The following is a 144,179-nucleotide window of genomic DNA, read 5'->3' as shown; positions in this document are numbered from 1 at the left end:
AGCAAAATAAACTGGTAGGAATGGCAGATGAGGTAGAAGGAAAACCAGGAGTGCATGGTATTCTGAAAGACAAGTAAACAAGGTATATTTTTTAAAAAGGTAATGGCCAATTTTGTCAAATGCAGCCTTGACTATTATTTTTTCTATTTATATTACAATAGACTCTCATTTATTTTTAATTTTCATTTCTTCAAGTAATAAAGGAGCTTGGTTATCAAATGCAATGAATGTACCACACTAATGAAAGAAGTTGATGAGGGAGGAGTGCAGAGTGTGGGGAATGGGGTATTTGAAAACCTCTTAAAATTTTTAATGTAACATTTTGCATGATCTATGTATCTTTATAAAAAATATATTAAATTTTTAAAAAAGAAACTTGGCATATTTTAAAGACTTATTGTTTAGCAACTAATAATTGAATTATCTGTTTATATCTTTTGTTCATTTTCTCTTAGGTTTTGTTTCCACTTATTGTTTAGTAAGGGCTATTCCTACAAAAACATTGACATTTTGTGAAGTTTGTTGCATTTTCCAAATTTGTCATATTTCCTCTAATTTTATGTTTTCTGATATGTTCTTAGAACATATGCAGTTAACTTTTTACACAGTTAAATATACAGGACTTATTCTTAGGTGAATTAGACATTATTAATGTTTCAAATCTTTAATCCAAAAGTCTTTTAGCTCTTTTCTTTTAAAGATATTCATTGTTCTACTCTTTGCATTTATAATGAGTATGTGTTCTTTATACATGCACAGGATTTAGTCCTTCTACTAGTGAAAAAAACTGTATTTTTCTTGGAGACCTTTCCTTTCTCATTCCCATCCAGTGAAAATTAAGTGAGGCATATGACCTTGCATGGTCCAGCTCATCTCCCTGGGTATATTTAGAGATAATGAACTTCATTTTGGAAACTTAGTTGAAACTTTTGTAAAGAGACATGGCCTTTTTCAGTGGAATTGGAATCAGGAGTTTGTAATAACCTGCCAGCTGCCACAATGAAGAAAAAGTCAAGCAAAGATTGAAAGTAACAAAGCACTTATCAGAAGATGGTATTTATCAATGCTTACCAAATCTGGACACTAAGCAGTTTCCATGCTTCCTTTTCTTCATGTCTTCAATGAACTCCCTGTATAATCTTACTCTTGCTTAAAGCATTTTCCATATTGGCAAGAGCCCTCTCTTATGGATTCTACTACTACTAGTCTATACTTGTCTTTTTTTTCTTTCTTGGTGCGCTGTCAGGGCTTCCCCATAGGTTGGTCTTAGTTTTTGTTTTGTTTTGCCCAGCCATACTTTTATGGAATTTGGATAGATTTTCATTTTTTCCCCCATTCATGTCATTGTTTTGGTTAGTTTCCTGGAGGAGAAGCAGATAGAATCAGTACCTTTTGATGACTCAGGATTGTAAACAATGGAGGCAGAGAGCAACTCTTAATTTGGCATGGTTCTTTCATCTCTCTCTTTTATCATGAGCAACTGAGAATTGTATAATTTTTCAATTTCTCCCCCATCATCTAAATTTACATTTCATTGCATTTAAAAATAATTTGAAATTCTCAGTCAATAGGTAGTTACTAATATGAATCATAGCTATTCACACAAAGCATTGGTGGCTAGAGCCCTTGGAGGGAAACGTAGAAGTAGCTTTAAGTTAGGAAAGGCTGACTGGTTCCTTTGATAGTTCATTTTTATTTGTCAATGAAGAGGTCAGGCTTTCAATTTAATCTCTTGAAGTGAGATAAATGTTTCATGAAATGATTCATATTAACATTCAAGTGCATTTACCTAAGCAAATGCTACATAAAAAGACTATTTATGATTTTATAACAGATGGGAGCTTTCTGAAATAAACATTCTTAAGGGAACATATCCGTATATCATTCCACTTTAATACTATTTAAAATACCTCAAATTACTTTGTGTGTCTGTGTATGTATTATATATGTAAATGTACATGTGTACTGTATGATTTATGAAATAAAATAAAGCTTCTCCTATGTACTCATATACCACTCAAGAGAAAGAAAATTACCAATGCCACTCAAACTCAGTGTATCTTCTACACAATCACATGCTCCATTCCCCCTTTACAGAAATAGCTATAATCCTAGATGATTTTTTATACTTTTTTCAATATTTTCCAATTGCAAATAGAGCTATTATGAGCTTTTTGCCCATGTTTACTAATAAATATGTACAAGAGTTTCTATACAATACAAACTCAGAACCGAAATTTCTAGATTATAAAGTATACAATTTTTATATTTATTAGGTAATGCAAGATTTTTTTTTCAAACTTATTTTATCAATCTATATTCCTACTGGCAGTATATAGGATATCCTATTTCTCAAATTCTTGCTTTTACTTGGTATTATCATATTTACTTTTTTGTTGAATTAGCATTTTTGATTACTGATAGCTTAAGCCTCTTTTTCCTATAATTTTTGGCCATTTGTATGTTCTCTTCTGTGAAATGCTTATTCAAGTCTTCAACACTTTTTCTACTTACTTTTTTCTTTATAATGAATTATGGGAGTTCATTATATAGTCTAACACCTGATTTTCAATTATTTTTAATAAAAATATCTTCTTCAATTTTGTAATTTGTGGTTTTCTTTTTCACTTTTTATGCTATAATTTGATATATAATTTTAATATACCTGGAACTGATTTTTGTGAGGAATTTTATTTCATTTGGACATCCATGAAAATTTAATAGATCATTGTTCTCCACTGGTGTAAAGGTCAACGTTATCATGTATAAGTTTCCATATATATGTGGGTCTGTTTCTGGGTTTCTATTTTATTCCAGTAGATTGCCTATCCATGGGCAATGCCATATTATCTTAATTTTTGCAACTTTTTAATAAAACACATAAAATCAGGCAATTCATTCCTCTTGTTTCTCTGTTTTCCAAATTTTGTAAGCTGTGTTTGGCCCTTTGCTCTTCCATATAATTAATGGATTTTTTTTCAGGTGAAAATAAGACCACTAGTTGCATAATATCTCCACTGCATCTCCTTTAATATAGTCTATTTTTGCTGGACTTATGACCTCCATGAAAAACAAATGGCATTCCAAGCCTCCCTTATAGGTAGGTGTGACCATGTGACTAAGTTGTGGTCAATGAAATAGAAGTAAAATTAGTATGTGCAACTTCTAAGAATTGGCCTGAAACTGAGTAAGCATGCTCTTTTTTATGCCACCTTTCTTTTTGAATTTAGTTTTGATATATGGCGCTTGAGCCTCTACTCTTGGACTATGAGGTAGACACCATGTACTAAGTAAGGGTGCTAAAGAAAAAGATCAAAGGAGCACATGGCATAATGGGTCTGTCATTCCTAACCTAATTCTCTGCAGATATTTTTAACATGTAAGACACATTAATTTCTATTATGCAAAATTTCCGATTATTTTGAGTTTTATATTATATACAGTCAAAGCCTCAAAACCCCATTGAATCTTTAGACATATTCAGGGAGATTATATATTTACTATACTAATTCTTCATATCTATTAAATACAATTTATATTTTCATTTATTTTGGTCATCTTTAAAATATTTCGACAAAGCTATGTAATGTTTTCTCATATCTGTCTTCAATGTCATTTAATTTACATCCAAGGATCCTAGCATCTTTTCTTGATGTTGAAAATGGAATGTTTTAAAAATTACATTTTCTAAATCCTTGTTATTCCTGTGCATATATGTAATTGATTTCTATACATTGATTTTTGTTTCAATAAAATTTACTAAACTGTCTTTAATCTTAATATTTGATGTCTAGATTATTTTTAGTTTCTATGTAGATGATCATATCATTTTCAAAAAAAAATCATGCTTCTACCGTTCAGATTTTTTTAACTTTTTTTCTTTTTCTTTTCATACTTTGCAAACTAGGATGCTACTACCATATTGAGAGAATGAAGAAGTTGAGTATCTTTGTTTGATTTTAAAGACAATATTTTTAATATTTCAACGTTCAGTCTACTAGGTTCTGTAGTTATTTTACATAGCCTCTATCAGCTTAAGGATGCTGGATTTTTTGTTTATTTGTATTTTTGTTTTTTTTAAAAATAATGGATGTATATTGAAAAATTTTAACTTCTTTTTTTAAATTGAATTAATCTTATGCTTTCTTTCCTATTATCTGTAACCCATTTTTGTTGAAGTCAATTTTCTAATAATCAGTCTTGATTTCCTGTATTTCCGCAATTTACTTTTGATTGATTGCCCTCTTTTATATATTGTTTGATTTAACTCGTTAATATTTTGTTCAGAAGTTTTGAGTTATATTTATGAGTGAGATTGGCTTTAAAATTTTCTTCCTCGCACTTTGTAGGGGTTCAATATCAAGAGTATATTAGACCAATAACAATTAATTGGAATTAATTGGCACATGTTCTTTCATTTCCTATTGCTGAAGCTCTTTAAAAAAATCTATTTCAAACTTCAAAAAATAAAATAGAAAAAAGGCAACTAAACAAATTATGGAAGTATTAGTTTAAAAAGTTCTCTCCAGGCATATTTAATTTTAATACTAAAAACAAATTCACTTGTTTCTCCAGTGCTCCTAAAGAGGAACAAATGAGCATATATTGGTTAAATGACATGACCAAGGTCACCTTGTTAATGAAAATATGAAAAAAAAATGCTTGATCATAGTCACATCTCATATTTTCTTCTTCTATTTTTCTTTTTTACATTCTGTTCTCTTGGTCTTAATCATGTTGTTTAAATGACTTCTTTGGTTGGATGCTTAGTTCATTTAATCTTAAGCCTTCCATTTTATGGTTATAAATTTCCATTGCATTATTAGTTCATTTGACAAAATCTTTGTATATATATTTTTTTAAAAATTTTCATTATAATTTCTAAGTGTTTTCTAATTTATATTAAAATTTTTCCTTTGATCCATGAAAACTTTAGAATTTGTATTTTCAAATTTTCAAAAATTTGGTATTTGTATTTTATGTTTCCTTATATATTAAATACTAATTTACTTGCACTGTGTTTAGATAATTGCCTTCTGATAACCAGAAGTTCTTACTCTTAATGCAGTCTATTTAATTTATACTGGATTTAATTTACTCCATTTTATCCCTATTTCTTTTATTGTAGGTTATTTTTATGTCTCATATAAAAATATTTGTTCTCTATTTCCTTCTAAGGTTTTATGGTGTTTTTACTTTTCACGTTAAGGTTTATGATCAATTTGGAATTGGTGTTTGTGTATGATGAGGTAGGGTACAAGGTTCATTTCTTTTGTAGGCAGAGTAATGGCTCCCAGATCTTCTTATCCTACTCCGAAGAATGTGTGAATATGTTTTATTACCTAACAAAAGGGAATTAAGATCCCTAAACAGATAACCTTAATATAGGGAATTAACCACCTGAATTAACCAGGTGGACCCAATCTAATCACATGAGTCCATGAAAGTGAAAGGGGGAGGCAGAAGAGTGGGACAGAACTGCAGCATGAGAAAAGTTTCACCTGCCATTGCTGACTTTGAAGACAAGCCAAAGGGGGCATGAGCCAAGGAAAGCAGCAGATCTCTAGAAAACATAAAATGGCCCTGACAAAACCCCCAAAACAATCAAGAAATGGATTCACCCCTAGACTTTCCAAAAGGAATGCCGTCTGCCAAACTTAATTTTAGTTCTGTGAGACCCATGCCAGACTTCTGAACTATAGAATTGTAGAATAATATATTTGTATTACATATGTGGCAGGGGAGGGTTACTGCTTTAAGGTATTGCATTCAGGAAAGTGCATACCTGGGGCAGGTTTCTAGGAAGTATGTAGTGTTCATCTTGTCATAGCGTGTTGTATGAGTGGGTGGAAACTTACCTAATAAGCAGGAAGTTGTTTGACCCCCATCCTGTGGAATCCTTCTATGATTTCAAATAGAGAGGTGGGAGTCTCTGAAGGTATAGGTAGTATCTAACAGGGGAGCATAGGCCAGTATGTCAAGCCCTCAATGTTGTTGCAATTAACTGTGAATTTTGTCCTTCAATGAATTAATCTTAGTGGTTACCATGGGTCCCAAGGAGAAGAGGAAGGAGGAATAGAACAGATGGAACATGGGACATATTTGGGGCATTGGTATTGTTCTGCATGATCTTACAATGATGAATACACACCACATCAGACTTCATCAAAATCTATAAAAGTATACAGTCCAAAATGTAAATCATAATGTACATCATTGACCATGGTTAGTAGAATGTTTTCAATATTCGTGCATCAACTGTAACAAACATACCATCCACATGTAAAGTGTTGTTGACGGAGAAGAGGGGGAAAGGAGGGAAGATGCTGGGTATATGGGAATCACCTATACTCTGTACATGATTTTTCTGTTCCCTAAATCTTCTTTGAAGACAAAATAAAAATAAAACACTGAAGGAATAAATGGAAGAAAATATCACTGTACGTACAAGACAAGAGATCTTACAATGATGAAAGACATAATGTTAAAAACCTTTTTTTATTATTTCAAACTTTAAAAACTATTTTTGTATTTTATTCATTATTTTTAAAACTATCATTATTAAATCATTTTCCTATTAATAGAACTCAGTTGTTTTGTTTGTCTCAGTTTTGAAGAAGTTTTGGATCACAGAAGGGTTACAGCTGTGGCAGGGGAGGACCATTGGTGTGGTCCTCAGAAATGGGGGATGCATGGGAGGAGGTTCACCTGGGATATGCCTATAAGGCAAGTGAATGTGTTCAATTGTTCATGTGGCATTGTCACAGTGGGTGGAGATTCACACACAAAGGAATATCAAATTCCCATCCTGGGACGCTCTGCCACATTCTCTGAAGGGACAACAAGAATCCCCCATGTACAAGGGCAGTGATTAGTGAAGGAGGATGGCCCACCATTGGGCTCTTAATATTGATAATTATACCTATGAACCTTTACTCTTAAAATTGAAACAGCCTAGTATTATAGGAGGCCTAAGAATTACCTCCTGAGAGCCTTCTTGTTGCTCAAATGTGGCCTCTCTCTAAGCCAAACTCAACATATAAATGCATTACTTTCCCCCCAGCATGGGGCATAATTTCTGGGGATAAGCCTCCCTGGCACCAATCACCAACTAGCAATGCAACTGGAAAAAGACCTTGACCAAAAGGGGGAAAAGGTAAAGATGAATGAGTTTATATGTATAAGAGACTTCAAAGTGAGTTGGGAGGTCATTCCAGAGGTTACGCTTATGCATGTCTCAGCAGGATCTCATTGATTGCCATATTAAATATTGCCTGAAATAGCAAGCTTCTGAGGGTTCTGGAGACATTCAGACACTACAGGCAGGGCTGACAGCTCAGGAGTTTGGTCCCCTGCAAGTGGGCACTACTTTGGAATTTATCCTCCCCAGTGTGACTTAGTGGCAGTTTCCCTACACATGGCTCTTCTGCCTCTTCTATTTGAACCTATAGTTATTACTGAGTTGATAGGTGTATGTCCAAGAGATTTAAATCTTTGGACTGTCTATGGACCAGTTGGGCTCTGAATCTCAACAGATTTCTAACATCTACTTTCCAGTGCACTGGACTCACCCAGGACAACTAACAAGGAGATGATGATGGACAATGATCATCCCAAGGAACAGAGAGCGTTTACAACTGCAAGCAAGATAGTCCCATCCCATCCATTTGCCCCATGGGATCTAAACCCCCTCTCATTTAGAGGTGGAGTGGGCATCACCATTCCAGAGTCCTCAGAATTGGGGAATGAACAATGGACTAGAGTAGAATTAATGTTATGCTACTATATACTTATTGTGATCCTAGCAATGGAAGAACTCTTTTATTATTGATGTGGAGACAGTGGCCACAGGAGGTTCTGAGGGGAGCGAGAGGGAAAAATAGATGTAATTGAAGGCATTTTTGGGGCTTGGGAATTTTCCTGAAATTTCCTGAATGACATTGCAAAGACAGATACAGGCCATTGTAGAGTATAAACTACAGTGTAAGCTATAATCCATGCTTAGTGGCAATGCTGCATGATGTGTACATTTGTGGCAAATGTACCACACTGATGAAGGATGTTGTTGTTGTGGGAAAAGTTTGGAGGGCTAATGAGTGGGGCACATGGGAATCCCCTGTATTTTTTATGTAACATTTATATGCTCTAAGTTTCTTTTAAAAAACAAAACATATGTTAAATATAAATATTTGTATTAATTTAAGCCAGTAAATTTACAGTAATTTATTAGGACACACACACATGTTTTTGTGTAATTTTATATATATAAAGATATATACTTGCAAAGATTCCCAGTATACCTCTATATTACACAAAAACAGTTGCTGAAAAGCCAATCTTTTCTTTCACTGAATGGGAGTGACATATCTTTTAATATCAAATAACAGATTTGCTTGATTCTCTTTCTTCATATTCTTTTATTCTATTAATCTATTGCCTATTTATGGATCAATAATACCCTCTTTTAATTACTACTGCTTTATAATAATTCCTGATAGTTTATGGCACTGGTTTCCAAATTTGTTTCTAAAGTGGTGTTTTGGTTTGTTCTGTTTTTTTTTTTTAAGAGTACTGACTCTGAACTTACATATAACTTTTAGAATCATATTAACAATTTTCTCAAAAACCTGCTGGGATTATGATTAAGAATACTTTGAATGCATGGATAAAATTATTCCTTACAATATAGAATATTTCAGTCCAAGAACAGTATTTATCTCTATAATAATTATAAAGAGCGTTTTATATTTTGCAGCTTTATGAGTGTGAGCAATTGTGTTTGTGTGTGTATGCATAGAAATTTTATATATATTTACTAATTTTCTTCCTAAACATTTGAAGTTATTGTAAATGCTATTTTCATTCATTTTTAATATTAATGTTATGTACAGCTACCTTTTTTATTTACTCTTTACTTGTAATAATATATCTGTACATTATATTTTATTTTCTATAATTGCCTGCAAATCAGAACAGTTTCAATCCTTCCTTTCAAAGCTTTCTACTGGTATTTTAATTTTCTTGACTTATTCTACCAGAATGGATCTGCAGTACAATTTTGATTGTAATACGTTTTAGTGGATATCCTTGTCTCATTCCTAAACGTTTCAGTAGTTTAAATATGATGTTTGCTGTTGGACATGAATTTTACTAAGAACTTTTTATTTGGATTAAGATCGCTCTCTTTTACTCCTAGTTTGTTAAGAGTTTTCTCATGAATATGTATTAAAAGTTATTTACATGTATTGAAATGATTGTATGGTTTTTTCATTCCATTAATGGTTTAAACTGTACTGATTATTTTTCTAATGTAAAGTGATCTTGAATTTCTGCAATAAATCCAACCTGGTCATGATATATGATAATCTTTATGTATTTCTATATTGATTTTGCTATCATTTAGATTTTTTCAGAAAATATTAGAAATTTAAAATACTTTAATCCCATTTATCCACTCCTGCCTTTAAAATAATTGCTGTCATATCTTTCATTTCCTTACATTTTAAAATCTTTTTAAAATAATAATAAACTTTATTTTAGAGGAGTTTTGATTACAGAAAAGCTATATCAAAAGTATAGAGGATTCCCCCACCACATACACACACACATTTTCCCCTATCATTAACATCATATATTAGTGTGGTACATTTGTTATAATTGATAAAGCAGTATTGAAGCATTGCTACTAACCATGGTTTATAGTTTACATTATGGTTTTACACTTTTTGCTGTACAGTTTTATAGGCTTTGACAAAGTATCATGTTATGTATCTGGCATTGCAATATCATAAAATACAATTCAAAACCCTAAAAATGCCCTATGTTCCACCTAGTCATCCCTCCCCCCTCCCCTCTGAACACAGGTGACCACTATCTTTATATCAATTGTTACAAACTCTTCTGTTAAACAAATAATAACTACGATAACAATAAATCTACTTTGGTCCATCATTTCCTTACATTCTAAATTGCATAAGTTATTATTGTTGTTTGATCATCAATGTTCATTTATATTAACTCAATAAGTACCCTCTCTGATGCTTTTCCTTCATTATTTGATTATTGTCTTTTCAACTGTGATTATTTTCCTTTGCCTTAAATAAACTTGTTCTGTATTTTGTTGCTGCTGTTATTATTGTTTGTAAAGTATTGTTTTAGTTTAGGTATGCTGCCAACTTATTTTTTCTTTTTTGTTGGACTGAAATACCTTTATTTAACTTTTATTTTTCAAACATACTTTTGATCATTGTAGAATTCAATGTAGAATTTTATTTTCTTGTAGTAATATGAGGATGTCACATCATTTTTGTAGCTTCCATTATTTATATGGAAAGGTAAGCTGTTTATCTTGCTGTTTTTTTGAAGATTATATGTAGTTTTTCTTTGGCTTTTAAGATTGTTTTCTTTTCTGGATTTTTAGCAGTTGGATTATGAGAGTACTCAGTGTAATTTCCAATGTATTTATCCTGCTTGGGATTTGGATACATGGTTGAATCTATGGCTTCATGTGTTTTTATATACTTTGAATATTCTCGAGGAGCATATCTTTGAATACTGATTCTTTCCCATTCTTTCCCTCCTCTCTTTCCAGGACACCAATTATATGTTGTTGGGGATTGAATCATGTACCCTACAAAAGACATATCCTAGTCGTCATCTTTGATTCTATGGGTATGAACCCATTTGCGAACAGTACCTTTAAAGATATTATTAGTTAAGGTATGAATTCATTTGTGAAAAGAATTTTTGATGATCATTTTAGATAAGGTAAAATTAAATCAAGTGGGCTTTAATCCATATGACTGGAGATTTTATAAAGAAAGGAAATTCATACGCAATCAGAAAAGGCTCCAGGAAGAAGCCAGAAGTCAGAAGTCAGCAGAAACCAAAACAGCTGCAATTAAGATGTTAGGTGAACTACCTTCTTTTCTGGAGATTAGGGTCCTCTTCTAAGCTCATGTGGTTGTTGACAGAATTTGATTCCTTAGACTTGTAGAACTGAAGGTCCAGTGTTTTTTTTAAAGATTTATTTATTTATTTATTTTTCTCCCCTCCCCCCTACTTAGGTTGTCTGTTCTCTGTGTCTATTTGCTCCATCTTCTTTGTCCGCTTCTGTTGTTGTCAGCAGCACGGGAATCTGTGTTTCTTTTGGTTGCATCATCTTTTTGTGTCAGCTCTCTGTGTGGGCAGCGCCATTCCTGGGCAGCCTGCACTTTCTTTCCTGTTGGGCGGCTCTCCTTATGGGGCACACTTCCTGCACATGGGGCTCCCCTACGTGGGGGACACCCCCGCGTGGCACAGCACTCCTTGCGCGTATCAGCACTGCACATGGGCCAGCTCCACGCGGGTCAAGGAGGCCCGGGGTTTGAACCGCGGACCTCCCATGTGATAGACAGACATGCTAACCACTGGGCCAAGTCCGCTGCCCCTCCATTTTCTTTCTGATTGTTGTCTGAGGGCTTTGCTTAGTTCTGTGGGCTGTCTGCATTTCCTAGTCATGGGATACCCTCCATAGACTTTTGCAAATCTTCTATCTTCAAAGCCAGCAAGGGATCTTACATCTTTAAAGCTAGCAAGGGAGAATATCTTGCTCCAGTCTGCTAAGATGGAGTTTATGTAATATGATATAATCATCAGAGACACTTTGCTACACTCACATGGGTGGAAGCAAGTCACATATTCCACTCACCCTCAAGTGTAGGGAGGTTATACAAAGTCATGGTTTATGAAGATTACTCTATAGTATGTCAGGCATAACTTTACATCTATAATTTGACAGATGAAAAAGCCCAGTTTATTGAAAGATACAAGCTGCCAAAGTTCATTCTAAAATATAGATAATATGAGTAGTCATATATCTATTATAGTATATAAGTGATATATACAGTCATAGATCTATTTCTTTCTATTATTGATCCTTTCCTTGATGGTCAAAGAACATTCTTTTTATGATTTTCATTCTTTTAAATTTATTGAAAATTGTTTTTGTAGCCTAATGTGTACTTGAGAAGGATATATATTCCGTTATTACTGGGGTGTAGTATTCTATAGATGTCTGTTAGATCTAATTGTTTATAATTTTGCTCAAATCTTCCATTTCCTTGTTAATCTCCTGCCTATTTGTTTTATTCATTTTGGAAAGTGGAAATCTCCAATTATTATTGTTGAATTGTCTATTCCCCCCCTCAGCTTTGTCAATTTTTGCTTTGTATTTTTGGGGCTTTGTTTTTGGTGCAGATAAGTTTTGAATTGTTATATATTCCTGATGGACTGAACTTTTATCATTATAAAATGTTCTACTTCATGTCCAGTAGAGTTTTTGCCTTAAAGATTATTTTGTCTGCTATTAGTGCAGCATCCACATACAGTCAAGCCATAAATCGGTATGATTCATTACTAAACATCACCCTAGGTATGATGTATAGCAGATTGCAATCACTCATATGGTATGTTAGCTTAATTTGGGTAAAGGCACTGAACAGACATGTCTCCAAAGAGGGCATACGATTGGCTGATAACCACATGAAAAGTTGTTCAAACTCATTGATCATTAAGGAAATGCAAATCAAACCACAATAAGATACCACTACACACACTAGGGTAGCTAAAGTCAAACAGATAGACCATAACAATTATTTGTTAGAGTGTGAAGAAGTTTGAATTCTCATATGACTGGTGGGATTGTAAAATGATGTAGCTACTTGGAAAATAGTTTGGCATTTTTTCCAAATATTAAGCAATTCCACTCTTAGATACATACCCAAGAGAAATGAAATATATCACTTTATCATATTTGCAACTAATTTTGTTGATTAGTGTGGGTAGGTATCCAACTTAATTTTTTCCAGTTGGAGAATAAATATTCAACAGCTTTTATTGTTGTATATATTTTCCCTCTTATTTGAAATGCCTACATTATCAAGTTTTAAAAATTTTATATAACTGTGTTTGTTTCTGGATTTTTAATTCTATTACACTAATCTATTTTACTGCACCAGTAAAGTAACATAGTGTTTAATAATTATTTTATAATTGATTCAAAAATGTGTATGTATATGTTTTACCTCAATTTTTATTTTGCATTTATACAAGTACTTCATTATTAAGAATAAAAAGTTAGGACCCTTTATATATGGATAAATTCCATGGAAAAGTACTTAAGTATGATTAACGGCATATCAACAAAAGAAAACAAAAATTAATTATGTTTTCATTCTGCTAAATAGACTAATATTAAAATATGTTAATTCCCGCAAAGCAGATTACTTTTATTTTTCTTGAGTGCTTTCCTTCTGTTTTTTGCTCTTAGATATAAAATTTCTTAGTACTGAATTAATTGCACTGCAATTTGTATAGCATATTTCAGGAAATATTTTAACAATTATTATTTGAGTTTAAAGTTCTTTGATGGAAGCAGGGTTTGTGTTATCCTTATTCTCAATTTGTAGTGCTGAAAATATTAAAACTCTAAGAAATTATGTGTTCTGCCCAAGATGACTCACTTGATAACTCCATAACCAGGACTCAACATTAGGGTACAGCTCATTTTTAATTTATAAGATTTAGTCCAGAAATTAATAATCCCTAGGTTGGCTTGCCAGAGTATGGGCTCATCAAGTTTTCTTCTTCATTGATAAGGGCCAGTCCATCTGATACAAGCAACCTCAATTTCTCTGCTCAAAATGTCTCCTTTTTAAAAATTTATTTCTCTCAGTTTTCTTCTTCTTCCTTTCTAATTATTACTATCTGTAATTTAAATATCAAGCTTTCCCATACTTCACATATGTTCCTTTCTGTATTCCACAATGTCCACTTGTTTCATGAACCCAGGGTCTATCTTATCATTCCAGACTCCAATGATGCTGAAAAATGTTTGTTTTATTGTTTTTGCAATTTTTCTTTTAAATTTTCATGGACACTTCCATAACTGAGTGCTCAATACAAAGATATTTCTTAATTCACTATTATGTAGGGCTCAATAGTATATAAAGATCCCTAAGACATACCCAGATTCCACAATGACTGTAATAAAAGCACTCAGTTATACCCACTGTGAAGATTTGCTTGTGCTTTATTCTACTAAAGTTTTCTATCTGTAGGGTGTATGTAGATGATTTCCAAACAGTATCACAGCCCTCAATTGAAGAATTCCTTTTGGTGAACTAGCAACCTCCTTTGTCTCAACTAGGGCAGAACGGTAAGGTTCAAAGCACACAGCAGTGGGATAGAGGCGGGTAGCCCTTGAAGGCTCTGTGGTGGGATATACAGTCATCAAAGCCTCCTGCCCATATATGCACAGTATTCTGAGTTTTTCTCTCCCACATTCGTGTAATGTGGAAATGTATTATTTCCATTTTATAAGCATTCATTTAATAGGAAATGTATTATTTCCATTCTATAAGCATTTTTTCCTGGGATGCTTCCTCTCTATTCAAATCTATTCCAACATCTTTCTAGCCATGATTGATATTTCTGTCTTCAGAATTATCTGATACTCTTCCATGGTGAGGGTGGTTTATTTTTAGTGCCTCGACACAAGTTTATAATTTTCTTTTCAGTGAGCTATATAATGAGCAGCTGTATTGGGCAGATTTCCGCATCAAAACCTGAGAGGTTTCTGATGAATAACCTTATTCAATTTTGGCCAAAAGTGCCAGTCTTATATTTTATTTCCCATTATGTATAATATCATCTGAACAGCCAAATGGGCCAGGTAGGACTGCTTGTGCTATGGCTTTTGAAGTATTTTAAAGCACATGTTCTCACAAAAAAGAATATGCAAATATTTATAGCAGACTAATTTGTAATAGCCCTAAACTGGAAACAGTCAAAATATCCATCAAAAGTTGAATGAAAAAACAAATTGTGATGTATCCATGTTGTATAATATTACTCAAATTAAAAATAATGAACTTTTGCTAAAGAATAACAGGAATGAATCTCAAAATTATTATGCCGAGTGAAAGTAGCTAGACAAAAAAAAAAAGCATACTATATGATTTTATTTATTAAAAATTCTAGAAATTACAAACTAATCTATAATGACAGAAAGCAGGCTGGTGATTGCCTGAGTATGTGAGCAAAGGAAGAGGCAGGAGGGAGAGATCACAAATAAAACTTTGGGAAGTGATGGTTGTTCTCACTATCTTAATTGTCAAGATTATTTATCAGTAGTATACATATATGAAAACTTAAATTGTAAACTTTAAACATGTGTAATTTATTATATCATAATTGTATCTCAATAAACCTGTTTTTAAAATGTCCCACAAAAGCCATTTCCTTAATCAGAACACTGATTTCTTATATCTCTCCTGTAATGTACGCCAAGGATCATTTCAACTGTTTCTATTTAATATGGCCAAAATAAAACTAGTTGAACCTTAATTTGAAAAGTGAAGGGCAATATGCTCCATTTATGTGTAATAGTCATCCAAGTGTGAATTCAGGCAATGGTTAGAAATTTACCCCTCACATTAATTCACAAATCCATAATATCTCTTTCTCTTCCCATTCTCACCTTGAGGACCTTCAGAGTGGCTTCCCTATTCCTCCTCGGAGCCACCAAGCAGTAAGGACTGTATAAAACAACCTTACAATGTATCATAACAATCCCTGTTTACTTCTCCCAAAATGTTCCGATTGTCTGCTGCCAGGCTTGGGTGAACAGATTTTATCACTCATTCAAAATTTTCAGTTTCAGTAAAAATAAAACTGGGTTAATTTAGCCCTTTAGTCAAATATATTCTCTTCTAAATGTTTACCCTCATAATTGCATTGGAATTCTCCAGTCTCACATAAATAGAGATAATTTGGTTTGGCACTTTAAGAAGTGGGATGGTGCTAGATTGGCTTTCATAATCCAAACATTAATAATGTGCTATCATATCCTTCATGGAAATCCCATACATTCAAAGAGATCTAGCTTATGGTATGTCTTCTTTTAGTCACTTTCACTGGATTTTTTTATATTGATTTTTTGTTTTTGAAAATGTAAGCAATTATGTATATAAATTTATATTTGATGCTTTTGCACAACAGGTGTCAAGTTTATGTATTTTTTAACCACTTCTTTTTCACAGTGAGGAAATACTGAAACTAACAATATATAGAAATTTTTAGAACTTCCTCATTCTTTCTGTATGTGTGTATCTGCAAAATTCTATTGAATGAATGTTATAGAATTATTAAATCTTCTATTGATAGACATTTGGGTTGATTCCAGGCTTCTGCTATTTCAAATGTTCCCATTCCTATTCTGTTGGAATTTACCATATCTTATTTTTTGCCAGTATAAGTTTGTGATAAATGTCAAGAGGTAAGATTGCCAAGTCATTTTTTTTGGTAAATTCTCTTCTATAGGGTTTGTATTATTTTTATTCTCACCAGCAATCCCTAGATATACTTGCTTCTTTACATCATCACAAAATGGTATGTTGTCAAACTTGTAGATTTTTGTCCATTTGGAAAGAAATTGTATCTCACTGTAGCTCTTTGTTTTGTACTTTTTTCATATCTTTTTTTTGTATTTTTTCATATCTAAGTGTTATTTTATTTTTCTCTGAGTTGTGTGTTACATTTTTTTCTATTGGTTTGTAAGTCTTTTTTTTAGAAGTTCTTTATGTATTTCTGGTGCCCCATTCTCTCTTTCTTCTGCCTTTGAGATTTAAGCTTATATTAAATGGTTTAATATTTGATATTTGTCCCACAGCACTTAGACACTTTGTGCTTTTAATTATTTTTCCTCTTTGCATTCATTTTTTGATCATTTCTATTGACTTTTTTCTAGTTCACTGATTATTTCCTCAATGGGTTCAGAGTTACAGACAAATTTGCCAAAGTCATTTCTTCTGTTTTTATTTCTTGTATTTCCATTTCTTTATATGTTCCAGTGTATTTCCTCTGCTGAAATTACCCATCTGATTTTCATGTTGTCTACCTTTTTCATGAGAACTTTTAACTTTTTAATCATAGCTACTTTTTAAATCCCTTCTCTTATAGTTCCAACACCTGTCATGTCAGTTCTGACGATTATTTTGCCTCCAGTCTCTTTTCTTGACTTTTTGTATGCCTATAATTTTTAAATATAATTTGTACATATTTTATAGGACAGTGAAGACTTACGCCTGCATATATGAGCTTGCTTTTATACTGCTAGGCCTTTCATGTGGAGATTTGTGTTAATCTAGTCAGGAGTTAGGCAGAGATTTAAATTTATTTCTGCTATAGTTACCCTCATTATGCAAGATGTTTCAAATTCCTCCAGGAAATCCTTATTTTTATGTTGTGGACTAATTTACTAAGAAGTTTTCTCAATGTTTGCTCTCCATTTGGAGCTATCTGTTTAACTTTTGGACATCCCTTTGTTCTGCTCAACAGAGACGATCTGTCTTTTGCTGCCCCCTCAATGGTATTCCACTGTTAGTTTACCCAAAGTTTGTTAGCATGGTGGTGCAAGGTCAGGGAGGGAGGAAATTCTCTGATGCTCTGACTAAATCTCCATCTTAGGCAGGCACTGTAAACCTGAAACCACAGCAGCTTTCCATTGGTAGCATCGAGCTACAGTTTTGCTTCCATTCCTCCTGCAGATTAAGGCTTTATGTGTATCTTTGGGAAATGCAGTTTTGGCAATGACTGGTGCTCACTTCTCCTAAGCAGCACTATAGGGAAGCCTTTCTCAGAATTCTCTCCATCTTCATTAGAAGCATTTTGTGAAGTTTCTGGAGGTAAAGTCTGTAAGACTGTGCAAACCACCCTAGGTGTGTGAACCACAAGGCCTTCATACTGTCACACTTGCCCACATTCTGCCTTTAGGTATTTATTAAACTTTTCCAGCTGAATCATCTGACCAGCTCATATGGTGTGTAGTGGTGTCTTTCAGGTAATCAAATATTCACAACCTGTTTCTCCCTGCAGGCACCTGCCTCTGTCCAGTATTTGCATCAGTGTTTTACTTAATATGAACTTTTTCTTGCTTTTTCCTTGTTACAGGGTGGGAGCAAATTCCTTCAAGCTCTCTACATCTCTAGGCTGAAACCAGAAGTCTTGAAATCTAATTTGAGGCAAAAAAATAATACTTCAATATTAATATTTGTAGATGATTTTAGAATTAACAAAATGCTTTTATATGCATGTCTTAAACCTTTTTCTCAACACCAGAATATGATTTATTAGTCTCTTGGCCTTTGAGGGCAGAGATTCTTTCTTTTATTTTGGTATCCATGGAGATTGATATCGTGCCTGAACCACGGTAGGCAAATTTTCTTGTTTGCTAAATAAACCAATTATAGTAGCTACTGTTGATTTCCTTGTATATTGGAGAAAATGGAGACTCAGAAAAATTGCAATTTATTCAAGATCATACAATGTTATATGGCAGAACTGAGACATAAATTCAAATCTTCTGACCCAGTATTTTTTACTTTTTTATCCACGTCCTCAATACATATATAATACATATATTAATGAATCTGATTTTCACTTTTCTGCTTAAACCCTCCAATTGATTACCATTGTACAAATAAAATGCACTCTCCAGATCATGGATTGTAAGGTATTGAATGATCTGTACCCTGCCTTCCTCATTGAACAACTCTTAATCTGTCCTTCCTTTCACTCATCATTTTTCAGGATGTTGTTGTTGTTAAAGCACACATGACTCACCTATGTATCAAGGTCTTATCAAGAACTGTGAAGGCACTGAGATTTTACTTTACTTGCAAGTGTAAGATGTTAGTCTGCCACAGTTTCATGGATGCTGACAGAATACAAGAGATTTCTGGGCTAGTCTAAAGAAATTTATTTTCTTTAAATTTCACAACAATAATAGTAATCAGAGTATCAGCATTTGCTCTGATTCCCTCCAGTACAATTCCCAAAGAGCAATGAAAAGAAGTCCAGGTGACATTTGCACATGCAGTTGATTTTATTCCACAAGAGTAACTTTGATTTTAGGGAGCCCACATCTTTATAATGGACAGTAAACCTTCCTCATCTTTTCTCCAGAGGGTGATATTATCTGTATTGTACTAACTGGCAAACCAACCTGCTCTTTGTTCTGTAGAAAGGCACTATCTTCAAACCCTGTGTATTAGTCAGCCAAAGGAATGCTGATGCAAAATACTAGAAATTGATTGGTTTTTCTAAAGTGTGTTTATTTGGGGTAGAAGCTTACAGACACCAGGCCATAAAGCATAAGTTACTTCCCTCTCCAAAGTCTTTTGCCACATGTTGGAGCAAGATAGCTGTCAAAGTCTGCCAGGGCTCAGATTTCCTGGGTTTCTCTCTTCCCAGGACTTGCTTCTCTCTGGACTGAGTGTTCCTCTCTTCCCAGGGCTGGGTTTCTCTCTGGGCTCAGCTGTTGTGCTCACTTCACAAGGCCAGCTCTAGACTATCAGGCAAACAGCTCTGTCTCTCCCCGGGGCTTCTGCCACGTGTAGGAAGCCATCTCTATCCTCCGTGTTCATCTCCTGTGTGTTCACTTCCTGGGCTCCAGCTCAAAGCTCCAGCATCAAAAACTCCAACTCTGTCCTTTGCCAGGTCTTTTATCTCTGAGTCCCCACCCACCAAGGGGCAGGGACTCAACACCCTATTGATGTGGCCCAATCAAAGCCCTAATCATAATTTAACCATGCCCAGGTGTAAACCAGTTTACAAACATAATCCAATATCTATTTTGGGGATTCATAGCTATATCAAACTGCTGCATCCTATAAGCAAAACTGCCCTCTCTGCTGGAAGAAGTCAGTCTCTCTCTTTTCTAATGCTGTTTACTCTATAAAAAACTTGAAAACATAGTAAGAAATAAAGTTAGTGTCTTTTCATAAGACATGCAGAAATGCATGCAATTTTAATTTTCTTTAATTGCCTTTAGGATACTTATAATATTTGAAATTTCCTTATTGGCTTATTTCCTAATTAGGGAAATCATTAACTCTCCCATCTCTAAAAGACTGTTTAAGCTTTATGTAAGCAGAAAGAATCTGCAATATTTTCTGCATTATTTTTGGAGCCTAAACTATGTGGCACATAGGCATTTTCTAAATAATTTTTGAATGAGTAAGTAATCCAGAAACCACTGCCCCAATTAGAACAAGTTTCATCATAGGATTCTGAGTGTATTTCTTCTTGGTTTATATATTCCTAGCCCATTTATGAAAAATTATAATATTTTATTCATGGTCTTTTTTTTAGAATTCAAGAATGTATATACTATTTGTTGCACTTTCCTCATATTAACAAAGAAGCCAATGCCGTGCATAAATTATTGCCAAATGGACAAATAATTCCTTCCCTAGGTATGTAGAATGAAACTAATTTAACATTGCAATGGGATCTCTGCATACATGTTGATTTTCAGGCCCTTGTAGATAAAGTTCAGCACTGAATTAAGTAACTCATCACATTCTCTAGACAGGGGCAACATCTGAATTAGTGATTTTGATTGTGTGTTTGGAGGACAGAAAACCCCTTGTGTGAATAATCACATTTCAAAATGAATGAAAAAATATTTATAAATAAATGTTTATAAAATACAAAGCAAAATGTAAATTGAATGCTTATTACAGAACTGTGTCCTCTTTTTCTCTGTCTAATTATAGCTCATAGCTCCGTACTGAAAAATTACACATTTTGCCTCTAGGTCACCTAATGCACGTTTTCCTTTTGAAAAGAAATGTGCTTTTCTCATGGGGGACTGACTGCCAATCAAAATTTCCAACTTACGTGGGAGAGTATGGGCTATGATGTGGACCATTGACCATGAGGTGCAGAGATGCCCAGAGATATACTTACCAAATGCAATGAATGTGTCATGATGATGGGAGTGAGTGTTGCTGGGGGGGAGTGGTGGGGTGGGGGTGGTGGGGTTGAATGGGACCTCATATTTTTTTAATGTAATATTTTTACAAAATGAATAAAATTAAAAAAAAAAGTCCAACTTAAACAATAGAATGTTGGAAAAAGTATTTATACTTCCCATTTCAAAGAAATCACTGATTTTTATTATGTATCTACAATATGCAAGACACCATACTATTTTATTTCATTTTTCATACCCACAATAACCCTGCAAGACTGGTATGACCATCATCACTACTAGTAGTACTATTATTGTTACTACTGTTTCTATCAGTATTATTTAAATAACATTTTTAAATGAGGCAGCTAAGACTTAGAGAAGTTGAATAACTTGAACTTGATCAAGTCACAAAACTTAAGGTAGAAGTTGTGTGTTTTCATAACACCATCCACATTAGGATTAGGAGACTTATTTATCTTCTGAACTGTAATTCAATTGTGTCTGAATAAGCATTTAAATGCTACTGATGCTTTCCATGCCATAATCCATATTCTTCACCTTTTCCAAAAGGGTAATAATTATAAGAATTTCTTAGACTAAATTCTTGTTTTTTTCTTCTTTCATATATATGTTAGTACAAATTTTGCATAATTAGGTTCTACTGTACATACTCTGTTTAACACACTTTTTTTTTCACATAAAAATTTGGAAAATTTTCCTGTTATTAGATGGTCTTAGCCATATGGCTACATTGTGTCACACCATAAAGGTGCAAAACTATTAATCAGTTGATACAATGCTTCTGAATTTCACCTATTATTTATATGACTACATATGTAAAAATATGGTCACTTAAAATTATACAAATTTTAAAATTTTGGATGCATCATTCAAAGTCTGCTACAAAAATTTTGTACCAGGTTATATTGCTAAAACTAGTATTTAAAAGCCTTGTTTTCTTACTTCTGCAGAAACTAGACTCTATTAGACAAAAAAGAAAAATTCTCCAGTTTGGGGAAAAAAAAAGAATCAATTTGTTATGAACATTTCTTTTGTTTCTTCTGCACTTAGATATTATTTCATGTTTTTATTTTAGCCATTTGTGTTTCTTTTGCCAATATGGTTTTTTGCCAATTTTTCTATTGCAGTGATTTCCTCATTTATTGTCACTATTAAGTTTTAAAACATTGTATATGTAAAAATAATTTCCCCAGGGTGGCATTTGATTTTTATAAGACATCTTGTATTTTTCACTTGCAAATTATTTTCATTTTCCTGTAGTCATAGCTACCTATTTTTTCCCTTGTCATTTCTACTAGCTGATGCTTAAAAATACTTTTGCTGTCTTGCAATCAGGTCCTTCAATATTTTTTTTTCTAGTTTTGTTTTTTTAAAACTTAAGATGTTTTCTCATCTAAAACGCATTTAGGTTTACAATATGAGATAGCAATCACACCATTTTAAAAGAAATAGTTATTTTCCCAATTTCATTTTTGGGATAGCACTTAATTTATTTCTTTGATTTAAATATCTCTTTCATAATTACTTGGGCCTGACATTTTTCTTAAAAGTGGTTGCTGCAGGCAAGGAAATCCCATCCATCAGCCGAATGGGATTGGGGCCCCTTCTCAATTGGAGGTGGCATGGGCATCGCCATCCCAGAATCCTTAGGATTGGGGAATAAAATGTGGACTAGAGTGGACTTACTACTGTAGAATTATTGTGATTCTAACAGTGGGAGGAATTATATCATTGATGTGGAAACAGTGGCCACTAGAAGTGCTGAGGCCAGGGAGAGGGAAAGAGAGGTGTAGTGTGGGGTCCTGGGTGACATTGCAATGACAAATTCAGGCCATTATATATCCTGCCATAGTGTACAGAATTGAGTGGGGGAGAGTGCAAACTACAATGTAAACTGTGGTCCATGCTTGGGGGCTATGCTCCAAATGTGTTCATTGATTGCAATGAATTCACCACATTAATGAAAGAAGTTGTTAATTGGGTAAGAGTGGGAAGTGTGGGGAGTGGAGCATATGGGAATCCCTTATTTTTTGATGTGTAGCATTTTGTGTAATCTAAGTATCTTTTAAAAAATAAAAAAAATATTTAAAAAAGAAAGAAAATTTTAAAAGGGGGTTCTTTGAAAACTTTAAAATGACTTCCATATTTTATACCATTCAAGTTAGCTTTGTCAATGGATATTATCCTAGATAATAATATATATCATGGAGATTTATAAAGATGAACATAGGATTCCACATCATATCCAGTGATTTCAAAATGTAATTGTAAAATATATGCAAATATATGTGCAAATTATGTAGTTATATTCATATAATTTAAAATATCAAAACAAATACAGTAGGCAGCTTCTGAAATGGCTCCCAGTGTACTGGGTCTTCTGGAATCCGTGCCCGATGTAATTCCCTCACCTGAGTGTGGCTGGACGAAACAGCTTGCTTCTAATAACAAAGTCGCAAAAGTGATGGGACGTTTTTTCTGAGGTTATTTTCCAGAAGGATTTGATTTCCATTTTGTTCACACACTCTCTGGCTCTTTTTCATTTGCTTCCTCTGATTTATTTGTCATTCCCATTTGTTTTCAGCTTTCTAATTCATATTTCTTTCACATAACAATTATTTCCTTCCATTTGCTTTACTTACGTTTTTAAAAAATTCTTCTGCATTTTCAAGGTGAGTTCCTAGTTAATTAATTTGTTTTGTTGTTTTACATTAAAGTCAGTAGAGCTGAAGTTATGTTAGGCTTATCCATTAAGTTTTTATTTCCATTGCTATTGCACCATTTTCTAAGTGATGAGTTATAAATTTCCCTTTGACAGAGTTATCTGAGAATTTTTTAAACATTCTAAATTAGCTTATTTTTAATTTCAAAATGCTATCTTAATTCTAGTGGGCAGATAATATTTAAAATGTGTTGAAATTTTGTTTTTTGACAATGTACAATCAATACTTGAAGATGTTCCATTCACTAAAGAAAATAAAGTTTATATAACTCAAATTAAGTTTTGACATATACCATTAAAATACTCTATGCTATTATTTTTGCTTCATTTATTACCCATGACAGCACCACAAAAATATATTTCCATTAATTTTAATCATATTATAACATTTCATTGAGTTCTTGATAAGCATTAAAACTTTCATCTATATTATATTAAAACCTGACAATAACTCCATAAGGCAAATATAATTTATTTCCTTATGGGATAGATGAGGACATTGGAGCTTAGAATTGGAGCTTAGCATTGGTAATCTATCTGCCAACTTCACAAAAATAACTCAACATTTCCTTGATTGTATACCATTCTCACTGATCTCGATAGGAAATTTTTGAAAGAAATTGTCCCTCTTAGTTGGTTATTGATATTTTACTTTGAATTCCACTTTGATAATATTTTGACCTCTTTGTACTGTCCAGATCTGCTCAATATATCATCATCTACCAATGTATTTTTAATGCCTGTGATTTTTAATGTATGAATTTTGTTTTTACTCTTCTAATAGAGAGAAAAACATTCTTCTGCAAAAATTTTAAATTTAATTAAATTGCTGTTTATTTATATTTTCTGTCCTTGATAATTTTTGGTGTGCCTGTGTAGTGTGGTGGTAGAGATGGAAGCACTGGAGCAGCCCAGCTGAATTCTAATTCTGGTTTCTTTGTCTATGGAGAAATCAGGTATTTAGCCTTCTTGAACTTCAGTTTCATAATATACAAAATAGACATTAAAATGGTACCTAATTCATAAGGTTGTTATGAATATTCAAGTATAAATATTAATATATATAATTGCGATATATATGTCACTTTGAAAAGTGCATGGGGCATCATAACACATAATTTATTCTAACTAATTACTACTAAATAGTATTTCACATTCTTTACTGTGGGGATTATGCTTTATTTGGTTTTGTTTCTATAATGTTTTAGAATATATGTGTCCTGTTTTAAATAATCTGAATTTAAATAATCTAAATAAATAACCTAAATAAACCTTAGGGCAGAATCTGATAACAAAGTGGTCAAAGAAAAGAACAATTTATGAAAGAATAAATGGAGATGGCTAATAAACATGCTTTTTATTGACTATCTACTTGTCAAGGATATAAATTGTAGCCACAATGATTTACCATTCTTGAGTATCAAAACAGAATAAAATAAGGTTGATGACACCAAGTGTGGATATAGTTGTGAGGAAACCTGCATACCCAAAACTTGTAATTACTGAGGTGAGTTAGTACAATCATTCTCAGGGCTAATTTGTTCAAATAGGTCAAAAACTCCTATTTGACCTATATTTCCAAAATTATACAAAATAATTCTGTTTCAGAAACATTTTAAAGAAATAGGTAGGCAGTTATAATATGCATACATCACACATTAGAATAATCATTGTATAAATGATAATTACTTAAAATTTCAGAAATTAGTCAAAATTTCTGAATAACCTAAGTATCAAAAATAGTTTATTCATTAAAAACTGACTACCTTGAAACCATGACAGATAATCTGGAGTATATAGTACATGGGTATATACTCATTATATATTGTTAGGTATAAAAGTGATTATGGTTTTTTATTATATGCTCTCTATTTATAAATTATATTACATAACTATATACTTAATTTACAACTATATACATGTATGTGGACTTAAATGATACTTTTATATAGCTAAGTTTGGTGGTACTATCTTATTTTTTATATATAATATACTAATATTTAATTGGACTTATTTAAGTAGAAGGATAGGTAGCAAATATTTAATAATTAACTCCAGTTAACAGGGTTGAATTTTTATTTTTTTGGATCATTTTGCTCTTTTATACTTTCAATTATTAAATAAGGAATATGAGTATTTTTGTGTAATTATAAAGCTAGTAAAATGGTAGGAGTTGTAAACAGAGTGCGTGGTGACATGTGATGGCAAAACAGGTTCTTATATAGCAACACCTACTGGTGGAGGGCCATGTCCTTATTTTTCTTGTTAATAGGAAAAGTGGGTCTCTGAATTATGCACTGTGACTAAGGAGGTTGGGGAAATAATTTTTCTGTTTTTTTCACTTTTGTTTCTGTTAATGTAATGAAGTATGGGTAGGTTTTTTACATGGCTACTCTGTTGATTCATAGATCGTCAAGAAACCTTCCAGGATCTGACATTAATTTCAGATACTGGAATTGTAGACTATAATCTGTTTCCTATATATTGGTCAATATTTATGAGGAAAGCTAATTTGAATGTACCTATCCAGATGCCATTTTATTTCAAAAGTTCACAAATAGTTTTTATTTTTTAATTGCATCCTGAGAAGCTCTAACACAAACAATAATAAAACATACATCCTAGCATTTTCAGTGCATGAGTGTATTTAATTGTAGTCATTTTCCTTCTTTTTAAAAATGTAAAGAGTTTTGTGGCTTTCCTAAATACTAACTAGTAGTCATTGTTAACAATTCCTAAATTAAGGAACTCAGTATAGTATATTAACACTCAATCCAAAGCTAATCATTATTTATACTTTGGGGATTTATTTTTTAGATAAGTTTCTATATTTTCTTCCTTTCCTTCTTCTTTCCTTCCTTCCTCCTCTATCTGTCTAGTTATCTGTCATCATCTATCCAAATATCCCTCAATGCTATAGATAACATATAGGATTGTAAGCATAAAATACATTCAAAATATGTGGTTTTATTTATATATTGTTTCTGTAAAATAGGTATTTACTAAAGAAAATGAAGAATATTCCCCAAGCCAGATCATGGAGTGCTACTCTGACACATGGAGGTGTTTGGACTTTATCCTCCAGGACTTTTACATTTTTTAGGTTTAGAATGTTTAGCAACTGTACATAGTTAGGGCTATATGTAGTTAGGTCACTTTTGTACCTTTATCATGGGAGAAATTTAAGGTATGCAAAGTAAGGTATAGGTGAAGGAGGAGTGCTCTAACATAAATCCCAGAAAAAGGAAACATCCTCATCCTGATAACAGTTATCTATAAATATCTTACAGCTAACATTAACCTTTAAGATAAAAGGCTGTATGCTTTCCTTCAGGATCAAAAAGATGGACAAAGATGTCCATCCTCACCACTTCTATACAACAATGCAATGTACATCTCTGCTATTGCAATAAGCAGGGGGGAAAAGGAAAGGTATACAGATTGGAAAAGAAGATATAAAACTTTTTGTGTTTCCAGCTGGTATGCTTTTGTATGTGGAAACGAAAAGGATTTCACAAATAGAACCAGTAGAACTAATAAGTGAATTTAGCAAGGTCACAGGATATAAGATCATTTTACAAATAACAATTGTGTTTCTATCTAGGAACAACAATTAATGAGAAGTTTAAAAAATACAAAATCATCAACTATAAAGTATTAGAACTTGCCTTAGCTGGACCTCTGGGAAGATGGCAGATTAGGGAGAAACAGGACTCACTTCTTCCCCAGAAAAATAGCTAGTGGACAGGCAGAAACAGTCCAGGGGAAAATACTCTAGGATTTAGGACACCAGAGGAAGGCTGAACACATCCAGAAGAGAAAGGAACAGAGGAAAAGAATCATGATGGAAAGTCTGTGACTGGAAGCTGTAGCTGTACCTGTTAGTGACCTTCCCATGCACTCTGAGCAGACAGCTTTGAATTCTCTGGTTTCTGTTTTGTGGCTATGGACAGAAGGAGATGCAGGGATCCACCTCCTCAGGAAAGAGGAGAGCAAGAGATGAAGCCTACAGCTGATTCAGCTTTGGCCAACAAATTTGGTCTGCTGTGCCCCACGAGCAATCTAGGCCTGTTGGAGCCATGCCACAGTTTGCATTGAGAGTTAGCACAGGACCAAAGAAGTCCAACCTTCTCAATCACCCTCCCTACTGATGGGGATTGGTTTTGAGGATTCAGAGGGAAATGGAATTATTTCCTTCCTGGGAAAAGGAAAGGTTACCAGCAAAGTTTGGAGAACTGCTTCTGAGAAAGTTTGAATTGGGGGCTCTGAATAGCTTCTAGTACGATCCTCTGCCAGGATCAACTTAGTAGGAATTGTTGCTGTCAGGGTTGCAGCAAACACACTCCAATAAGGCTTTGAACTGAGAGGGCTGTTGAAAAGTGCCATCTGCTGGTGGTCATGTGAGAATATTAAAAGTAAAAAACTAAGAGAGGCTTTTTCTGGCCTTTACAACCTCCCTCCCCAAGGTCTTTGGAAGCTGGTCTTCAACCCATTACTGGGTCCATGGTCCAGATTTGAGCAAATAACAGGGACAATCCAAAAGACCCAGAACAGGTTTAACCAAGAATCAAAGAATGGCAGTTACACACAGCTTCCTGCCACTAAACCCCTATGGAAGAGAGAAAACGAGCATCAGTGTAAACTCACCATCATAATCAGATGCCTAGACTTCAGACAAAAATTACAAGCCAGGGACAAAGCCATATTAAGAAAATGGAAGAAATAGCCCAAGCAAAGGAATATACCAAAGTCCCAGATGAGACACAGGATCTGAGACAACTAATCATTGTGTTTCATATGAATCTGCAAAACCAAATTGAGTTGGAAGACAAGATAATGGCAATCAAGAAGCAAACCATCATATATAAGGGACACCCAGTAAGACTTAGTGCAGATTTCTCACCAGAGACCATGGAGATAAGGAGACTTTGGTATGATATAATTAGGATACAGAAAGAGAAAAAAATGACGGCTGTGAATTCTCTATCCAGCAAAATTGTCCTTCAAATAGGAAGGTGAATTCAGTCTTCACAGATAAACATGCAAAAATCAGTAATGTTTTTGTACACTAGTACTGGAGAGTCCAAGGAGGAAATCAGGAAAAAAGTTCCATTTACAATAGCAACAAAAAGACTCAAATACCTAGGAATCAATTTAACCAAAGAAGTATAGGAGCTATATTTAAAACAATGCTGAAAGATATCAAAGAAGACCTGAACAAATTGAAAGACACTCTGTGTCCATGGACTGGCAGACTAGATATCCTGAAGACATCAATTCTACCCAAACTGATTTATAGATTCAATGCAATATCAATCAAAATTCCAACAGTCCACTTTACAGAAATAGAAATGACAATTACCAAATTTATTTAGAAGGGAAGGTGCACCTGAATAGCCAAAGTCATCCTAAGATAAAAGAACAATGTGGGAGAACATTCTCTGCCTGACCTTGAAACAAAGCTACATTGGTCAGAACAGCATGGTGTTGGCATAAAGAAAGACATTAATCAGTGGAAGACACTTGAGAGTCTAGAAATAAACCCTCACCTCTATGGTCAACTACATTTTGAAAATCTACAAAGTCCACATTACCAGGACAAAATACCTTCTTCAACAAACAGTGCTGGGGAAACAAGATTTTCATAACCAAAAGAATGAAAGAAGACACCTATCTCATTCCTTATAAAAGAATCAACTCAAAATGGATGAAAGACCTAAATGAAAATGCAAGGACCATAAAACTACTAGAAGAAAATGTAGGGAAATATCTTCAAGATCTTGTGGTAAGTGGTGGTTTCTTGGATCTTACCCCCAAAGCTCAATCAACTAAAGAAAAATATAATAAAATGAACCTCCTCAAAATTAAACACTTTTGCACACAAAAGACTGTCAAAACATGAAAAGGTAGCCAACTCAGTGAGAGAAAATATTTCAAAATCACCTATCTGATAAGGGATTAATATCCATGTTTTAAAGATCTGCTACAATTCAACAATAAAAAGACAAACCATTCAATTAAAAAATGGCTAAAAGAATTGAATAGATGTTTGTCCAAGGAAGAAATGCTAATGGTGGTAAAAACACATGAAAAACATGTTCAATATTATGAGCAATTAGTGAAATGCAAATCAAAGCTACAGTGAGATATCATTTCACATCTACTAGAATGGCCACTATTAAAAAGACATGAAACTATAAATATTGGAGAGGATGTGGAGAGACAGGAGCGCTTATTCACTTTCAGTGGAAATTTAGAATGCTACAGCTACAGTGGAGGACTGTTTGGCAGTTCCTAAGAAAGTGAATATAGATTTGCCACATGATCTGGCAATACCACTTGTAGGTATATACCCTAGAAGAACTGAGAGCATTGACATGAACAGATACCTGTAAACTGGTGCTCAGAGCGACGCTATTCACATTTACCAAAAGATGAAAACAACCCAAGTGTCCATCAACTGATGAATTTATAAACAGTTGTGTAATACACGATGGAATATTATGCATCTATAAGAAAAAATTAAGTCATGAAGCATATGACCAAATGTTTGAACATGAAGGATATTAGGTTGAGTGAAGCAAGCCAGACACAATAAGATAAATACTATATGACTGTGCTATTATGAACTAAATACATTGTGTAAACTCATGGAGTTAATAACTAGGATACAGGTCACCAGAAAATAGATTAAGGTTAGAGAATGGAAAGTTGATGGTTAATCTTTGCAAAATTGATAAAAAGGCATAAATCTTTGAGAATGAACAGAAAAGGTGAAAGCACATCACAGTTTTTGTAACTAACAGCACTATTATACAGGGATCACAGTGTTAGAAAGGGAAAATCTTAGGTCATGTGCATTACTAGAAGGAAAGATAAAAAATGTAATGTGGGACTGTATAGCATAGTAAAACCTCATGTGAAATATGAATATGGCTAATATTGCATTTATAGGACTGTTTTTCTTTGAAACTGAACAAATGTTACAAGCTGTTACTATCAGGGAAAAATAAACCCCACAAAAACATTATGCTAAAAGAAAGAAACCAGTTACAAAGTACTACATATTGTATGATTCCATTTACATAAACTGTAAATCAATTTATAAAGTTTGAATTAAATTAGTAGGTATGTGTAGGGCTGGGGAAGGATAGAGGAATAGAGAGGTGACTGTTAATGAGTGTGGAGTTTTGGGGGTTTTTTGGAGTAATGAAATTGTTCTAAAAATTTTTGTGGTAATAAATGCACAACTATGTAATTATACTAAAAGCCATTGATTGTACTCTTTGTCTGGAATGTATGGTATGTGACTATATCTCAATAAAGCTGCTTTTAAAAAAGAAATTAACAATAAAGTAATATTGCAATATTTGTATGCTTAAAACTACAAAACAATTGCAAAAATTTTAAGGTAAGCTAGAAAAACAAAAGTTTACCATATTTGTGGATCAGGAGAACAATGTTACTTGGCAGTCACTTCTCTCCAAATGGATGAATTAATTGAATGTCATTTCAAACAAAATCTTAACTTAAAAATTCAAACATATACTTATATCCATGCATCTATGGTCTGAACCAGCTTTCCCAATTTTAGGTATTTACCTAACAGAAATGAAAGCATATGCATATACAAACATAAAAAGACAAATATAAGAATATTCATATCAACTTCATTCATACTTATCAACAACTAGAAAAAACCTTAAAGCCTTTCTACTGGTGAATGGATAAACAAACTATAGTACATCATGAAATGGAATATTATTCAGCAACAAAAAGGAACAAGCTACTGTTACATGCAAAGACATGAATGAACACCGAAAACATTTTGTAGTGTGAAAGAAGTGAGGCATGTAATGCTATATATTGGATGCTTTCATTTATATGACATTCTGAAAAAAAGCAAGTGTAGAAAGACAGATTCGTGTCTACCAGGCACTGGGAAAGGAGGAGAAAATTATATATCAAGAGACAAGGAAAATTTGAGAGTAGTAGAGACCTTCTACATCTCAATTGTGGTGCTGCTTACACTTGTATATACATTTGTCAAAACTTATCAAGTTGTTCATCTAAAAAGCATGCAAATTATAGCTCACTAATGTCAGGTAATATAAAAATTAAATGCAAAGTTTTCTTCCTCAGTTAGGCTAATTATTTATCACAGATAAGTAAATAAGCTGGGAGCTTTGCTCTAGGTAGTCACCATTCTGGATTGGATTGAAGGTGAAGTCACCACCTCAATTATTGCAGAGAAAAGGTAAGCATAGTGAACGTTCTAATGCTTTCTTCTCGAACTGATGTGTGACTTCCGTTCACTTTTTATTGGCTTAATAAAATCATGTTGTGACTCACAAGGTCAAGGAAATTGGAAAGTACCATTCTACCCAGAAAGATTACAAACATGACTTTCTCTTACCTAAAAGATCGATGTTCTATATACTGTCAATGCAGTTTTGAAAAATTAATTTTTCTAATGATCTTTGGTATTTTCCTGGTGTAGCCGACAATAAAAGCTTGAGAAGTATTTATTTTTATGGCTATAATGCTTAGTGACTGGCGCATATTAGATACACAACAAATATTTGTTGTATAAAGAATCTGAGTAATTCTTATAAGAAGATTGGTTTTAAGAGGTACTTACAGACTTCCTGTTTGGTCAAAAAGAAAGTGTGCTATAGATTGTGGATCTAATAGATTGCAAATCAATCTAGGAAACCAAAAACAAACTTCAAGCATAGAAAATAGTAAATATCTACACAAGCAGGGCCTAAGAAGAGTCGGTCTTTGGAAAAGAAATTAGAAATGAAAAATGTTATATTTTTCATGAGAACTTACTGTTTATGTTTTAATATGGCCAGTTGTGGTGAGGAATGTAGGAACTACTAGCAATCATTTTGAATATGGCCACATATTCAGTAGTTATTTGAGAACAAATCTAAGGTGTGAGGGATAATTATATATGGTTACTGATTTTGTCATAGCAAGGATAATATTTCAAACCATATGTATATTGCATTTAAACAAGTTTGATTTCAAATTAGAGCACAGAACTAAACCACTTTTTATCTCTCATTCATAGATATTTTTGGAATCACCTGTGAGGGCTGAATATCATGAATTCTCATTCTCAGTTGATTTGTAATCTCTAAGATGGGGTCGTGGCCGTGGAGCACAGCATACTTCTGGAGTTTTACATACTATTAGCTGACAGAAAGATGAGTTATATTGCAGTTTGTTTCCTTTCTGATGAAGTTGCTGTGCCTAAACCCAAATCTAAAGTCTGCAACTGAAGCATGATGTTTCTTATAAAAGGTTACTTTTCCTATATGTCATAGCGCTGCAGTTAAATGTTTAGATTTAGTTTCTTTAAGTAAATTGTCCATGAGCAAGAACATATGTGTGTAATGTACAAGATTCTCACAGAATTATATAATAAGCTCTCTGGAAGATTTATTATATTTTTCATGTATGTAGGGCATCATATTTCAACATCTGTGACTTCTCTATTCATCTGAGTAATATCATTGGCATAGCTAATAAATTTGGTAAGCGTATCCCAGCAAAAGCATTAAAATTCAAAGCCTGCAGAAAAGAATAATAAAATGTTAAAAATCAAAGGCAAGACCTTATGCCTTGAACAACCCATCCAGATAAAACCCAGACTATTTTATTCAATATAATAAATAATCCAATGCCTTCATTAACCTTTATTCTTTTTTATTAGCAGTCTTGGCATCATGGCTCTCAGCCGAGCCCAGCAGGCTGCCCATGAAGTGACATTTTAGAGATTGGCAAAGCACTGCACTTTGTGTCAAAGTACACTATTTTGAGGTTTTGTCCTTCACAGCAGGAGAAAGCGTCTCCTGTTCCTTTTGTCCTTTTGAAAAGAGACTTGAGTGCGTGTACACATAGACACATGAGGTGTAAGAATTTTTCTTGACAATATGAAAAATAAATTACTCACTCTTTTTACTTAAGGTAGAAGACTAGATATCAGAGTTGGCTTAGAAGTGTCTTAAACCAATTTGAGCCAAAGAAAGAACTTAAAATGAGTACCATTGTATGAGACTTTTTAAGTGATACATTTCCTATCATGAAGAGACACTGGGTATTTAAGTAGAAGCTTTTTACTTGATTTGTGGTTTGCTCTAATAATGGAAATGATAATTTACAGAAAGAAGACAGGCAAGATGTGGTAGTTGCAAAAATAAATGGAGTACTATACAGTATTTGAAAGTGAAAAAGATGTGCTTAGAGCAAAATGCCTGGATCTTAATAACATACAGCTGAGTTTAAAAAAGGAGAGATTTACGTATGTAACAAAGTATCATGTAAGTTCAAAAAAGCATGCATTCAAAAATAACAATGCATGTGTTTTAGGAGGCATATAACAAAGGGATTTTCATTAAAAACTTTAGAGTAGGTACCCATTTAAGAGTGTGGAAAGGGAGTAGGGGTGATAAATAATGAACAACCAACAAATAAGAGAAGGTCCTTATGTGGGACAGTGATGCACCATAAAGCAAACATGACTGAGGCATCTTCTCATAAGTTTAAAAAAAATATTCCAGTGTAATTGACCCTGAATAATATTTGAGGTCTCTCATGTCTTTCTTCTATCTTCTGGAAAAAAAAAACAAAACAACACTATATATTGTATTAATGAATACAGAAAACAGCTCAAATAAAGGGACTTGTATGCAGGCCAGAATTAGATAAAACTATGAAATAGAGAAATGTTTTTTCTTAGATACTTTTTCTTCTCTTCGAGCCCTTTCTTTACTTCTATGATATTAGAGCCAAAAACACAAGCATACCTTTCCTGCCAGATCACATAAATCAATAAATGTCTTACTTTAGGATTGGTGAGTCATAACCCATAACCTTCTCAGAAGTAATTGTGAAACAAATATAAGAGAGACAAGAAAAGAAGTAAATCATATTTACTTAGTACCTAATACATTCTATTCATTCTGAATTTTAATGCAATCTACACATATTTATCGTAGGCCTTTTCTCTACCAGGAATTTTTCTAGGCTCTGGGAATACCACAGTGAACAATACAAAGTTCATGTATTCTTAGAGTTTATTTCTGTGAGGGAGAGCAACACTATGCAAACATAAATCTATAGCCTTGGGTGATAGTAAGGGCTCAAAAAAAAATTGACAGATACTGACAGGAAAGTTATTTTTACAGAAGAAACTCTCTGAGACTCACCTGAGCAAATGACATTTGAGTAGAGTTCTGATTGACACAAGAATACTAAGGTAATCCAATAACGAATGAAACTGAGCATCAAACATGGATTTATATTACAAAAGCCATGCAGTAGGTTTGGATTTCTTGGGCCAGGTACTCAGGTGTGCAGATAATTCCTTATCTCTAATTCACCATAATCTCTATTTTGACCTGACATTTCAAATAATTGCAGAAAATAACTTAGTACATTCTAGGTAAGCAATGTTTTCCAGCTTAAACTCAGTAAATTCAATATTTTAATCTCTCTGTAACAGGTATTTCTTCTTTATAGAATTTATCTAAACATTGGTGGGGTAAAATGTGCATATATAGGGGTTTGGGAGGAGAGGTTGGAGGGAGGTGCCACACAGCAGCAAGTTGGGTAAATAAAATATATGTCCACAACTGTTCCATGTTGGCCTCTGTTAATGTGTATAAATCTGCCCGGGTCATTGCACTGTCATTTCTCTGCAGTGGCATCCTCTAAGATATTTGACGTCCTTTCTGGTCTCTGGCTATAGGACCTGTAGTAACTTCTGCTGCCATATCCCCTTGGCAAGGAAGGGCACAGAATTTATCAGGGTATTCTCCTTTTTTCTCTCAGCTGTGTTTTATGCCTCTTAGGTACAGAAGTGTTAAGGCTTTTCAGAACTGCCTTTCCAAGTCTTCTGGAAATGTGATGGAGCCAATTCAGGATCCTGGTATGCATCTTGCCTCTAATGTTCCTATTACTCTGAGGTGAGCTTTCTCCTCAGCATTCTAGTAGGAACAGGGGGATTGTCTCCTCTAATCTGACACTCCAAACTCTTCTGGGGATTCTGGCATCACTGCCTCTTTTGAAGTCAATGTCACATATCCAACCAATGTTTAATACCTTTTCTTCCATTCGGCTTCATAAGTTTCCTTTTCTAGTGTGGAGAATTTAGTTTCTGGGCAGAGAAAGAACTGCATTATTATCATCTGTATTATTACTTTTGACTTGGATCAGAGATTTTGATGTCTTCATTTTCCTGTGAAAATGTCCTCTTGAAGGAAAAGGTAAGACTATTTTAGACCTGAGGAAAAAGCACTGAGAAACAGATGAAGAGATACAACAACTCTGGAAAGGAGATAAAGTATTAAATACTTCATAGATAACACTAGAATGAAGACATGTTTTGCAAGATGCAGATTAAAGCTCCTCAAACCATCTACTCACAAAACTTATGAAATTCTAGACAAAATTCATGAAATATGAATTAATGAGTGGTTGCTCCTGCAAGAAGAAATTTCTGTGAGACCAAAACCAAAATGGGATCATATTAGAAGTTAAGCATACCCCAAAGTAGACATATGGAAGGATATTTAAAAATTCCAGTACTTTAGAGGAGAATTCTGGTATTTCATGATGTTGAGAAGACTGTTTGATCAAGTCTTAGGTCTGTAGAAAGAAAAGAGTCCATTTAGAAACCACTCCACCTAAAACTGGAAGTGAGAAAAGAAGTGAGCAGGCACAGCCCTTTGAGCCCATAATAAAGGAATATTGTATGTTTCAGTCTTGACACAGTAGGGCTTTAAAATGAAATAAATGAAACTGCTTATGTGGAGTGACTTATACTATGTGCATCCACAAACACAAAAGGAAAAATATGAGAATGAAAGAATAAATAATGACTAAAGAAAGATATATTATGGGTAAATCTAATCAAATGTTAATTCTATGAAAATAGTACTTTGAAAAATATCTAAATTGTAGAGATTTTGAAGAAGACATTTAAATTGCAAAAAATAATGGCATTTAAGCTGAGAAAGGTTAAAGCATTTTAGAGTCCTTAAGTTCCTCAGACATAGGGTGGAGAAAATAATTATATTTGAATTTTAAGTATGTAGGTTAAAATTTCAAGGCCAACCCCTTCCACATACACACAAAGAATTATTTTTCTAAAGCAGAAGATGCTAAAAAGAATTAGAATAGATTAATTTTATATTAACACTAAAGAAAATAAGTATAGGAAAAAAGAACATAGGGAAAGCTTAAGAATAGGAAATAAGAGTAAGTTGGGGGAAGCAGACTTGGCCCAGTGGTTAGGGCATCCATCTACTACATGCGAGGTCCGCGTTTCAAACCTCCGGCCTCCTTGACCCATGTGGAGCTGGCCCATGCGCAGTGCTGATGTGCTCAAGGAGTGCCGTGCCGCACAGGGGTGTCCCCTGCGTAAGAGAGCCCCACGTGCCCCATAAGGAGAGCTGCCCAGCACGAAAGAAAGTGCAGCCTGCCCAAGAATGGTGCCACACACGGAGAGCTGACACAACAAGATGATGCAACAAAAAGAAACACAGATTCCCGTGCCACTGACAACAACAGAAGCGGACAAAGAAGAACACGCAGCAAATGGACACAGTGTACAGACAACTGGGATGGGGTGGGGTGGGGTTGGGTGGGGTAGGGAGGCCTGAGGTAGGGGAGAGAAATAAATAAAATAAATCTTTAAAAAAATTTAAAGAAAGAGTAAGTTGGTAGAAATACATCAAAATATCAATGTATTTGGACTCTTGGTAAAAAACTCCAAATATTTTCTCTTAAGTAGAATGTACCTAATATATGTATGTGTGTGTGTGTATGTGTATATATTCATATATAAAAAGAATGATAAAAGTAAGAAGCAAAAATGTGGGAAAAGCAATTCAAGTAAGCAATAACCAGTAGACTATCCAGTTATTGGCCCTTTAAGCGCAAATTTTTCTGCAAATGAGTAGACTTCGTTAATACTAAATATCGGATATATATTCATATTTAAGTCTTTTTTGGAACCAAAGTATGAGGAAACTGAAAGAGATTTCCTCAATAGAAAATGAATTATGTCTACATTAGAATAAAATATAAAGTACCCTTTATGGTCAGAAAATAGTATCAACTCTAATTTATTGGGCAAATATTACTTGCCAAATACAATTTGGGGTGTTTTGAATTTATTCTTATATAAAATAAAAAATCATCTGAAATAATGATGATTTTAATTCTGTTTTTGACTAGGAAAACTAAATTTAAATTAGGTTATATAATTTATTTAACGTAATATGGAAGAACTTAATGTCCTAGCATATCATAGTATTTATTTTACATTTTTATCCTTTTTTTAATTTCCTATCTCACCAATTAGAAAAGAGGGCAAAGATTTCTGATTGATTTTGATTACTTCTTGTTTCCCAGTCCCTTGAAGAGTGCCTGGAACAATCAACAAACATATTTTTTTAATGAATGAGTGACCTGTAATTTAGGATTTAGAATAGCTTTATTTGATGCCTACTGTTTCTAAGATCTTTGTTTTGGACAGATGCATTGATATCTGTTGACCATCTCAGATGCCTGAAAAGACCTCATTCAAAGAGGGAATTTGTCTTTATTAATCAAAATAAGATCATAAATCATAAATTATATAAAGTATTGTAAAGAAATGATTTAAATGGTTGAAAATTAAATTGTCAAAAGAGAATGAAGAAAATAATCCTGGAAATAATAGCTTAATTTAAAAAGAGTGTATTTATGCAAAACATAGGACTTAAGAAGAAAAATGACTACATGCATACGCACATTTACATAAGGTATATAATTGCATATTTTAAAATTTAAGACCATTGAGATAATCATCTTTGGGCACATCTCAAAACCACTATCTATGTATTAAATGAAAATAGAAAGGTTTATTGTAATAAAAATTGTTTTCAAATTTCAATTTTACTGTAATTGTGAGACAATACTATTAGTCTGCTTCACCTCCCTCTCTGCTAATAGAATTTCTTAAACAAGCATAAGTATTGTTCAGTTCTTTAGATCTGCAAGTAATCTTGTCTTCTGCATTAATTAAAATAATTGGTGACTTGTAAAGTTGAGAGGGGTAATTTAATTAATATAAATAATCTATTTCAATTATTGTGGGTTATAGATGAATTGTGAATGACGTAGTTATGAGAAGAAATCAAGAAGGAATCTAATCAGAACTTTTGGGTCTCCCTGTGGATGAGAAAAGGGATAAAAAGATTCTGAAAGGCATTCTAAATTTTATATTCATTTTGAATTCATATTTTATTTTTGGAAAATAATATTGTTATTGTATCGATATTAGACAAAGGCTCTCTTTTTAAAAATCATTAATGCCATCGCAGTGTTATGCAGTCTTAAAAATATAATTAAATCCCTTATTTTGTGTGCATGTGTTTTGCCTAACCATTATAAATACAGTCTCTGTTCTTTCAGAGAAAGAATAGGAAAATTTGTTCACAGAGACATACAGGGAGAATTTCACAGGACAACAGAGAGAGTAATAGGGGTAAAACATTGACAAGTCAAGGAATTCCAAAGATTGTCAATGACCACCAGAAGCAATGGGAGAGGCATGGATCAGATTTTCCCTCAGAATCCCCAGAAGAAACCAATAAGGTGGACACATTTATTTTGGACTTCTAGTTTTGAGAAAGGTGAGAGAATAAATGTCTGCTATTTTAAGAACTGTGAAAGAATAAATTTCTGCTATTTTAAATTACCAGGTTTGTGGTCATTCATAATTGCAGCTCCAGGAATCCAGTACTGGAAGTCTTTTATAATTGCTTTCAGCAATATTTTGTAGTTTCCTTGCACAGGTCTTGGGCATTTTGTTAAATTAATCTCTAAATTTTTTATATTTTTGGGTGCTTATATAAATAACTTTCTAATTTTTCACTGATAAATATGTAGAAATGCAATTGATTTTTTAAAATATATTAACCATGTATCCTGTAGACTTACTAAATACACTTACTGGATCAAACAGTTTTTTGTTTGTTTTTATTTTCCATTCTTTTGTATAATCTTTAGGATTGTAGATAGGTGATCATGCAATCTTTGAATAAAGGGAGATTTACTCATTAATTTCCAAAGACTACTTATTTTATTTCTCTTTCTTGCTTTTTTCACAATGACTAGTTCCTTCAATATAAAATTAAAGTGGAAATAATGGGCATTTTACCTTATATCTGATCTTAAGGAAATGTATTCTGTCTCACCATTAAAATATGGGTGATTTTTGATGGATTGAGGAAGATCGTTTTTGTCCTAGCTTTTAAAAAAAGCTTTTACTGTAATATATTTTTCCAGCACAATCAAAAAGTTTTTCTAGTTTGTTTGCTAATATGGTGAGTTACGTTGATTGTGTTTTGGATGTTAAACCAACCTTGCATTCTGGGGATAAACTAAACTTGGTTATGATGAGTTTTTCTTTAATATTTTGTTTGATTTTATTTCTAAAATTCTATTGAGGATGGCACATGTATGTACATGTATAATATTGTTCCATAAATTTTTCTTTTGTCTGTTTTTTTTTTAAAGATTTATTTATTTATTTATTTATTTCTCTCCCCTGGGCCCACTCCCTAGTTGTCTGTTCTGTGTCTATTTGCTGAGTCTTCTTTGTCTGCTTTTGTTGTTGTCAGCAGCACAGGAATCTATGTTTCTTTTTGTTGTGTCATCTTGTGTCAGCTCTCCGTGTATGCGGTACCATTCCTGGGCAGGCTGTGCTTTCTTTCGCACTGGGCGGCTCTCCTTATGGGGCACACTCCTTGCACGTGGAGCTCCCCTACGCGGGGGACACCCCTGTGTGGCATGGCAATCCTAGCATGCATCAGCACTGCACATGGGCCAGTTCCACACGGGTCAAGGAGGCTCAGGGTTTGAACCACGGACCTCCCATGTGGTAGACGGATGCCCTAACCACTGGGCCAAATCCACCGTCCTTTTGTCTGGTTTTGATATGAGGACAATGTTATCCTCATAAATAAGTTGGCAAATCTGGAAGAGCTCTGGAAGAGCTTATATTACATTGGTAATATTTCTCCCTTAAATATTAGGTTGAATTCACCAGTGAAGTTATCAGGACTTGGAGTTTTATATTGGAATGATTTGGATAGATACAAGATCTATTACTTTTATGTGTTTCTTCTTACATGATCTTTGATGATTTGGGTTATTTTAGGAAAATGTCCATTTTATCTAAGTTCTCAAATTTATTAGCATAAACTTGCCCATAATATTCTCTTGTCATTTTAATGACTGTAAGATCTGTAGTAATGTTCTATCTATCATTTATGATATTGGTAAATTGTGTCCTGTCTTGTACTCTGAGCTATCTGGATATAAATTTATTAATTTTATGGATCTTTTCAAAGAACATGCTTTTGGTTTTATTGTTTTCTCTCTTTTATTAATTTTATGGATCTTTTCAAAGAACATGCTTTTGGTTTTATTGTTTTCTCTCTTTTATTTCCTGTTTACTATTTAATTGATATTTGCTATTATTTTTATTATTTACTTCATTCTCCTTTATTTGGGATTAATTAGTTCTTCTTTTCTAGTTTCTTAAGATTGAAGTCCTATATTCCATGGGCTAGTTATCTGTTTTTGTAAGTACATCTTACTGAAATACTGCCATACACATTTGTTTACACATTAACCTATGAATCTTTTAGCACAATGACTTGAGAGCCGAGTAATTATAACAGAGATCATATGGACAACAAACATAAAATATTATTCATTGGCTCTTTAATAAAAAAGTTTTCTAATCACTAACTGACTAGGGATGTTTTTTCATTTCTAATATAATAACTTAAAGCTATAAAATTCCACCTATGCACTGCTTTACTCTACTCCCCCAATTTTGGTATGCTGTGCTTTTATTTTCACCCAGTTTTAAAATATTTTCAAAATTCCATTCAACTTTCTTCTTTGACTCATGGATTATTGAGAAATGTATAATTTAATTTCTAAATATTTTGACATTTATCTTATTCCTTCCCTTATCTATTTCTAGTTTAATTCCATAATTGTTAGAGAAATGCTTTTATGATTTAGTTTCTTCAAATTTATTGAGATTTATTTTATGGAACAGAAAATAATCTACCTTGTTACATGTACAATTTGAAAAAGTTGTTGACAAACTATAGCCTGTGGGCCAAACCGGTCTTGTGGTCTGTTTTGTTATTATTTTGTAAATAAAATTTTATTGGAACACAAAAATACTCATTCATTTATGTATTGTTTGTGGCTGCTGATGTGCTCCAAAGGCAGAACTGAAGAATTGTGGCAGACACCATACAGACTACAAAGCTTAAAATATTTCATTTCATTTCTGATCCTTTACAGAAAAAAACATTGCCAATCACTGCATTGAAAGAATGTGTATTCTGATGTTGTCTGGTGAAGTGTTTTATAAATATCAATTAGTAAATTGATGTTCAAGACTTTTCTACATTTACTGATTTTCTTTCTTCTTTTTCTATCAATAGGGAAAATGATGTTGAAATCTCCAACTATAATTAGAGGTTTTTCTATTTCTTCTAGCAGTCCTATCAGTTTCTGCTTCATGTAGTTAGAAGCTCTATTTTTAATAGATCATCTGCTTTTTTTTTTTTTTAGTTTCTTCAGGTGTTTTATTTGAGTATTAGATAGGCTATTTCCTCTAGGTAAGCTTGACTTGACATGGATCCCCCATATTCCAGGTAGGCTTTTAGCATGAACTCCCCACATTCCAGATGGACTTGACACATTTGGCTTGCATCCTCCCTGAATATCCAAAGCCTATAGAGTTTATACTTCTCAATTGGCTTTCTAGGCATATTTGGATATAAACTAAGCTTGAATTTATACACAGGCTATATTAATATGATTTATCTTGCCCTTGCCTTAAAACTGCAAAGCTACCATAAACCATCACAAACTAGCCCCTTTGTAGTATAGTCCCTAAAAGAGTTATAAATACACCCCCGTTTCCCTTCCTTGGCTGCTACAGTCTGTTCTGACTCAGTCCTACTGCTAAGCCCTCTCTCTCTCTCATTAAAAGCTTTGCTTAAACTGATTTCAGCTCCCGGTCTGATTTCTTTTCTTTTCTTTTTTCTTTTTTTTTCTTTTAAATGTTACATTTACAAAATATGAGGTCCCCATATACCCCCCACCCCACGCATGCCACCCCTCCCCATCAACAAACTATTCCATCATAGTGGCACATCCACTGTACCCAGCTAATACATTCTGGAGAACCGCTGCAGCACATGGACAGAGATACATTGTAGTCCACACTCTCCCTCAGTCCACCCAGTAGGCCACAACAGGACACACAATGTCCAGCATCCATCCCTGCAGCACCACCCAGGACAACTCCAAATCCTGAAAATGCCCCCACACCATATCTCTTCTTCCCTCTCCCAAACATCAGCAGCCGCCGTGACTACCCTCTCCATATCACTACTACAATTTCTTCCCTTACTAATCACAATAGTTCCCCAGCAGAATCCCAGCAAGTCCATACTCTATTCCTCCATCTTGTGGGCCTGGGATGGCTATGCCCAGTCCCCCTCTACATAGAACATTTAATTTTAATGGTCTTCTAACCTTTGTTAATATCTTTTGCTTTGAAATCAATTTATATCATTTTCCACTCATTTTTATGTTTTACTTTTTATTTTAAGATAATTTTAGATAATTAAATGCAATATCGAGCTGCAAGAATAATACAGAGAAATGTTTTATACACTTCATTTTATTTCTTTCACAGGTAAGAAAGTAGTAAATCTTTACTACAAAACAACAGTTATAATTTTGACATCGGTACAATCTACCTGCCTTATTTAGATTTCACCAATTTTACAAGCATTCATTTGTGTGTGTGTGTGTTGGTGGGTGGTTTGTAATCACCATCATATTCAAGATATAGTACATTTCCATGAAAAAGATCCCATCCATGCATTATCCTTTTATAGGTACAGCCACTTCCATTTCCTACTTCCAAACTGCTGACAACAATTAATTTGTTCTCCATCTCTATAATTTGTCATTTCAAGAGTATCATGCAAATGGAATTATACATAGGTAATCTTTTGAGTTTGGCTTTTTTCCCCTCATCATAATTCCCTTGATACCCATCTCAGTTTTCGCATGTGTCAATAGCTTGTTTATATTGCTGAGTAGTATTACATTGTATGGATGTACCATAGTTTGTTTAACCTTTAACCTGTTGATGGACATCTGGGTTGTCTCCAGTTTGGAGCCATTATGACTAAAGCTGCTATGAATATTCATGTACAGGTTTCTGTGTGAGCAAAAGTTTTCATTTCTCTGGTATAAATGGCCAGGAGTGCATTTGCTAGGTCATATGGCAGTTACATGATTAATATTAACGAAACTGCCAAACTGTTTTCCAGACTGGCTATATCCATTTACCTTCCCACCAGCATGCTACGAGTAATCCAGGTTTTCTGTATCTTCAACAGTCATTGGTTACTTTAGGGTTATAGTATACATCTTTTTAAAACAACTTTATTTTAAAAGAAGTTTTAGATTACAGAAAAATTACATTGAAAATATAAAGGATTGCCATGTACCCCTAACCATCCCACATCTTCCCCTATTAATAACATCTTACAATTGTGTGGTACCTTTTTACAATTGATGAATAAATATCAAAGCATTGCTATTAAACAAAGTCTATAGTCTACATTGCAGTTTACTCTTAATTCCAGTGCTCTATGTTCCACCTATTATTCCCTCCCCATCCCCTGAGAATTTCTGGTAACCACTATCTTTGTAACAATATTACATGTTATTCCATTACTAGAGTATCAATATTTTATATTAATATTGTCCATGGTTGCATTCCCCTTTATATTTGTTCATTCCTCAACCTTGAGGATATTGGTATGGTGATGCCCACGCTGCCTCAGATTCAGAGGAGCCTTATATCTATGGGGCAGATGCAAGGAACTATTTTGCTTGCAATTGTCGATACTCTCTTTTTTTTTGGGATGGGATTTTTCATTGTCATCATTTTGTTAGTTTTCTTGGACAAATCCAACGATTGGGAGAATAGGTGTTGGCTGCAACTCTTCTAAGTTTCAGGGCTCAACCAGCATGTGAACCTACTGAAGATTTAAGTCTCTGGGACATATATTTAATGGGTATAGTGCTAATTATATGTTCAAATAAAAGAGAGAGAAGACTCATATGTAGGGAAGTTATAAGTGAGTCTAACTCTGTTATATTGGGCAAATAAATTGACATATATTTCAAGGTAAGGCCCACTGACAGGGTGCTGATTTCTTGGGATTATGTGCCTTGTCTGTAGTGTCCAGATGACCCTAGAACTCTCAGGAGCACCCGTTTGAAGCTTTGTTCACAGTGGCAGTTAGTGAGATCTGCCTGAGACAAGCAGAAGTGTAACCTCTGGAATGACCTATTGACTCATTTTGAAATCTCTGAGATGTGACAATTCTTTTGTATTTGATGTTTCCCCCTTTTGGTCAAGGGCCTTTTGCAAATAAATTGATGGATGATATTTGATATTTATCACTTGGTGCCAGGGATCTTTCCCTAGGAGTCGTGTCACACACTAGGGGGAAGTAGTACATTAATTTGCTAAGTTTGGCTTAGAAAGTCCACATTTGAGCAACAAGGAGGTTTTCAGGAGGTAATTCTTAGGTAATAGTTATTATTAGGCTAAGTTTCAGTTCTACAAGAATAAGGTACATAGTTACATACATTAATATTGAGAGCTTTGACATATTTGTCTGTTTTCTTTTATTAGGCCCTATGTACCCTAGAGATTCTTGTCCCTCTATTTGAGAATGTAGCATGACTTACCAGGATGGGAGCTTAATATGTTGTTCTTTATTTTGTGGGTCACCACCCACTGAGATAACACCCTATGGCAAGATGAACACATTCATATTCCATAGAAGCATGCTCCAAGTCAACTTTGTAACACATCCATCCAACAATGACACCCAGTACCAGTGACCCACCTCTGCTATATTTGCCAAAAGAACATTCCCACAATTATATTTTCAACCACAGAACTACAGCTCCCAGAGTTCATCTCTTCCTTTCTCAATATTCCCCCTAGTTCTGTAGACAGTCCATCCCACCCTCCCAACCCTACTCACCCTTACACTCCAGCACTGTAAATCCCACTCTCATCCCTGCACCACTATTACCCTCATTCACTGTCAAATAATCACCTTCCACCTTAGCATAGGTTTTGTCCGGATTGAGCATTGGCTTACCACTTCCTACTCCGCTTCTGTTTCCTAATAACTTATCTTCTAGAGTCTATCTCTGTGAGCCTGCTCAATATGCTTAGGTTGTATCATTGAGGTCATGTAGTATTTGTCCTTTAGCTTTCTTCACTCAACTGAAGGTCTTCAAGATTCATCCATGTGGTTGTGTGTGTCAAAACTTTATTCCTTCTTTCAACTGAGTAATATTCCCTTGTTTGTATACACCTCATTTTGCTTATTCATTCATCTGTTGATGGACACTTAGGTTGTTTCAAACATTTGACAATAATAAATATAACAATGCTATGAACATATATCTGTTCTTTTCCCTGCTTTAAATTCTTCTGTGTATATGCATGATAATGGGATTACTGGATCATATGGTAATTCTATAGTTAGCTTCCAGAGGAACTGCCAAATCATCCTCAACAATGGATGCAATATTCTACATTCCCACCAAGAGTTGATGAGTGTTCTGATTCCTTCACATCCTTTCCAACACTTATAGTTTTTTTTTTCTTATAGCAGACAGTCTAATAAGGGTAAGATGAAATCTCATTGTAGTTTTGATTTGCATTTTTCTAATGCTAGTGATGATCAGCATCTTTTCATGAGTTTTTAGATATTTGTATTTCCTCTTTGGAAAAGAGTCTATTCAAATCTCTTGCCCATTTTGAAATGGATTGTCTTTTTATTTTCAAAATGTAGGATTTCTTTGTATTTGCTGGATATTAGACTCTTATCAGATAAATGGTTCCCAAATATTTTCTCCCATTGAGTTGGCTGCCTTTTCACTTTCTTGACTAACTCCTTTGAAATGCAAATGTTTGTAATTTTGAGGAATTCTCATTTACCTGTTTTTTTCTTTTGTTGCTTGTACTTTGGGTGTAAAGTTTATAAAAACCATTTCCTATTACAAAATCTTGTAGATTCCTCCTACATTATCTTCTGGAGTTTTATGGTCTTGGCTCTTATATTTAGGTCTTTGATCTATCTTGAGTTAATTTTTGTCTAGGGCATGAGGTGGTGATCATCTTTCTTGTTTTGGGTATGGATATCCACTTCTCCCAGCACCATTTATTGAGGAGGCTATTCTGTCTAAGTTGGGTGGGCTTTGTGGCCTTATCAAATATCAATTGGCCCTACATGCATGGGCCTATATCAAAACTTGGTTCCATTCATCAGTACCATGCAGTTTTGACCACTCTAACTTTGTACTATGATTTAAATTCAGGTGGCATGATTCCTCCAATTTCATTTTTCTTTTTCTATCTGTTTTTAGCTATTTGCGGCCCTTTACCCTTCCAAATATACCAAATAAATTTGATAATTGGCTTTTCCAGTTTGGTAAAAAATGCTGTTGCAATTTTTATAGGGATTGCATTAAATCTGTAAATCAATTTGGGTAGGATAGGTATCTTAATGACATTTAATCTTCCAATCCATGAATATGGAATATTCTTCCATTTATTTAGGGCAACTTTGTTTTCCTTAGCAAAGTTGAATAGTTTTCTGTGTACAAGGCCTTTACATCCTTAGTTAAGTTTCTTCCTAGATATTTTATTCTTTTAGTTGCTTCTGTAAAGGGAATTTTTTTCTTGATTTCCTCCTTAGATTGCTAATTATTAGAGTACAGAAATGCTCCTTATGTTTGCTTGTTGATCATACATCCTCACACTTTATGGAACTTGTTTATCAGTTCTGGAAGCTTTGTTGTATATTTTTGGGGGCTTTCACATGTAGGATTATTATGTAATTTCAAATAGTGAAAGTTTTACTTCTTCCTTTCCAATTTGAATGCCTTTTATTTCTTTTTTTTGCCTAAGTGTTCAATCAAGTACTTCTATGCAATGTTAAACAATAACAGTGACAGTGGACATCATTGTCTTGTTCCAGATCTTAGAGGGAAAACTCAACATTTCACCACTGAGTCTGATATTAACTGTGAGTTTTTCATATTGTGGCAGCTTGAGATTATTTATGAATCCCAAAAAGAGAAAGATTTTGTTTGTGAATTAATCTCTTTTTCAGGATGTTATACCCCTTGATAACACTGGATTCAGTTGAGGGGCCCTTGATTAAATTACCTGTTAAGATTAAGGCTTTGATTCTACCCTGTTAGTAAGGTGTGACTCAGGTTGAGCTCCCACCCCCTTAGTGGGTCTATATTAATGGACAGACTCACTAAGAGGACACACAGAAGGGGAGAGAACTTTGTCATTTTAATCATGTGGCCCAGGGGAGAGATGAGCCATTTGCCTGATAGTTTATAGAGACTGTTGGGAAGAGAACTGACTGATATAGAAAGCTCAGAAAGAAATGAACACATTACAAGAAGAGAGAGGAAAACCTGAGAGATATGTCCTAACCAAGAAAGAGAGGACTGGAAGCCTAGAGGGAAAGGAGAGACTAGAAAGAGATCAGTGACAATCTTGCCTCAACACATGGCAAATGACTTTGATGAGAATGCAACCTTGAGTTGGACTCTTTATGGCTTTATAACTGTAAGCTTTTAGCCCTCAAAAATACCATTTATAAAAGCGTACAGATTTCTGGTACTTTGAATTGGCACTCCTTTGACAGATTAATACACATATATATACTTTATCATGTTGAGGAAGTTTCCTTCCATTCCTATCTTTTGAAGTGTTTTTATCAAGAAAGGATGCTATTTCTTGTCAAATTCTTTTTCTGTATCAATAGAGATGATCATGTGGTTTTTTTCTTTTGATCTGTTAACGTGGTGTATTACAATGCCGATATTCTTATGCTGAACCTTCCTTGCACACCTGGAATAAAACCCACTTGTATAGAGTGTATAATTCATTTGATGTGCTGTTGAATATGATTTGCAAGTATTTTGTTGAGGATTTTAGCATCAAAGTTCATTAGAGATATTGCTCTGTAGTTGTTTTTGTTTTTTTTCTTGTGGCATTTTTATATGGCTTTGGTATTAGTGTGAAGTTGGCATCATAGAATCATAGTTAGGTAATGTTCCCTCCACTTCTACTTTTGGAAGAGTGTAAGTAGATTGGTGTTACTTCTTTCTGAAATGATCAGTAGAATTTACCTGGAAGCCATCTGGTACTCAAATTTAGTTGGTGTATTAGTCTGCCAAAGGGGTGCCAATGCAAAGTACCAGAAATCTGTTGGCTTTTATAAAGGGTATTTATTTGGGCAAAGTCTTGCGACCCTAAGGCTGTGGAAAATCCAACTCATTGTACCCATAGGAGCTACTTTCTCACCAAAGCCCACTGCCACGTGTTGAAGCAAGATGGTGGGCAATCTCTCCTGGGTTTCCTCTTGCTTTGAGGCTCTGAGGCTTTGTGGACCCAGCTTCTTCCCAATATCAACTGTAGGTTGGCACAAGGCTTGTCTATCAGGGCTTCCTATATTAGTCTCAACTCTTCCCAAATTCAACTGTAAACTATCAGGCAAATGGTCCATCTCTACCCATAGCTTTACCTGTTTGAGCTTTCTCCTTTCTATCACAAGGAAGGATCAAAAATGAAAAAGTTGTCTCCTCTGTGTCTTCTTGTGTCTCTCTGTCTGAGTGTCTATTTATATCAGACCTATCAAGAGGGCAGGTACTCAAACTGAATCATGCCCTACTGACCTGGCCAAAGAAAAAAAGCCCTAACTCAATCTTAACAGGTAATCCAATCAAAGATACCTCAGCTAAATTTAAATGAATCAAAGAATATCACACCCAGAAATAGGTCAGTTTACAAACATAATTTTTCTCTTTTTGGGATTCATAAAATAATCTCAAACTGCTACACTTGGTTGAGAGGTTTTTTATGACTAACTCATTCTCACTACTTGTGATTGGTCTGTTGAATTCTTCTATTTCTTCTTTCATCAATGTGCATTGTGTGTTTCTAGAAATTTGTTCGTTTCATCTAAGTTATCCATCTTGTAATACTTATGACACTCTTTATTTCTTTGAGATCAGGGGTGATAGCCTCTCTCTTATTTACGATTTTATTTATTTTCATCTTCTCTCTTTTTTCTTTGTTAGTCTAGTTAAGGATTTGTCAATTTTATTAATCTTCTCAAAGGACTAGGTTTTGTTAATTTTTTCTGGTGTTATTTTTTTAGTTCTCAATTTAATTTAGTTCTGCTCTAATCTTTGTTATTTCCTTCTTTCTACTTGCTTTGGGATAAATTTGTTATTCTTTTTCTAATTCCTTCATATGTGCAGTTAATTCTTTGATTTTAACTTTCTTCTTTTGTAAGATAGGCTTTTATGACTATAAATTTCCCTCTCAGGACTACTTTAGCTGCATCCCATAAGTTTTGATATGTTGTGTCTTTTTTTTCATTCATTTCAAGGTAGTTTACTGATTTTTTTTGCAATTTCCTCCTTGACCCACTAATCATTTAAGAGTGTGCTGTTTAACTTCCATATATTTGTGCCTATTCTGGTTTCCTCCTGATTTTTAATTTACAGCTTCATTCTGTGTGGCCAGAGGAATTATTTTGTATAATTTCAATCTTTGTAAATTCACTGAGACTTGTTCTGTAACCTAGCATGTGGTCTATGTTGGAGAAAGATCCATGTGCACTTGAGAAGAGTGCGTATCCTGCTGTATTTGGGTGTAATCCTTCTTTGTCTCTTACAATGGTTTTGCATTTAAAGTCTATGTAGTCTAATATTAGTATAGCTACTCCCACTCTTTTTTGGTTATTGTTTCTGTATAAAATCATTTTTCCAACCTTCCACTTATAATCTTCTTTCATCCGTGGGTCTAGCATGTAGATAGCATATAGCGGGTCATATTTCCTTATCCATTCTGCCAATACATGTCTTTTAATTGGAGAGTTTAATCTATTAACATTCAACTTTATTACTGTCAAGACAGTTCACACATTAGTCATTTTTAATTTAGACTTATATAAATCATATTTTATTTTTATTTCTCTTTTTATCCTTTTAGTTAATCTTACTAATAATCTTCTTACTAATAATCTGCTGTCTTTCCTGTTTTTTCCTTTCAACTTGCACAAATCCCTTTAGTGTTTCTTGAAGGACAGGACTCTTGTTTACAAGCTTTCTCAATTTCTTTTTATCTGCGAATACTTTGAACTCTCCCTCATTTTGAATGTCACCTTTGCTGGATGCAGAATTTGGGGCTGGCAGATTTTTTCTTTTAGTACCTTAACTATGTCATACCACTGCCTTCTTTCCTCCATGGTTTCAAATGAAAAATCAGCACTTAATCTTATCAAACTTCCCTTATGTGTAACAATTATCTTGCTACTTTCAGAATTCTCTTTTTGTCTTGAGCTTTTGATGATAAGCATGTGTCTTGTGGTAAACCTGCTAGGAATAATCTTGTTTGGTGTATGCTGCACTTGTACTTCCCTGTACTTCCATGTCCACCATAAAAGTTGAGGAATTTTTGGCCATTATTTCCTCCAACACTCCTTCTAACCATGTTCCCTTTTTTCTTTCTCTGGAATTCCTATAATGCATACATTTGCACATTTCATATTGTCATTAAATTCACTGAGTCCCTGCTGAAATTTTGCTTTTTAAAAATCTACCTATTCTACTATCTGTGTGATTTCAGATGTTCTATCTTCAATGTCACTAATTCTTTCAGTATCTTCAATGTCACTATTCTTTCTTCTGCCTGTTCAAATCTGCTGTTATGTGCTTCCAACATATTTTTAATTTCTTGCATTGTGCCTTTCATTACTATCAGATTTGTTTTCTTTTTATGTATGTTTATGATTTCTTCTGTCTCCCTAGTGTCTTCTTAAGGCATTTTATCTCTTCCTTCACTTCATTACTTCATTAAGTTGATTCAGGGTATTTTTGGGGGCATCTTTGATTATTTGTTTCACATTCTGCATCTCCTCCTGCCTTTTAGTTTGTTTATTAGACTGGGATAAGTCTTCCTGTTTCTTAGTATGGTTTATAATTTTTTTTCTGGTGTTTAGACATCTGCTTATCTTGATGGGCTTATTCAGTTGGCTAACTTTTCTTTCTATTCCAGGATTTCACTTCATTTTATTTTGTGTTAAGGGTTCTCTTTGACACTTACTCAATATCCTTGCCATTGTCATTTTCCTCTGTTAATATATTAAGAACATAAAAAAGGAAAGAGAGAGGAAGAAAAAAGAATACTTTTTAAAAAAGGATGGAAAAGTAAGTATATAAGATTCAGGAAAAAATAAACTATAATAGTGAAAAATAATAAAAATAAAAATGAATAAGAATAAAAAAGGTGGAAGAAGAAAAAAAGGAAAGGAATAAAATAAAATACCAGAAAAATGAAAGGAGAAGAAAGAAGATGAAGACTAAAAAAGAAATTGGAACAAAAACAAAGGGGAAAAGAAAAGAAAGAAAACAATAAAGAAATTTTGAGGAAAAAAAAAAAACAGAAGCAAAAAAAACAAAGGGGAAAAACATATAAAAAATAATGGCCTCCTCCTCTCAGGCCACCATTAATTGTATCAGGCTATCAATGCTTGCCAATTAATCATGTCATAGCTCACCCTCCACAGGTAACGTACCCAGAAATAGAGGAAGAAAAAGAATAAAGAATTTAAAAAAATAAAAATAAAAAGTGAAAAAAACAGAAGAAATCAGCAAGATGACGGTGTAGTAAGGAGCCCCTAAAGTCAGCTCCTGGTACAGAGCAGTTAGCAAACACCCAGAGCTCTCTGGAGTTAGCTGAAGCACCAGTTTTGGGGCTCCAGGAGGCCAGAAGAGCATCCTGCAATGTCCTTGGGAGAGTGAAAGGAGGAAGCTGCCCATCTGCAGAGAAGACTCGTAAGTAGAGGCTAAATGCAACAGAGGCTGGTACCCATCCTTCACTGGAGGCACAAACTACATCAGTAGCTGTTCTGTGGCTGGAATTGAAAGCTCCACTTCCCCCAAAATGGTGAAGGAAGAGATGGTTGGGCCCCAATTTCAGCTATGATGAGAAAATTCAGTGGCTACAGTATGATTCTGAGAACAGCTAAGGTTTGAGCCTGTCCAGGTCAGAAAGAGGCTGGGACCTGCCATATTAACTTAACACCTGGCACAAGGGGAAGCAGGGTGGACTGAAATTTATAGTACTGGTGGGGACCAGCTTCTTCCCATTCAGATCATATCACAGTCTAGCCTAAGCCCCAGTGCCACCTCCACCAGGGAGGAAGCTGCAGGGACCTACAACAGCCTCTCTGGGAAATTACCAGCCAAGCCACAGAGGCTGGTGATTGTCCTACTCTGGCTGTACAAGCCACCCCAGGAGCTGCTCTTTGACGGGAATTGGAAGCTCCATTTCCCAGAAACAGGGGAGGAGGAGAGAGTTGGCTGCCAATTTCAGCTACTGATTAGGAGACTTGGCTGGCTAAGGGACAATCCTGGCAAAAGCTGTGGTGAGAATCAGCCCAAGTCAGAAAGAGACCAGTAGCCACCATTCTGACTCTGCCCCCAGCCTGAGGGGAAGCTGGGCTGACAGTTTCATTCATGCAGATCAGCCTACAGCCTGCCTAGGCTTCAGTTCCACCTCTGGCAGTGAGGAGGCTGAGGTACCCTGTACCAGCCTATGCCGGTAACTGCAGGGAACGTTGGCTGGCATAGACTGAAAATCAGAAGTCTACCAGGGCAACTGTGGTCATTGTAGGACCCGCACTACATAGATTGCTGCCCATACCTGCTGCCCCATCCCTGCCCCAAGTAGGGGAGAAAGGGATGTGATGCTCCATCAGTCATTCTGGGCAACTACAGTCTAGGCCTATACATGCATTATTCCACATAGCTATGACTCTACCCCTGGCAAAGGAGAAAGTTGGAAGAAGCTTCATTGGTCCCTGGTGCAATGAGGGAAGCTTGAGACTTCACAGATTACAGCACCAACTACATGCTTGGCTCCTATGGCATAACCAGCAAAGGAAAAATGATAGGAAGCCCTAAACTAGAGAGAAAAACTGCACCCAGAAAAAATACTATAGTAAGCCAGATGCAAAGACACCAACCAAAAATTACAATCCAAACCAAGAAATGGGAAGCTATGGCCCAGTTAAAGGAATAAGATAAGCCTCCAAATGACATAAAGGAGTTGAGACAACTAATTATAGATGTCCAAACAAATCTCCTTAATAAATTCAATGAGATGGCTAAAGAGAATAAGGATATTAAGAAGACATTGGATGAGCACAAAGGAGAATTTGAAAGCATACAAAGAAAAATAGCAGGTCTTATGGTAATGAAAGGTGCAATCAATGAAATTTAAAAAAAAATGGAATCATATAATAGCAGATTTGAGGAGGCAGAAGAAAGGATTGGTGAGCTTGAAGAAATGACCTCTGAAAGTGAACATACAGAAGAAAAGATGAAGAAAAGAATGGAAAAAATTGAACAAGTTCTCAGAGAACTAAATGACAGCAAAAGTCATGCAAACATACACATCATGAGTGTCCCAGAAGGAGAAGAAAAGGGAAAAGGAGCAAAAGGAATATTAAAGAAATAATGATAGAAAATTTCCCAACCCTATTGAAGGACATAGATCTCATTGTCCAAGAAGCACAAGGTACTCCCATCTGAAAAAATCCAAATAGACCAAAGGTGAAACACATACTCACCAGAATGTCAAAGGCCAAAGACTAAGAGGGAATTCTGAGAGCAGCAAGAGAAAAGCAATGCATTACATATAAGGGATAGCCAATAAGATTAAGTGCTGATTTCTCACCAGAAACCATGGAGGCAAGAAGACAGTGGTCTGATATATTTAAGATACTTCAAGAGAAAAACTTCCAGCAAGAATCTTATATCCAACAAGACTGTCTTTCAAAAATGAGGGCAAAATTAGAATATTCACTAATAAACAAAAATGGAGAGAATTTCTAAGGAAGAGACCAGATTTTCAGGAAATGCTAAAGGGTGTGCTAGAATCTGAAAAGAAAAGACAGGAAGAGAGTCTAGAAATGAAGTAACTAAAAGTGTCCAAAGAGTCCAAAGAGTGGTGAAAATAAAATATGACAGATAAAACTCAAATAGTCAGGAATAAACTTAACCAATGATGTAAAGCACTTGTATTTAGAAAACTGCAGCTCAAAATTAAAACAAATTTTAAAAGCCCTAAATAACTGGAAGAACATTCCATGCTCATGGATTGGAAGACTAAATATCCCAAGAATGTCAATTCTACTCAAATTGATATACCGATTTAATGCAATACCAATAAAAATTCCACCAGCATTAAAGAAAAAATTGAAAACACGATCAGTAAGTTTATTTGGAAGGATAAGAAGTCCTGAATAGCCAGAAACATCATAAAAAGGAAAAGTGAACCCTCATCTCCAGACTTTAAATCATAATACCTACCTATAGTGGTAAATATAACATGGTACTAGCCTAAAGACAGACACAATAGGCCAATGAAACCAAATTTATGGTTCAGAAACAGACCCTCACAGGTATGGTCAAGTAATTTTTGACTAGCCTGTCAAACTCACAAAGCTCGGGCAGAACAATCCATTCAACAAATGGGGCTTAAAGAATTGGACATCCATAGCTGAAAGAAGGAAAGAGGACCCCTATCTCATACCTTATCCAAAAACAAACTCAAAATGGATCAAAAAACTAAAAATAAAAGCAAGAACCATAAAACTTATAGAAGAAATTATTGGAAAATATCTTCAAGACCTGGAGGAGTGGTGGATTCTTAAAGGAGATAAGAGAAGGACCGAGTGGACTACTGATGTTTAATGTACATAGAAGTTTTAATTAGATTTATTGTAAAATTGTGAAAATATATATTATGTGGATGGTAACACAATGAGTAACAGTTAGTTTATAAAAGGGGATGTGACTGAAAATGGTAGTCTAGTTATGTAAATGCCAACTGACAGAATGCTTGAGAATAATCTAGGAACTGGATAGCACAGTAAACCAAAAGGTGGGTGAGAATTGTGGTTGATGGTACAGATGCAAAAGTGTCCTTTGTTAGCCGTAACAAATGGATATCACTACTGCAGGGTGTTGGGAATGTGGAGAAGCATGGGAAAAATACAGCTGGAGTGACCTTTGGACTGTGGCTAGTAGTAATAATATAAGATTCTTGCATCATGCAAAAGACATACTGTGTTGATAGGAGGCAGTATGGAAAACGTGAACTAAATGTACACTATGGACATGGCAGTAATCAGATGATATTATTTTATCTGTAGCAAATGACACACCACATTGTGGTGTGTTGATGGAGGGGTGTTGTTTGGGAATTCTGCATATGTGCATGATTGTTTTATAAGTTTACATTTTCTGTCATAAAAAAATATATTTAAAAAATAATAATATGGTGAGTTGGGGGAAAAACACACCACATGTAAGAAAACAACTATGATTAGTAGTAAGATTTTGATAGTGTTCTTTCATAGTTTATAACAAACGTCTCATGACAATGCAAGGTGTTGGTGGAGGGTTGATATATGGAACCCATGTATGATGTTTTGCATGTTTGCTTTGTAAGTTCAAAACTTTTACTATACACTTAATTGTTTATGTATGTTCATATATAAATGATATAAAGAAAATAATAATCATATTGGTTAGGGGAAAATACTTTGTTTAGTAATATTTTGACAATGAGCTTTAATCATTAGTTAAAACGGTTTAAAATCAATGCAAGTTATTGGTGGTAGGGTGAGATGTTATATATGTTTGTTTGATGTTATATATGTTTGTTTTGTAAGCTCAGAACTATTATACACTTATTGTTTATGTATGCTTATGTATCAGTGATATATTTCAATAAATGAAAGAAAAGAAAAAAGGGAAAAAAACTAAAAAGAATTCTTAGTCTAAGTTCCCTGTCATCAGGCTACTTGTCCCTTGGCTACCCCTTCCCCTGGGAGCAGGCTCGGTCCCTAACAACCCATTGGGTCCCTCTTTGGCTCCTTTTTATTCTATGCTGATCAGGCTTCTGACCTTGCCATCTGTCTCTCCCCAACCACCTTTTCCCCAGGTCAATTGGGTGACTGACAGATCACTGGCTGACTCTCCAGTCTCCCCTCTCAATGGGACGTTTGGGTACCTATCAGCCCACTCCCTCACTGACCCACTTTCTCTCTCTCCTAAGATGGGTGGGTGTGACAGCCTGCTTGATCAGCAACCCTCCTCTTTCCCTGGAGCAGCTTCAGTGCTGGCTGGTATCTCCTGTTCCCAGGAACGAGCTGATATCAGGTCTACCACTGTATCTCCCCTACCGTCCTACACCACAACTCCCCTTGAGCTGACTGAGTGCCAGGCCCCATGTCTGTTTGCTCCACAGCTCCCCCACCTCTAGAGTCTGCTGGACACTGAGACACACACCTCATCACCCAGTGCTTTCCTCACTCTCAGAACCCTCTGAGTGTTGGTCTTTCAGCCACATCACTTCCTCACTGTACCATTCCCTCTCATCTGGCTATGTGCTTCTTTCCTGCACTCTCTCCCCCATCCTACTGGGTCTTCCTTCTTTAGCTGCCCTCTCTGATTGCTTCCATTGTTCTGTGATTTCCCTTCTGCCAGGTAAATCTGCCTGCCTTCCTGCCATTTCTGGATGAGGAGTGGAGCTTACTGTTCCCTACTCTATCATCTTGGAGCCTCTAGTATATACCTTTTTCATATCAAAGTCTATTTTCAAGTGATATACTATTACATGCTTAATATAAGAAACTTACAGCAATATTTTTCACTTTTCCCCTCCCAGCCTTTGTCCTACTACTATCATACATTTTATTTCTACATATTTTGTAAATCCCAAACTTACTGAGCTGGAGTTTTTTGGCTTTATACAATTGGTTATACTTAAAGAAATATAAACAAACATGTCTTTATATTTACCTAGAGAATAACTGATTTTGACTCTCCATTCTTTTTATAGTTCTAGGTTTCCACATGGAATCATTGTCCTTTTGTGTAAAGACTTTCTTTATAGTTTCTTATCATGCATTTCTGCTGGTGATAAATACATTCAACTTTTGTATGTCTGAAAATGCCTTTATTTTGCCTGTTTTCAAAAGACATTTTTGTTAGGTAAAGAATTCTAGGTTTGTTGTTTGTTTGTTTTCTTTTAATACTTAAATTATGCTGCTCTCTCCTATCTTGCATTATTTGGACAAGCAATCTGGTTCCAACCGTATCTTTGTTCCCCTTGATGTAATGCATATTTTTCCATAGATTTTCTCTTTATCACTTGTTGAAAACAATTAAATTGGTATATACCTTCGTGTAGTTTTCTACATGTTTCTTGTGCTATCATTCAATTGAACTTCTTGGTTCTGGGAGTTTATAGATTTCATCAAATTTGAAAAATGTTTAGTCACTGCATCTTCAAATTTTCTTTCTCTCCTGTTCTGCAGGGACTTTAGTTAAATGAATATTTTGGTACTTGAAGTTGTCCCACAGTTTTGTCCAATCTTTCCTTTTAGATCAATTAATTCATTTTGGATTTTTCTGTTGCTATCTCTTCAAGTTAAACAATATATTTTTTTAAGCAATGCCTTGTTTGCAGTTACTCACTTTCAGTAACTTTTTCATCTCAGACATTGTAGTTTTCTTCCCAAAAGTTTAATTTGAATCTTTGTTATAACTTCCATGTCTCCATTTAATTTGGCCCATCTTTCTTCCAGTTTTCTGAGCAGTTTGGTAACTATTTTAATGTCATCTTCTGCTAATACTATCATTTTTATCATTTCTGGGTTGGCTTCATTGACCTAAGTATTTCCTCATTATGTGCTGCATTTTCTTACATCTTTGTGCAGCTAGTAATTTGAGATCCAATGCAAGCACTGTGATTTTTACCTTGTATGCTGGATCTTTTTATATTCCTAAAAGTATTCTTTAGCTTTTTTTCTGGGATGCAGTTAAGCTATTTGAAATAGTTTAATCCTTTCAAGTCTTCATTTTAAGCTTTGTTGATGGGATAAGAGCAGAATTTAATCCAGTGTTAATTTTACCATAATATGAGCAGGATTCTTCTTAGTAAAGTAAAAACAAACAAGGACTATCTTTGAGTATATAGCCAACTCCAACTGCTAGGGTTTGCTTTTGCTTTTTCATTTCCATGATATGAAGGCAGTACTCTAGGATGGCAAGCACTTTCAGTTGGTATTTATAAGAACTGGATCACTATCCTTCTTCCATTAGCTGTGTGTTCATGGTAAACAAACTAAACTTTCAGGGTCTTAGTATTTATTTACCTTAGTTAAAATTTCTGGGCTTAACCCTCTGTAAAATGAGAGGGTTAGACGATGATTTATAATCATGTTCCCATTTCTAACTTTTTCTGTACTTAGAATTTTACTTTACAGAATTCCATTATAAATGTTGGATGAAATGAAAATCATATCATTTCTTTAGATATAAGGTTAATAGTAATGATATAAGGTCTTTATTTATTTCCCTCTTTATGTCTTCCTGAAATCTAGGAATAAGTCCATGAACTATGATGCTTTTATCCCATCCTTCTCCACAATTCTTTGAATGTAAAAAATGCATTTTTTCTTATTAATAGGACAGATGGCATATTATAAAAGGTAATTTTCTTCATTTCCTCTCTCCAAAATTTCATTTCAATATGTTGTGAGAATCTGTATTTAGCATGTTTTATAATTGAGTTTATAAGCAAGACAGAAAATTTTCAGAATTTTAGAATTACAATCTCATTGGGATCCATATGTGTGTCTATCTCCTCACTTCTGGTAGTACCTCATATTTTAGCAATTAATCCTATTAAAGTATTTCACATCTAGGTAATCTACAAGGAGAGTAGGCACTTTTTTTCAGCTTGGTTTTCCATGAAGTTTCCGTCCTTTGTTGAAAGTTCATTGGATATCTCCTATGTCTTTTGTAACTGATATGTTGATATATTATGAAGTGAAATACTTTTAGTCAGCAAATATATCTTTGTTTGCCATAGTCTTCTTTGCATGATCCCCTAAAAACAAAGCCTCTAAAAACAAAGCCTCAGCTGCTAGTCTGACTTTGTTGTGCTGTGTGTAATTATCTATAAATTGCCCAATCAGTGACCAAAGAAAAGTGCTACCTGTCTGTGGTGTGGGATCTTTTCCAAGATGAAAGATGACCCTGCTTCATCTGTCTACTCCTTGGACAGTTCCTGGCAGAATCATATGCTTTTATAGATAAAGTGAGGGTTCAGTCTGTTAAATAACCAGTAAGAGTTTGCTTAGATTTATCTTTTTCCTTTAAATATATAAGAACTATCAAAAAGCTTCAGAAGTCTTTTGATAGTTTCCTTGATTCAAGAAAAACACAGGCATGTGAGACTTTGATACACATATTGGGAAAGTAATGTGAAATTAGCATATGGTTTTAGGTGCAGATATTTTGACAGATTTTTCTGAACTTCTGGTTTAGCTGGCTTTTTTTTTTGAAACAGGTGAACAATAAAACAGAAGGTCAGTATAGGACGTGGTGGCATTTATCATTTGGAAATTGGTTTATTTGCTGGAAAAATCCTTCCTCACTGGTTTTAGCCTCAAGTGTATTAGTTCAGCAGTGAGCTTGGAATTACAGGGAATCAAAGATGCACATGACATTTACTTCAAAGAGCTAACAATATAGTTCAAGAAATAAGATGCTAAACATGAAAACATTCTGATAAGTAAAAAATTTCTAAAAGCAAATGACCACAGTGGGCAAAGTCATTGTCATAATGTCCAAATTTTCTGAGATAATCCCTATTTTATGAATGGGAAAAACAAAAAACTAAATAAATTCAATCTTAAAGAGAAATTATAAGAAAGAAGTGGTCTGCAGGGCCAGGTAACAGTGTTCAAGGAAGATGAAGACTGAGAATATAACTTTTTTATTTAGTTAGAACAATTCATTTCAAAGAGCAGATTCATTTGCAGAAAACGATTGTACATTGAAGACTTGTAAAAAATCCACACAAAAACAGAGCAAGTTGCACTAGAAAATACCAAAGTAAAGAAATACTACTGGTCCAGGAATCTGAGAAAGAGGAAAGTATGTGGGACAAGGAGGGGAAGTTCTTAATAAAGTGTGTTTGCATTGTGTCTACTGTGTCTGGGGAGGATAATAGTGACTGAAGGTCTCAAAAGTGAAGAGTAAGTTAGATAGCAGGTAGAAAAATTTGAACAGAGAAAATAGGTAAGATGATCTCAGAAATGGTCCAGTGTCAGGTCAAAGAGCCATGAAGTCAAATGCTATGATTCTTAATGGAGAGTGAATCATTCCTGCTATAATGTTAGCATATTGGAAGCAGTTTTTATAGTCCCCCAGAGTTTCTATGATTTCCTAGAAAATGATGAGCACTCCAATGGAAAAGTGACTTTATCTAATTGAAAGAAATACTAATGAAAAAGATGTGGTGTCTATGAAGTATACAGAGGCAGAAAAAGTTTTGAGAAACCACTGAAAAATAACTAAGCCTAAAAATCCGTTACATCAAGTCAACTGAACCATTATCAATACGAAAATTTTTGTTGCTGAAAGGCAATATGAAATAGAAAAATAGTTCTGGGATCAGAAACATCTGTTTAGAAATCTGGCTTAGCCATTTGGGAAGACATTGCAAAAGACATTCCTTTCTTCAGCTTTTAGAGGGGATAGATATTAATATCTACCCATATAACAAGATTTGTCTGAATAATACATAGGATTAAAGAACAGAGTAGTGTTGAAAAAAATAGAATAAAACACAACACAATGCAGTAATACATATCATAAAACTTTATAAATGTTAAAACACCATACAAATTAAGTGTTAAAATTATGTACTATGCTGTGGTTATTTTAGATGATAAGATGAAATATTTCAATCAAACGTAAAACCTTGGTATTTCAAAAGAAATTTAGCTGAAAAAGTCACTAATGGAAATGGCCATATAGAATTACAATGAAGAGCAGGTATAAAGAATATTGTTTAGAAAGTTGTATTTGTGAGTGTTACGTATTTGATCATGTCCTCAACACAGAAATGTTCCAGTCCTAACCTCCTGCCCTGTGGATGTGAACTCACTTGTAAATTATATCTTTGAAGATGTTAGGGGCTAAGGTGAGTCAGGGTATGACTGTGACCCTGTTGTTTACTGGATGGATATTAATGATCTTGAATCCCAAAAACATTGTAAACATATTGACCATATCTATCACATAAGCAAATTAAGAAAAACATATTTATCCAACAAGTGATAGCAAGACATTTGTGTGAGGATCAGATATAGACTCGCCTGATGCTTGCTGGAAGGACATTCCCTTGGTGAGGATATTGACAACCAGATTTCTGAGGCATAAAAGCCCAGTGTAGATCTCATTTACGTGAGCATCATGTAGAGGCAGATGACACCTGGCCACTCTGACTGAAAACTCCTGTGCTGTGCTGTGAGTCCTGCTCCTGCCTTCATGGCTATACTACGACTAGCACCTCCCATTGCTGATGCCATGTAGGATTGGCTCCCAAGACCTTTCATCAAAGCTGCCCACCTGACTGGTGTCGGCCCATGGGCTTTAGAGATTCTGGGATTCTCCACCTTTAAATGTGTTTTGTGCCCTTGACCTGATTATTGTGCGTTGTGTTTAAGCAAGGCAAAAAATTGCGTTGAACATACAAACTCTTTTAAACTAAATCTGCTTTTGACTTGAGATTATTTCTCACTGTATATGTGATAGAACCCATTTGTAAACTGGATATTTGAAGATGTTGTTAGTTAAGGTGAAGCCAGACTAAATCAGAATGAGCCATCATGCACTACAACTGAGGTCCTTATAAGCAGGGGAAATTTGGACACAGAAGGAAGAGACAGATGGGGAGCGAGATGGTTATGAGATGGAGGCAGAGATTGAGTTATGGGTTGCTGGCAAGCTACCACCAGAATGCTACAGACTTTAGAGGAAACATAATCCTTCTAGATTCCAAAACTGTGAGACAATAAAGTCCTTTTGTTTAAGCCAACCAATCTGTGGTATTTGATATGGCACCCTTGCAAGCTAAGACGGTGAGCAAGCTGCCGCTGAGAGAAAGAAGGCAGCTAACATTCATTTGAGAAACATTATCATCTATAGTTATTTTCAGGAAAGAGCCTGATTTGCATTAATAGAGATGCAACTAGAAATGAAAGGAGATGCAAGACTTAATAATAATAAATATGCATTCTTTTTACATATATTACCATATTTAATGAATTAAAATATTATGGAGTAGTACTGTTATTGTCCCCATTTTACACAGGGGGAATCTAAGGACAAAGATATTAAATAATGGGTACAAATTTGTCACACAAGCATTATGTGTTTGTTCCCTAATTCATTCTATTTTTCTTGGAAAGGAAAAAGGCTATGCTCAGAATATCCTGATAATTTGCTGCAGGTGATCAGTATATAGCTCTCTTTCTTTCTCTCTCCCTTTCTTAAATTGTTCTTGTTTGGATTCACTGAATATGGCATTGAGCCCTGCTGTGGGGCTCTTGAAGTGGAAGTTGATAAGAGAAGCAGCAGGATTTCTTTCTTATATTTGTATATTTGACCTGAGATTTTTTAAATAATAATATCCCAAAGCCAAGGGGGGAAACATTCAATTTAAACTTGGAAAGTTCTTAACACCTGGAAAGATTTCCAAGGGAAAAATTGCAAATTACCTCTCTTCAATATCCACAAAACAACTTCCTATACTGAAATAAGAGAGTTGAATAAAAAGACAATACTGGACAACAGCTTATTTTATAATTGCAGTAAATTATTTCAGTGACAAAATGGGTCAGGTAGGCAAGACCGATTTAAGGACTCATTGAAATGGATTAAAGCTGGGTTTTCAGATATTATTTAAATCATTTGGCAACTGCTTCAACTAAAATGAAAATATTTCAAAACATGTTTGGTTCTAATAAAAAAAATCTTGCTCTTTCCAAGATTTTAGATAGAGATTAGATACATTTATGTCATCACCAATATTCTTAAACAGTGTTATTGGATATTTACTTTATATTTACTTGATAGGAAATCTACCAGGAATTTCCATAATTGAGTTTTTCCTTGCAAAATACAGTTTTAATTTATGCTAATTCAAAAATAAGTGAATGAGTGACAGAGGAATATGCCTATGCAAGTAGGAAGCAATATTGTTAATTTCCCCCAAAGGAACTGTCCACCAGCCAGAAATGGCTAAATAATTAAGATGGAAAGAGAGAATGCACACACCTGTTGTAAGTAATTTGCCAAGTGAGTTTAATTATCAAAAGGTGTTTTCATGGAGTCACCACAAAGAAAACAGGTTGCTTGAAGAGATATGGGTAAATAATCAAGGAACCAAATAAAACAAAAATAATAAATTTTTTTTTTAGGTTTGAGTGGGGAAAAAAAAGCATCTTTGATTCCTTCCCTCTCAAATTCATCTCTAAAGAGAAATGAATTTCATGATATATAAAGAATATAATTCATCTTTCTTTATTTTCTATCTTTTCTAACTGTGACAACTCAAGCAAGCTAGCCACCAAAGCATCAAATGACCATTTACTGGTAGCTGTGTAGTCCATGTAAAAGGATACAAAAATATTAAGAAATACTAAAGGTTGAAAGAATTAGATCTCCTTAAATATGCTCTATAACCTAAAGTTTACTATTTCATTTGTGTATATTAATTGATTTATAGTATTAACAATTCAATAATGCAAGTAAAAATTGTTCATTTTTCATTGATTTACTTCTTTTCTCTTAGTTACATATATATACATAAGTCTTAGCATCATTGCTGCTAAAACAAATGCCATATAACAGATTGGCCTAAACAATGGGAATTTATTGGCTCATGGATTTGAGGTTAGGAGAAATCCAAAACTGAGATGTCAGCAAGTGATGCTTGTTCCCCTGAAGATGGTGATTTTCTAGCGTGGGCTGCCAGTGATCCTTGGTCCTTAGCTTTTCTATCACATGGCAATGGCTTCCCCTTTCTCCTCCAGTTTCTGGAGCAGAAGCTGAAAGAACCAACTCCTTCCCATGGCTTTCTCAATTTTCCTGCCCAATTTTCTTTGCTTGTAAGGACTTCAGGTATAGTGGATTAAGAGCCACCCTCATTTGGTTTGGGCATATCTTAACTAGTAACTTCTTCGTAAGTTCCTGCAAGACTAGGAGTTGGGGCCTGAACATCCCTTTTGTGGGGGACATGATTAATCTCCAACATACACACACACACATATAGGTATGTGGGTGTTTGTATATATGTGCATGTGTGAACAAATGTAATAGTACATAACGTTACTAACTGTAACAAATTATACACAGCATTTCTTAAAACATAACATGCAGTTCAGATGACTGGTCATGATCATGTTTCATTGTGGTTGCTGTCGTGGTTACAACTTGCGCTGAGAGCTCTGAAAAAAGAAATGGAGCCCCAGCAAAAGAAGGGCCAAATAGGTGGCTGTCTTTCTCCCTGCTAGGTTATGTATTCATGCCATGCTTCTTTTCCCCTGCCCTCAAATATGAGCAACAGTAGATGTGAGAATTAATTCCTCTTTTTTTTCTTCTACGATTATCTGTTGAAAAGTAAATGGAAATGGAATGGGGATAGTGTAACTCTAATTCATAGCATAATCCTCCCCTCACATGTCTATAAATACCCAAATATACATTGTATAATTTAATACCCTGAGGAAAAGAAAAAAAAATAAGTTTGTAACTCAGAATAGAAGATAAACTCAGAAGATAAATTTTAGAGTACATGAAAAAACACTATATAAAGCTTGACATTTTTTTTCTGCAGTATAAAAACTGGATGTCCTGCAACAACTTTTCATTACTGTTATTTAGATAGAAATGGAAAACAAAACAAAACAAAAACAAAGATTAACCAGGTAATAATTTGCTGTGATAGATTGTGTGCTACCCCAACCATTTGAGTAACATATCCTACCTAAACCTCTAATTCAAAATAGGCCACAAACTTGCTATAATGCTCATATCTCTTGCACTCCCCCAGAACTCCCCAGAGTAGATAGGCAGCATTTCAACATGTGGGAGTGGTGCTCACTTCCCCCAAATGAGTTGTCTTTCTTCAGTATCTTTACCATGTCAGATATGCCTTACCACAGAACACTGCATATCCAAAGAGAAAAATGCATGAATCATTTTCACTTCTGCTCTGTCACCAGATTGAGGGTTAGTTCCAGTAGGATAGTGGAAGGAGGCCTAGTTTACTCATATTTATGTCTCTAATGTGTAGCACAGTACCAGGCACTTTACTTATTATTAGATGACTTTTCTCCCAACCAATTCAACAATGAAAATGACTGTAGGTCTCAGTGTTTTAAAAAGATCTAATTGCAAATAAAATTTAATTGTAAAATTTCATAATGATACTTCAAAAGAGATGATATCTGTAGGTAATAGTTATTACCAAAAAAAAAAAAGCTAATTAAGTAATGAAGAAACAAATTGGTAAATTGAAATAAAACATTCCCTTAAACTTAATAAGCTTCCATTTTATATTTTCACTTAATACTGCAATTTTCTATTGGCCAAACACAGGCTTACTATCTGGTTAGTTTTAAACTTTCATGAAAAATGTACGATATACTTTATATCAACAAACATGCTTAAAATTTAATATTATAAATAACGTAATTGTTTGAATAGAAAACATCAATTTCAAATATGCTTCTTAAAGATATTTTGAGCTAGCAAATATAAAATGTGACTGAGAGAAAATAATTTGAATGAATTTTATATTAGATTACTTCTCTTAAGTAATTAAAAAAGAAGGATGTTAGGCTTGTCTTCTTTTTAACATTATTCAAATAGAATAGAACACAGTTCTTCACCTGATATTCCAATTTTAACTTTATGGAAACCTATCTGTTGCATTTTCTCAACTCATTTAGTAAGATTATATTAAACATTATCGAGCTTGATAGCTGTCTTAGTTTGCAAGGGCTGCTATGGAAAACACCACAGAACTGATTGCCTAACAACAGGAATTCACTGTCTCCTAGTTTTGATAGTTAGGAGTCCAAATCAAGGTGTAGCAGGGCCATGCTTTCTGAAGCCTATAGCGTTCTGGTGGTGGCTGCCCAGTAATCCATAGCTCAGGCTCTGCCTCTGTCACATGGCCATCTTGCTCCCTGTTTCCTACTGACTCCTACTGTGTCCAAATTTCCACTGTGGATTAGTTTGTCAGGGTTGCTATAATAAACACCACAGACTAGTTTTATCTAAAAAACATGAATTTACTTATAGTCTTATGGTTTTGCAGCTAGATGAAGTCCAAAATTAATGCACCAGCAAGGTAATGTTTTCTCCACAAAATCTGTAGTGTTCTGGTGGTGGCTGCTAGCAATCTTTGGGTTTCCTTGGCTTATCTTTGCCTCCCATTATAAGTCCATGTTCTCTCCTTCCTGGGTTCTGTGATTCCAGATTCTCTTTATGAGGACTCCAGTAATCTGCTTTAAGAACCACCCCGTCCCTTCAATTGAGCCATACCTCAATTAAAAATAGCGTCTTCAAGAGGTCCCATTTACAATGGGTTCACACCACAGGAATGCGGATTAAGTTTAAGAATGTTTTTGTTAGGGTACATGATTCAATCTATAACTCTGCTTTTAAGGACTCCAGTCATATTGAATTAAAGTTCACCCTGATATAGTTTGCTCCACTTAACTAATAACATTTTCAAAGATATTTTTTGCAAACGAGTTCACATCCACAGGACTGAGGTTTGGAACTTAAACATGTCTTTTGAGGGAACATGATTCAATCCATAGCAATGTCCTCCACTGTTTCACATAGAAAGCTAAGGGATTTAATTAGCACTAATTCTGTTGATACAGAATAAAGAAAGCAAACTGATATTTTTGTGTACCTGCTATTTGCAGGTGCTCACATCTATTTTTTCATCACCTGAAAATAACTTTTGGAAATACATCTTATTTTAAATGTAAAAAATTAAACATCTGTGATTCAGAAAGTATATATGTTCAATGCTACAAGTCTACTAAATAGAAAATCTGTTGTCAAATCTATGTTTGCATGGCTTTAAATCCTGAATCCTCATATATTATTATACCTTGTCCTAATGTAGTTAATCAGGTACTTTCTTGAATTCTTATTTAACTGCTTTGCAAATGTTGGGTTGTCCAGTGGGTTATAATATCCTCAGTGAAATGGACCTGGGATTCTGAAAGAATGAACGATGAGATATTAGGTTTGAATTTCAGTTCTGTCAGTTACTAACAAGTAGTAATTCTCTCTGAACATCACTGTCACTGCACTAATACATAAAATGAGATGATGATATTACCTTGATGAATTTGTGAATATTAGTGAATATATTTAACCTCACATTAGATATTTAGTGCCAACATAGGTCAAGCCCTCTCTTTTTCTTACACCTATTTTATTTTTTTATTTTTATTTTCCACTCTGTGCCTATAATAGTACTGAGAACAGGAAAAAACTAAAGTTATTGGGCATATATAATATACTAGGTATGTCTGTGAATATTATTCCTCATTAAATCATCATGCCAACCCTGTACACAAGATGTGGGTATTTCCCCAGGTCTATTCTTCTCTATCTGAATCTCAGATGCCATATATCTGTACTTGAAATTTCCACATGAATGTTTAATAGATAACTTAAAAATAGCACATTTGATGCAGAACTCTTCGTTTCTCCATCCTTAATGGAATTCTATTATACTCCAACCTTTGAAAATCTCAGTAAATTTGTTCAGGCTAAAACTTAAGAGTCATTCTGATTCCTTCCTTTCAATCACTTCCCCATATGACCTACCAATATCAAGTACTTTTAGCCCATTTTCAAAATGTATACCTAGATCCACCTACTTTTTCTGTCTACATTGTTATCAGAATCTAGGATTTCTGGCCTATATGACCATGATAGATTCCTAACAAGTCTGTTCCTTCTAATATTCCACACTTACTATCCATTTGCTCTACACAAGAGTCAGAAGATTCTTTTAAATATGCAAAGTACATGATCTCCCTAGGATGGCTTCCCACAGTGGGAAGAAATATTTACTACAAATTTTCTTATCCTGTCCTACCAGGGCCTGCAAGACATGGTTTCTGCCTAATTTTTTCCTTTACTGTATTCCAGTCACACTATTGGGAGTTGGTGATGATGGTGGTTGAAGAGCTAAGTTCATTTCTGACTCTGAAAACAGGTTTCTTCTCACATTGTAGGTATTGTCTATGATTCTATCAGGTTGTGCCTTATCTGAGACTGATACTAATGAATCACAGTGTTTCATTTCATTTATAACACTTATTGCTATTAGGTTATCTATTTTTACATTTGTATATTATTTGAATAGAATGAAATATACAGTTCATAAGGGCAAAGACCTTTTATGCCTTATTTGCTGCCATTTTGCCAAGTGTCTAGACCAAGTGTCTAGACCACTGACTGGACGTAAATGGAGGCTCAATGGATATTTGTTGAATGGTAGAATGGATAAAGATATGTTATAGCCATTCAAATGTGATGAAAAAGGCTGAAGAAACATAAAATCCTAAGCAGCAAAATGAGGGATAAATGCAAGGTATCTGATGGAAATAGGTGTATACTGTGTGCTGCATACATTTATCAATAGTTGCTACATAACATAGATTTATAAAATACATAATCAGGAATTCTTTGTAAGTGAATTATATCCAATAATTAACACTTTTGAAGAGTACTGGCTTTACCTTATATTAAAATATTTCAATTAGCTAATCTTTCCCATATTTTCACTCAAGTAGGCATAGAATTAAGTAATGCATTACTTTCTTTCACAAAATGTGAACATGAAATTCAAATCCATCATTGAATGTGATTAAATTTTTCTTCAAAAGTGTTGCAGCATGGTAATATCTGAAGAAATAGCATTCATGCACTATAAAAATAGCCATTATGGAATCTGATTCCTCATCTCAACTAGAATAGGTACAACCAGGACTACCACACTTTTCAAGTTTCAGGAGCCTCTTTTATGCTATACTCCTTGGAAGTATGCAGTGAGACAGCAGTGACAATGATTGTGATAGAGTGTTAACTTTGCCATATCTCATCCTATATTTTTTATTTTCAATTATACCAATAGTTATATTTGCTAAATATTATTGCTAACTGTTGTAACCAATTTGAATGTTCTACTTCATATAAGGAGGGCACTGGAAAAGGAACTCTATCATGACCAGGCAGAAACATAAAGGTTAGATTCCAACACTGAATTAAAGCAAATTTTTGTGATTATATAATTCTTCTCTTCTGAAAAAAATGTCTTCAAATCTTTGAAGTATGCAGTTTAATGGAAAATGGGTAAGTATCTAAAGATGACTCAGTTGGCCAGATTATTCAGCAACTACTACCCTACTTTAAGGGACTTCCATACAAATAATTGTATAGTATGACACAAATTCTGATCAAACCAGGAAAAAGAAAAGAGAGAAATGATATATCCCCTATTTTTAATTCTTTGAGCTTTACCTCACCTCAACGTCACCAATTGGAGTCAAATTCTTTCATTTCTAAATCCCAGTGACAATTAAGTAGTCGCTTTTTAAATTACAATTTATCACATTGCATGTTGTGGTATAGTTTGTTGTGTATATGTTGTCCTACACCTCATACACTAGTTTATAAATTCCTTAAGGGAAGGATATAATTTTTACTTTTCCATTTTTCATGGAGATAATAATAGACCCTAGTATTTGAGTTTCAAAAGTTGTTAATTAATAACTACCACCTTAAATGCTAATTGTTCATGAGGCATTTCCTAAGTACTTTACATAAATTATCCATTGGTGGAAAAGAAAAGAGGGAGGAAGGAAAGAAGGCAAGGAAGGAAGGAGGGAGGAGTGGTGGGGAAGGAAAGGAGGGGGCTAAAAAATTCAAAGGAATAACTACCAGAGTTACTTTTTAGGAAAGAAGGCTTTGATTTAAGGAGTTTAGCTAAGAACTAAGTTTCTCTCCTCATATTTTCAAACCTTTAATTTAGGTCCACTAAAGGTAAGAATGCCAACTATCCAGACACCAAATAACAGCTTTCCTCAATAAGATGACAGCTTGCACCTAACGTTTAGTCAATTAAAAGATCTATCTTGGAGGCATTGCTTTTGCCAACAGAAAAGTCTTCTGCCTGGGTGACTCTACCACATATTCCAACCCCCCAACATGTGTCCCATTGATCTCTTAAGAAAGCAGCAATTAATTCCAGGTGTCATTTTGAGCAAAGGCATATTCCAGGCTCATTTGTGAAATTGCATGTTTTCTAACAAATCTCCTTGCTTTTCCACATCCAAATGAAGGCATTTCCTTACTAATGATGTAGTAAATATTTCTAGCAAATATTTGCTGCAACTCTCCAGTATCTCAGTGCTTTGCTGTGTGAGCTTGGACGAGTCTCTCAGCTTCATCTCCCTCTCTGTTAAATGTGGATAATAACTCTGCCCCTTACTTCCTTACCAGGATACTGGTGGAGGAAAACAATGAGTGAAATAAACTGCTGTGACAGTCGGAAATGTAGATGTTAAGATCCTAGAAGGAAGTAATGCTGGACTGGGACATCTGGACATATAGCACCCCTCAATTACTCTGCACTTTACTGACAAGTCTTCAATAGTATAGCACGTGCGTAGCCAGGTTGTTTTATTTTGCTTTCGTTTATGCCTAAATTGTTTGGAAGAGACAAGAATAAGGCACCTAGGTATTTATACAAGAAAATAGAGTGGAAAAAAAAAAAGAGAGAAATATTTGCATTATGTCCCTTCTCCCCCAGGATTAAAGGGAAAACAAGAATTTTGCATGTATTTCATCTGGGCTATAGTGAAGCACAAGGAATATGGAGAAACTCAGGAGAAACTGAAAAAAATCAAACTCCGTAAATTCATCATTCCTTCTAGGATTGCTTTTACCTATTCCTATTGTAATTTATTGTTAAGAGTATTTGGCTAAGTGTAAAGAAGCAAAGGAAGAAAATCTCTCCAGTTGTGAAATAGCTTTGATGACAAGAATCTTGAAAACCATTTTACCTCAACATTTAGCTGTTTTTCTTTTATTAGTTTCACTGGTAGGAAAAATACTTCTGATTTTTTGACTCATGAGAAACATTTATTTTAGTGTAAGAGATATTTCCTTTCATATTCAATATATTTGTTTATTTTATATTTTTATTGTGGTGATTTTGAATTTAGGAAGGATTAATAACAAAACTGGAAATTGATCACTTGGATTTTTGGGATTTCTTAGAGTGATTTCTCTTTTTTCCTACTGGTGATTGCCTCCCCAAAAGCAATTTCCTTCAATATCTCAGTGCAAGTATTTATATGGCTTCAAAAGAAAAACTAAACAAAGCAAAAGAGCTCTAATTAAAAAATACTCTGTACAGTCAAAAATCAATGGTTTCTTAGGAAATCTTTGTTACCAAAAGAGCAAGAAATAGAATGATTGGATTATTAGGAAAAGGATGTTTTGTAAGATTAGTTATACCTCTGTAATGGTAAATTCAAACTAAAGATAGATAGTTATAAGTCAACCATCTTAAGCGTATTTTCAGACAAAATAAATTTTGCTCTCCTGGATTAAGATGCCATATTCTGTTATTATAATCTCTGTTCTGCCAGTCTCTGGTTAAATGATTTGTCTCCTGTGCTCTTCAAAATCAAAATTCTGCTTAGGCCAAGACCTAAAAGGCTGATACTTTGCCTGTTAATGCTTTTCACATTTCAGTTTTTCTCTTTAAAGGAAAATGACACGTCCTTTTTGGTCTCAGGCAATATCAAAGCTAACGAGTTCCCTCCTTGGGGCAGGGTAAGATCCATCTCAAAAGGCAAATGGTATGGCATAAGAAAAGATGACACTTTCAGCATGAATTTTTAAGCACTCTTCTTTTTGGAAGAATGCTAATAGGATGAAAAGATTGAAGAACACCTAAACTTAAGTTCAGAAAGAAATGACAAGGAGACAAAAAGATGTTCTTAAGATCAACACTATCTTTGGGTAACATAAAATAGAAATTAATTTCAGTTATTATACAACATTACAATAGCAAATACATCACAATTTATCATTACTGGGAAATAGTGAGGAATGGGGTGGTGTAACGGTTGTGACATTAATCAAGTTAACCCTTTATTACTCTGTATTACTTTTTAGTCTTCATTCATTCAGCAAATATCCATTGAATGTTTACATGGGGGAAAGGAGGTATGCATAGGTGTAATAATTAGTAAAATGTCTGAGGGGACACAGAACAGAAACACAACAAAAAGAGGAATTCATTTACAAAACAATTATATTGTCTTAGTCAGTGTTCTCTAGGGAAACAGAATCAACAAGAGACATCTCTAAATACTATCAGATTTTATAAAATTGTCTCATGCTACAAGTCCAAATTCTGTATGGTAGGCTACAAGTCAGAGGTTCCAGTAAAGGTCCCCAGGAGATGCTGGCAGTCCAAAGTAGAGATAGGAATTCTTTCCTTGAATGCTGAAATCACTTCTCCTTTTAAGGCCTTCAACTGATTGGACAAGATGTCTTTCATTGCTGATGGCAGTCTCCTCATTTGATTGTAGATGTAACCAGCCATCTATGCAAGCAAGCAACTCACAGATAACTAAAGTCCACGAAATGCCCTTGTGTTACAATTAGCCCATTCCTTACTTGACCAAACAACTGGGCACCATTTGTTTGACACATTAGCCTACCCATCATGGATGTCAAAGACATTGTTGCCTTTAACAAGCTCACATTATTCCCAAGGATAGGGAAGGCTATAGACACAAGTGTCAACATATAAACAATTAAGCCCAATAAAAGTTTAATAGAAATCACATTGCATACTGTAGCAATCATAATGAGAGGAGGATGTAACCAGAAAGAAGATAGAATGAATCAATCCCACAGAAAGCCTGGAGAAGATTACAAAATTATTTCTTTTTTTTTTTTTTAAATATTTATTTATTTATTTCTCTCCCCTCCCCTCCATCCCGGTTGTCTGTTCTCTCTGTCTATTTGCTGTGTCTTGTTTCTTTGTCTGCTTCTGTTGTTGTCAATGGCACGGGAATCTGTGTCTCTTTTTGTTGCGTCATCTTGTTGTGTCAGCTCTCCGTGTGGGTGGCGCCATTCCTGGGTAGGCTGCACTCTCTTTCGCGCTGGGCGGCTCTCCTTACAGGGCGCACTCCTTGTGCGTGGGGCTCCCCTACATGGGGACACCCCTGCATGGCACGGCACTCCTTGTGCTCATCAGCACTGTGCGTGCACCAGGTCCAAACGGGTCAAGGAGGCCTGGATTTTGAACTGTGGACCTCCCATGTGGTAGATAGACACCCTACCCACTGGGCCAAGTCCGTTTCCCACAAAATGGTTTCTTGAGTTGTGAAAGAAATTTTCCCAGGTAACTAGGAAAGTAAGGGATTATCAGGCAAAGGGAACAACAAAGAAAAATGAGGAATATGAAGAAATAAACAAAAGTCTGATAGGATAGGGCAGGTGATCTGCCATTCTGAGAGTAGCAGGAACTTATTCTGAGAGTAGCAGGGACTTCAGTTTGCTGGAGCATGGACAGTGGAGTGGCCATTTAATTCAATGCAGAACTTTAACCTGTGGAAAAGATCACTATGAGAATGGAATAGATGAAATGCTCCTTTTTGTCTTCCATGAAAATTCTCCTTCATACATAAAATCTTTCTATAAAAGGAGTTAAGAGTGAGGGAGAATTAAAAGGTGTGCTATTGAGAACCAGCAAGATGGCAGGAGAGGAAGGAGCTCCTAGAGTCAGCTCCTGCTACAAGGCAGTTAGTAAACACCCAGAGCTTTCTGAAGCTAGCAGAAGCACCCATTTGGGGGCTCCAGGAGACCAGAAGAGCATCCTCCAACATCCTTGAAGGAATGGAAGTGGGAGGCTGCCCATGTGCAGTAAAGATGCATAAGTAGAGCACTCCATACCCCAGCGACTGGTGCTTATCCTCCACTGAAGGCACTAGCCTCCTTGGGAGCTGTTCCACGACTAGAATTGAAAGCTCCACTTCCCTAAAATGGGGGAGGAAGAGATAACTGGGCACCAACTTCAGCTACTAATGAGTAAATTCAGCATGCTAAAGTATAATCCTGAGAACAGCTAAAGTTTGAGCCTGTCCAAGACAGAAAGAGGCTGATAGCGGCCATCTTGACTCTGGAACTGACACAAGGGGAAGCAGGACAGACTGAAAATCAAAGTGCTGGTAGGGACTGGCTTCTTCCCATCCAGATCAGATTGCAGGTCTAGCCTAGGCCCCAGTCCCACCTCCAGCATGGAGGAAGTTGAGGGGACCTGTGCTAGCCTCTCCAGGAAATTCCAGGCCAAGGCAGAGGCCAGTGATTATCTCACTTTGGCAACACAAGCTGCCCCAGGAGCTATTCTGTGGCTGGAATTGGAAGCTCCATTTCTCAAAAAGAGGAGAGGAGGAGGTGGTTGGCCATGGATTTCAGCTACTCATTAGTAGACTCAGCTGACCAAGGTATAACCCTAGGAACAGCTAGAATGTGAATCTGTCCAAGTCAGAAAGAGGTCATTTTGACTCCAACCCAGCCTGAGGAGAAGCCAGGTTGACTGAAAATCACAGTGATGGTAGGAACCACTTTCTTTCACCCAGATCAGCCTGCAGCCCTAGACTAGGCTTCAGTACTGCCTCTGGCAGGGATAAAGCTGGCAAGCCCACCACTAGCCTATCCAGGTACCTTCAGGTACCTTTGGCTAGCACACATTGAATAATCAAAAGTCTACCAGGACCGCTGCAGTCATCTTGGACTAGCATTGCATAGATTGCTGTCCACACCTGCAGCTCCATCCATGCCACAGGCAGGTATAAAAGAGGTGTGAAGCATCATCAATCTCTCTGGGCAACTACAGTCTAGGCATGTACAACTTGGATTCTTCCACACAGCTGTGACTCTGCCCCTACCCCTGGCAAAGGAGAAAGTTGGAAGAAGTTTCATGGGTCCTTGGGGCAATGCAGGCAGCTTGAGCCTCCACAGATTATAGCACCAACTAAATCTTTGGCTCCTACTACACAACCAGCAAGGGAGAAAGGGCAGGAAGTCCTAAGCTAAAGAAAAATAATGTACCCAGAATAAATACTCTAGTAAGCCAAATGCCAAAACACCAACAAAAAATTACAATCCACATCAACAAATAGGAAGCTGTGGTGCAGTAAAAGAAACAAGAAAAGCCTCCAAATGACGTAAAGGAGTTGAGACAACTAATCATAGATGTTCAAACAAATCTCCTTAATAAATTCAATGAGGTGGCTAAAAGAGATAAAGAATATAAAGAAGACATTGGAGGAGCACAAAGAAGAATTTGAAAGCATACAAAGAAAAATAGCAGATCTTATGGGAATGAAGGGTGCAATCAATGAAATTTTTTAAAAAACCATTGAAATCATATAACAGCAGATTTGAGAAGGCAGCAGAAAGAATTTGTGAGCTTGAAGAAATAACCTCTGAAAGTGAACACACAAAATAATAGATGAAGAAAAGAATGGAAAAAAATTGAACAAGGTGTCAGGGAATTAAATGACAGCAAAAGATGTGCAAACATGTGTCATGGGTGTCTCAGAAGGAGGAGAGAAGGGAAAAGGGGCAGAAAGAATATCTGAAGAAATAATGGTAGAAAATTTCCCAACCTTATTGAAGCACATAGATATCCATATCCAAGAAGCACAACGTACAACCATCCAAAAAAATCTGAATAGACCAACTCCAAGACACACACTCATAAGAATGTCAAATGCCAAAGACAATGAGAGAATTCTGAGAGCAGAAAGAGAAAAAGCAATGTATAACATATAAGGGATACCCAATAAGATTTCTCATTAGAAGCGATGGAGGCAAGAAGACAGTGGTATGATATATTTAAGATACTACAAGAGAAAAATTTTCAGCCGAGAATCTTATATCTGACAAGATTGTCTTTCAAAAGTGAGGGTGAGATTACAGCATTCACAGATATATAGAAACTGAGAGTATTTTTAACCAAGAGACTAGATTTTCAGGAAATACTAAAGGGTGTGCTAGAACCTGAAAAGAAAAGATGGGAGATAGAGACCTGGAAGAGAGTCTAGAAATGAAGATTATATGAATAAAAGGAATAAAAAATGTCAAAAGTGTAGTGAAAATAAAATATGAAAAATAAAACTCAAATAGCACTAAAATTAACCAAATGATATAAAGCACCTATATTCATAAAACTGCAACTCAATATTAAAAGAAATTTTAAAAAAGGCCTAAATAACTGGAAGAACATTCCATGCTCATGGATTAGAAGACTAAATATCATTAAGATGTCAATTCTACTCAAATTGATATACAGATTCAATGCAATCTCAATAAAAATTCCAGCAGCATTAAAAATAAAATTAAAAGCATGAGTATCGTTTATTTGGAAGGGTAAGTGATCTTAAAAGGAAAAGTGAACCCTCATCTCCAGACTTTAATCATATTATCTGGCTATAATGGTAAAAACAGTATGGTACTGGCATAAAGACAGACACATAAACCAATGGAACCAAACTGATTGTTCAGAAACAGATCCTCACATGTATGGTCAAGTGATTTTTGACTAGCCTGTCAAACCAAACAGCTCAGGAAGAATAGTCCATGCAACAAGTGGTGCTGAAAGAACTGGATATCCATAGCCAAAAGAAGGAAAGAGGAACCCAACTCACACCTTATCCAAAAATTAACTCAAAATGGATCAAAAACCTGAAAGTAGAAGCAAAAACCATAAAACTTTTCGAAGAAATTGTAGGAAAATATCTTCAAGACCTGGTGATAGGTGGTGGATTCTTAAAGGAGATAAGAGGAAGACTGAGATGGACTACTGATGTTTAATGTATGTAGAAGTTTTAATTGGCTTTACTGTAAAAGTGTGGAAATGTATAGTGTGGATGGTAACATAATGTATAACAGTTAATTTATAAAAGGGTATGTGGCTGAAAATGGTAGTCTAGGGATGTAAATGCCAATTGACAGAATGCTAGAGAATAATCTAATAACTGAATAGCACAGTAAACCTAGAGGTGGATGAGAATTGTGGTTGATGGTACAGATGCAAGAGTGTCCTTTGTGAGCTAGTGCAAAGGTACATCACTACTATAGGGTGGTGGGAATGTGGAGAAGCATGGGAAAAATACAACTGGAATGACCTATGGACTTTGATTAGCAGTACTAATATAATATTCTTGCATCTGTGCCAAAGATGTATTGTGTTTTGATAATGGGCACTGTGGAAAATGTGTGCCAAATGTACACTATGGTTGTGGTAACAAGCAGATAATGTTATCTGTCATGTTCCACCACGGTATAGTGTGTTGATAGACGGGTGTTTGTGAATTATGCACATGTGCATGATTGTTTTGTAAGTTTACAACTGCTGTCATAAAATATGTATTTAAAAAAAAATAATAGAGGGAAGTAGCTGTGGCTCAATCAATTGGGCTCCCATCTACCATAAGGGGGGCCCTGAGTTCACATCCCAGGGCCTCCTTGTAAAGCTAGCTGGCCCATGCCAGTGGAGAGTTGATGGCCCTCACCTGTAGAAAGCTGGCGCTGCAAGATGATGTAACAAAGGGAGACAAACAGACACAGAAGAATGTGCAAAGAATGGACACAGAGAACAGACAGCAGGCAAGTCGCAAGTGGGGGGCGGGAATAAATAAATAAATAATAAATGTTTAAAAAATAACAATAGGGGGGTGGTTTGGGGGGGAAATACACCAAATGTAATATAAGGACTACAATTAGCAGTAAGATTTTGACAATATTCTTTCATAATTTGTAACAATTGTCTCACGACAAGGCAAGATGTTGGTGGAGGGTTGATGTATGGGACCCCTGTATGATGTTATGCATGTTTGCTTTGTAAGTTCACCACTTTTACTGTATACTTATTGTTTACATATGCTCATATATAAATGGTATAAAGGTAATAATAGAGTGAGGTTCAGGGAAAAATACTTTGGTTAGTAGTAATAATTTGATAATGCTATTTAATCATTAGTTAAAAATATTTGGCAAGAATGCAAGGTATTGGTGGTGGGGTGAGTTATGAGAGTCCTGTATTATGTCATATATGTTTGTTTTATAGTTCACAACTATTACTATACACTTATTGTTTATGTATGTTTATGTATCAGTGATATACTTCAATAAATTTTAGAAAAGATGTGCTATTATAAGTCCTTAATAATGAACACTACGTCTTCTATATTTTTATTATTGAGTTATTCCCTCCAATACATAAGCTATTCATTCATTCATTCATTCATTCATTCATTCATCCATCCCTTTAGTCATTCCAAACTTCTGGAGATCACCTATTAAGTTCAAGGCAATGTGCTAAGAACCTTAAGCTTCGACCAAAATCTGTTTTCTACAGACTGACAGCTTCCTGGGCACAGATAAGACTTATTGGTCAGTATCCATTCTGGATGGTTTGTGACCGGGCAGAAAAGGTTGGTAATAGCCCTCACTTTAGGTCAGTTGATTTATACAGTGGAATGCTGATATCTGCTGGTAGAGTCTTGAATGAGTTCATTCTGTAAATTTTTAAGTACTTTGTGAGTAACTATTAAACACAGTCCTTATTCAAAACTAAATTACATAAACTTCCCAGTAAATTAGTAATATTAACAGCAAAGAAAATATAGACTCAAAACTCATTCCTTCTTATTTCTTTTACTACATTTTACTATAATCTATGCTCTTGAGGGTATTAAGTCACTTGTATCTATATCGTTGAAATACTATATAGTGATGTGCTACTTGCTCCACATCTCCTCCCAGCCTCAAATTAAGTTGATGTTCAAGTGATATCTTTAAGGGACCATAGTAGAAATTATTACACCATGGAAAACAGCAAATCTATGAATCAGGGCTTAAAACAAACAAACAAAAAACAGAGTCAATTGTTAAACATTTACCAGAATATACATAAAATAACAATAGAAAGTGTATTCTATTTTTCCCAATATATTGGTGTGCCAATATATCTTCAGAAATTAGAAACCTAAGAATCTTCCTTATAAATCTAGTAGCAACATCAGCAAGTCTAGAACAATCCCTACTGCCCACCTTATCATCTTTTGAGTTTCCTGGCACAGTGGTTCTTAACCCTGGCTCTACACTGGCATTGCCTAGAGATCTTGAAAATTTTCCAATGTCTAGGCTTATGCCTAACCATTTTAACTGGCTTATCTGCTAGTGAAGCCTGGCTTAAAAGCTCTAGAGTAGAGGTTCTCACAATTGGCTGCACAATAGAGTTGCCTTGGAAATATACATATTTTAAAAATATGAACAGCCACGGATGTTGCTAGAGTAAGTCGTATTCTGTTGCTAGGAGAGGCTATATTTTGCAACCCACAAAAGAAGCATGGGAAAGGAGCAGGCAACTGCTAGAAACTGGTCTAGAAAGTCATGCTTAGAATACAGCAGTAAAATCAGAGTTTTCCAATGACTGCCCCTGCCCTGTTTCCCCACAGCTGGGAATAGTACCCTTTCATACAACTCTTTGTTCACTTAGTGCATGCTGCAGCCTCCCTAGACTGTAGACCAAGTAAGGGCAACGAAAATTTGTTTCCATGTCTGTTTCCTCAAAGACTTGTTATTACCATTCATCTTTCCTTCTTTCTGGGGAATTTGAAACACAAAAGAATCTGATTTTGTCCCATTGATCAAGACAATGGGCCCTTACCTTCTTCCTCCCTTTTCTAAGGAAAGCAACATTTAGTGATTCCAAAGTATTGTCTTTTTCTTCTTTTCTTCAGGGGAAAATGTTTTCAGTGAATCCCAGGAATTTTACCATCATTTTCTTTTTTGGGAGAAAAATAAATTAATCTGTGTTAAGTAGCTCAGGAAATTTCAGAGATAAGTGTATGTGTCTCCATCTCTCTCTACCGGCAAAGAACTCTTCACACTGGCACACTAGTTTCTTTCTTAACACTGATATTATATGTCACCCTTCAAGAAAATTCTGTCCCTGTGACAGATAAACTTGAAGGTGACTCCCATGACCCCCATCTCCTGGTATTTACAGCCTTGCATAATGCCTTTCCTTGAATGTCAGTGGGACCTGTGACTTGCCTTTAACCAATAGAATATGGCAAAGGTGATGACTGTCACACCTGTGATTTATGCTACATAAAGCTCCATCTTAGTAGTAGACTTAACTCCGTCTCCTCTTCTAGAGGGCTAGGTAGAAGCAAGGTACCTTAAATCCCTACAGTCACAATGAACGGAATACTGACAACAATTTCCTGAGCAGGGAAGCAGATGCTGGCTTAGTAGAGCCTGTAAATGAGCACCCAGACCTGGCCAATACCTCAATTGTGGCTGGAAGCAGAAGATCCTCCCAGGCCATGCCTAGACTGCTGAATCACAAAAACTGTGAGATAATAAATGTGTGTTTCTTTAGGTTGCTAAATATGTGATAATTTGTTATGCAACCAAGAAAACGAATACAGTTGCCTTTGGAATAAATTTTTAAATATTTAAACGTGGCATCCAAAGCTCTACATGGTTAATCCCTGCATCTCTTTCTAGACTCCTCTTCTGCCTATCAACTGACCAAAACACCTACAGAAATGGTCCTGCTTATTCACACTTCCACTCCCTTGTTCTTATTATTCCCTTTATATAGAATGACCTTCCCATTTTTGCTTGTTTTTGTTTTTTGCACAATGAGTACTGTTGGGGCAATAAAATGAAGCACAAAATCTTTTTCTGACCCAGTAAACCTCTCCAGAAAGGTAGAAGAGAAAGAAAAACCATTCTGCTTTGAATAAGCATTAAAACTGAATGTTATGCATCACAGGCGATCTGCTAAAGAGACGGCTAAGAAAGAAGGAAATCTCTTTTATAGAGTCAGCCAGATGTAACCCATTATGTTCTAGTTCTAAAAATAAAATGATAATTCATCTTCAAGTAAAAGGACATAACAGTATCATTTGTCAAAAATATTTTATCTTAAATTTACCTGGTAATCAGGTGGTTTTTGTGTTTGTTAATTGTATCTATCTAAAGGAATGATAAAATATTTTATTCTCTGAGAAGGGTAGATAGTTACAACTTGGAGCTGACCCATGAGCTAAACTCCCACAGAAATGGGGAGGTAAGGATGCTAACTTCCTTTATGTTTACATGTCAGAGAGATGGCCCACAGGTCTTGGAGAGAGACATCCCTGGGTTGTAAAACAGACAAAAGGCTTATTAACCTTTAAAAAGTTTTACATATACCTCAAAGGAGCAGAGAAAGGATTTACAATTGCAAGTCTTTTTAAGAATGTTTTAGAAAGAGGGAAGGGGAGCAGTCTCTTTCTCTTTTCTCACCAGGGAAAATTAATATGTTTTGTTTTAATGTATTTTTACCCTTATAGTAACCACTTATCCTGAAAGCCAAATAGAAATAGAATAGCCACCTTTATGCTATCCATAAAAGTCCTTACCACCTACTGCTCCCACAAGTTCAAATTCATTAACTCCATTTTTTTTTTCTTAACATTTACTCCAAATGTTTCTTATAATGTTTATCATGTGTAAGGATTAATTTTTATGTGTCTTTCCTGATTTATTGTGAGTTCCCTGAACTTGGATATAGGAACTATGTATCTTTTTATCCACAGAACCTGGAAGAGTGTTTTGACATATATCTGCCATCCAATATATGCTTGTTAAATTGAATTCAACTGAACTGATATTCCCTTTGGTATAGAATTTCAGTGTTTGGCACACATAAGCACAATCAGTTTTTAGATTTTTATTCCATGTATAATTACTAATATTTTTAACAACACTATCTAAGCTAGAAAGAATCATTGGGAACCGTACGCTGCTTTAATGAGATAGGGGCAATTCAGTCTACAAGAAATTACCTAATGGATTTTGCTGATAGCATTAGGAGCTGGCAATTCTATTTTATAATTATATGATGCTTACAGGAGAGTTGAATAAATACATAGAATAATAACATTAAGATGCAGGAAGAAATGAGCCAACTAAGAATCTGATAGTGAAGTGTATGTAATTATGTTTTTAAAAAGAAGGTCACACATTGAGAACCAAACCAAATAAATGAAAAGCTCACTTTAATTTGTAATACAGCTTGATGTTCTGTTCTGCAATACACTAGCTACCAAAGTAATCCAAGGTTATGGGGCAGATAACCCTTAGAAAGACTTTGCAATATAATAGTGTAATATAAATTCACTGCATAAAGTGAAAGCAGAATCTAGACAAGAGGATGTAATCCTATCAGTACATTGAGATGCTAGGTATAATACTTACATTCATATAAACTAAGAACTAATATATTTGAACTAAGGGCATTGAACTCCCCAATGTTTAAGAAGCTTTTCATTAAAAATGGAAGAAAAGAATGGCATAATCAATATGCCACTTGAATATCTGGGTCAATCCTAATTCAAGGGCTGTAAATAATTTATAGCCAACAATGTGAGGGATGGCAAGAGCACCCAGAATACAGCTACTTTTCATTCCCTAAAATTTCAGACATGTTTTCCCCCAGAATTTCTGTTGTAAGTCTAATAGCTCCATTCAATAGCAGGATGACCTTTGCTGAAGTGGAAAACTCAGTAAAGTGCTTGCCACTTTTCTCAGACAAGATTGAGTCTCTGCCTTAATCCTGTAATGATCACACAAACTTCTATCTTTTCTTGAGCCTTCAGTCTAAGCACATACTTGGGAAGTTCTTCAGACCTGGGTCTGACACTGAGCCCTGTAACTTGCTGGATATATCATCTTGGGCAAGTTTTCAAATTCTCTAAATTTTAGCATCCTTGTATGTAAAAGAGTAAAGACAGCTACTGAATTGTAGTGCAAGAAAAACCTGGTATAGCTTAAATACTGAGGCATTGTATGGAATTTTGGTAATTTGAAGGTTAGGAATTCTTAAGGTTAAGAATTATACAGATGCCTTTATATTATTAAAAAAAAAAATTGCAAAATGCCAATATCTGAAACTGCCCAAACTGGCTGGATTTAGCCTAGACCTGCTATTATGATGCTCATTCTAAACAGGTCTCATCTCTGTTTATGGTTATGCAAAACTTAGCCTCTCCCTGTATATAACCCCTCCACCCTCCTGTTTGATATCCATATGGAACACCTTGTGACTGACTGACCTCTACCATGTACTTTTTTCTCCCAGAATCTTGATCTTTGATAATGATTATAACCTTGTAACTCACCCTGGTTTGGTACCCACCCCACCATGTTCAACTCCTTAATATTTATTAATGAGGGAACCTGTTCCAGGTCCACCCCAATTATCCATTAGCATCGTGATAGTATAAAATATTAGAATTTCTGTAGTTCAAGGGGGCTGATTTGAGATTGTACATCTCCTGTCTCCTGCTGGTGAATACATCCCCTTTTCCTTCCTAGCCTAGTTTGGTATGTCTGTCTATTCTGCCGTGCCAAGTGAATGAACCCAGCCAAAGACCAACCAGGTCCCTCTTTATTAAGGTTGGGAAGTGTGAGTCCTTCAACTCCATTCTTCTTTTTCAAGATAGTTTTAGCTATGTGCAGCCCCTTACCCTTCCATATAAGTTTATTGCTTGGCTTTCTTTCTCCAAAGAATGTTCTTGGAATTTTTATTAGAATTTCATTGAATCTATAAATTGCTTTGAGAAGCATTATAGTTGGAACAATATTTATCTTCCAAAACATGAACATGGATTATCTTTCTGTTTATTTAAGCCTTTACATTTTTTAGGTATATTTGGTCATTTTCTGTTTGCAAGTCTTATATATACTTAGTTAGATTTATTCCTAGATATTTGATTCTTTTAGTTCCTGTTGTGAAGGGGTTTTGTTCTTGATTTCTTCTTCTAATTGTTCATTGTGTATGGAAACACTGCTACTGATTTGGGGTGTTGTTCTTGTAACCTATAACTTTGCTGAAATCATTTATTAGCTCTAGGAGCCTTGTGGAATTTCATGATTCTTTGTATATAGGATCATATCGGCAAATAAGGAAAATTTACTTGTCCTTTCCATTTTGAATGTCTTTTAATTCTTTTTCTTGAATAATTGCTCTGACAAGAACTTCCAGTACAATGTTGAATAACAATGGTGACAGTGGCATCCATGTCATGTTACTGATCTTAGAGGGAAAGCTTTCAGTCTTTACCATTAAGTAGTGCATTAACTGAGGGATTTTCATATGTGCTGTCTTTATGATCTTAAGGAAGTTTCTTTCTATTCCTTGTCTTTTTTAGTGTTTTTATCAAAAAAGGATACTGGTGGACTTCCTGAAAGATGAAGTCAAAGTAGGTAGGTAGAGCTCAACTCTCTTACCTAAAGCAAAGGAGAAAGGGCAAAAACCTACCCAAGGGAGCCCCTTTGGGGATCTACAGAACAGGAAAGTGCTGCATATCATCTAGGAGGGAGGGAGACATAGAGATAGAGAGACCAAAGGAAAACTGTGGGTTACTCACCCCTGTGGCTGGAAAGGGCACATATACCCCACCCACAAGGCCAAATAGTCTCAGTAAAACCCTGGATTCACTGCAATCAACTGAGTGGGAGGGAGCATTCCCTGAGAGGAAGAGGGGTATGGCAGAGGGTAGAGAGTGTTTTCTTTTCAATGGGTTTGGCCAGCTGAGCCCCTTTAAATCTCAAAACAGATGTCAATTATCACTGAAGTGGCCCCAGGGAGAGGAGAGGGGCATTTGATCAGGCAGGCTGTCATACCCAGCTGCCCTGGGAAAGAGAGGAACTAGGGTGGTGAGGGAGCAGAGACAGGTGTCTAACCAACCCAGCTCAGGCAAACTGTTAGAAGCCCAACTCATCTTAGGGAATGGCGGTGGGAAGAGCCAGATAAGCTTTCAGAAGCCTACTTAACCTATGGAGCTGGTGTAGCACAACGTAGGATTTCCTGCCTTGCTTAAAGGAGGCCCCTGGTTTGAATTCCTGGCACCTCCTAAGAGAAATGGTCCAGAGAGTGATCCACCAGTTTATCAGGTACCGAGCCAGCACCTTATGATAGGGTATGTATAGACAGATACATTTTTGTTTTATGTTTTTTTGGATCTGTCATTTTTCATTTTTTGTTGGCTCTTTTTTCCTTTATTTTATTTCTTAAAACTGAGTACATCACCTGCAGGGGGCAGGTTGCAGGGTGATCAGTTGATGAGTACTGGCAGTCTGAGAATCTCCTTACGGGCCTAAGATGGAAGGCTGTTTTTCCTGGGTTTTTGTTGTTGTTTGGTTTCTTGTTTTGTTGTCTTCCCCCTCCCCCTTTTCCCCTTTCTTTCTTTTACTTATGTTTTCTACTTACTTTACTTCTTTTCTTTCCTTGATTTTTCTATCTTTTGTCTTCTGTTGCTTTTCTTTCATTATACCTCTTCTTATTTGGTCTTCACTTATTCTCTCTCTTTCTCTCTCTCTCTCCTCACTTTTCTAGCCTTTTAATTCATTCTATTTTTCTCCTCTATTTTGTTATTTGCACCATTTTTATTGCACCTTTTATATTCTTGTTCCTCTTTATTTTTTATGATTTTTAAACTCATATTACTTATTTATTTTCCTAGCTCTGCATAGTTCATCTTCTACCTTTCTAAAAATTATTATTACTCTGATTCTTTTTCTCTTCCTCTCTCTTTTCTTTCCTTCTGGTCCTAATATATATATTTTTAAAAGAATAAAGACAACTGCAAGGATACAGAATAAAAGGAACCTCGTGTTAAAAAGGAACTTTGCAACACACGCAGAAAAACAACAACAAAAATAAACCCTAGAGTAGAAAGAATAACGAATCAACCACATAATTCCATCAAGATAAAGAGATGCCTAGACACTAACAAAAAATTACTAGCCATTCTAAGAACAGGAACACATGGCCCAGTTTAATGAAAAAGCAAAAAACAGGAAGAGATGCAGAACATGGATCAGCTAATCAAGGATGCCCAAACAAATATCATGAATCAACTTAATAAAGTGAAGGAAGAGATAAAGATTTTTGAAGACATGGGGGAACATACTAAAGAAACTATAAACATACATAAAAAGATAAAGGATCTGATGGTGATGAATGGCACAAAGTGAAAAATAAAAAATTCACTGGAAGCAGCAGATTTGAACAGGTAGAGGAAAGAATCAGTGATGTCAAAACAATGTATCAAAAATAAGACAGATAGTAGAACAGATAGATAAAAAGATAGAAGAAATCCAGCAGACTCAGGATTTGAATGACAGCATGAAATGCACAAAAATGCATTATAAGCATCCCTGAAGGAGAAGAGAAGTAAAAATATGTCCAGGAAGCACAGCACACCCCAAACAGTATAATCCTAACAGGACTTCCCCAAGATATATATTTATCAAATTGCCCAATGCTTAAGATAATGAGAGAATACTGAAAGCAGCAAGGGAAAAGAGATCCATCACATACAAGGGAAGCTCTGTAAGATCAAGTATTGATTTCTCATCTGAAACCATTGAGGAAAGAATGCAGTGGTATGACATAGTTAAGGTGCTAAAACAAAACAAAAAAAAACAAAAACTGTCAGCCAAGAATTCAGTATCAGCAAAACTGGCATTCAATAATGAGGGAGACTTCAAAATATTCACAGAGAAACAGAAATTAGGAGAGTTTGTCAGTAAGAAACCTGCCCTTAAAGAAATACTAAAGGGAGTTCTGCAGGTTGAAAGAAACAAACAGGATAGAGGGGTTGGAGGACAGTGTAGGAAGGAAGATTTTGGCAAGAATAATTAAAATATAAAAATGATAATAAAAGCAACATATGACATATATAAACTTATAGAAAATATGGCTAGTGTACATAATGCTTGACCATAATAACATTGAATGTTAATAGATTAAACTAGCCAATAAAGAGACATAGATTGGAAGAATGGGTAAGGAAATATGACCTATCTATATTTTGAATACAAGATACTCACCTTAGACCCAGAGAGGCAAGGAGGTTGAAAGTGAATGGCTGGAAAACAATTTTATATGGAAACAATAACCAAAAAAGGGCAGGAATAGCTATACCAATATCAGACAAAATAGACCTTAAATGCAAAACTATTTTAAGAGACAAAGACAGACACTATATATTAATAAAAGGAGTAATCTATCAAGAAGAACAATCAAAAACATTTACACACCTAACCAGGGCAAAATAGGAAAAACTAAGTGGAGAAATAAATGCCTCTAGAACTATAGTGGGGGACTTTAATACACCATTATCTCTATTAAACAGAATATCTTGAAAGAAGATCAATAAAGAAACAGAGACCATGAATATATTAGAGTATCTAGACCTAATAGACATATACAGAGCATTACACTCAAATACAGAGGGATATACATCCTTCTCCAGCACACATAGATCACTCTCCAGGATAGATCACATGCTAGGGCACAGAATAACTCTCAACAAATTCAGAAAGATTGAAATTATACAAAGTAATTTCTCTGACCATAGTGGAATGAAGCTGGAAATCAGTAAGGGGCAGAGAATCAGATTAGGTACAAAGATATAGAACTTAAACAACACACTCTCAGACAATGAGTAGATTAGGAGGAAATTGTAAAAGAAGGCAGTAATTACAATGAAATGAATGAAAATGACAAATCAATGTACCAAAACCTATGGGATGCAGCAAAAGCAGTGCTATGAGGGAAATTTATAACCAGAACACCTGGAGGAATTAGAAAAAGGAAAATAAACTAATCCCAAATCAAGTAGAAAGAAGAAAATAAGAAAGATTAAAGCAGAGCTAAACGAAATTGAAAATAAGAACACACTAGAAAAAATTAACAAAACCAAAAGCAAGTCCTTTGAGAAAATTAATAAAATTGACAAACCCTTTGTTAGAACCCCCACACACACACACACACAGAGAGCTACAAGGCAAATATATAAAATAAGAAGCAAGGAAGGGGATATCACCACTGACCCCACAGAAATAAAAAGTATCATAAGAGGATATTTGAAAAATTATATGCCAACATGATGGATAACTTAGATGAAGTGGACAAATTTCTAGAAACATATAAGCAGCCTACATTGATGAAAGAAGAAATTGGTTAATGCAACAGACCAATCACAAATAATGAGATTGAATTAGTCATTAAAAACCTCTCAACTAAGAAGAGCCCATGACCAGATGGCTTCACAGGTGAATTCTACTAGTTGTTCCAGAAAGAACTAACACCAATCCAGCTTAAACACTTCCAAAAAATAGAAGTAGAGGGAACATTGCCTAACTCATTCTATGATGCCCAAATTACCCAAATACCAAAGCCACATAAAGATGCCACAAGAAAGGAAAACTAAAGACAAACCCCTCTAATGAACCTGGATGCTAAAATCCTCAACAAAATATTTCATCCCTGGTATGCAAGGATGGTTCAATATAAGATATAAGAAAATCAATCAAAGTAATATACCACATTAACATATCAAAAGGAAAAAAATCACACGATCATCTCCATTGATGCGGAAAAAGCATTCAACAAAATACAGCACACTTTTCTGATAAAAAACAGTTCAAAAGATAGGAATAAAAGGAAACCTCTTCAACATGATAAAGAGTATATATGAAAAATCCACTGCTAATTTAGTTAATGGTGATATTTTAGAGCTTTTCCTCTAAGATCTGGAAAAAGACAATGATGTCCACTGTCACCACTCTTATTAAACACTGTGTTTGAAGTACTTGCTTGAGCACTTAGGCAAGAAAAAGGTATAAAATATTTCCAAGTTGGAAAGGAAAAAGTAAAAATGTCATTATTTGCAGAAGACATGATCCTATAGATAGCCAATCCTCAGAAATCTACAATAAAACTTCTAGAGCTGATAAATGAGTTCAGTAAACTGGCAGGATATAAGATCAAAATGCACAAATCAGTAGCATTTCTGTACTCCAATAATGAGCAATATGAGGAGGGAATCAATAAAAAATTCCATTTTTAATAGCAACTAAAAGAATCAAATACCTAGAACTAAACTTAAATAAAGCTGTAAAGGAAACTGCACAGAAAACTATACAACGTCATTAAAGGAAATCAAAGAAACCTAAATAAATGGAAGTAATAGTTCCTGTTCATGGATAGGAATATTAAACATCATTGAGATATCTGTCCTACCCAAATTGATTTACGGATTTAATGCAATCCCAATAAAAATTATGAGAACACTTTTTATTGAATTGGAAAAGTTAACTATGAAATTGGAAGGGCAAGGGGACCAAAATAGCCAAAGACATGCTGAAAAAGAAAAACAAAATTGGAGGGATCACTCTATCTGACGTTAAAGCATACTACAAAATTACAGTGGTCAAAACTGCATGGTATAGGCACAAGACATATTGACCAATAAGAGAAAACTAAGAGTTCTGATATAGATATAGAGTGAACTGATATCCAACAAGGCCACCAAGCCCACTCAACTGGGAGAGAATATCCTCTGTATTAGTCAGCCAAAGGGGTGCTGATGCAAAGTACCAGAAATCTCTTGGCTTTTATGAAGAGTATTTATTTGGGGTAAAAGCTTATATAGTTACAAGATTCTAAAGAGTCCAACTCATGGTACCATAAGAAGTATTTTCTCATCAAAGTCTGTTGCCATGTGTTGAAGCAAAATGGTTGTCAATCTCTGCAAGGGTTTAGCCTTTCTATTCCTCTTAAGGATCTATGGGCCCAGCTTGTTCCAATATCACCTATAGGCTGGAGGGCTTGTTTCTTTCTGGGACTTTGGCCCAGCTCTCCCTGAGGCTTTAGCTGTTTGAGTCATCTCCTTTCTGTCACATGGCAGGACCTAAATGACCAAATTCTCTCCTCTTCCATGTCTATGGAGCTCTCTTTCTTCCTGCCTCTTCTTCTGTGTCTGCCCATTTATCTCAAGCCATCAAGCGGGTAGGGACTCAACCCTGAGTCATGCCCTACTGATGTGGTTGAATCAGAGCAGTAGTCTTGATTTAATCAAGTAATGAAAAACCTTTGGATTTAATAGAATTAATGGATATCATGACCAAAAGAGCAGAGGAGTTTAAAAACTTAATATCTTTTTTTCGGAATTCATAAATAATACCAATCTGTGATAACCTCTTCAACAAATGGTGCTTGGAGAATTGGATATCCATATTCAAATGGAGGAGAGAGGAACACCATCTCAAGTCTCATAAAAAAATTAGATCAAAGATCTAAATATAAGAGCCAAGCTCATAAAGCTTCTAGAAGATAATGTAGGAAAGCCTCTATGAGATTTTGTAGTAGGAAATGGTTTTGTAAACTTTACATCCTTTCCAATGAAAGGGAAAATAAATAAATGGGACTTCTTCAAAATTAAAAACTTTTGTGCTTCAAAGGAGTTTGTCAAGAAAGTGAAAAGTAAGCCTACTCAATGGAAGCAAATATTTGGTAACTATCTATCTGGTAGAGCTCTAATATCCAGCATGTATAAAGAAATCTTACATCTCAAAAAATTAGTAAAAAGACAAGCAACCCATTTGAAAAATGGGCAAGAGATTTGAATAGACACTTCACGAAAGAAGAAATACAAATGGCTAAAAAATACATGAAAAGATGTTCAACATTGCTAGCTATTGGGGAAATGCAAATCAAAACTACAAGATATCATCTGACACCCATCATACTGGCAGCTATTAAAAAATAAACAGAGGACTACAAGTGTTGGAGAGGACGTGGAGGAAAGGGAACACTTATCCACTGTTGATGGAACAATTGAATGATACAGCCATTGTGGAGGACAGTTTGGTGATTCCTCAGGAACCTAACTAAAGAACTGTCATACGATCCAGCATTCCCACTGCTGGGTATATATACAGAAGAATTGAAAGCAGGGACACAAACATATATATTCACACCAACGTTCATAGTGGCATTATTTACTATATATTATTTACTAAAAGTTGGAAGCAACCCAAATGTTCATCCACAGAAGAATGGTATATAAATGAACAGAATATTACTCACCTGTAAGAAAGAATGTAGTATTAACAAAAAGGATAACATGGATGAATCTTGAAGACCTTATGTATGTTGCGTGAATAAAGCCAGGCACTGAAAGATAAATATTCCTTGACCTCACAGATATGAATTAAGCAAATTGGGAAAACTCTCAGAGCTAGAGTCTAGAAGATAAGTTTACAGGAGAAAGAAAGGGAGTAGAAGGTGGTGAGCTGATGTTCATATGGATAAAATCTATGATAAGGTGGAAGCATGTGTTTGGGCAGTGGATAGGCATGAGAGTGGTTTAGTGATGTGATTGGCTTCATTGGTACTGGTCTGTGAGGGAGTGGGGGGGAAGGTTGGATTGGACTATCCATGAAAATGGGGGTAGGGTTGATGGAAGGAGCAGGTGAACCCACAGATTTGCAGATCTGTGGTTAAAATGCTGAGAATGTTCTTTAGGCAAATATGTCAGGGGAGGGTTAATGGTGTAGGGTATTGGGTCTGGGGGGTATATGGAACAGGCACACCTGGGACAGGCTTCTATGCAATAGTAAGTGTTCATCTTGCCATAGTATGTTATATCAGTGGGTAGATACCTACATGATTAAGAAGAAAATTTTAATCACCAATCCTGGGTTGTCCTGCTATGTTCTCAATTAAAAGAACAAGAATCCCTTGAAAACATAGACAGTGCCTAATAAAAGAAAACAGACCTGTAGGTCAAGGCCTCAATATCATTGCAAGGAACTATGAATCTCACTCTTCAAAAATTGAAACTTAGTGGTTACCATAGTTTCTGAAGGGAAGGGGATGGTAAAATAGAATAGATGGGATGCAGGGCATTTTTACAGTATTAGCATTGTTCTGCTTGATCTTACAATAATAGATACAGGCTATATTAAATTTCATCAAAACTAATAAAAGTGTACAGTCCAAAATGTGAATCATAATGTAAACAGCTGACCATGGTTAGTAGTGATATACTTCAATATTTGTACATCAGTGGTAACAAATGTACCATCTTCATGTAAAATGTTATTAATAGTGGAAAGAGAGAAGGCTTTGGGTATATGAGAGTCCCCAATATTCTCTATATGACATTTCAGTAGCTTTATCATATGGCATAAATTGTATGAGTTTGTGTCATAGTATTTAAGGATGTCAACTTTAGGAGTGAGTATTTCCCAAGGATTAGTACCCTATTCTGGAGAGATTTAGTGCGTTCAGGTTATATAAAGGACAGTTGAGTATTGTTAGGTGAAAAAAATATGTTATTGCTTTTATTTTGAAATTAAGTGTGGTTTAAAATGATGTGTATGGCTGCTAAGTTGACAAGGAGAGGACTGTGATGGTTATGCTAATGTGCCAACTTGGCCAGGTAACCAGGTAATGGTGCCCAGTTGTTTGGTCAAGCAAAGATGGGGCTAACTGTAATACAAGGGCATTTCATGGACTTTATTTTATTTGTTTGTTTGTTTCTGTTTTTAAAAATGGCCATTCTGTAGGGCATGAAATGTTATCTCATTCTAGTTTTATCTGCATTTCTCTAATAGCTAGTGGTGTTGAGATATTTTTGTGTACTTTTTTGCACATTTTAAAATTGAGTTGCCTGTCTTTTTATTACTTTTTAATTTCCTTATTTAGTTTTTTTAATTGTCTTTTTAATGTTGATTTGTATGATTTCTTTATATAATCTGGAGATTAAAACCTTATTGGGTATGTGGTTTCTGAAAAATTTCCACTGTGTAGGCTGCCTTTTTATCTTCTTAACAAAGTTATTTGCTGTATTTTCATCCCAAACAGCTCTCTTGGACAGCTTTCTGATCTTTCTTCATTGTTTTTGTAAAAGAGTTAGGCCATGCCTACCTACTCTGATACCATCTTCCAGGAAATCCTCTTCTTTTTAAATGTAAGCGTTTAGATTTCCTTGTCAATGCTGCTTTCACTCCATTCCATAACTTTTCATTGTATTTTCATTCATCTCAAAATATTTCTTAATTTTTCTTCTGATTTCCATTTTAACCTATTGGTTGTTTAAGATTTTCCATTTCTTCCTCCATTTTTGATTTCTACCTTCATTCAATTGTGGCCAGAGAATATACATTGTATGATTTCAATGTTTTTTTAAATTACTGAGGCTTGTTTTGTGATCCAACATATGGTCTATCCTGGAGAATGGTCATGTGCACTTAAGAAGAAATTGTATTCTGTTTTTCTTGGGTGCAGTGTTCTACACATATCTATTAGGGCTAGTTGTTTCACTCTATCATTCAAGTCCTCTACTACCTAATTGATATTTTGACTGGATGTTCTTCCATTATTGAGAGTGCTGTGTTAATGTATCCTACCTTTATTGTAGAACCATCAATTTCTCCCTTCATATCAGTTAACAGTTGCTTCATATATTTTTAGGCTCTGCTTTTAGGTGCATATATATTTATAATTGTTTTATCTTCCTATGGAATTGTACCCTTTATTAAAATATAATGTCCACTTTTTTCCTTGTAACTTAAAGTTTCCCTTTTGACTTAAAGTCTATTTTATCTGATATTAGTATAGCCACTCCAACTCTCTTTTGGTTACTATTTGCCTGTTATAAATTTTTTCCCATCCTTTGGCACTCAACCTTCTTGTATCTTTGGCTTTAAGGTGAGTCTTTTGAAGACAGCATATAGTTGGGTCTTGTTTTTTCATTCAATCACCAAACTGTGCCTCTTACCTGGGGAGTTTAATCCACTTACATTGAAGGTCACTAATGATAATACAGGACTTTTTTTCTGTCATTTTGCTTTGTAAGTCTTATCACTTTTTCTCCCCTCACTTCTGTTAAAGCCTACTTTTATATTTATTTATTTTTCTGTGTGTTGTACCATATTGAGTGCCTTCCCATTTCTATCTGGATATATTTTTTTCATCTATTTTCCTGTGGTTACCACAGAGTTAAAATTTAATGTCCTAACTATATATCTATCATATTTGGCTTGATACCAACTTAATTTCAATAGTATGCACATATACTTTCAATAATCCTCTGTACCTCACCGTTTTTTTTTCATATTTGTTCCCACTTATATCTCTATACAATGTATGCCCCAAAACCTAGATTTATCATTAGTTTTTATATATTTGCATTTTAACACCTATAGGAAGTAAGAAGTGGAGTTGAATACCAAACAATACAATAAAATTATACTGGCATTTATAATTACCCAAATGGTTACTGTTATTGCAAGTCTTTATTTCTTTATGCTGCTTTGAACCATTGTTTAATTTCCTTTCCTTTAAGTGTGAAAAACTTCCTTTAGCATTGTTTGTAGGGAGGGTCTGCTGGTGATGAATTCCCTCAACTTTAACTTATCTGAGAACGTCTTAATCTCCTCATTTAAAAAAAACTTCTCAGCAGGTATTAAATTCTTGGTTGACAGTTGTCTTCTTTCAGCACTGTAAGTATTTCAACACACTGCCTTTTTACCACCATGGTTTCTAATGAAAACCATGTCTAATGTCAGTCTAATTCGGGCTCCCTTGTGTGTTGGGTTTTTTGTATTTTTATCCTTTTCCTTTGTAGCAATCCTCATTCCCTGTTTCTTTGTTTGTCTTGTACTCTTTTGTTGAATACTGAATATTTTAGTATTTTAAAATGTTAACTGTGGGGTTTTCTCCTGTGATATCTGTTTCATGGTTTTACAAACACGAGGTGATGAGACAGATTTTCTTGAGCTTCAGTTCTCCTTTCAGGAAAGTCTGCACAAGGTGAATGCAGTGTGCAGGGTTTTCCTGGAGTTCGTGGGCTTCTGTGTTGCCCTGGGCTTTTGCTTGTTATTAATAGTTGATTGGAAGTTCCCTGTTTACAGAGGATTGGCTATCCTTTCTATTTCCCAGGAGATAGACTTTCCTCTCCCAAGCATTTGAAGTTGACCTTCCTTTTCCCCAGATTCTCTGTCTCTATAGATTTTTTGCACTCCTTTCACTGTCTCATTCTGCTTTTGTGTGGAGGGCAAATTCTAGGAGAGGGTCACCCCAGAGAGGACTTTCCCAAGTCGGTCTTTCCCAGCCAAAACATGGCTAAGGATACATGAAGAGGTGCAGACTGTGTCCAATGTGACCTGAAGAGGGGACCAGGAAGGCACAAAAGAACTTCTCTGATGGGTTCCCAAAGTTAAGCTTAACTGGCCTGCCCAGCAATTGCAGCCCTTCACCTGACTGTCTCCCACAGCATTAGGAAGTACTGTATATTTATGTCTCCACTATCTCTACCTGTCTGGGGAGGACGGAAGCAATAGCTGTCCTCAGAGCTAGGACCTAGTGACCTGAATTCACTAATCAAAAGCCATGACCTGCGATCAGCCATGCCAACCCTTGTTCTTGAGAAAGAGGACTTTTACTTCCCTTTCTGTCACCAGCAGCTAGTCAGCTACTAGACATTAAAGCGTCCTGCTGCAAGAGGGGAAATAGGCACTAGTAGTTGCCTTATGGAAAGAACAATTTAAAGTTCTTTACCCTAATTTATCTGCCTCTTCCTCCTGCTCTTTCCTGGTTGCTGTTTCAAAATAGATGTTTCAGACAGTTACTGTCTGTTTAATAAATGTTTTGGTGGAAGAACTGGGTCCTTGAGCTTCCTACTCTGCCATCTTTCCAGGAAATTTATTAGTCATAAGTGTTTTTAATGTGAGCTATTCTGAGGGTGTGTTGTGATAACACATTGTTTTAATTTCCATTTCCCTGATGTCACATGCTATTGAATATATTTAATATGCTTATTTAACATTGGTGTATCTTCTTTCCTGAACAGTCTGTTCAAACTTTTAACCTATTTTTTATTGTGTTATGTTGTTATTGAATTGTATACACTGTTTATATAATTTGGATACCAGTTTGTTTTTTGTCAATAATACTTAATGCAAATATTTTTCTTAGTTGTGGCCTTTTCAATTTATTTTAGAAACCATTTTAAAGAGCACATGTTCTTAATTTTGATGATGTCTAAATAATCTAATTTTATTTTAGTGTTCATGCTTCTTGTGCCTTATATAAGAAATCTGTACTTACTTTCACATTACAAATAATTTAATGATTTTTAAAGATATGTTATAACTTTGGCTTTTATATTTAAGTTTATGATCCATGTTGAGTTACTTATTGTGTATGCTGTGAAAAAATGGCTGAGGTTTATTTTCATCCAAATGGCTATCCAGTTATTGTTGAAGTATCTTTTGAAAAAAATATGTCTTTCCTCAATTAAATTGCCTTAGGAATCATTTTATATATCAATTGATTATGACACCCCTACTCAGTTCAGCCCCTAAGTAGAGTTGTAGTGCACAGATAGTTTGTTTTCAGTTTGTACTCAACTGCCAAAGCAATTTGTCCATGAATCAAGTTTGGCTTTTTTTCTTCCTCCAGCAACTGCTCATAAGAAAGACATAAGTGTGAACTGAAGAAGAGATTCCAGAAGAACAGTGGTGGATGACATGGGGTTTGGCATTACAATAGCTCTTACAGGTCAACTGTGGGGCCCTGCCATCTACCAAATATATCCACTGAGTTATACATCTATGAAACAGGAAAATGATTACTACATGGGGTCACAGACCCAGCATATTCATCAAAAGCCAGACTGGAGTCAGGATTACATTTATTTTCTGGTTCCCACCCCCTCTTCTATTAAGGGGTTCATGATTATGCTTCGTATCCCAGTTATGAATGTCAACTTGAATACTGTGTACATCAGTTCTTGACCTTGTTGTACAGCTATCTGTGTAATGATTGTAAGTTCCTTTGCAGAAGGCCTAGGGGAATTATTACTGTATGTTCTTGTAGTGGTATATATGGTCCTTTTATGAGACGCTGCCTTTTCTTCAGGCAATGGTTTTCTGAGTCAGAGAACCATTTCTGGTAGAGAAACAGAGGTAGTGACTATCCTCAGCTTTCTTACTATCCAATAACATTACTGGCTTCCAATCTACCTTGCCCTTAAGAACACTGTGTTCCATTAATAATCTCTGTATAAGTCCTTGCAAATCAGCAATGCTGCCACTCAATTTTTGTTACCCATTACAGTAATTGTGACTACTTTGCTTCTGATGTTGAAGCACCATAACCTGGCTTATATTAATTCTGGATTCTATTATCCCCAATGCTGCCAGAGAGACCAGTTTGTTAATTGCATCTCTTTTAGTCAAACCTGACCTATAGAGGCCAATGGCTCCTAAGAAACTCAGAAAATGCTGGTTTCATGCTCATTGGTGCATTCCTTATCATTTTGCTAAATAAAATGTCCTTTTGGTCCTCCCAGAGACTATAGTCTGTTGAAGAATAGTATATACATTCGAGCCTGCCCATTTCTCTGAACCTTTTGATTTCTTCATTTACTATCTGCAACAATATTGGCACTCTCCATCACTTAATTTGGGCCATTCATTTTGCAAGCTTCTGAAGACAATCTTAGTAATATTTTAGCACTATAGTCTAAGGTCCTAAGGAAATTATCATGGGAGAGTGTTCTCATTTTGACAATCTCTTCCTTATCTAACTTTATGCTTCATTTCTCTTGATGCAGAAACTTCATGATCCAGCCCATCCATACTCTCCAGACTCTTGCTATACTTGTATGCTAGTACTTTTAGCAACATTAGCATATATTCTATTTCTTCTTTGCAGACCTAGCATTTCCCCACCAGGTTATATCATAATTTGATCTAAGTTATTTGTTTTTTGTCCATGAGAAGAGTTGAAATTTTCTTACACTGCAGAAGCTACTGCACTGTCTTCAAGAAATGGAGTACACTATAAACGGACACTCACTCAAGAAGACATACAGAAGAGGAGAGAACTTGGTCATTTTTGTCCTTCTATATGACAAAAAGTAGAAGGCTCAATCAGCTAAAGCTCCAGGAAGAGAGATAAGCCATTTACCTGGTAGTTTGCAGCCAAAGAGAACAGAGCAGCTGAGCAGCTGAAAAGGCCTGAGAGACTAGGCAGAGATCGCCTGCTATCTTGTTTCAACATGTGGCAACAGACTTTGGTGAGAAAGCAACCTTGAGTTGGACTCTTTAGGGCCTTGTTACTATAAGCTTTTACCCCAAATAAATAACCTTTATAAAAGACAACTGATTTCTGGTGCTTTGCATCAGCACCTCTTTTGGTTAATACAATTGGTAACTTCCAGTGACCGCCAAAGATTCCATAATACTTATTATTCTACTTTCCCAAACTTTTCAAAAGTATGATACATTGCATTCAGCAGTACATTCATTTTCACTGATGTCCTATCCTAATGAACCACCACTGAAATCTTAAATAATTATACCACCATAGCATGTCAGGGAATAGTAGTATTCCACCTTCTGTCAGCAATAGGTCCCTCATTGGCATTCAACCTGCTGATGACCCAGATCCAATTTCATCTCTCAGAGTTTGCTTTTTAAGACCAATTCTGATATCAACTCTCCTTGATTTGGTTCTTGGGAAAACTTGTCTCTGTGACAAAGGCCTGTATGCAGATTGCTTATTGATGAGTGCTTTTTGGAAAACCATCTGTAAGGAAGTGAGGAATGCAGGATTTTGTAGAAGGAGAATCTGAATGGAGATGGAAATTTAACAACAGCCTCAACCAATCTCAGGAGATCCTCAAGAGTTGGAAGATTTATCCAGAATTGAAGCAAGGTGACAGGTCTTGGTACTTCTGCACTGACCAGTTATAAGACATGTGGGCTGCTCCCGGGGAGGGAGTATAATCAAGGATGAGAGAACTTCCATCAGCCAAAGGCAATTCCCAAAGAAGGACTTGGTTGCAAACCATCTGCAGCCAACATTCCTACAAGCTGTAAAATAATGCCTTGATCCTGGAAGATCTGAGCAGTGAACTACAGCATTTACTGTATAGGTTCATATTCTACTGTGGTGGAGATACCTCAAAGGAGATTGATTTTATAGTACCAAACCAGACTCTAAACTCTATTGCTTAGCTTAGTTCCAAATCCCACTTTAGGCTATTATGCTGAATCCTCTTTGCAAAAACCATTATTAGCTTTTCCCTGGGACTTACTGTCCTCCTCAAAAAATTTCATTTTATTTGATCTGGACACCTTATTACCTAGAATAAAGATTATACTTTCCAGCCTGCCTTGCTATAGGTATAGTTATATAATACTCATGCAAATTGGATGCAAGTAAAAGTGCTATTTCAAAATTTTCTTTTCTTCCATCCTGCTGGATATAATGATGGGATCTTCATTGTGGACCATGCACATGAAGGCTACACCATAAGGATAGATAATACAAAGCTAAAACTGATTTAAGTAACCAGAAACTTTGTAGCTGTCATATCATTTCAAGATTGCATACATTCACATATTTATGGGAGAAAGAAATACACAACAATACTATTTAAGCCACTATATTTTGTGTCTTTGTTAGGCTTATCTAATCCTATTCCTAACCATTATTGTCACTTGCAGTGATATTCAGGAATTATTTAGGTAGGGAACAATACATTTCTGTGGAATATTATATCCAATAGAATTCCCAGGCAGAAGTGCTAGAATGGATCCTAGGAGGAAACTAGGAAATAGGGAGTAGAAAATTTCAAAAGGAGAGCAGATATTTGTGTTTCAGGGGTTTTAAAAAGGCTATATTTCTGCTACAGAAAGTGAATGGAGACCATGTAAAAGCAAGGTTTGGAAGTCAGGTTTGCCTATAAATATTCCCTATTTAAATAGTTTATGCATTCTTTTTCCCTCTGTTAATCACCCATAATCTCTTCACTTTACAATGTAATTCCTTTTAGATAGCCTAAATAATCTGCTTTTGTTTTTGTTGTGGACTAAAGAACAGAGAAAGTGATCATTCTAAACACACTATTCTGTTTAGGAATACATGGCATTTAGAAAAGGTAATCATGAAATTTAAGACAACAATTAGCAACTAAATAATCAGAGGTCAAATAAGTAGTTGAGAGTAATGTGGTGAGCAGTTGAAATAAGGACTTATAAACAGACTCTTGCCCCAAATATACATGCAGTGATTCTTAACCCAGGTTTCACAATATAATAATCAGGGGGAGTATTAAAACTGCTGATGCTTAGGGCCCATGCAAACTAATGAAATCAGAAACTCTACAGGTAAAGGCAAGGCATAGGTATTTTGAAAATACTCTGTAGCTGCTGTAATATACAAACAAGGTTGAGAACTGCCACCTTAAAGAAAGGTAACTCTTAAAGAGTGCTTTGGGGGTGTGAGATGGACAGGTATTTGAAATGCCCATCCTTAGCAAAAAAAATAATAATAAAACTAAAAAAAAACAATAACATACCTTTTGAAACTCTGTCTTTGAAAGACTATTTGAAATGAAAAAGCTATTTTGCCAGCATTTTTAATATAAACATTGAGATCATTTTTATAAATCTATATTTTTCCATTGAAATTATAAAAAAATAAATAAATAATAAACATTAAAATAACCTAGACCAAGTAAAGAATTAAAGCTATGATTATTTCAAATTCTTTTTACACTTTATTTCAGTCCCTAACCTGGAACCAACAGGGTCTACTTCAGTACATTCTGTGATAGAATATCTCATTTCAAACACAAAAGGGCCCACTTATTCAATTTGGAATGTGTTATGATTTTACTCTCAATGTCATTTTTGCTTTGGCTGATCTCATTTTCAGTGTCTGGGGCTGAAGACAAAGTCTCTCATTGTTTGTTTTCTTCCATCAGCTCACACTTAAGACAATTACAGCACAGCTGGGCAAATATGCTGGCACACAAGTTCCTTTCCATTTCAAAGCTCCCATTATGAAGAAGCAGCCCAGAGAGTCAAGAGAAAAATTAATTAAGATTGAAGAGAGCAATTTACATTATGTCCAAACACTTTTTTCAAACCTTGAGAAAAATAAGATATTGATGGTTAATTATTTATTATTGTTAGGTTTATTTTGAATATTTTCTTATGAAGGACTCTGATCCTGTAGATCCATTATTCTAAGCTGAATCCCTTCAGTTCTAAGGCTATACCTTGGTCTAAGGAGAATTGAATGTTAGCAAAATCACAGCAGAGTTGTTCTGAGTGTGTGTGTTTAATTGTACTGATTTTTCCCCGGGCCTTCTGTGCAGTGCTATGGATGACTGTTCTAGTTTAGAAACCTCATAATGCCTTTGTCAAAAAATGTGAAGAAATAGCATTCACAGTGTCAAGAAAGAGCCTTGCAGTGGAATATGATTCAAGCCCCTTGTATTTGTAATGTGAAGCACAGAGCTGACTCTCTTGGGTGTATAGTGAATTGAACTCTGTAGTAAAGGGCAGGAGCACATAGGTATTGGTAATGCACACTAATTCCAGACTAATTCAAATTCATAGCAAGGACTGTGAGTGACGGCTTTTGAGGCACTGATTGGCCAGGAGAGGTTATGACTCCATTACCAACTACTGTGTGGAGGTGATTGCTTCATAGGTAAGTGAAAGGGACTATGGTAGCAAGGAGAAAGATAAGAGGAAATGAATTTCTGCAACTCATTCCCTAAGTATTGTTCTTTTGATAAAGTTCTTTTTGGCATACTACAAACTAGGGTTGTTTCTCTGAATAACAGTCCTGAAGAATGAAAGTTCCTGAAAGAGAAGTAAGGGCTAGAATAAGGAACATGGTGAATTTTTGAAACTAGCCCTGATTTGGAGAGGAAGATCTGGAGATGTTAGGTGCTTCTAACATGTTATTTAAATTCTGATTTCAACTTTAATGCCCAGCTGGAGATCAGGTCTCTTTCAATTGCACTGATCCAGTGTGGCAAAACTACCGCTGTACTATGTGTGAAATTTGGAGGTAATCTGGATAATTTGAAAAATTTTGTTAAAAACCATGTCTTACTGTCTCCCCTTAAAATACTGCTAATAGGCAATTACAGATAAAGTAAATAAATATAAAACCTTGGAAAAAGATATATAGTTGTAATGAAAGCAGTGACACAATAACAAAGATATGAGAATTCAAAATATAATTTTATAGTAGTAAATTTGAAATTAATTAACAAGGATGACCTTCTGAAAGTAAAAATGAATATAATTTGATCAAAAATTAAGAATATAACCAGACTGTAATTTCACTGGGAAAATAGAAGCAATTGGAAGATGACTCTTATTCACTCATACCAGCACCTCTATCCACTTATCTACCAATGTGGTCATAATCTCTGCCTTCTGCCCTGATGTTAATGAATGCACTCTCCACTATTCATATTCCTCAGTAAGGTCAACTACTCTACTTGTGCCCAAGGTGACCTCATCCATCTTCTACTCATGGTTTCAGCAATTTCTCCTGTTCCGCTAAAATAACAATTTTTTTTTTACCCATTATCTCTTGAAACAACTTTAAGTCAAGTCACTCTCACTTGTACAATGGCACTTTTGTCACCAAGGTAAATAAAAACATCCATGTTGCTGGATTCAGTAGTCAATTATCAGTCCTTATCTTATTTGACTTTCTGCAGTATTTAACACAACTTTCTCCTCCTCAAAATATGTTCTGTTAGTCTCTAGCTACTAATTCTTAGTCTTTTTTACTGGTACCTATTTTCTCCTTGATTTTCAAATGTCTAATGATTTCAGAACTCTATCCTTGGTCCTCTTTTCTTTCTATACTCATTCCTTGGTTATTTCATCAAGTCACTATTATTGTCTATAAATTCGTGACCCCCAAATTCATATCTGCAGTTCTAGAACTCCCTCTTGAACTCCTAACTTATATATCAAACTGCCTATTCAACATTTCTGCTTAGATGCCTAATAGCCTTTCAAACCTAGAATGTCCAAAATTGAGTTTCTACTCCATCTTTTGCTACCTTCAGTGAAATGTCACAGAAGAGCCAGTATTATCCTGCTAAATCAAAGTTAAATCATTTCACTCTTCTGTTCAAAAACCTCCAATGTCATCTCATTTCTCCTAGAATAAAATACAAGTTCATTGCTATTACTCACAAAGCTCTAGATTAACTGGTCCCCGTTACTCTTTTGTTCCCATTTCCTTCTTCTGTTTTCAAGTTCCTTCGGTTAGAAGGATCTTCCCAAGATATTCTCCTTTTTTTTTTTTTAAGATTTATTTTATTTATTTCTCTCCCCTTCTGCCCTGTTGTCTGTCTGTCTTCTGTCTATTCACTGTGTGTTCTTCTGTGTTTGCTTGCATTTTCGGCAGCACCGAGAATCTGTGTCTCTTTTTGTTGTGTCATCTTGCTGCGTCCGCTTTCTGTGTGTGCAGCGCCATTCCTGGGCAGGCTGCACTTTTCATGAAGGGCAGCTCTCCTTGTAGGGCACCTCTCCTTGTAGGGCACCTCCCTTGTGCATGGGGCACCCCTACATGGGGAGCATCCATGCGGGGCAAGGCATTCACTGCAGGCGGCAGCACTGCTCGTGGGCCAGCTCACCACACAGGCCAGGAGGCCCTGGATTTGAATCCTGGACCTCCTATATGGTAGACGGATGCTCTATCAGTTGAGCCACATCTGCTTCCCAAGATATTCTTCTTTTTCATTTACTTCCTTGTTCTCAGGAGGACTTTACGCAAATTCCATACTCTCAGAGAGGTCTTTCCTGGTCTTTGTGTCTAAAATTACAACTAATTGTGTCTTCTCATCTCATCATTCCCTCCTTTACTTTTCTTCCTCTTTAACACCCATCATTATATAACAAAGAACCTATTTTCCTGTTGATCTTATTTATTATCTTCTCTTCCATAAGCATATCAGCACCATGAGGGAAAGGATTTTCACATATTTTATTCACATCCATATCCCCAGTGCCATATTGGTGACTAAGCTCTTGCTAGGGAATGCAAAAATATATGTTTAAACAAATAATCTTGTAATCCCTTGAAAACTTTATCACTAAGACTCCCCCCCCCCAAGCCAAACTTACTGTGTACATGCAGTTTTACAGAAAATGCTGTCAAGTAAACTTACCCATGGAGAATGTCGAAGTCATTACAATTAATGATAGCATAATCTTCATACCAGAAGATGCTCAAAGCAGAGAGTAAAAATACAAACAAAATTAATTTATGAATTTAAATGCAACAATATTATGGTAGGCAGAATAATACCCCATCCCCAAGAATACCCACATTCTAATCCCCAGAATCTGTGAATATGTCAACCTGTATGGAAAAGGTATTTGTGCTAATATGATTACATTTAAGGACCCTGAGATGGAGAGATTATCCTGGACTATGTGGGTGGACCCAGTCTAATCACACAAGGCTTTAAAAGCAGAGAACCTTACCTAACTATGGCCAGAGAGATGTAATGTTGCTGGCTTCAAAGATGCAGAGAGGGGGTCCTGGGCCAAAGAATGTGATTAGCATTGAGAGGCTAAAAAAGGCAAGGGAAGAATCCTTCCCTACAGCCTCCAGAAAGGATCTTCTGACGTGTTGATTTTAGTCCATTGAGATCTGTGTTGGACTTTCTACCTATAGAACTGTAAGGCAGTAAATTCATTTTTTTAAAGCCACAAAATGTGTGGTCATTCCATACACAATCAGTACAACACCAATACTTAAATGCAAAGTAAACAAATTTAAATTCAATTTTGTAAGACATTTCCTCATCTATTTCAAAGCATCAAAATAAGACATTCAACCAAATGTACACTATAAACCATAATTAATAGTAAAAGTCTGATGATATTATTTATAATCTGTAACAAATGTTCCACAATACAGTATGTAGCATGTTGGTGGAAAGGTGGTGTATGGGAATTCCATACTTGTGCGTGATTGTTTTGTAAGTTCACAACTTCTCTAATAAAAAATATATATATTTTTTAAATTAAAGGACAAAGAACAAAAAAACATTCATCCATTAACATATTTAAAAGTATCTTAGGTAATTCAAATAGGAAATCAGGATTGAAAATCACTGGTTCAAAATGCCCCCCAAGAAACCAGAAAGAATGTCAATGTACTTGGAACTTAGTGAGTATGGAAGAGAATGGTATAACCTACAATCAGAAAAACAGGAAAAGGACAAATCATGCATTCTGTATAAGCCATGAGAAAGAAATTTTTCTTCTCACATGAAGGAAAGGGAGTCTACCAATAGTGGGCTGGTTAAATGAACCATGGTGAAAACAAACAATGGAAAATTATACAGCTATAATGTAAGTTATGAAACTCTATGAAATAATATGAATAGAGCTTACAATATATTATTACGTGAATAAGTCAGCATAAAAGTGTAAATAAGGGTATAAATAGCATGTTATTTTGTGTATGAAAAACACAGAAAATACTTGTGTTTACTTGTGTCTCAGTAAAAAAAAACAGCAAAATTTACAGGAAAAGAAAATGATTTCCTACAGTGGGAGGGGAAATGTGATGAATGGGACAAGGGTGACTACAGATTTCTCATTGTTTATTTTGTTATGTGGTCTTGACTTGAAGGTCTTAACTTTTGATACTTTGACACTTCTATACTTTAAAAACAAATATCAATGCTAAATTTGCTTAAATGAAGAAGATATTTAAGAAGAAAGCAGAAAAACTATAAATTATGAAGTATTCAAATAGAAAAAGATAACATGTTCCTAAATGTCACATAAACTTTATTTTTACTTAATGATTTGCTTATTTAATGTGAGTTTTACATACTGAAATTAATTAACAGAGTGAACTTTTTCTGGCCCTAGTTTATCAAATAAATACATTATATATTGGACAATTACTCTGACAAATAATTTCAGATGGTGATAGTACAGGTGTTACAATCACCCATAAGCTCCATGATTACTTCATGGTAACCCACTTAATTCATATCCAAATCTACATCCAAATCCTTTTTTACATTGGTCACAAGTTAGTTATACCCATTAAAATATTTAAGGAATGTGCATTGTCAGGTAGGTAGCTAAATAATTTATTGACAATTGATCATAATCCCAGTGTCCTGAGAGAAAATCAAGAAGAGTTTTTATCTGAATATGTTGATTTTCTAGAAAGTTATATCTTAATGTGTGAAAACTATAGGGTATGGATAAAAAAATTGTAAGCTATGTACTTAACATAATCATGTTGCTTTTTTTTTTTTTTGAGTTTCAAAGGTAAAAAGATATTAACCATCTGGTGAAATAAAATATTACTTATCTGTAGGTGAAACTTTATTCAATATCAGGGTTGAGTATTCACTGCATTTTCTGAAAGAAAAATTGTTCCCTCAAAGAGTTAAATTTCACTTTGTAAATATTCTTTATAGAATATTATGTCTTATATTTGTCTTTGTAGTCTTATATTATGTCTTATATTTGTCTTTGTAACTACATGCAACTTCCAATTTTGTGATATTTGCAAGGACAAGTGTTGACTAGTTTCATTTTGCTATCTTCTCCTGTCCTGCTTTAAAATATCTATTATCTACTTCCTTTGGGCACTATAATCAATATTTGAAAATAGATATATCTAATTCTTGTATAAAAGACAAACTTAATGAAGACTTTGATGGTATCTACAAAAATCACTTGGTGTCAAACAAGCCTGTCATACCAGTAGTCAAAAAAATTAATCAACAAGTGTTTATATACACATATGCTGTTTATAATTTATTAAACCAGTCTATGATTTATCCAGTATTTAACTTTCTGCCATCTCTGTAACACCATCAGAGAATACATTAATTTTGTTCATTAGTTCAAGCTTATATGTTTAAACTTTTATACCTCATAAGCCTCTAAAAGAGGAAAAACAAGAGAAAAGACATTGTCCCCATGATGCCTTTATGTCTTTCAAAAAGAAAATATTATGTCTAAAAATGCATATAATTAGCCTAGAAGGAAAGTTGATAAGTTTCCATAAAAGTTAAGCTTTTTATCATGGAAACTTATAAACATTAGCAAAAGCCTATGAATGCCCAAATACCCTCAACTAATCTTAGGAATTGTCACCAGTTTGCCATTTTTATTTTTATTTCCTCACCCACAGACTTGACACTTTCTTAGGCTTTGTGAAGTCAAACTGATTCAATTCAGTGTTAACTCTTACTTACAATAAATAGTTGATAAAAGAGCCTTAAGAATTTTGTTGGCCCATGGATCACTAGTCCATATATAGGCACATATATTTAGCAATACAACAATTTGAGTCATCAATGTGTTCCTAGTGTTATGTATATACAAGGTCTTCTGTAGGAATATGAAAGTTTCATAATAGTATTTGAAAAATAATATACATTCAGTCCAAATTTTTTTTTCTTTTTGTCCATGAATATAAACAAATATCTTCTGTCATAAACCTGTAGAGGAAATTTATTTTAGGATATTTATTCACTTAAAGATCGCTTGGGGCAGAAAAAGTACTTGAGGACCTTTAGAACAAAAATATCATTATAATACAAAAGTCCAGGAAGGAATTTGAGTAGAATGAAACCACCTCAGTCATTGAGCGTTCGCGGGTTAACCACATATGAAAAGGCTTTGTGGGAATGATTTTAAAGCAGCTCAACCAAGTTTCTTAATGAATGACCTGATGGGGAAAGGTATTTTCACTTTGGATATTGTAAATATCCTTTAGAATGGGACTCAATAATTTATTAGCTAGTCACAGATTTCCATCAGTTCATGGTATAAAAAGCTTCAGCTTGTTAATACAGGTTTATACGAAGTCACAACTCCTATTCAGTAGGGAAAGTTGTCCCATGGAATTCAGGCGAAAGTAATCTAAAACTTGCAAAACAATTCTTTCACTAATCAAATAACAGGGCTTAATGGCATGTTTATTAACTTAATTTCCTAAACAATAATTTTCAACCTCTTATCTATAGCAATCTGAATACCAAACAATGGACAAGAAGTCCATAGCTTTGTGTATTGATCACAGTTAGCCTGTAGGTTGAACAGTATCTCACAACATACTATTTCTTGTCAATGTATCTGCTACTGTGGTAAAGAAATTTATTTTAATATTTTTGAATTCATTGTGAAAATTTCATTGAGTATATCTCAATCAAGAAATACATAAGTATTATTATTAGTAAGATAGGAATTCGTTAAATGAAAGATAGAGAAGACTATTAGAGAAGGAAACAAATGAAAAGCAGTCTCTAAAGTAGCTAAAAGAGCAGGGAATTATCACTTACATAAGTTTTAAAATCTTAGAGCAAATGTCCTTGACTAACTTTTCTCCTTCTATTAAAATACATTCATATATACATACATACAGTAAATACTTAACTTGAAGGCTAAATTTCCAGGTTAAAAGTTAAAAACCCCAAATCTATGAAGACCTTTGCCAAAAACATTACTTTCCCCATGAAAGGAAGCTTAACCAAAAATATTGTTATCCTTTTGGACAATTAAAGGTTATATAAATATAGAATTAATTTTTAAATCTCATACAACCATTCTTGCTTCTTATCAAATTTTGACTTTTGTCATTTGACTGAAAAAAATTGTGTTATTTGAAGTAAAGAAAAAAAAATAGTTTCTATAAATCTCTTTCTCTATTGCCCTCACTCTCCTCTATTTTAGTTTTGTGTATAATTTATGGAAGATTTCTCATTTCCATATCAGAGTGACAGCAAATTCAATATTTTACTTTTTAATTTTCCAAAACTTCTCTCATCTAAGTTAAAATCATCTCTTTTTTTCATTAAGATTTCTTTACTTCTAAACACTGAAAAAATGATTGGCTTAGTTTGAGGGTTCATTTTCCCACAAAGTGACAAAATTTTATCAGTACACATATTACAGTACATGGAACAAGTAGAATCAAATAAAGTCATCCTGAGCTGCCAATGACAGGCAGTGAGCTAGGATTAATCACCACAGACTCATAGTGGGTGAGATTCAAATTATCCCTAGATCACCACAAACTACCACATACTGTGGACGCTCAGCATGCATCTTGAGGATCTAAATATTTTAATGAAAAGTTAGCAGGGACAACTGAAAGGCAAACAACCTAAGCATTTCACTTTAACCTAAGCAACCACCTTCCGAAGCAGAGAGAAGAAAAGGAAGGTTCTATATATTATAATATACCAACTTTCTAGCCATCCTGTCTCTCTAATATGAATATAATTTAGATCTGTAACATGATTCAGTTAAATTGTCTTTCTATAATGCTAGTTTTCACATAGTTTTTCAGAGTTAGATCTCCAACATATATACAAGAGTAAAAAAAAAAAAATCAAATGAATTTAATTGCTGGTAAAGATCCCAAGTTATTATGCAAGGAGGAGTATGGGAAACAAATCTTGATTAAAGTTCTTTTGTTTCCCTTAATATAGAAATATATTTCCTTCTGTTGCCTGACCCATTTCTAAGAATAGCATTTTAAAAATTTCCTGTCTCAATATTATCCTAATCAACTCACTGAAAACTAATTCCAGTAGACCTCCCAGAGTGACTCTGATTGTCAAGGTGAAATAAGGATCAGATTCCTTATCTTTAATTAATAATTAAATTCTACCTTCCAAAGAGGAAGTTTGGAGGAATTGTTACAGTGCAGTGTATCAACCAAAATTTAAGAAAACACGGAAAGCATATGAAGTTTTCGAACAAAGTAAAGCAAAGCTAAGGTGCAGTACTCTTCTCTTTAAAAGAACTGAAAAAAGGGTTGAATTAAATCAAACCATTTAGGATTACTGTATATAAACAAGTGATGAAAACTAGGAAAATTAAGATGCATCCTCTATCCAGAACACTAATATCCAGTAATTTGTCCATTATAGCAGTTTAGAGAAATGAACTTTTAAAATTTTGTATAATTGGAGCTCACGGTTGCACTTTTCAGAGGTTCCTTTGTTCCTTTCCAGTTATTTTTAAAAGTGGCGTGCAAGGTCGTCATGATTTCTAAAGCAGAGTTCACATCTCGAAATGTAGTTACCCCATTAACTGATATTTTTCATGCAATAAAATAAATAAAAAGGACTTCAGAAGCAGCTTATGAGTCACTTTCTTTATTTCATCAAATATTTCTTCAGGTCCCGAAAAGAAAGGAGCACCCTGTGTTAATTGCTTGCAAAGCTTCACCTTCTCTCCGCTCCTGTCTTGGCCTTTCTTCTCAGCATGACCTTGCCTTTGCTCCTTCTTCCTCCTCCTTAGCTCTCCCAGCAGTTACCTGATTGCACCCACACTTGATTTAAGAAAAACTGAGAAACGCTAAAACCCTCAGGCCTAATCCCACACAGAAGACTCAATTTAACAAGAAGAGAGATGAAAGGAAAGCATAAAAGCAGAAAGAAAAGTAAGGCACAACAGAGGAGCAGGTTGGGACTCTGACACAAAAAGGGAATGCAATTCACATGAACTTAAAATAAAAATTAAAAAAAAAACTCATACTTTCAAATATAAATTTTTCTTTGAAAAAATTCTGCAAAAACGGTTGTCTATTTCTTTTGTCATACAGCTCTTCAGTGAATCTGAAATATTCCCTCAAATGAGCAATGAAAAAACGCATGTTTTATTCCAAATTAAGAGTTAAATGGAGAAATGTAATTCTTCACAGACTCTAATCTGTAATATAACTGAAAGTCATTTTCTTAACAAATGTAACTAGGTAATGAGGAGCACATTTTTTGTTTAATTACATGTGTTTTGATATTTGTAAGCAATATTAGGCAGCAAAAGAGCAAATAGCAGTTTTAAACCAAAGTTGTTGGGTTCTTCTTCTTGTTTTACTTTCACAAGGTCCAAACATTTTGAACTTCACATAAAGGTGAACTACTTTAATTAAATAATTTTAATAAGTCTGCAATGCAAAGACATTTCCCATATGGTCATTCATTGTCTCATCCTTTATCATCCTACCTCTTTCAAACCCAACCCTCCATTCTCTTATAAGACTGAACTGTTTGCCTAGGTATGGATATAATGATTTGATCCTTTGCACTTTTAAGTTACTTCATATCTAGTTCATTTTTTGAGTTTCTGCCTAAGCATGCTTTCATTATGTACCTTTCTTTTCTTTCCAATAGGTTAAGATTCAGTGTAACAGAAATGGCTAAGACAGGATCTCTGCCCAAGGAAAGAATGGTATATTGAGAGTGATATAAGCCCAAAATGTGTAATGCAATAGAAACGTTAATTTAAAAAATGATATTTTTTTTTTAGGAGAGAAACACTCTTCCTGGTTTGTAGATTGCTGCGAATAAGGAATGACTCAGAGAGGAGAAACTATTTGGATGGGTTCTAAAGATGAGGAAGACACACTAGACAGAAACTTTAAGGAGGCTGAGGCATGAGCTCGGTATGTGTAAGATATAGCACGCAATCTTCAAGAACTTCTTCCATTTTGTTGAGTTTTCCTTGATGTCACTCCAGAAAACCTATAGAATATTGGTCTCCAAACTTGGAAGCCTGTGATATGCCTCAGGTATCCACATATTTCAAAATCTATTTTTCAACTATAATTTTCAAATTGCTAAAATCATGACTTATGCAAATATAAAATAAACCCATGCCAAAACATTTTATTTAACTCATTAATAAATGAGACATTTAGATGAGATATAAGATTAATGAGATATAAGTTGACTTTATAACTGATCCAAAGTGCACCTGAGAACCTAGGCTATTTGTAGAAGAAGAAATAGCCTATACCTTTCACTGGGTTAGCTACAAAATGGTTAATGTCTAAAAAGTCCATGAACCACAATCTCTAGGGTTATGTGTTCCACAGGAAAGAAATTATTTGTATCTTTACTGAAGAAAACTCTAAAATTTAATCTATAATTTCACAACATATGTTGGTTTAATCAGTGGTAAATGGAAAAAGAAAGTACATTTCTCTAAATAATTTTCAGCAGCCTTTGCCTTTATATAACAATGAAAGCCTTTTTGCCTTATTTGTAAGTTTGGGATAATTTTTCTGACACTGGGCACACAATTCTGATTTATGCCATTGTTGGGAAAAACTGAACTAGGATTTTCCTTGATTACCAAGAGCCATGAAGTCCATAAATCTCATTTTGTTACGTGATATAGGTGGTGTTAGGAGTGGCATCAGAGGATGGGACTGGATTTATGGAGACATTAAAATCAAGGGCTTCAGAACTGTGGTGAGAAAATGCATTGTAGGAGGTTCATTAACAGCTAAGTCCACTTCTACCCATTTGTTTTATGTAACATGATATATCTATAAAGGATTTACAAACCTTGTAATATGATTTTTAACTCGTTCAAATAATGAATTATCTAGAAAAGCAGGTCTCAAGGATCTTCTTTTCTGGAATTATTATATTATTGAGACAAAATTCCTTTGATTATTCCTCATTTAATTGGATAGTATCATAAATTATATGTGTAGCTACAATGACCTATTTGTAGATATTATGAACATATACTAAATTTGACAAATAACTTACAGAATCTTAAAAGTGACACATACATGTCATGTACTTAGTAGTTTGAGTCATGGGTATTTTAAACTGGACATGGTAAATTATGAAACTTTTTTTTTTCACAGTCCCCAGGGTGATCCTGAATCCTTACATATTTTTCCAAAAATAAGACCAGCAATCTATAGGCGGCAACATCTTTCTTTCTGAGATATTAAACAAGAGAAAGTGATATTTAACAAGCTACACCTCTCCAAATCAGAACTGATTTTTATGGCAAAGGTCAGGTTGAAGGGTAATATAAATTCAAATTTGTACTAATAATTATAATTTCAAAAATAACTTGGCAGCTTCCAGAATGAATTTTGAAATATATTTAGTTAGAAGATTGGGCCACTTATAGCTATATCTTTTTAACTATTGTAAAGTGCAGATATTTGAAAATCATGGCAGTAATTTATACTGCAAAAATGTAATAATCTATTAAGGAAATAGGAAATAATTTTAATATAATTATAGAATACATGAACACAGAGTGCAGCTGGACATACTTTGATTCCAATAAGATTTTGTAACATGGTGTTTCATGTTAAACTAAGCCACCAAAATGTTTTTCTTACTTCACACTTACTACTGGTTTAATCATTGCAGGCTTCCAACAACAACATCAACAACATTTAAGCAAACCTGATAACTTGGATAGTCATCACTTTAGCCTGTTTACAGTGAAAGTGATATCAGAGCATGTTCAAAGAAGCAAGTTAGTCTTTTTGCTAGTTTAAGAGTTTAAAATGTGTTCCCTCAGTCTTTTCCCATCTACCCTCAATAATGTGACATGGGGAGATACTTAATATACTTCCCCTGATGATTTAGATAATTCTGAAAAATAAAATGCAGCATCAACTATTTTTTAAGCTTCACACTTGTCAAACTGCCCTTTTTAACTTGAGAAGAGGCCGTGATATGTTTTGCCTAGGATGAAGATTGTGGAGTCATCTATTCCAGCACTACAGTAGGTTATGTAAAGGATGATTCTCCTATCGCTCTGCAAGAGGGAGCACAGAGGTTAGTTGAAGACCTGGAAACTTTCTTTTGCCTTGCTGTTCACTTAGGCAGGTGTGGTGCTCCACCTCGTAAGATAATGGGGAATGGAGAGGTATTGGCAGAGGATAAATGGAAGAGTCTCCTTCCTGTGTGCTTACATGGTCAAGTAAAGTGAAATTGGATGTTGCCCCGAAACACCGTATGTGACAGTAGTAGATAACTACTATTTTACTAAATGCTTCTGTATTTGCTATTTTAATATTTTTTAAAAAAACTTATTTGTACCAAATGGAAGAAAAGTTAGTTGACAAGACTTACTCTGAAGGCACCCAGTACCAGGGACAGGCAAGATGTTTATACCTGCAGTGGTTGAGAACAGGAAACAAGCAAACAAACAAACAGTAACCTGCTTCAAAACTTCCCCTTTCCCTAAACAGGCTACCAGTGAAGAAAGCAAAATACTGCTTAAAAAGTAGAACTGCAACAAAAGGAAGGAAAATATTCATTAGGGGAGAAAATTTTGAGATTGAGATAATAAACTGGACAATGACTGTGATTTTACTAAAAGAATTAGATCAAGAAATGCTAAATTGGATTTACCTGAATAAGACAGAATAAACCAGAGTTAGGATAGAGTTGTAAAGCAAAGAATACTTATGATTATTATACCCAAACAAATCTCATGCTTGCATAAAATTTTAATATTGGGTACATTTGATTCACAATTATTAAGATTCACTACCATTAAGGCTAGTAAGTTTAATTACCTGATTTTCCTGTGTTGTCACAGACCATATTGTAGATAAAGACTAAAGAGAAAACATAGGCAGAGAGGTTGTATAGACAATCTCTTACTTCTAGTCATATAAAGGACATATTCTCATTGCCACTTAATTGACTAGGTTGACTATCACAGAATTAACATTGGTATTTAAAAGTGTTCAGCATCTTACATTGCACAACTGTAGGCTCTGTCTTAAAATGAAGCTTGGAGAAAAAAACAATATAAATAACTTATTTTTTGCGTGTACTGGTACAGGAAGTTGTTGGGAGTTCATTCTGTCATCATGATTTATTCATTTTACGCAACTGAAAAATTTCCTTCAGGGAATCATGATTTAATTTTTATTCAACCATGAATGGAAATAGTTGGGAGCAACAACTGTTTATTAAGTAGGGAAAAACTTTATGTCATTTTCTTCTCAGATTATTTTTTCCTCCCTGTTTAACCACTAAGAAGTTCAAGTCTTAGGTATGTCTTAAATTTTGCCTTCCCTGATAGAGTGGAAGTGAAAGCATCATAATAATTCAAATTTGTAAAAATACAATGGAAGAAATATATTTACTTTTGACTAGACTTTTAACAAATAGACACCTACCCTATTTCCATATACACTTAGTGTTGGCTTATAAATGATTGCAATTGTGTGTTAAGTAAAAGAAATAAACATCAAATGTAAAATACCTTAATTGTCTTCATGCTGAAAAAAATGCACATACATACATATACATTATGTATGTGTGAGTATAATATGACATTGGAAAATAGAGAATAGATTCTGTTTTGATGTCTTTTACTACATGATTACTGTTTATCTTTTAAAAATCATTCATTGCTTCAAAACAACTGCTAAATGGATATCAATTAGTCTCTCTTGGTTGGCTTTAATCTCGATGAGTTGGTAATGCAGTGGTTTTGGTGGTGTGAATGACATTTCATGATTAAGACCTTAGTTTGTTACTGATGATAGATGCTTTTTATCTCTGATTACTCTTCTCTTTCCTCTATACTTAGAATCATTTACTAAGTACTTTTCATTCAAACCTGCAGTGATTTTTATTGGCCCCTCCTACCCATTCTTAGATAGACTATCTTAGTTCAAATTCTTTTTTTTTTCTCCCTATTGATGACCTTATCCTAAGATAAATATCCTGATCTTACTTCCATAAATGATTAAAACATTTTTATCAATTGTGCTCAGAATAATTTCAGGAATAGCTGTCATTATTTGCTCCAGTACTAAAACAAAAAGCAACACAAGATTTAATGATTTTCCATAACCAGATCAATAGTATCCATAATTCCTAATTTGACAATTCAGACATTTTATTGTTTGTCCTTAAAGTCAACTTTTCATTTCTTGGTCCTGAAATTTCTTCTCAATTCCTCTGGATTCCATCCAGCCTGAAATATAGGAGAAATTATCTTATCTAAATGTACCTGATTTGCTGGATTAGACAACACCCTCCATTATCTCTGTGAATCCTAAGGAGAATACCTTAACCACTTACCATGTATCCATTGTGCTTTTCTCCAAAACCTGTTTGTCTTTCTTATCTATTATGGTAAATAAGAGATATATTTTATATTCTCTGTTGCAGAGGACAGCAAGAGTAAAAAGACCTGTCTCTGAGAGATAGCCTTAACATGGGTTTTCAACCCAAATTCATAACATTTGTGTGGTCCTGAAAACCTCAAAACGTTCATTCAGTTTAATATGATCCCTGATTGGATGTCCCTATAAATATCTTGCTAAAGCAAAATATATCTTCCTAAAGAAATCTACCAATGGCCTTAGTCACAAATAATTTCCCCCAATGATTTTCTATAAAATTGAGTAGCTGGTAGTCAAAAAATTTTAGCACCAAGAAAACTAGTCACCATAAGTGAGAACTAGTACCAGCCCCCCGCCAACCTCAAAAAAGATAGCAGAATCAGACCTGCAGAAATGGCAGAGAAGTATTATATCAAATCTATGCTTAATATTATTAGGGAACTAAAAGAGAAACTTGAAAATATGGGCAGAAACCAGGAAACTATAAAATTTTACTGAGCACAATTGAAAACTTATCAAATAAAAATTTCAAAGGGAAAATATATTAATTTACAATAAAACCCAGTGAGGGACGAAGCTGCAGAAGATAGCTAAGGGAAGGTTTAGTGAACTTGAGTTTCAGATTTATAGTCTTGAAAGTTGTAGGAGAGAGAAGAAAAAGGTCAAAACATACACTATGTAAACCATTAGCAAAATAACTTTAAATAAATATTCACAATGGTAACTATCAATGACAAGCACAAAATCCAATAAAAATAGATGACAGATACCTAACCCAGTCTGTCTATAAGGGACTCCTTGGCTGGGGGACGCATAGGAAAGAAAGTTATAGAAGGGGTTATCTTGGCTCAGCATTATCAACTGCATTCACAGAGGCCATGTCTCTTATGCTAAACAAAGATGACAAAGTTTCTAAACTTTATTCTGAATCCTTTAATAATTATGTCTCATAATTTTTCACATCATCTTATTCTTGGGATGCTGGGTTATTATCTCTGAGTCTATGGTGTTTTGTATTATGTCCCATGTTAGTTTTTAGTGGTGGTTGTCTGTCAGTTTTTGCACTGTCTCTCTGATCACACTTTTGATATAAGCATCTAATTATCATTATTAATTAGCATTGATACATCCTTTTACATATTCAGTACATATATTTAAGATTTTTCCTAAAATATTGCTTTGCATTTTCTCCCATACTAGAAAACTGCCTGAGGGGTCATTCAACAAAAGGATGACATCCAAACTTCTGCATCTGATATTGACGGTCAACATAAATGAACCTCCACTTCATTCACAAAATTTTCTCCCTTACTAATCAAACAAGAAATCTTGCTCCAAAAAATGCACACACAGGGGTGAACAGCTAGGCAGTACCAGTAACAATGGAACAATGTATATTGGGGAACTATTCAAGGAAAGAGGCACAGTCACATGATCTCCCATTGCCTGCCGCCTTCTGGCTCAGCATGCAGTAATTCAGCAAGAAAGGGTAGCAGAGCCTTGGACCATGAGCTGATAATTTACATGGTGAGGGGAAGCACCACTTCTTCCCTGATGTAATCTGGATAGAAATTGTCTTATGACAATTCAAAACTGTGGTCTCCAGCATTATTCCATCTGTACATCATCCAAAGCTGTGGTAACAACCATTTTTCTGGCTTGATGATAGTCTGTGGTCTAAGCTTTGTGCCATGACATAGCTTCAGAGCTCTTTCTAGTGCCGATCTAGTTCATTAATATTTTATGAAATTGATTGCTCCCCATACCTACTTGAATAGTTTTCATGGGATATTTTCAATTGACAAAAGATTCTTTACTTTCTCCATGAGGCCAAACTGTAAGGTATCAACATTGGACAAATTAGCATTTACCCTCCCTGCTCATAAAATTTTGTATAAGCCGGACTTGTATGCAGAATGTCTTATGCTTTATTTCTAATTCATCTAAATCCTATATAATATAAAATATCTACTGCATTAATCCTTCTGAAACCATCCATCCTACACCTCGACACCTAAAGTAGTGATCTCCAATGGTGAAATCCTGATGCATCAGAGAAATTATGGGAGAAAGAAAAAGAGAGATTAATTACAGATGGCTTTCTGGAATTTCCATACATCTTATGTGTGAAATAGCATGTTAAAAATCTAGTCATACTAATATATAGGAGGATGTATGAAAATATTTTTCTTCCAGTGCCTGATAGAAGAATATTGCACGCTTTTATCTATGTCATCTGTTGAAATTTTTGTCTGGAACATTTATTTTCATATTCAGCTTATACCACTGTGAGTTGAAGAGTTTTAATAAGTTAAATTATATTATTTGAGATCACAATAGATTATCTTTATGTCCTACCAAGAAACATAAATTGCCAGATTCTCCATACATTCTTATTGAAAGTGGACTTAGAACTACATGTGACATGAGAGTATGAGCTGTTATCAATTGTTTATGAATAACCCATGATTCTTAGTGAATGTTGTTTACCCAGTTAGTATTACAATATGCTGAGTGATTTTCAGTCAAGTTAACAACTCCAAGACCTACTGCTATAGTGGAGGAATAAATTAAAGTTTTGATTTTTACTAATCCAAAGATGGACTAAAACCATGGTTATTAATTTATATCTATCAAATAATTAACTGCTTGAGTCTAGGTAATTTATAAAACCTCCCTGAGTTTCAACTTCTTCACTTAGATTAATTATAAAGATCAAATTCAAGTACTATCTATGAGCTATAAAATTATTATATGAATGTGTCTTCTTTTACTAATATTGTATTATATATGAAGCATATGGAGTTTTCCTATCACTATTCCAGTAACCATTGGAGATATTTACATTTAACATTAATATTGGATTTACAAATAATGACAAGTGTTAAATAAATGATAAGCGTTAAATAAATGATAGGATGGGAAAGGAAAGCAATATGAAATGTTGCTTATGTGTCAAGTATGATCATAGTCCTTGCATATTTCTTATTTTTAAATGGATGATAAAAATGACACTTATGAGAGTATGTTTATGTGGCTGAATTAATCCCATGTAATGATCATATTCTGCAGATATCTAGTTGGATTTTAATTTGTGGAATAAAAAATCAGTTGTTAAAACACATCATAAATGTAATTTGAGTATATAACTAGAAACAGTCACAAAAGTAACAATTTAAATTTTACATACAATACAAATTAAAGTGCATTATTACAAAAATCCTGATAGGTTTGATGCAGCTGAAATTAACATCTCAGTTTTGCAGAATTTAAACGGCTCAAACAAAATCACATATACAGTAATGGTGACGGAAGAAGAATCAAGATCTTCTTATCTAAACTGAATGCTCTTTCCATAATTTCATGCTACCAGAGTCAGGTGAGATGAATCTCATGCTTTTCTTTCTTTACTCTGGAATGTGTTAGAAACTGCACTCATGAGACTCATTAATTTTCATTAACTAATCATTAATTAATTTTTAACTTGGGAAATTGTAAATTCTATTAAAATTGTTAATAAAACAACAAAACTGATTAACCATAGTGGCACAATGGACTATTTGAATATTTTATAAAATTTTAGAATTCTATATCTTAAGCAAAGCAGTTCAGTGATAGCTAAATTAATCATTTATGTTACAATTTGCCTATCTTGAATGAGTGTGATATAAAAACTGGACCTGGCATAATTTTCCTGTTCAAAAATAATTCCTTAGGTTAATTCAACTTAACGTTCTTTGGTTAATAGTCTAACATTCTAGAGATGGAAATAAACAAAGAGTAGAAATTATCATCTGTATTTTCTGTTCCTTGAGGGGTAAACAACCAGAACCAGAACCAGAACCAAAACCAACAAAAATTCCCACAGGAAAACCCACACCTTTAGTGTTCTTTCATTATGTGTTTTGATGCTAATGAAAGAGGGAGGCTCATTCTTTGTTGGTAGCAGTAGAAAATGGTGCAACTACTGTGGAAGACAGTTTCGCAGTTCCTCAGAAAGCTAAGTATAGAATTATCATATGATTTTGCAATCCCACTACTAGGTATATACCCAAAAGAATTGAAAGCTGGGACTCGAACAGATATTGCAAACCAACGTTCATAGAGAGAGCTATTGTTCATAATTGCCAAAAATAAAGAAGTAACTGAAGTGTCCATCATTGTGAGTGGATAAATAAATGTGGTAGATGCATAGAATGGAATAATATTCATCATTAAAAAGGAATGAAGTTCTGGTTCATGTAATAACATCGATGAACCTTGAAGACATCATACTGAGTGAAAAACCCAGATGGAAAATAACAAATATTTTGTGATCTTACTGATATGAAACAATAATAATAATAAGCAAACTCATAGAGTCAGAATCTAAAATAGGGGATTGAAAATGGAAGTTAAATTCCTATTTGGAATGATGGAATTGTTTTGCTAATAGATGATGATGATGGCAGCACAACATTGTGAGTGCAAATTACATCCCTGAAATATGTATGGGAATATGCTCAAAAGGATAAATGTTAGATTGTATATGTGATAACAGAATAAAATTTTAAAAAATATCCTTTACACTACACAGTGAACCCTAAGTTAAAATATGGACTTTAATTAATAGTACAATAACAAAATGTGTTACATCAGTTGTAAAAATAGTTCCACACCAATGCACAATGTTAGTGGTAGAGTGGTGTATGATGTTAGTGGTGGAGTGGTGTATGGGAATCCTGTATTTTGAAATATAAATTCTTTTTGTTTCTGTATGAGTTTTGAATTTTTATTTATTGAATTTTTATAAATCTGAAAATGGTGGCAGAAAGGAGCTCCTAGAGTCAGTTCCTGCTACAGAACAGTTAGTAAACACCCAGAGCTATCTGGAGCTACCTGATTTACCTGTTTGGGGCTTTCAGGGGACCAGAAAACATCCTGAAACATCCTTGAAGGAATGGAAGGAGGAGACTGCCCATCTGCGAAGAAGATTCATAAGTTGAGTGCTCCATGTCCCAGAGACTGGTGCCCATCCACCACTGGAGGCACAAGTTGCCTCGGGAGCTGTTCCATGGCTGGAACTGAAAGCTCCGCTTCCTAAAAATGGGGGAGGAAGAGACAGTTGGGCACCAACTTCAAATACTGATGAGTAAATTCAGTGGGCCAAAGTATAATCCTGGGAAGCGGACTTGATCCAAAGGATAGCATATCCACCTACCACATGGGAGGTCTGCAGTTCAAACCCTGGGCCTCCTTGACCCATGTGGAGCTGGCCCATGCACAGTGCTGATGCATGCAAGGAGTGCCCTGTCACGCAAGGGTGTCCCCTGCATAGGGGAGCCCCATGCGCAAGGAGTGTGCCCCATAAGGCCCAGCATGAAAGAAAGTGCAGCCTGCCCAAGAATGGCACCGCACACACAAAGAGATGATACAACAAGATGACGCAACAAAAACACAGATTCCTGGTGCCGCTGATAAGGATAGAAGCAGTCACAGAAGAACACAGTGAATGGACACGGAGAGCAGACAACTGGGGGGGAGGGGGAGAAATAAAATAAAATAAATAAATCTTAAAAAAAATAAATAAATAAAATAAAGTATAATCCTAAGAACAGCTAAAGTTTGAACCTGTCCAAGTCAGAAAGAGGCTGGTAGATGCTATCTTGACTCCACACCAAGCACAAGGGGAAGCAGGGCAGACTGAAAATCACAGTGCTTGTAGGGACCGAATTCTTTCCATCCAGATCAGATTGCACCTTTAGCCTAGGCTCCAGTGCCACATCCAGCAGGGGGGGGAAGCTACAGGGATCTGTGCCAACCTCTTTGGGAAATTACTGGCAAAGCCACAGAGGCCAATGATTATCCTACTCTGGCGGCATGGGCCTCCCCAGGAGCTATTCTGTGGCTGGAATTGGAAGATCCATTTCATAAAAACAGGGAAGAGGAGACAGTTGGCTGTCAATTTCGGCTGCTGATTGGTAGACTTGGCTGGCTAAGATATATCGCTGGGAACAGCTGGGGTGTGAATCTGCCCAAGTTGGAAAGAGGCCAGTGGTTGCTATTTTGACTCTGCCCCAGTCTGAGGGGAAGTCTAGCTGACCTAAAATCACAATGATGGTAGGAACCAGTTTCTTTCATCCAGATTGGCCTGCAGTCCTAGACTATGCTTCAGCACTGCCTCTGGCAGGGAGGAGTCTGGCAGGCTGTACATGAACCTATCCAGGTCACTTCAGGTATCTTTGGTTGGCACAGACTGAATATTGGAAGTCTACCAGGGCAACTGCAATCATCTTGGACCTGCACTGCATAGATTGCTGACCATACCTGCAGCTCCATCCCTGCCCCAGGCAGGGAAGAAAAGGGCATGAAGCTTCTTCAATCTCTCTGGGCAACTACAGTCTAGGCCTGCACTTGGATTATTCCACACAGCTGTTACTCTGTCCCTTCCTCTGGCAAAGGAGAAAGTTGGGAGAAGTTTCACTGGTTCCTGGTGCAATGAGGGTAGCTTGAGCCTCCGCAGCTTATAGCACCAATTACAACCTTAGATTCTACTGAACAACCAGCAAGAAAGGAAAGGCAGGAAGCCCCAAACTAAAAGAAAAACTGCACCCAGAATAAATACTCTAATAATCCAGATGCCAAGACACCAACAAAATATACAATCCACACCAAGAAACAAGAAGATAAGGCCCAGTTAAAAGAACAAGATAAGCCTTCAGATGACATACAGGAATTGAGACAACTAAATCATAGATGTTCAAATAAATCTTAATAAATTCAATGAGATGACTAAAGAGATTAAGGATATTAAGAAGACATTGGATGAGCACAAAGAAGAATTTGAAAGCATACCTAGAAAAAATAGCAGATCTTATGGAATGAAAGGTGCAATAAATGAAATTTAAAAAACATTGGAATCATATAATAGCAGATTTAAGGAGGCAGAAGAAAGGATTGGTGAACTTGAAGAAATGACCTCTGAAAGTGAACATCCAAAAGAACAGATGAAGAAAAGAATGGAAAAATTGAACAAGGTTTCAGGGAATTAAATGACAGCAAAAGGTGTGCAAATATGCATATCGTGGGTGTCCCAGAAGTAGAAGAGAAGGGAAAAGGGGCAGATGGAATATTGGAAGAAATAATGGTAGAAAATTTACCAACCCTACTGAAGGACATAGAAACCCATGTTCAAGAAGCACAATGTACTCCCATCCAAAAAAAATCTGAATAGAGCAAGTCTGAGACACATACTCATCAGAATGTCAAATGCCAAAGACAAAGAGAATTCTGAGAATAGCAAGAGGAACGCAATGCATAACATATAAGGGATACCCAATAAGATTAAGTGCTGATTTCTCATCAGAAACCATGGAGGCACAGAGACAGTGGTATGATATATTTAAGATACTACAAGAGAAAAACTTCCAGCCAAGAACTTTATATTCAGCAATACTGTCTTTCAAAAATGAGGGCGAGATTAAAGTATTCAGAGTTAAACAAAATCTGAGAGAATTTCTAAGCAAACCCACACAGTTCAGGCAGAACAGTCCATTCGGCAAATGGTGCTGAAAGAATAGAATATCCATTGCCAAAAAAAAAGAAGGAAGACCCCTTTCTCACACCTTATCCAAAAAATTAGCTTAAAATGGATCAATACCCTAAAAATAAAAGCAAGAACCATAGCTTCTAGAAGAAATTGTAGGAAAATATCTTCAAGACCTGGTGGTAGGTGATGGATTCTTAAAGGAGATAAGAGGAAGACTGAGATGGACTACTAATGTTTAATGTGTGTAGAAGTTTTAATTAGCTTTACTGTAAAAGTGTGGATATATATATTAAGTGTATGGTAACACATAGTGAGTAATAGCTAGTTCATAAATGGGGAAGTGGCTAAAAATGGTAGTCTAGGGATGTAAATGCCAATTGACAGAATGCTAGAGAATAATTTAAGAACTGAATAGCACAAACCAAGAGGTGGATGAGAATTGTGATTGATGGTACAAATCGAGAGTGTTCTTTGTGCACTAGAGCAAATGTATAACACTACTGCAAGGTGTTGGGAGAAGCATGGGAAAAATGCAGCTGGTGTGACCTATGGATTATGGTTAGCAGTAATAATATAATATTCTTGCATCTATGTGAAAGATGTTCTGTGTTGATAGTGAGGCAGTATGAAAAATGTGAGCCAAATGTACACTATGGACATGGTAACAGTCAGATGATATTATCCTATCTGTAGCAAATGTTCCATCACCATGTGGTATATAGATGGAGGGGTGTTTGGGAATTCTGCACATGTGCATGATTGTTTTATATGTTTACAACTTCTGTTATAAGAAATATATTTAAAAAATAATAGGGTAGGTTGGGGGAAAACACACCAAATGTAAGATAAGGATTATGATTACCAGTAAGATTTTGACAGTATTCTTTCATAATTTGTAAAAAATGTCTCACGACAATTGAAGGTGTTGGTGGAGGGTTGATGTATGGGACCCCTGTATGATGTTTTGCATGTTTGCTTTGTAAGTTCACAACTTTTACTATACGCTTAAATGTTTATGTATGCTCATATTTAAATATATAAAGATAATAATAATAGAGTTGGTTGGGGGAAAAATACTTTGGTTAGTAGTAATATTTTGACAATGCTCTTTAATCATCAGTTAAAAAGGTTTAACAACAATGCAAGTTATTGGTGGTAAGGTGAGTTATGAAAGTCCTGTACGATGTTATATATGTTTGTTTTGTAAGTTCACAACTATTATTATACACTTCCTATTTATATATGCTTACATATGATTGATATACCTTATAAATTATTTTTTAAAGGTAAATTTACAAAGGAATTGTTGACTATTAATGTAATTAAAACTACCTAGTTGTCTTAGTGCCCTAGGACAGCTGTAACCAAGTAAGACAAACTGGGTAGCTTAAAACAACAGAAATTTACTGGTTCACAGTTCTGGAGGCATTCACCAGATTCTAAACTCTAGGTGTGAGAAATACCATGCTCTTTCTGAGTCTTTAGGGAAGAATATGACCCAAGCCTCTCTCCTGACTTCTGACAGTGGCCACTAGTCCTTGGCATTCCTTAGTTGGCAGCTCTTTAATCTCTGTCTCAGTCATCACATGATATTCCTCCTTGTGTCTGTCTGTCTATGAGTAAATTTTCTATATTTTAATGACACTAACTGTATTGGATTAGGGGTCACCCTACTCTAGTATGACCTCATTTTAACTTAACCAATTCCATTTACAATGAACGTAATTCAAAATAAATTGATATTCATGAGCCCAGGATCTAGGACCTGAACATCTCATTTTGGGAGCCACAACTCAACCCACTACAATATTGTAAAGATGTACTACTCATCTGTGAAACATTGTAGATGAATCTGAAAATCATTATGCTTAGTAAAAACGGCCAAACATATAAGAAAATATGAAAGATGATTTCATCTAAACAAATTCTACAGCAAACAAATATAATCAATAGTGGCAGAAAGCAAGACATTGTTTGCATGAATTCAGGGATAGAAGTTGGGTTATTGACTATAAATTGGCATAAGAGAACATTTTAGGTGATAGAAGTGTTAATTATCTTATCTGTGGCTGTGGTTAAATGAAGATTTATATTTACGTACACTTAAACTGTACACTTAAAATGGATGTGGTTTAAATGTAAATTATATACCAATAAAGTTCTATTAAAGTTAATATTGTGAAGAGTTTTATACCAAGTACAATAAGAAAATGATGAAAATGGGTTGACAAAGACATGATAACTATAGGAGAAATTTAAAGAGAATCCTACATATGCAATACTTACATCTTTGAGAAAAATAAAATATAGCAGCAAAGCAATATTGAAAATGATAATTTAAAACTGTAATTCAAAGTATGATATAAGAAAATATACATCATACTAAAAATAATCAAATGTTAAGCTGTGTAAGCGGTATTAAAAGCAGAGAAAGTGGCCCTCAGATCAGAGAATATTACTGGGGATGCATAGAGTCATTTCATAATAATAGAGATGTAAATTATCCAAGAAAACATAGCAAACCTAACTATGCATGCAGCTAAGAAGAGATCTTCAAATGTGGAGAAAGTAACCATGGTACCTGCTGAGGGTAGGGAGAGGAAAGAAGAGATATGATGTGAGGGCATTTTCAGGACTTAGAGTTGTCCTGGGTGGTACTGCAGGGACAGTTGCTGGACATTGTATGTTATGCCATGGCCCACTGTGTGGACTGGGGGAAAATGTAAACTGTAATGTAAACCGTTATCCACGTGGTACAGCGGCGCTCAAAAATGTATTCACCAAATGCAATGAATGTCCCATGATGAAAAAAGAGGCTGTTGATATGGGAGGAGTGGGGTGAGGGGGTGGGAGGTATATGGGGACCTCATATTTTTTGAATGTAACATTAAAAAAAAAAGACAAAGAATAGAGGAAGCTGAAGAGATAGAACAGAAAAGGGGAACAAATTGTCACAACTGTAGACAATTACATATGGAGACATCACAATTCACAGTAATTGATAAATCAGATATGAAATCAGTAAGTATAAAGAAACTTAAACAACTCTGTCAGCCAACTTCACCTAATCAACATTTATGGAACACTCAACCCAAAGAAAGTATAATATGTGTTATTTTGAAGTGCACTTGGACATTCAACAAAATAGACCATATTTGGGGCTCAAGAACAAACCTTACCCAATTTAAAAATGTATAACTTATACTCAACAGGTTCCTGGTTCATGACAGAATTCAGTTAGAAAGTATTAACAGAAAGATATTTGGAAAATGTACAAATATTTGGAAATCATGCAATATACTTCTAAATAAACCGAAGGCCAAGGAGGAAATCTCCAGGGAAATTTTGAAAAAGAACATGTCAAAATTTGTGGGGTTCAGCAAAAGTAATGTTTACATTAGGGAAGAAAACAAAAAAGACCTGAAAGCAGAAATCAAAGCTTTGACATTCAGAGAGAAACAAACAAAAGAAGAGTAAATAAAGCAAAACAAGCATAAGAAAATGAGTAATATAAGAATAGAAATCAATGAATTTTAAAGCATAAAAATACCAGAGCAAATCAATCCACCCAAAACCTGTTTCTCCAAAAACATTTATAAGATTAATAAACTTCTGAACAGACTGACCAAGAAAAAAATAGAGTAAATGCAATTTAAGAATTTCAAGAATGAAAGCACGGACATCACAGATGTTCCAAAAGATCAAAGGGAAATACTGCAAAAAATACTATATTCCAAAATCAACAATGTTAAAGAAATGGAACCTTTCCTTGAAAGATACAAGTTATCAAAGTATACTTAAAAAGAAATAACGTGAATAATGCTTGATCTATTAAAGAAATTGAAGTCATAGTTTAAAATCTTCCAACAAGAAAACTGTAACCCCAGATTGTTTCAAAGATGAAACATGTCAGGGAGAAATAATATTAATTCTATCAAATCTCTTCCAGCAAATAGAAGAGGAGATAACACCTCTTGACATTTTATGAGGCTAGCAATAACCTAATTCCCAAACTAGACAAAGGCATTACAAATAATGAAAACTACAAACCATTATTCCTCATGAATGTAGACAAAGTAAACAAAATCCACAACAAAATATTAGTGAATTATTTTCGAAGGTAGCCTCCTAAAATATCTGTTCACCAGAATTTATAAATATTAAATTATATGGTAAAAGACGTGATGAAGTTAAAGATCTTGAGAGGAGGAGTTTTTCAGAATGATTTCATGATGCAGTCACAGAACCCTTATCAGAGAGAAGTAGACAGTGACTACAGAAAGACATGATAAGGATTTGCCATGTCTTTGTCAAAGAAGAAGGCAGGTATTGGAGATATGCTTCATAAGTCAAAAAACATATGGACTGACCAGAAGATGGAAGAAACAAGGAAGTACTTCCCCCTAAATTCTTCACAAGCAGTATGGTCCCACCAACCCTTTGATTTCAGACTTCTTTTTCCCAGAACTGAGAGAATAAATTACTGTTATTTTAAGCCACCCAGTTTTAGGTAAATCATTACAGGAATTCTACCTTAAGGATAATATATTGCAACCATCTATGGCTTATATCAGGAATGCAAACCTGGTTCAACATTTGAAACTCAATTTAATTTGCCATACTAACGTAAAAAAAGAGAAATCATGTGATATGGAAAGAAAATTAACAAATTTCATCTACACAAACCTACAACTGATATTATAGTTAATTATAAATGACTGAATACTTTGCTTCTAAGTTTGTAACAAGACAAGGATGCCTTTCATCAATATTCCTATTCAAAATCATCCTGGAAGTCCTAGCTAGTGCAGTAAGACAAAATAAATAAATAAAAGGAATTCAACTTGAAAAGGAAAATTATCTGTCTTCATTAAGGGAAAACATGATAGCCTATGTAGATAATCCAAAAGACTACATAAAAAAATCATAGAACTACTAGAAAATTTAACAAGATCACAAGATTGAAGGCAAATATTCAAAAATCAATTATATTTATTTGCACTAGTAATGAAATATTTGGATTCAAACTTCATAAATTATCATATCAAAAAGTACCAAACAAAAATATTTTGAAACTACAAAAAAAACAAATTAAAGAAATTAGAGTTTTGTTTGTCTGTTGGTTCATTTTTAAGTGGAGAGTTAATCTATGCTCATGGTTTGCAAGACTCAATGTTATTAACATGACAATTCTTTGAAAATTGATCTATAGTTGCAATGTAATCTCAATCAAATACCAGCAGAAATTATTTTTGAAAAAGCATCAAGCTGACTCTAGAATTTAAATGTAAAGACAAACTAAAAAAACTAAAATGATTTTGAAAGGAAGGAAGAAGTTGGAAGACTCATGCTATACCATATAAAGATATTTTTAAAAGCTATGAAATAAGACTCTGTTATTAGTGAAAGAATAGGATATACACAAAGATCAAGAAAACAGGGTTGGGGGATGTGGATTTGGCTCAACTGATAGAGTTTCCACCTACCATGTGGGGAGATCCAGGGTTCAAACCCAGGGACTCCTGAACCATGTGGTGAGCTGGCCCAAGCACAGTGCTGATGCATGCAAGGAATGCCCTGTCACACAGGGGTGTCCCCTGTCTAGGGAAGCCCCGTGCACAAGGAGTGCTCCCCTGCAAGCAGAGTCCCCCCATGTGAAAAAAAAGAGCAGGCTGCCCAGGAGTGGCACCGCACACATGGAGAGCTGACTCAGCAAGATGATGCAACAAAAAGAAACAAATTCCCAGTGCCACTGACAAGAATGCAAATGAACACAAAAGAATACACAGAGAATGGATACAGAGAGCAGACAATGCGGGGGGGGGGGGGGTGGAGTGAGAGAAGGGAAGAAAAATAAATTTAAAATTTAAAAAATCTTTATAGAAAAAGAAAACAGGGTTGGGTTCAGAAACATCACACTTCTATAGTCAACTGATATTTTACGAAGTTGCAAAAACAACTTGAAGAAAAATCTTTTAAAGAAAAGGTAATAAGGCAATTGTTGGCCTCCGCTGCGGCACTGCAGGCGGGTCACTGCAGGCGAGTCGCTGCCGGGGATCGGGCCTACGCCACGGCCTGACCGGGGCGGCAGCGGGCGGCTCAAGGCTTGGTGGGGACGCGCGGTTTGATGGAGGAAAAACCACGGAGACGAGGTCTATGCGCAGGTCTGATTTTATTCGGGAAGTACATGGGGTTTTATAGTGTCATGGAGGCGGGGAGGTTGTGGGAGGGGCATGTCCGCGGGGCAGCTGAGGATTGGCTGCAGAGGCAAGGGCGGACCTGCGGTTTATGACGTAAGCCATTGATGGCAGAGGGGGTTGTTTCCGAGGTTGTGCCGGGGCGGATACGGGATGAGGGTGATTGGAATGAGGCGGGGAGAACAGCAATCGGCTGGGAGGGGGAAGATAACAGTGGCTGGGAGGAGGGGCGGAGGGAGGCAGCAGCACAAACTGCTGCTTGAGAAGGGCCATAATACAGGGAGGTTACGAGGAACAGGCGGGCAAAGTATAAGGAAGCGAAAGGCAGGGTGGGAGCAGGGGACAGGCAATTACACACCCCAATTTTTAAAAACCTATACATACATCACACCTTGACAAAAATTAATTCAAATTGCATAAAAAATCCAAAGATAAAATATAAAAACTATAAAATTTCGATAGGAAAATACATGTGCAATATTTACACAAAACTTATTTTCTCACTTTTCCATTCCCCAGTGTTTTAATATGTATTTATCATGTCTATCTTACTTGGTTGTGGAGTTCTTGAGGACAGAAAAAAAATTATTTTATGCTTCTTTCATCTTTCACTGGCCTGCCTCATATAATCTCATTCAAATGTTGATGATCAATAAATCCTTGTTAGCTGAGAGATTAATTTGCCTTTCATACTATGATTCTCTGAAACATATCCCACGTTTATTTTATAGATGTGAATTTTATTTCAATTTAGGAGTATTACTAAGGGAAAAAAAACATGTTAGCTGTTACATTAGCAATCATTTAGCAAGAAAGCAGAAGGTAGAGTTAGGTGTTAGTGAAGTATAATTTTGCATCACAGTGTGAGTGTTAATTGAAAGTTATTGCTAATACTACCACTATAATAGTACAGTCACTTGTGAAATATAGAAATAAAGTGATAATGGGTGTCAAAATAGTGAATTTAAAACCAGGTAATGGATAATCTTGTTTCTATACCTTCATCATCATAATTTTTTAAAAAACTAAAATTGACTATAGTTAGCCAAAGTCAAGGGGATGAAAAATTTCTTCATGCTCATTATTAATTGTTTTTTACTTTATATTCAGAAAGAAATTTCTGGTCAAAATAAGATTATAGTATTCAATACTGCGTATATTTATCCCCTTAAAGGTGTTGTCAATCATATCTATAAGAGCATTAAAGCACTTGACTAATTTTTCAAATGTTGCCTCAGTTATTTTTTAATGCTGAAATAATTTAAAAAGAACAAGAATAACAACAAAAAAACTTGTAAAATGGCTCAAATGAAAAACAAATTTTAAAATTCTTTCTTACCAGTTCTTGGAAAAAGTTTACTGTCACATAACCAGCAATAAGGTGAAGATCTCTTATTTGTTTTAATATGATCAATAACATTTTGATAAATGTCAGATTGGCTATTGAATAAAATCCACTGTGTTCCATCACATAAAAATACAACACTTGCTTCTGATAACTTCACAAAGTCAAGGAATTCCCTATGGTTAAAGTTCGTTCTAATGAGAAACATTAGGATTTTTATGCAGCTATTATTTTTTTTTAGTGTGATACATTGTTACAATTGAAGAAAGAATATTATAAGTGTACTATTAACTATACCCCATAGTTTACATTAGGGTTTGTTTATCCCGTATGCCACCCTATTATTAACACCTTGTATTACTGTGATATATTTGCTATATCATGAAAGAATATTTTTATCATTGTACTATTAACTATAGCCCATCATTGGCAATAGGGTTCACTATGTTGTACAATCATGTTTTATCTTTTAATTGTTAATTCGTAAACATATATATAAACTAAAATTTCCCCTTTTTAACCACATTCACATATATATTTCAGTACTGCTAATTACACTCACGATGTTATGCTACCATAAGTCTATCCATTTCCAAAACTTTACAATCAACATAAATAGAACTTTTATACAAATTAAGCATAGACTCCCCATTCCCTAACCACAACCCAGCCCCTGGTAACCTATAATGTAGATTCTAACCCTATGAATTTGCTTATTCTAATTATTTCTTATCAGTTAGATCATACAATATTTGTCCTTTTGTGTCTGGCTTATTTCACTCAACATAATGCCTTCATTGTTCATCCATGGATTCACATGAACAAGAACTTTGGTCCTTTTTATGACTGAATAATATTCTATTGTATGTATATACCACATTCATTTATTCATTCCTTTGATTGATGGAAATTTGAGTTGCTTTCAGCTTTTGGCAATTGTGAATTATGCTGTCATGAACATAGGTGTATAATGACTCTTTAAGTCCCTGCTTTTGATTCTTGTGGGGGTATTCTTAGTAGAAGATTGCTAGGTCATATGGTAATTCTGTGCTTAGCTGCCAAGCTGTCTTCCACAGCAGTTGCACCATTTTAAATTGCCAACAGCAATAAATGAGTGTTCCTATTTCTCCATATCCTTTCCTACACTTGTAATTTTCTGTTGTTTTTTTAATAGTAGCCATTATAGTAGGTGTGAAATGGTATCTCATTTTGGTTTTGATTTGTGTTTCTGTAGTAACTAATGATGCTGAGCATCTTTTCATGTGCTTTTTAGTCATTTGTATTTCTTCTTTGGAGAAATGGCTGTTCAAGTCTTTTGCCCATTCTTTAATGGGGCTGTTTGGCTTTTTATTATTGAATTGTATGTTTTTTACATATATATATATTCTGGATATTAAACCCTTATCAGATATGAGGCTTCCAAATATTTTCTCCCATTGAGTAGGTTATTTTTTTCAGTTTTGCGATAAAGTCCTTTGAGGAAAAACATTTTTAATTTTGTTGCAGTCCATTAATCTATTTTTTTTCTTTTATTGCTAGTGCTTTGAGTGTAAGATCTAAGAAACCATTGCCTAACACAAGATCCTGAAGATGTTTCCCTCTATTTTCTTGTAGGAGTTTAATTGTCCTCATTATTATATTTAGGTCTTGGACTGATTTTGAGTTCATTTTTGCATTTGGTGTGAGGTTGGGGTTCCCCATTATTCTTTTACATATGGATATCCAGTTCTCCCATCCCCATTTGTTGAAGAGACTATTCTTTCCCAATTGAATGGACATAGAAGCCTTAATTAGTCACAGATGTAAGGTCCTCTTTCTGAACTCTCAATTAAATTTTATTTTTCTATATATATATCCTTGTGCCAGTATCATGCTGTTTGGATCACTATAGTTTTGTAATAAACTTTAAACTCAGGAAGTGTGAGACCTCCAACTTCATTCTTTTAATGATGGTTTTTGCTATTCAAGATCCATCACCCTTCCAAATAAATTTGATAATTGGTTTTTCCATTTCTGCAAAGTATGCTACTGGAATTTTGATTTGGATAGTTTTGAATCTATAAATCATTTTGGGTAGAATTAGCATCTTAATTATGTTTAGTCTTCCAATCCATGAGTATGAACTGCCCTTCCATTTATTTTGATCTTCTTTGATATCTTCTAGTAAAATTTGTACTTCTCCATGCATGTCCTTTACATCCCTGGTTAAATTTATTCCTAGATATCTGATTCTTTCAGTTGTACATGGGATTTTTTTTTTCTTGATTCCTCCTCACATTACTCATTACTAGTGTATACATGCATTACTGATTTTTATATTTTTATCTGGTAACCCACCATTTTGCTGAATTCTTTTATTAGTTGTATATTTTTGGGAAGCTTTCTATATACAAGAACAAGTCATCTACAAATAGTGAAACTCTTACTTCTTTCTTTGCTATTAGATATTTTTTATTTATTTTTCTTGCTTAACAGGTCTGACTAGAACTTCAAGTACAATGAATAACAGAGGTAACAGTGGGCATCCTCAACTTTTTCTAGATCCCAGAGGGAAAGCTTTCAGTCTTTCACTATTGAGTATAACATTAGCTGTGAGTTTTCATATATACCTTTTATCATGTTGAGGAAGTTTTCTTTTATTCCTACTCTTCTGAGTGAATTTCAAGCAAGAATTCTGGAACTGGTCACATGCTTTTTTGAACCAATTGAATTTATCATGTGGTTTTTACCATTCTTTTTTTAGGTGGTGTATTACATTAGTTAATTTTCTTATGTGGAATAAATCTTGCATACTTGGGATGAAACTAACTTGATCATGATGCATAATACTTTCAATATGCTATTGTGTTTGATTTGCAAATAGTTTGTTGAGTATTTTTGCATCTGTATTCATAAGAAATATTGATCCATAATTTTCTTTTCTTGCAATATCTTTATCTGGCTTTGGTATTAGGATGATGGCCTCAGAGTGAGTTAGGTGGTGTTCACTCCTGTTCAATGTTTTGGAAGAGTTTGAGCCAGTTTTGTATTAGTTTTTCTTGCAATGTTTGGAAAATTTCCCTGTGAAGACATCTAGTCCTGTACTTTTCTTTGTTGGGAGGTTTTTGATGACTGATTCAATCTCTTCATATGTATTGGTCTGTTGAGATATTCTTATTTCCTCTAGAGTTAGTGTAGGGTGCTTTTCTAGGAATTCATTGATTAAACTAGGTTGTGTAATTTATTGGCATACAGATGCTCATAGTGTCCTATTATGAAAGTTTTATTTCTCTGGGGTCAGTAGTAATGTCCCCATCTCAGGTCTGATTTTATTTATTTGCATCTTTCTTCTCTTAATTTTCAATTTAGCTAAGTGTTTGTCAATTTCATTAATCTTCTCCAAGAACAAAAATTTTGGTTTAATAATACTTTCTATGTTTTTTTAATCCTCAATTTAATTTGTTTCTGTTCTAATCTTTGTTATTTCTTTCCCTTTGTTTTTTTTTGCATTTAGTTTGCAGTTCTTTTTCTATTTCTTCCACATATGCAACTATATCTTGTATTTTAGCTCTTTCTTCTTTTTTAATGTAAGTCTTCGGGTCTATAAATTTCTCCCTCAGCTCCTCCTTCATTGCCTACCACGAGTTTTGATATGTTTTGTTCTTGTTTTTCTTTGAATATATTTACCAATTTTCCTTCTAATTTCTTCTTTGACCCACAGATTGTTTAAGAGCAGGTTATTTAACTGTTTATTTGTGGAATTTGCAGTTCTCTGCCTGCTGTTGATTTGCAGCTTCATTCTATTATGGTCAGATAAAATATTTTGTATAATTTCATTTTAAAATTTGTTAACCTTGTTCTGTGATCCAATCTGTGGTTTATCCTAGAGAATGATCCATATGCACTTGAGAAGAATGTACATCCTGCTCTTTTGAGATGCATACTCCACATATATCTTTTAGGTCTAGTTCATTTATCATATTATTCAAGTTCTCCATTTCTGTATTGATCTTTTGTCTAGATATTCTATGTATTAATGGGAGTATTATATTGAAGTCTCCAACTATTATTGTAGATGTTTCTTTCACCTTTCAGTTTTGCCAGTGTTTGATACATGTACTTTGGACCACTGTGGTTAGGTGCTTAAATATTTATGGTTTTTATTTCTTTTTTGTGGATTGAGCCTTTCATTTAGATATAGTGTCCTTCTTTTTCTCTTGTACCAGCTTTTGGCTTAAAGTCTATTTTGTCCAATATTAATATAACTATGTTAGCTCATTTGTTTTGTAGATATCTGGTGATCTGATGATTTTGATGAGTTCTGAATGAGAGTTTCTCTTTCTTGTCCAGGATTTTATTATTGATTAGCTTTGTGTTAAGGCTCTTCGATTATGTTTTGCTCAACTTATTCTGTACCTTTCTAATAGCCCATGTTCAACTGTTCAGATTTTTTTCAGCTCTTCTTCATCTATTTCTTGCCCTGGATGTGTATACACTTTTTAAGATTGCACTTTTTGTGCAATTGTTTAATCTACATGAGAAAACTTCCTTTCCTCTGTTCCTTCTCTGGGAATCTTGACCTGTTCTGTTTATGTTTGTGCAGAATTTTTCCCTAGCTCCTATAATTTATTTAAATTCTCTCCCTCAATCAGTGCTACTTCTCCATAACAATTTTCAGTTCTGGGGACCCATCATGTCTTATATTAGTTCAGCACCCCACCCTCACTTTTATTTTCTCTGAGGCTTTTCTGCCCCAGTTCATTTCCTATTAGGGTATCCTGCTTTGAGGACTTAGATGGGTCATTCTAGAAATGTGGATCAATTCAGAAAATTCCATTTTGAATTTATGTGATCCTACCAACAGAGATTGGATTAAGTGCATGCACTTCTTGCCAGAATTTCTGCCATGGTTTTCATTTTTTTCTCCTGAGAGCCCATTTGTATGTGCTACTCCTCAGCTGCTTGTGCTCCACCTTGTTTCTCTGTCTACTTGAGTCCCTGTGCCTGGATATACATGGTGTGCTAATTCACTGCTGTGAGTGGCTCTATTCTGCATCCAAGGCAGGAGTGACCCTCCCATTTTGTCCAACTCTCAAGCTTCATGGAACTGAATGAGGAGTAGGTCTGAATTGGCAGGTCTGAGAAGAAAATCTTCTACCTGAGCTTGGGTATTGTTTTCCTTGTTCTTCATTTCAGCATTTGTGGGGTCCTTCTCCAGTCTCTATCATCCTCCAGAGTTCCAGGCAAGTGGAATTTGTCTTTTTATTAGTTGAATCTGAGGGGAGAATTTCCACGGGTTGACTTACATCACCTTGTTGATGATGTCACCCCACCATTTATTTTTAAAATGTATATCTGAAAGTTCATCTTCTAATAGAATATGCTTGATGTTTGAATGTAGTTTTTATTTGTATCCTTAAACAATAAAGTTTAAGGACCTGTCTTAGTTTTCTAGGGCTACAGTAACAAAATACCTCAAACTATGTGGCTTAATACAAGATAAATTTATTGTCTCACAATTTTGGAGACTAGAAAGCCCAGAAGTTTTGACTAGCCTGAGCTTCCTTTAAAGTTTGTTGGGAAGAATCTGTTCCATGCATTTTCTTGTTTCTGCTGCTTTGCTGGCTATTCATGGCATTCTTTGTCTTTGTTCTCCATGAGGTTTGCTCACCCCCTCTTTGGTCAAATTTCCTCTTCTTATAAGAATGTTGATCATATTGTATTAAGGACCCACTCCACTCCAGTATGACCTCATTTTACTTGCCTAATTTTATCTGTAACAACCCTATTTCCAAATAAGGCAACATTTTGAGGTACTGAGTATCAAGAATTTAAAATATCTTGTTGCATGGTACAATTCAACTCATAACAGGAGGTAATAAACATTTTGAAATAATGTTTTAATTTTTGTCTGCTACAACAAATACTGTACAATAAGTTGGTTTATACAATCGGAATATATTGGATCAGGGTTTTGAGTCTAGAAGAAGTCCAAAATCAACATGTCAGCAAGGCAATGCTTTCTCTTTGAAGACTGTGGCATTCTGGGGGTAGTTGTTGGCAATCCTTGGTTCTTGACTTTTCTGTCACATAGCAATGTTCATGACAATGTCTTCTTTCTCTTCTAGTTTCTGTTGACTTCCAGCTTCAGGCTCCTTCCCAAGACTTCATCTCTATATCCAATTTCCTTTGCTTATAAGGAGGTCAGACATATTGAGTTAAGGCCCATCTTCATTCAGTTTGTGTCACATCTTAACTGAGGTAACCTCATCAACACTCCTAGTTACAGAGAGTCCATACATGGATTAAGATTAATAACATGCTTTACCAGGGTACATAATTCCAAGCAATCACAAACTCTTCTCTAAAGTAGATGTAGGAACGTTACCAACAGGCAAGAATTAGGACATAAAATCCAGAAAGGTATATTGTTTGTTTTACCAGATACATAGGAAGACTTGATGACTATGTAGACTAATTCTGATTTCTATTTTGCCCCTTCTATTGCTGTGCATACAAATGTGCTAGTGACTTTAAATTTCAGACAGCAATCAGTACAGGCCAGGTTTTAGGATATGTGGGAAATATATTTATGGTCATGCATGAAGATTTTTCCTGAGCCTGGGCCCATCAGGAAATTCAGTAAACTCTCTTGAAAGTACAATACTGGAGTAAAAATGTAATTATTACTTGATAACAGAGGTGAAGTTCTCTGTACTTAAAGGTCAGATATCAGAGTAATGTTATCATGAACACTTTTAAAGTGGTGGTGTGTTTCAGTTTGTGAGACTTCCACAATACGATAAACCAGAAATGGGTTGGCTTTTACAATGGGGATTTATTAACTTTCAAGCTTACAGGCTTACAGTTTTGAGCCTAAGGAAATGTCCAAATGCATCATCAGGCAATGTTTTCTCCCTGAAGACTGGCTGCTGCTGATTCTGGACTCCTCTTTGCATGGCAATGCACACTGTGGTATCTGCTAGCCAATCTGTTTTCAGCTTTTTTTTGGTTCTACTTTCTTTGTCTGAATTTCATTCTCTTATAAAGGACTTCAGTGAGAAGATTAATACCCATCCAGAGCCATGCCTTTCTAAAGTAACCTAATCAAAAGGTCTCACTTAAAGTAAGTTTACAGCCACAGAATGGATTAACTTTAAGAACATAGTTTTCTGGGATCCATCCAACTTCAAATTGTTATACTGTGGATGAGGTTAAACCTAACAAAGTCTCTCTTTCCCTCTTGGTCTTTCTTTCTCTCTCTTGTTCATTCTTGCTCTCTCTTGCCTCATTAGAAAATGAATTTGAGATGCCTGTAAAAATGATTAGACCACAAAACCATCAAAATAAATAACTGATGGATTCCAATAGAGAAAAAACAGAATAGATCTATTTTAGAGATGGTGTTAGATTAGCACATTATAATATGAGCCACAGTTATTTAAAATGCTAACAAGTTAGTATCCCCAATCAGTGCATTTGGAGTTTCCACTCACTTTCTCAAAGTGACAATCACTGACTTGTGTGTTGAAATGATATGTTTATACAAGTCAATTCACTCAGAGAAGAGGAAAAGTGTGTGTGAAGAGAGTTGAGGGTACATGGGGAAAAACGTGTAATTTTCTGTGCTACAGACCCTCATGCTTTTTTCTAGAAACAAAATATTTCTATCATTTTTAGGGAACTTATTGGAATTCCTCTGGGAACTATTACTGCCTATATGCATTTGAAAGGTTTTCTTATTTTATGTTTCTTAAAATAGTAAATAAAAGTGATATTGAAAACACTATTTTAGAAGTTAGAATTCTATCAAGATCACAAATGAAACAAATACTTTTGAGTCTGATCTCCTCTCTAGATTATTAGTCCCTAACAGGCATGGATGATTTCTAATTAATCTCAAAATATCCAATCATCATTAATGCAGTATTTTATTTTTTTTGGAAGTGTCTGGAGGTGTTGGGAATTTGTGCATGTGAAGCAGATGTTCAAACACTGAGCTACATGAACTCCTTAGCATACTGGTTTACATGTAATATGAAAACCAATGATAAATATTGGTTTGATTGGAATGAAACTTCTTTGTTTTCTTTAGTTTATTCTTTAATAAACACTAACCAAGTCTATGAAAAAAAAGGTTTTAGGTTTTACTTGAGGAATTAAGTTCTTTTTGGATCCTGGGGAAGAGCTTTTCATGAGGGGGAAAAGGAGGGGAAAAAAAGAAATTCAAACATTAAACATGGATATGGATATGTATGTTATGTGTATAAATATGCTTTTGTTTGTTTGTCGTACTTATGAGAGCAGACATTGCTGGTTACTTACCCTATATCTATCTACCCATCTTCTTCAACTAAATATTAAATTCTTTTAAAGTTAAAAATTGCCCAGGGAAAAAAAAGACATTATCAGACTGCCTTGCAGTTTATGATCACTATGCAAATTTTTTCCAACAAAGTAGATGAATGCATAAGCATTATGTCTGAAACGAATTTTTAAAAAGTTTAATTCAGCCAATACAAGCCTTTCTTCATTCCCCTTTTTCTTGCCACCTAGAGAAGCAGCAGTCATCTTGCCTTTATTAGAATCAAGCCATACACCAAGCAGAAAGACCTGGGATCCCAATGAAGCCATAGGGCCTCAATTCTAGCCCAGTATTCTCCACCTCCAGAATTCTTTTATATGAAAAATTACACCCTAAGTAGGATAAGGAAATAATAGGTTTTTTTATAACCTACACTTAAATGTAATCCCAAGTGACACATTAGCCCCTTATGCAGAAGAGATTCAAGAGTATATAAAGTTATAGATTAATATTATGGAGAAAGTAATATGGCCTCAGGTAATGTTAGTTCAGAAAAAAAGCCACAAGAATCTATATACTTTGTTAAAGCAGCTGACAAATTTGGTTTTTATTTTCTTGATGTTACTACTTCGGTGGAAACAAGACTATAGTGTTATGATCAAAGCAAATCAATCACTTCAATAGGGCCCAGTTCTTCCTGAGAGTAAGGCTCTAGCATGGAATGTATCTAGAAGTGACTAATTATGCAGAAGGACAAGAGAGGGAGAAAGCTGGTAGTGTGCTTAAATTAGAGAAGCAAATGATTATTTCTCAGCAAGAGAGTAACTGTAATAGTGGTTTTCAGCCAAGATCCCATATTTCATACTATGATTTGTTAGGGATGCTTATACAATTCTGAAGCAACTTGACAGTGTATGAAATCTCACCCAACTCTCAGACAATAGATTATAATTTAAGGCATTGTAGCTTTGATGTAAATCTATTTCTAGAAGAAGAAATCAATAATCATCATGAAAACCATTTATAAATTAAGGTGATGATACAATTTCAATTAGAATGATTGTGGCCCCTCTCTGCATGTAAGTTTAACATTATCAAGTTATTTTTTGAGTCCTAAATAATTTTCAGACATTTGAAAAACAACCCCACAAAAATTGGTCTAGATTGTACTAGAGAACAGCAAGGCTCTGTGAGGCAATGCGCATCTTATGTTTGGAAGTATTAATGCAATGATCTGATAAAATTCAGGTCAAAAAAACTGAAGAGCAAATGGTTATGTATCTCTTTTTTTGCTTGAGCAAATGGAAGCAAATGTCAGGTAGACCTGGGTTTAAGGGACACTCAACTGTACCATATAGCTCAGAATTAAGGTATAACTTATAATTTGTGTGCGTGGATTTGGATTTAACAAAGACTGTGCACACACTTGCAAGATACTTGTATCAATCCTATCTATGTTTGAATAATTGGATAGATACATCAATGAGAAAGGGCTATATTCTCTTAAATCCTAGATGCTAAATAGGCATATATATTCACTAGACATAATCTTTTGTTTGGTGATAGTTGAGCATTGGCTTTTACTATTTCTCTAAGATTTCTCTTGGGAATACCTAGTAATAGATCCCTGTATAGTTGCCTCAAAATTTTGAACTATTTACTACTTTTTAATCTTTTTTTTCATGTGCCTAAACCTATGACAGTTATTGCCTCCTCTGAGTGTGACTGGGCCTTAGTTCCCTCCCCTCCCTTTTCTTCTCTTTCCTTCATTTACTTCTTTTTTTTTTTCTTTTCCCTTTCTTTCCCTTTCCATTCATTTCCTTTTCATTTCCAGAAAATGCTCAAGAACTTTCTAGTATGGATAGAGTGTGAAGATTTATTGTTCCAGTTCTCCTACAACCATATTTCACACTTTGTCAAGAAATATGTAAATAACAGGGAGGTGGAGATGGTCAACCACCACACCAGGGACTCAAGAGTGCCTACAACTGCAAACAGAGGAATTGCATCCATCATCCATGTGGAATCCAAGTCCCCTCTTGATCTAGAGGTGGAGGGGACATCACCATCCCAGGGTCCACAGAATGGAGGAATAAAATATAAATTAGAGTGGATTTACTGATATTCTATAAAACTATTGTGACTACTAATAGAAGAAATTATAGCATTGAGGTGGAGAAAGTGGCCACAGAAGTTGTTGAGGGTAGGGAAAGGGAAGAAGAAATGTGATGTGGGGCCCTTTTTGGGACTTTGAGTTGTCCTAAATTATATTGCAGGGTCAGATGCTTGACTTTATATATCCTGTCATAACCCACTGAGTGTACTAGGGGAGAGTGTGAACTACAATGTAAACTATTATCTGTGTGGTGCAGCAGTGCTCCAAACTGTGTTCACCGAGTGCAATGAGTGTGCCACAATGACGGAGGAGGTTGTTTGTGTGGGAGGAGTAGGGTGTGGGGGTGTGAGGTATACGGGAACCTCATATATTTTAATGTAACATTTTTTTGTGTGACGTATATATCTTCAAAAAATACAATCTACAAAAATGATGAAGTGGGGGATTGGAGAGTGGGGTATATAGGAACTGTATTTTTTAAAATGTTTTTTAATGTAACATTCTTTGTGATCTATTAACTTTAATAAAAAAGTGTAAAAAATTAAAAAAAATTAAAGGAGGAAAAAATAGAAATATGTAAGTAAATGTTCCCTTTTAACCATTGTTGGAGGGCTGGAAAAGTTACTGCTGTCAATAGATTTGATGACAGCAAATGAGATGATATGGGAAAGGATATATTTGAAAGAAAACTTGGGTGATTCCTTCCAGCAAATTCATATGCAGATAGACTTCTAGGGTTCTGGACAAAGTTAGGATTTCTGCTGTTTCTTCTATCCATGATTAAATTCAGAAAAACACTTGTTCCCTAGTTTTACTCCATTTTTGCTGATTAGGATGATGCATTAAACTACTTAAACTCACCTCACGTCCAGTACCTCGTCAAGATGAGAGGAACCTTTATGAAAAATACATGTAAAGCTATTCATATTAGGCATGCCATTTCTTATTTCTAAATTTACAGCATTTGGGTTATAACTAAGGTGGGTACTTTTGTTTTCTTTCTGCCTTAATGAGTGCTCTGGACTATTTGTAGTACACAGGATTGCACTGCTATCCAATTAGGAAAGTGTACAGGATGCAAAGCTTATCATTAGTCCACACATAATTGAGCCATGCATCTTATACCATCATAATTGTTTTATCTTCCTCAGAGATGCTCATTATCATGCATAGCTTTTGCTTTTTGGCAGAATTGAGAATTTCCTTTGGGGGTTGAACCTCAAAGAAACTTGACATCCTCATTAACTTTCATGGCAACAAAGGTGTTGAGTATCCTCATACTGAAGAGGAGTCTCAAATTGTTATTTCCTCCTCTTCCATTTGTTAAATACAGTTTTTATATTATTACAAACCACAAAAAAAAACACACATCTTTAAATATGTTTTTAGTATATGTCTAAGTAGAAATGGCAATTATTTTTTCTCATGAATCAGGAGACAGGTTTTCTGTAAAAACCAACTTTTTGTAGTTTATATAACCAGTGAATTTGAATTTATTTCAAAGAATTTGAAACCTGAAAGGTATTATTGTGATTACTGAGATTAGTCATTTTATTTTATAGATGAAGTTGGTAAGGCCTAGGTAGAGTAAAAGACTCACCCAGTTTGGCAGAGGAAAATTAAAGTCACAGTTTTATTCTTAAAAATGTGATTAATTCATGCTAAAGAATGCTGGAGTGTTTTTAAAAAATGAGCATAAGATAAAAACTTGGCAGATGGAATTACCCAAATTTCATTCCTTTATAAGCCATCCTTCGAATGACTGTAATTAATATTTCTAATATGTGTATTTGAGCACAGTACTCTTCTGTTTAAAATGCTTTGTTATTGGATAACTAGAATTATCTGAATTATCCATGCAGCATGGGGTTTTTATAATTTTTACCTAAGGGTGTCTCTTTTCAGTAATGACAAATGCGTTTTTTAAAATTCCTCTTTTTTCAATACACCTGTGGAGGTTTCTTAAATTGTTTCATATTTGGTAAAGTTGAGATTTTTAAAGAATCCCATTTTTAACTTATAATAAATGTTACAACTATATTTTTTAAATAAGTAACAAATTGCAAGTTTCTAGTAATAAAAATCTTTAATAACTAAAAAAAAAATGCTTTCTTAGCTCTTCATCATTATCAGCAGTTAACAAACTGGGTGATCATCAGAATCCTACAGCACCATCATATTATGCCACTTATTCAGCAATCAAACCCTTGTTCTCCTAAACTCTTATAATT

This window comes from Dasypus novemcinctus, chromosome 4 (genome assembly GCF_030445035.2).
Source record: "Dasypus novemcinctus isolate mDasNov1 chromosome 4, mDasNov1.1.hap2, whole genome shotgun sequence".
NCBI classification, from domain to species: Eukaryota; Metazoa; Chordata; class Mammalia; order Cingulata; family Dasypodidae; genus Dasypus; species Dasypus novemcinctus.
The sequence above is the reverse complement of the archived record's forward strand: the minus strand, read 5'-3'. Positions refer to the sequence as shown.